Genomic DNA, 115,465 nt, shown 5'->3' with positions numbered 1-115,465 from the left:
TAGTTTGAACTGCATTGTTGGGATAAAATCGAAATTTGGAAAATGGAGACACTCTGGATACCTCAGGTTTTTCTTGATTAAATAATTAGACAATCCTTCTGCAATGTGAAAGGAAATACAAAAGCATAATGGCTTCCTTTGGCATTAAACAGGTGGCTGAAGTGGGAGATATTGGCTGAAAAAGGCTGGTGCGGTAGCCGGTTAGTGAAAGCAGCCGTTAGCGAACAGAAGCAGAGTCGCTTTCTGTCAGTCCTCATCAGTTCATCCTGCTGACCCCGAACTCGCCAGTTTGACAAGTTCACATTTATACTGAGGAGGAAATCCAGGATAGAGATAGACTCTACTCTACTGCTCTATGTTTTCTCCACAATATCACACACCAGGCTAGCGTTTTCCCCATACCTCCAGTCTTTATGCTAAGCTAAGTAGCTGCTGGCTCTAGTCCTATACACATGAGAGTGGGATTGATTTTTTTCATTTAACTCTCAGAAAGAAAGCACCATTTCCGAAAATACTTAATGATTCCTTTACGTTTAAATTTCCTGCAGTCCCAATATTTAGATATTTAAAAGACTGAAGTAATTTATGGAAGAATATTATTGGCTCAAATTATAGTTTTAACGAATTTTGCATCTGGCAATGTCACATACAGTAAACTAAGTGCAAAAATACAATCACACGGTACTAAAGTATTGTTTTAAAGTAGAAAGCTACAGTGATGGTAATGTTGTCATCCACAATTCCTGATATTTAACTGCCCTGGACAGTTCAAATTATACAATTCATTCAGTCATATAGTGTTTTGCTTTAAAATAGAAACTAGACGGCATACCGATTTCAGTAACTGCAAATATTGATAAATTTTTTTGGTAATCCGATGCTAGTTTAAAAATGTTTTAAATGTATTTGGTTTACGTCACTAAAACAATTATTAAAAATGTATTTCATAATTTTTCTTTTTATATTTTGTACATTATTCACACTCACCTGCAATAGGATGGCAGTTGAGTGGGAAGTGAAGTAATCCTTTTATTTGAGTTTTATCCATGTTTAAATTCACTTTTTTTACTGTCATTCTGTGAGTTACAGTAGCTGCTGCTTGTCTGCTGCATATGGATGTCATGTGACGAGGATTTTTCTGTCCATCATTCTGTCTCCTGGATTGTTTCACTTGTCTGATGTTGTCTGTTTAGCTTCGCTGTTTGCCTGTCCCTGTGTTTTAGTCTGTCTCTCTCTGTCACCTCTCTCCCACAACACTTAACATGTGCTTTCCTTATGTTTATGTTGCATTTTGATCTCTCACTCTCTCTTTCTCTTTAAAGGATAAGCTGGCATTATTCTATATTTTGTTATTGTCAAGAAATCCCATGCAAGGACCAAAACCAACAGTGTGTTGGTCCATCTCTCAATAATTTTTTAGATTTCTCTAATTTAACCCCTTGTTCCAACTGAGGACGTAATGCTTTGAAAACACAACAAATATATAGTTTTATTTCTAATAAAGGCTAAACAGCTGGGCTCTGTAATTGTTATTAAATGTGCAAGTAGTTACCTGGGACTATTTCAAGCTATAGATTAATATACAGTTGGTCTAAATGAGTGTTAACAACAGCAGGATGGTGTGTGAGGGTCAAAATAAGCTACAGTTGGTCTATGGCACAGAGGAATAAAATAAACTACGTGAACACAGACAATATGTTAGTATGATCATCACATCGTTGGTTTGGGTCTTTTATTGACAATAAGAAAATACAGAATATCACCAGCTTTAAGCTTCTCGCGTCTCTCCTCTCCTCTCCTCTTCTGTTTTCCCTTTTTTCCTAATTTTGATGACCACTGCTAATGTTTTGCCCACCTCCCTCTTGTGTGTGCTGTCTGATAGCGGAGCCACCCTCGCCACGCCCCTGGGACCCACCTGGCAGTATGTACCACCTGTTGTGCCACCTCTCTCTTTCTCCTCTTCTTTTTCTCTCCTCCTCTTGTCCTCTCCCTCCTTTTCTATTTTCTTCTTATCTCATGTCTGTGTTTGCCTCCATGCGCTCCCTCTCATCTCAGTGCAGAGTTCACACCTCTCCCACCATCATGGACAAAGTGACCCTCCTACATATATAATATTCTCTGGTCATTCCATGAAATTGCCGATAGTCACTTTACATGCAACACACAAATTTACATTACCCACAAAACATATCCATCCCTGGAAAAGTATTTGTATGTGTATCTGGGGTATGTCAGACACTCTGCCCTGCTTTTCAGGCATTAATTACAGCAGCACAGTGCTACACTTTAGTAAAATGTGGTTGTGTGTATGTGAGTGTTGTTATGTAGTAGTGTAGTAGTGTGTAGTTTTTTGTGAATTGGTGTGTGATTGTGAAACAAGGCAGGGACAGTATCGCTGCTTTCTTGCTTTGAAATAACAATTTTCTTTCAACTACACCACAAAAACCCGTTCAACCTTATCTGTCATTTGATGTTACTTTCAGTCTTAAAATCTTATTTTTCATACATGAAAATAAAAACTAAACAAGTCTGATTCATCCCTATTACTCTTTTACTTACCCTCGTTTTAAGACTCTTTCAGTCATTTGAAAGAAATCTGGGGGATTTTTTATTTCTTATTAAGAGCATATCAGGACATTTATCTTAAAGGTAAGATTTTAAGACTGCATACTAGATTAAATGACTTGGTAATACGAACATTTTCTGCAGTATTGTGATATTGTTGTCCCTGACTGTAGCTACAGGCCAGGCTGTGGGGTAGGAACAAGAGGAACAGGACAACCACCCTAAATCTGTCAGTGAAAGCAAAATATCAGTTCATCAATCATTTCGATCATATCGTTTGTAATTTAGTGAGTAGTCAAAGTTTCTCAAAATAGCATGGCTAAATACATTTTTAGCATAGCTTTTTAACATACTGATACATTTGGAAACTTAAATCTTCAAAAACTATATACTACTATACAGTAACCAGCAGGTGGGGTGGTAACTTAGCTGCTGTTCCAGTTCCCTATCACATCAGTTTGTTTCCTGATAGCTGTACTGGTCAGTACGATAAGAATTAGGTGGGGTGAGTGTCAATGTTCTCAAAGCATTAGTCAAAATATTAATCCCTGGAGAGAAATTGGTGAATACAACATTTTAAAGGAATACATTACTGTATACTTAAAGCCGCTATAATCAATAGTTTATAATGACAAAATGTTGGCAACCAGCTGGTGAATGTAGTGAAGCTTTCAGTAGCTAAAGAGCCAGATATTTCCCTCAGGAGTTGGTGGAGACCAAGTCGATAGAAATCAGTTATTGCAGGTTTTTACATATCCAATAGCTGTTGAAAACAGGCGAGACAATAAACAAGGAGAGATAATCAAGGCAAAAAAAACAATGTCAGAAAGATGTGTAATAAAAACCACTCGCATTCAAGTCAAAACAAACAATCCAACTGGATTTGTACTTTCAACATTATTCGTATAAAGAATTTTATAATGCTTGAGCAATTTAAATCTTCACATTATGTCTGATAGCAATCAGATCTACAATGCAGTACAGTGAAATGTGGTATGACAGCCTTTCAGTCATCTCTGAAGCTGATAGACAGTGAGTGTTGTTTGATTCTTAAATTGTATATTTTCAGTGAAGTATTCCTTTAAGTAAAACATAATGGGTGGTTTAGAAAGTATTGGCTATTAACAGAAAGATTACACTTTTTTCCAAGATTAGAGTGCCTCAAAGGCCAAAGTCAACACCCCACCTCTTCTTTGTGCTCTAGCAGAGACGCCTGCTAAATTATGTAAGTTTTGGTAACAGTAAGTATTCAAGTTCTGTCACAGATTTGTGTTCATTCTTCTCAAACCTTCTTTACATCTGTGCCTGGAGAAGAACGGGTTGAACGTCGATCTTAAGACAAAGGTTGCCGTCCACTGGTTGTGTCATTTGTGTGTCGTGGCTATTTTGGTGATCCAGTACAAGTGGTTTGGGTAAAACCACCTCAGCCACCCCCACCTGCACTACTTTTTTCCTCACACCTCTCCATGTTTCTCTTTTCCTCTCAGCCGATCGTCGACCTCAGTCCTATAAGACGCTCAGCATCCTCGCTGACGCAGCCGCACCACCAGGAGGTCGGGCTGAGGGAGTATGACCTGGAAAGGCCCAGCATGGCCCAGTCCTCAAAAGGGCCAGGGCAAGTCCAGGGCCAGGACAGAGCCCACCACCATCACCACCACCATCGGTGCCATCGACGCAGGGACAAGGACAAAGAGAAGAAGCAGATGTCCCTGGATAGAGTTGCATCAGTGCAACCGTCCAGCACTGTTGGTAAGAAAAAAAAACATATTAGGATGAAAAAAAAATTATATTAATGGATTTTGAAAGTTCTTTCATCCTACTGTAGGTAATTGAACATAACACAGAACATAAGAACACAGGGTAAACTTGTAAAAAAGTCATGAAAAGATGGATGACATTGACAGCTTCCCAATGGTGAAGCCAGCGGTCACCCCCTGGTGGCTGGCTGTACTATAGGTCATAAACCCCACCCCTTCAGTGTTAGCAGATGGGACATGGGGCAAACAAAAAAATCAAAGTACACGTCAAATAGATATTTCCCAAGGACGGTTTTCATGGTTGTCATTTTAGGTAGTTCTTACCACACTGATGTATGTTCAAATGTTCATTTTTCTGATTGGTTTGGTTTTAACTAGTTATTGATGCTATAAAAAGGGTGTTTCACATCATGATTGACAGCTGAGCCTGGCTCACAATTGGATCGGCCAGAGGTATGGGCAAAACCTCGCGGCTCCAACCCCAATCACTACTGCACAGACTCCACTTTTGCAAGATGGCAGTGGCTTTATCCGGGATATTTTGCCTTCATTTGTACAGGAATGGAAGAAAGAAGTTGAAAATATAAATGGTCATGCGACCAAAAACTTAAACCTTAATCAAACCTAATGATATTCAGTATCTGACTTTTGTAAAAATAAAAACTGCTAGATATGTTCAGCAAGCAGCCTCTTTCAGTGTGTGTGGATCTCTAGAAATCAATGATTTTGAATGAAACAAGGCATATACCTCTTTCTCTGTGATAACTTGGGAAAATAGTAGGACCCAAGACATAACTTACAAACAGCATAACCGCATTGTTCTTATAATGTCTGTTCATTATAGATTCCAAAAAATGCATCACTTCCTGTGCAAAACTATTGCTAATGAAATAAGAAATAATACAATCTACCTCTTATTGATAAAAAGCTTGGGGCACACTGTAGCTCACCTGGTAGAGCTTGCGCTCCATGTGGTGTTGCTGCATGTCGACCCCTCTCTCTCTGCCTCCTTTCCTATCAGTCTTTACCTGTCCTATCAATTTAGGTATAAATAGTCTCAAAAAATATATTTATAAAAGCTGAACTTAAACAACATGTTTGTTGTTTCCTGCTCAAGAAGACAATCTTCAAATTCAGTGGGCTTGCTTTACACGCTTTGTTACATCCTCCAGGACTCACCTACAATACTAATAAAATGTAAAAGTTTAACATTTTACTATAAATATGTCATCACATAGAGCTTAAAACACATGAATAAAGAATGTTAAAAAGTCTATTAAGGGGGCATATTTTAGGTTGTTGAGAGATTAATTCATTTAACACAGCGATATTATTTCCTATGGCACAGCGAGGAGAATATCAACATAGAAACTTGGCATCACTTTCATGGAGAGACAGTGATAGCAGGCCAGGCTTCCCTTGTAGATCACTTGGATGTCTTAACGTAGCTGCAGAAATTCTTTATAGGATTAAAGTTCCATGATCGGGTTATGTAGGTGAAGGGGTTTCTGCTGCGCTTCAACCAGGGATTTTACATGTCAGGCTTTCCATCTGATTAGCAGAAAGAGCTGTGAGCTCTCAGAAGAAAATCTGCTTTGCTGGGGATTTTTTTTCTCTCTTTTTCTCCCCTTTGTTCCCTCTTACCTTAACAGTTACATTCATAAAATGTAGAATGAGCTGATCTGTCAACAGAATTCACATTTAGAGGTCCAAAATACAACTGAAAAGGCTGAATTTACAATTTCTTCATTTTGAAAAACACAAATGAGCTGTGCCACAGCTTTTATTTTTGTTTCACATTCACACACACACTACTTATCACATACAGTAAATAGACACACACACACACACACACACAAACACACACACACACACACACACACACACACACACACACACTTTGTACAGTATATCTAAATTAACTTTTTATTACTTTTGAAACACAAACAGGGTGTGGCAGCATTCACTGGCTGTTTGTCATGAATGAGGTCATGTTTCCAGCTCAACCTAAACTTTGGGGTCATCTGTAAAATCTCAAAGAAAATCTATCTACTGTGTCATACTAGAGTTAGAGCATTTGCTGTTGAAAGGCACTAACAATAAGTGAATTTGACATTTTACATCACAAGTTAAATGACTGTACTATCACTTTTGAATATTTTTTCTCATCATCAGAAATGCACATGCTTTTCATTACTGTTTATTGTTTTTTGGAACAATTTATACAGACATTGTAATTGCATTGAAATCAAGATATCTTTTGCAAGAGACTTGAGTACATTGCATAACATAACGTAACATAGGCAGACATAACAAAAACACATACAGCTTCAGAGAAAATCACGGACATCACTAAATAGATTTGAAGATAAAAGTTTTAAATCAGCCAATGGGATGAGACTTTCAAGTATCAATATCCTAACTAGAGTTAAGACAGACATGTTGCATAGTCCATAGTCAAGCGCAGGCATGGTGATTGATTCTGACAGTTTAGTTTCTGATGTTTAAAACTGACACTGCTGTCTAGCCAAATTGATATTACATGTCTGTGTTGGAGTAATATTGTTTATGAGTTTAAGTAGTAAAGGACCCAACACAGAACCTTGTAGTACCCCATTGGTTTATTCAACAGGAGGTTGTTTTGAGACCATTGGTACAGATTGCCAGTGTTATATTAGACAAATAGGCATACATTTCATGAAATGACCAAATTCATGTAATCCTTTCCACACTGTCCATTTTGGCTTATTGATTTTCCTCTGAGTTAGATTTTCTGACAACTTTCCTTTGGCCAACTCTTAAATCTTAAATAGGACATTTTCACAGTCCATAAATGCACCAATTTTCTAAATGCTATCCAGAAGTAGCAACATAAGTTCAGCAAAAACAAAGGCAGAAATGCGATGGATTACTGGTTTAAGGCATGTTCCTAGTCTTTGCAAGTTGATTTTCATAGTGTATGGAAACAAAGCAACACTTTGAAGCTGATTAACGTGACTCAATACATGTTCAGAGAAATTTTTTGCAGTGTAAAGGGTCGTGGTCAAAGTCTTTGTATGCCATCAGGGGTTGTCTGCTAGAGCGATTAGAGCCAGAGAGCTGGTGGCAGGGTGTTTTTTGTGTTAACACTGGAGGGCAGCAGCTGGGCTTTATTGCTGAGATAAAAGGCCACAGTGGACAGGTCCAGCACAGGGATTTATGGGTACCTCTTGGTGAGATAACAGAACATCCAGCAGCCCTCTCTACATCTATAAACTGAGAGAAACAGCAATAGAGTGAAGGAGAGTCTCACTCCTCAAAGCTTGTCATTCCCGAGGCAGATCTGACACATCACAATGATGAATAGGCTTCTGTGTTTCTGTCATCGCAGTTTTAATCTGAAAACTGGAATTATTCCAGCACTGAACAAAGTATTTTCACCACAGTGCTTTGCTTTATGCCACACACCCAAGGTCTAGTAAGAAACATGCACATACACACACATAGATGGGCCGCTTGCCTTTAATTAGAGGTGTAATAGAAATATTGTGGATCAATACGTCACAGTACAAAAATATGATGCACATCTTGGAGCTAAAACATTTATCATAGTATCAGCTAAATCAGTTGCCTGAAATGGAATGCTTTCGTGTAAATTTTTGTTTGCTTCAGTTTGACTTCAGGAGTAGATTTTCAGTCCTTGTCTTTTCTATTCAACTCGAATCTTTATTCCTGTAACGGTCATTACTGAATCTGCAGCAGCTTCTTAGCCATGTAAACACACAAACAGTACATTTGACAAAAGGCACAGAACACTTAAGCAAGTAAAAACAGCAAGCAAAAAACTGTGGAACAATGTTGAGTCAATGGACCAAAAGTTTGGAACTTCAGAAAAGACCGTGCCTTGAGTAAATATACTACTGGTCTGATTTGTTTATATATTTTCATTAATTTGACAAAAAGCAACATATCAATGGTTATTCCTTATACCATCAGAATACTGAAAGTTTATAAAGTCCTACATGTTAGCTTTAATAGTGTTAACCAATTTGTGATCTGATTGTTGTTACACCTCTACAACATGCCAGGGTCAGGGTTGTCACTTTTTCAAAACATCAAGTTTGAATTAATATGAAATGAAGCTAAAAGGTGTCCTGCAGAGTTTTGATAGCTATTTTCTACTAGTTTTTTCTCATTTTATTTGATGGTACCATCCTCCAGGTTCGTTCACCGACCCTTCAGCCGAAGGTTTGTCCAGAGAACGGGCGAGAGAGCGGGACCGCAGCCGGCCTCATGAGAGGAGGCACCACTCTTCTGCAGGAGAGAAGCAGCGCTACTACTCCTGTGAGCGTTACGGCAGCAGGGAGCAGTGTCACACTAAGTCAGCTGGTCCCAGTCGATCCACATCTCCTGGAGAGGGACAGGACACTGGTTTGCTCAAACAGGTGAGATACCTTCCATATGTGGCTTACTAGTTAAAGTTCACGTGAAGCAAAAAATGTCATTTTAACCCTTTAAGATTGCTGTCGACACCGTCATGGTGTACTGACTCACCCTGGAGTACACTTCTGCATCACTGCAGCAAGGTGGACGTCAGCAAAAACAAGATTTTCATGGGGTTTCATGTTAAATTGCTCTTTAATCTCCTGCGTGTTGGAGTTCAGAACTAATACAACAAATATATTAGCACAATAAAATATCTTACTACTAATAGAGGTGATTTTGTATCAATTTTCAGAGCAAGTGCTCTTTTTTCATATTTTTCTGTACTTTTCTTCCCATTGACCCCCCTTATGTATATCTTTTACATATTGTCTCCTCAGTATGGTAGCAGTGGGGTTAAAGTTGGCCCTGTAACGCTCCCTTCTGGTTCGAGCACTCCAGGCCGTAGTCGCCGGCAGCTCCCACAGACACCCCTCACCCCTCGTCCTGCTGTGGCCTACAAGACCGCCAACTCCTCGCCTCTCCCATCCAGTGCCAGCACCGCTATGACGGGGCACCACACTCGCTTCAGCCGTGGCCTTTCAGAGCATGAACGCTTATTCGGGGGCCACGACGAGTCCCCGATGCCAGTCACCCGCATCGGATCGGACCCTAATTTAAACCGGCAGCAGCAGGTCGCTTCTCAACAGGCCCTCCTTGAAGAGACAGAGGACTTCCAGGACACTGTGAGCAGCTACGGAGGGGGACGCTCTGCCAGAACCACTGCCTCCACCTCAGCCTCAGCTTCACACGGAACTGCTGCTGCGCCTGTTACAGCGCCAACCTCGCAGGGCCGTGCAGGGGGGGTTCCTAATGGATACCACTTCACCGTCGGGGTCAACTCTGCGTCTGGGCCTGGGAGCCGAGGAACAGGAAGTCTCAGGGAGAGGGAGGAAGAGGACTGGTGCTAACGCGGTAGGAAACTGTTAACTGAGGATGAGTCAATTTGGTCCTACAAGCTGATGGGAAGCCAGCGGATTGATACAGAAGAAAAAAACCCAGTGGAAAGTGCTGTAAAAGGGGATCAGAAATCATTCCAGCTTTGTAGTGTTAATCTCCTTTTTTATACAACAAACTCTTTAAGGAAAAAAGACACTGATTACTTTTTCTACCCCCTGTACTTGCACTGAAATTATAGCACATGTGAAGACCCTTAAGTATTTTGCCTTGGCCAGTAAAATCAGTGTTGGAGCAGAAGACAAAAGCCAAAATCTCCTCATTCTTTGAGTGAAACTATGAACTGTTTCAGACTAATCTGAATGCCTCATTCCTGGTATTTATATGGCTGCTCGCAACAGTTTTTATTTTTGTATGTTTCATTTCTTTATGTTTGCCATGTAGGTGAGAGAAGAGTTTCAACTTGATCATATTGATGCTACCACCAAATTATATTCCTAATTTTGATTTTTTTCGTCATCAGCTTCGGGGTTATCACCGAATTCTCACCAGAACTGATCTTAGGAAAACAAATTGACTTAGGTCTTAAACTTCTGCCATGACACCTAACGGACACAGTGAGTAATATGACAAAAATTAAACAATTGGATGGGTTAGAATAGGTCTAGAGCCAAATTTCCAGATCACATTTTTGTAAATTGTACCAGATGTAAATTTTTTGAGTGCACGTAGGGACTAGATATCTTTTTGACGTTATGTGGCTGAATACTAAGTGCCTCGTTTTCCAAGATGTATGAAGATGCAGCCTGGTCAGATGGACTTGAATATATAATAGAAGATGTAAGTATGTTCACAGCTGAGAAAAAGTATAGAGAACAAAGTTTGAATCTGGTATAATGGACAGAATGCAAAAAAACCAACACGTTTTTGTACTGAATCTTGTGGTAGGTAAGTCAGAATTACAGATCCAAAGTAAGCAATGTAGTGCATGCCAGGGTCTTGAACTTGTCAAAAAAATTGTGTCTGTACTTTTGCTTAAGGGTGTGTGGTAAGAATTTGCCTTTCTCTTTCAAATATACTGCCAGTCAGTTGGTAGAAATGGTCTCTGAATGGAGAAAAGTGCCAATTTTTAATTTCTAATTTCTCATATTCAGAAACACTTGCCTCCTTAAGCGTACAGTATATATATCTCATCTCTGCCATATTTGCCCAAATGTCATGGGTTTCCTGTCTTCTTATCTCGTTCCTCTGAGAGCAGAATTGGTGAGGGTTTGTAGGCGAGATTACCTGTTTGTGTATCCACAGGTACAATAAAGAGTTGTGTTGTTGCTGCTGACTGTTGACTTTAAGTAGGGCTATGCAACAAGACGACACTTCATCTGCCCTGTAGCTTTACCCTCTGGAATCTCCAGGTTCAGGCTTTAGTGTGACTGCGACCAAATTTTACATTTATGTATGAAGAGTTGTAAATTGTATTATATGATGTACAGTGAATTGACAACACACACTGAGGCACAAATGGTAAAGCTGATATATGTGAATCACAGGGCATTTTTGAGGTTGGCAAGTTGAATGCATGATGCCTAACCAGATAGAACCACTCAAAATATAAAACTGTGTTCTTTCCAGACTTGGGTCAAGTTATATTTCTAAATATTTTTTCTGTATTTAAACTTGTTAAAAAAAAAACATAAGTAGGATTAATGGTGGTTTTAGTGTGACATATTCTGTCAATAGCAGAGGGCTGAACTAACATTTTATATCATGAACAGAGCTCTACACACGCCTAAAATACCAATGCAAAGCCTGTTCCCATGTTCTTAAGAGCTAACCTGACTGAACTGGTGCTGCCAGATTTGAAACCCCCGACCTGAGGCTATATTTTGACTGTTAGCCCACCAGGCTAACGCAACACATTGGCTACACTCTGACTCTGTCCCTCTTCCCACTGGGCATAACAAATCTACTTAAAGGATAAAGCTGGCAATATTCTATAGTTTTGTTATTGTCAACAAAACCAACAATGTGTTAATCTGTCTTACGGTATTTTCCTGCCCCGTCTGTGGCACTCAGCCCCAAGCACATTGGTTCTTACTGAAAAAGTGAATCTTAAAAAACTTATCACAAATGTATAGTTTTATGTCTAAAAAAGACTTCCTTAGGTGGCCATCCTAGTTTTCAGCAAACGTAACTTAAACAAGAGTAAATAGTGCATCATTTGTTGGGAACTATTTTCAGCCGTGGAATTGAATGCTCCAGGGATTGGCAGCAGGATGGTGTATGTGGGATTGATTAAAGTAAACTACAGTGTGTGTGTGTGTATGTGTGTGTGTGTGTGTGTGTGTGTGTGTGTTCATGGTAATGAAGGAACACCCAGTAAAACAGTATGGATCACTGATGTGTTTTTAACAGTTTCTAGAAACAATATAACTCTATCACAGAATCAGCTTTATATCAGGTTTTGTTTACACAGACAAACGTAACCCTTTAAAACACATGATATAGTTGATTGACAAAAAAACTAAGGTTTTTATGAGTGAGGGAATTTTTGAACATTGAAACAATGGAACTATTTGAATGAAACAAATGTTGCACATGCATAGAAGGATTAGCTATCATTATGTGTATTTTGAATCTAAATACAGATTAGATCAAAAGTACAGACCCTCAGTGCTTTGTGTATTGTCCTGGCTTGACTCATAGCAAGTTTATGAACATATAAATTATTTGCAAATATTATTTGATCCAAGTCTGATTATTTCCCTGTTTTATTTTGACTTCCTGTTGTCTCATACGTGTGCAATCTATTTGATGGATCATCTAAAAGGAGACATTCTAGACTTTAAAGCAATAAGGTCTAATTGCAGGCGTGGCTCTGTTCTTTCTAAAGGTAACATAATAGATTGCTTGTCGTCATGGTCTTGAAACGTTTCTGTAAGTTGCCATATTGGAGCAGAGCTTTGTGTGTATCTCTACGGTAGAGTTTAAAAAAGATCCTCCATTTTCAGACCTCTAACGAGCCCTACATGAACAGGAGTTTTCCTCTTACAGTTTTACAATGGCTGCCCCCTCTGGACATGTCCTGTTTGCATGTTCTGAAATGAAAATGTGCATGTGCAAAAAAAAGAGGCATTGTTTGACTTCATTCAGTCCATGATTTGTACAATTTGTTTCCTGGTTGTATTTCTGATTATCTAAACACACAATGTATCTGTTTCAGGTGAAGAAAAGAAAAAAAAAGAGCTTGAATAACATTTTATCACAGAACCACCAAAGTGGGAAACAAGGCTCTTTCTCAGAAAAGAGGTTCTGGTGTGGCTGAATCCTTCGCTGCCTGATCTGTTACTTGACTGTCTCTCCCACAGTCATTTCGACTGTACCTATAGATTTTGTATGAATATAAGTCCTTAAATAAAGAGGTATGATTATGAAATTACAAGATGTAGATCCCTGAAGATTGCATTGAAATGTCTTATGATTAGGTTTGGGTTTTGATAGTATTTATTGAATCTGAATCCAATACTGATACTCCATATTCCTCACGAATGTTGTTAGGTAATAGCTCTCTACAATTTTAAAGTTAACAGCCATTATTAATAACTTAAAGGACCTGTGTGTAGAATTTAGTGTCATCTAGCATTGCAACTGAATTGTAACCAGCTGAATACAGCTCAGCCCCCCAAGTGTGTAGGATAAACTATGGTGGCCACGAAACTCGCCGTATGTAGGCAAGTGTTGGCCAGTGTTGGTCCGTTCTGAGCTAACCTAGAAACATGGCGGTTCAACGTGGCAGACTCTGTGGAGGACCCGTTCCCTCTGTAGATAAAAACAAGTCATTCAGAGATAACAAACACACACCAATGACAATTCCCTTTTCTGCCAATAGATCCTCCTAAATGTTACACACTGGACCTTTAATACGGGAGAATTAAAACCAAGTTTTACATTTGGAAACAAAACTTGGGTGTGAGATACATTCTTAAGTTAAAAGTATGTTTCTTACATTGCAGTGCATTACAATAGGTCACTGATGATGTTATTCTAAGTGTCTGACAACATTATGAAAAGGATCCCTACAGAAATGGAGCAAGATGAGATTTCTGATTCCAAGATTTCCGAGCGTGACTCCTGTTCCTGGTAAAACAAAAAGGATCTTACGCTTAACAAAAAATGTCTCTTACTGGACTTCTGATGGGAACAATTGCCCCCAAGGATTATGTTGCAGTCATTGCATCAGTTCCGCGGCTGCTGGCTGCGGCAATCTACTGGACCAATTCTAAAACTTTATTATGTAAAAATAGGGCCCAGGTTTAAACATCCAGGGGAAATCTTAACACATCCAATCCAATTCCACCACTAGACAGGTTGCACATGGCTCAAACAAACATGTTTCTGTTTGGTATGAAGATGGTAAATTGGTGCTATCATGACAGATCTCACTGTAAATCTAATGGACAAACATTTAGATATTATATATATATATATATAGATAGATAGATATGGGGCCTTGCTGCGGAGGCCATGGGTTTGGGTCCAACCTGTGGCCTATTGCTGCTTGTCATCCCTTTTATCTCTCCCCCTTTCCTGTCTATCTTGAGCTGTCCTATTAACATAAAGGCAACAAAGCCTCCACATTTTTTTTTAAAGGGTTGGAGAATAATTACCCAACTCTCCAGCTCCCTGGCTTTACCTTGTATTCATTCGATTCTCTATCCTCATAGCTCTCAACTGTTTTCAGCCAGGTGGAGACCAAAAACAGAGCTAAAAGGAGCAGGACTATTGTACATTTATCAGGTGGTCACAAACACAACTCCAAATTAATGAGAATATTGATGAATGTATATATAGGCAAATGATTGCTAACAATCTTGCCATATCGACTTAACAGGTCATACGTCAATGCGGTTATGGCCCGGATGTTTCCAGTTCTTTCCCTCCCTTGTGTTATTGTGTGTGTGTGTGTGTGTGTGTGTGTGTGTGTGTGTGTGTGTGTGTGTGTGTCTGTTTGTTTGTCTGGGTGTGGCTCTCCAATCATCATCCTCCTGCTGCAATCACCTGCACACCCATATCCCATCCACTAACCAACACTCTGCAGTATGTCATCCCCGGCTCTTCAACCCACATTGTTCAGTCTGCTAATGTGGTACAGACACCACGGCCAATCTCAGGGTCTAGTTTTGATTATTCCTCATTTAGCCATTTTCTCCTGTCTGACATTGTGTCTCCTGTGCCTCAGGTTCATTCATCCCTGGATCTTGTCTGTCTGTCTCTCTGTCTGTCTGTCTGATGCCAGTGCAGTTCATTCTGCCTGCCCTCCTCCTCCTCCTCTCTGGCTCATTTCACTCCACCTCTGCAATCTTTCTGAATAAATCAACTATGAACTTTTTTTCTGTTAGTAAAAAAAGTTCACAGTTCTGCTTTTATCTTCTGAAGACTACCAAAAATTAACAAATGTTGTGTTCACAGCTTGTTTCCCTAAAAGAAGCTAAAATGTCATTTATTTCAGATTTAATGAAAGTGCAACACTAAATGGCATGCCCTTAAGTAGAGTTAAAAGAGTAAATATAAGAGTAGAAAGAACAGTGGGAGCTTATGTGATACTGTAATCCTGTCATCTATACAAACATGTACAGTATGCATTACTCTGTCTGGTACTTAACCTATGTTATACATTCTAGCTTTCATGTGCTACCAATCAGCAGAAAAATTAGGATTATATGACTCCACGTTGGTCATTTAGCTCCAGTGTTGTCTCATGCAGCGGTATAATCAGACTGCAGTGATGAAAGGTCCAACTATCTCTCAGAGACTAAGAAAGGCTCAATCTTTCTAATTAAAACGGAACAATTTGCAAATAGGTTGCAGACAGGCTTTAAAATAAAAAGGGCGGGGGCTCTGCAGGGTTTTAATTGGTCCACATTAGAAGAAGGGGGCGGGGCCTTCGCTGGCTCGCTGGGTGCCTCGGTGATGTGATACAGCTGCAGGAGGAGAGAGCCTGTGGCTGCCTGAGGAAGAGAGGTGAAGAGGATGACAACTTAGTCTGTATCGCAGTCCAAGTTCAAGTGCCGTCCAACGATGTTCCTCACTTCGACTTTTAACTAATGAGAACCACACTAGAGCTGGGTTTACGTCCAGAACACATTTTGGCTCTCTCTTTTGCATGTCTTTAAAACTTAATTACAAAGGTGATTAAACCGGGAAGATGTTCAGCTTGTTGTTGAAATGGACACTTTGCCTTCTCGGGCTCACAACGACGAGCAGCGCCTCACCTGACGATGCACCGGCGGATTTTGGAGGCGAGTCCGGCTCCGGGATGCTGCGCGCAGGTAAGAGTGGTGCTACACCTGCGGAGCCTCTGGACGGCTGTTTCTTTAAAGTGCGTCACATTAAAAACGATTTACATTGTAGCTTTCAGAGTGGAAATGAAGCCAATTCTGTGTATAATTGAGTTCCTCTGAGTGAACAAGTCAACTCTTTAACATTTAACTCCAACAAAGACTGAAATTAAAGAGTTTGCTTTGAAGTAGAGTGACTGACAGCTAAAGTTATCTAGTATATTAAAAACTTGTGGAAAATGAAATTTAAATTCTGAAACCAAAATCTACTGTTATGTAACATAAAACAAAAAATTGTTCTCTTGAGAACCCACAAAAATATAAATTCTACTGTGAAAAGTGACCCTTTCCTTCATCGTCCTGTGTAAACTGTGATTTCCCCAGTCATTACAGATTTGCTGGTGCATTAATAACAGAGCTACATTGGGGCTCATGTAGGAGATTTGATCAGCTGGAGCTGATTACATCATTTTGTTCAGTGCAGTTTGTGTCCAAATGAAACTCTTCCACTTCCCATCAGCCATCTCTCTGCAGCCTCAGTCAGTCCAACTTCAATGTTGTAACTCCATATATCCATCTCATCGCTCTCCGCTGTGAGACTGAACCCAAAACACTTGTAAACTGAGTGAATAACTTTGTTTGGCAGGCTGTGACGACTGAATTCAGACCACAATGAAACAAGGCTTCAACTATTTTCACTACAGGCCAATTGTATTTCTTCAATTACTTTAACAGCTCCTCAAAGAGAAAAATACTAATTAAGAATTGTTTGTAGAGCACATTTGTAATTCAAATTAGCAGCCTGCTGTTATTTATTCAGCACCAACAAGTCTACTCATAAATTTAAAGCCTTTAAAACCAAAATCTATCTGAGGTGTTTCATTAATGTGCCGTTCACGCTGTTAAATGCTTCACTAACCTTGCAACCATAACACAGCCTTAGATGTGTACTGTTACTGCTGTCTCGCCTCTCAACATGAAACTTAATTGTCAAAAAACATTTGTTCAAAGCTGCCAAGTCCATTAAATCAGATTGAGCCAAGATAAAATCTCTTATCTCTGATAGCGAATTAAAATCCAGACGAACAATCCAGACTTCTATAGAGGAACACACACAGTTGGATAACTTTCTGTTTATGTGACCCAAAAGAGACGTTTGAACTTGCTGGATACATCATGCACACGAAATGTGTTTAGTTTGCATAAAACACATGAGGAAACTGAAGCCAAAACTCATATTAAATCATATGGAATGCTTTTATTGTGCCAAGCAGACTTAGTTAATCACAACATGGTTTTCCTCAGCCAGCTCTGTTGTGTCCTCAGTGTTTTCAGTATTTGGATCTCCTTTGTTTTATCAGGACTGTTGATACAGTGACAGTAGTATACATGCTGTAGCTTTACTTTGTGGTTCTGAGCTGGATTGGATTTGTTTAATCCATCCATGACCTGTTGAAATTGATCTTAAATTGGAGCTCTGCCAGGCGCCCAGAGTATGTCATGTCTGGATTCCAGAGCATCACACATGTTTATTTTACAGTTTGGTCTTTGTCACATTTCCTCATTGCTATCATCTGTAGGCGAGACATCAGAGACATCAGAGCAGGGGACCAGTTGAGAGTTTGGATTAGGCCGATGAAGTGACAGATGAGTCCTGCAGCGTGTTGACCGAACTCAGCCTGTTGAATGTTTCCACTGTGTGTTTTCGGAAAGTTACCGTAGATGGCATAGCGTCAAAAGCCTTGTGTAAACTTTCACTGTATATCACTGAATACCCCGATGGTTATGTAACACTGCTGTAATAATCTACTTGCGTTTATTGTTATTGTTCAGCTAAATCTCGCCCTGTTTCACGTATCAGGTAACACGTAACTGAACTGATTTGGAAATGTGTGATTTCTGCTGATACAATGATTCAAGCCAATTTAAGATTGTCTACAGCAAAATGTTGCTGCGGAGGTCAGCTTGTTAGCTTGTTTGACTCGCAGAGCTGTAGGACCTACACATGTGGTTCACAAAGTCATGTGAGACCAGATGCCGACTTCATGTGGGGATTTTGGGAACTTTCCATATTGGCGACATGAACCAGTTTGAACTCCAAGATGAAATGATCTCAGGTGACTTGGAAAGAAATCCATCTTTCAACATTATGGCACTGTAGTGCATACTGTAATTGCAGTTTTCAGTCAGTGCTAGACTTGCTGCAGGTATGCTCCTTATTCCTGCATTTATTAATTTTTTTTAGTAGTTTTATATAGCAGCTTTCAGGTTAGGAAGGTTTAAATAAAAGAGCAGAAAAAACAAGAGAACCTATCCCCTACTATTGTGCAAGAGTCACTCACCTTCATATTTGCACCCGCTATGACTGCAATGAATCACATATACCTACATGAAGCATTCCTTTTAAACCAGGTGTGCTGAATTGCATTCATTTACACAATGACATTTAACCCATAATTTCTCTACAGAGGATTTATCTGATCTACTGTTAGTATTGCCCAGGACACACCTGGTGAGGTGTTACAGGCAGGCACTTTAAAGAAATAGTAGGTAAGTGATTGAATGAACCATCTGTCTGTCTGTCCATCTATCACTAGCTAACTTAGTCAGAACAGTCAGTCAAATCAACGAACCATATAACCTAGTCAAACTTATCAAAGCCTGTCCGGAGACGAGCAAAAACATCTTTTCCATAAAGAAAAGCCTTCAGATATATGGAAGATAAACTTTCCAGGTGTGATGAAACTGTCCACCCCTGAAGCTGCCAGTACTTCCTCAAAGGTTGCTGAATGGTGCAGTGCCACTGTACTCAACACAACTGCATAAATCTGAGCAAGATGGATTCTAGCATGATTTTGCCATCTCCTGCAAGGAAAAGTTTCAGCGTCATTATTATGCATACCCCACGTAGTCCTTTGATAAAAGATACACCCTGCAGATGCGCTGGGACAAATCAACAGTGATAGAACCTGGGGTCATTGGGTCTTTTGGGTCTTTCAACATCAGACACCCTCGCTGAGGTGACCCAGCCGGGTTTGATCAGACCCAAGCTTGCATCCCAGCGGCATTGGCCCACAGATCTGCCCTCTTAATCCACTTCCACCTGGTGGCTTTCTCTGCAGCTTCAGTAGCACATCTGATAGCCGTCCTCTTTGCCTCCTCTGTGATGCCCAGTAGTGTGAATGCTTTGCAGAGTGGACACACTGCAAATATTTGGACGCCATCTCCCACAAGCTCTTGTTACTTGGTGCGCTTCCTCTCGTTGGCTTCGTCCATTCGCACTTCCCATTGCACTGTGAGCTCCAAGATGATCAGTTGCTTGGTGGACTCTGAAACAATGATCATGTCTAGTTGAAGCCGTGTTACTTGGGCTGAGAACTTCAGCTGTTTGCGCAGGGCCATTTCCAGTTGCCAGTCTGTGTCCATAGTGAGGAGTACTGACACTGTAGGTTGTGTATATAGGGCTTCTCGCCAGCTCTGAGGAACATGATGTTCTTCGGCTTGTGGTGGCTATTTTTGGTGTTAATGGCTGTGGCTTCACTCTCAGCAACCGCCTTGAGCACCTGGTCATGGCGCCAGCGATGGCGCCCATCTCCAGTAGTTTTTCGGGCAGCTGCTAAGGAGGTTCACAAGATTCGTCTTCCAGAAAAACGAGGGCAGGAGCGTGTTTCACTTTTGCCACAGATGTAAAAGTTTGCTGGACTGGGTAGGGTATCGTAGACACCTTGGACACACAATAAATTGTGGAAATGATCGGAAGTGTAGTGGAGGTGCGCACAATTTCAGGATGATTGAGATGTATGAGGGGAAAAACATGTGGAACAGACGTGCGCAAGGTTCGTAAATCTTACTAAAAGACTGTGTGCGTGTTTCCTGTTTTGTGTGTACAACAATTTCTCATCTAAATAATTCAAGTTTTATGCGTCTGGCCCCAGGTGTTTCTGTCATTTGCAATCCATCCATCCTTCCAGGTCAGCCGTATCTAGCTGTGATATGTGACTCCCACATGTCAGGAATAGCTTACTGTAACCTCTGACCCTATGAGATCAGTATCGCAAGAGTTAGTTTGCAGTTTGCAGTTTGCAGAACAGCTGTTCTGCTGAAGAGTTGTGTGGTGAAGAGGTCTGCCTGTGTCTGAGTGTCTCCATACCGCTCAGCATCACCCATCCACTCACCTGACAGCTACCCCAGCACTAACACACTTTCTTCAGAAGTGTAAATTGCTGACTAACCTTCTTGACCTTCTGCGTGAGAGTGTCAGGTGATTCTTTTCATGCATCTTTGGGATTTTGGGAAGGCATCATTTCACAGACATAGCTGTAAACTTTTCGATCGTATATACTCTAGATGACATAAATGTGCTTTAGATTATCCAACTTCAAAAATGTTTTGCCCTTCTAGTGGTGGCCCCTAAATATGTCGGCCCTTTGAAACCTCACAGAAGATATCTTGAAAACTACCGGCCAGATTCTCATGAAATTTGATGTGGAACATTATCCCAAGATGATTATTCCTAATAATATTTAGGTTGGATCTTGACTAAAGCTATAATGATTAGTTAAATTTTTGATTGACACAAAATTAATCAGCAACATATTTTATTATTCAAGTCATTTTTTAAAGAAAAAAGCAAAACATTCACTGCTGTTTCTTACTCTTATGCCTTAACCTATGATTATGAATTATATTCTGTAGGGTATTTAGGGCCATCACTTAAAAAAAAAAAACCTGAATAGTATCAGTTTGACAAGGTTGTACACTTAATGCTCCACAGATTTGTCTTCATTGTAGAGTAAGACAGCTGCTTTTTACAAAGTCGACAAACAGCCTCATCTTTCTTAGGGTCTACGGTGTAGAACCCAAAATACTACCACATACTGATTTGCTTTTCTCGCTAGTGTCCTCCCATTTTTGTAGTAAACGTAACATTATTAGCATAATTTACTGCCCTCTGCTGGCTCACAAGGCAAACTACTTCAAATGGTCTTTTGCACTCATAGACTGTCAATTGTGAATACGGACAGGTTGTTTCAGTCCGAATATTAACCATATTTGAACTGTTAAAATTTTAAATAAAAAGTGATAGTTCTAGTAAATTTTGGACTGCTGGTTGGAGAAAACAGGCAATGAAATTAATAATAGGCAGGTTAATCAATAACAAAAATTATTGTTAGTTGTAGATGCTCCAGTGACATTTTCTTCCTCCTCAAGTCAAAATTTCTTTTTAACCAACCCTTAAATCATGAAAAGGCATCTTAAAAGTGAAATGACTGGATTGATTAATGTCATTCAGTGCTCTGACCCTGGTCTCAAGAAGATGAATACCTAATATTTGTAGTTACTCTAACTTTTGTGTCTAGATTTTTCCACTTGCACACAATAAGTCACCTTATCATCTATTTAAGTCATCTGTCTTAATTGAACCTCAGTCTGGATTTCAAACTGTGGGTCACTAAGGTGTTTCTGTATCTACACAGGCGATAATCAGATTCGGATATAACACCATCTTAAAAGTGTGATACAAAAGTCTGGCAGGCACACAATTTCAGAGAATTATCCTCATTCAAATTTATTTTGGTACACTTTGCAACACTTATGTCACACCACCAAGCTCCCAAGTCAAACCAGATCAAAAGCACAGCGCTGGCCATGTCACTGACACACTCGCTCTTCCAGCAGGTTGAGCTCATGATGTCATTGCCAATATAATGCCAGATCCATAAGCAGGCATCTGCATCCAATGAAATGTGATCTCGGGCCTTAGTGCATGGTGAGCCCTGATCTGGAGCCCATTAGCCAGCTTTAACCAGGCAGAGGCCCACATGCTGTGGCGTGCGTGGTGTAACATTCCCTACAATATACACAGGGTCATCGGTCTGGTTCTGGGTGTGGAGTAGGTTACAGCTCGTGGTTAGCTTTGTGTGAACAAAAGCGGCTGGAGAGGGCTTGGTGCAAACCACATGTTGGACCAGAACCTCCTTCCTCGTCTGTAATCTCTTCTCAAGCCAACTGGAACCAGATGGCAGATAGAGTGGGCTGATAGTGTTCAGACAGAGTTCCTCAGATGTTTGGCGTTAAAGATGAATAAAATACTTTTTATTTTTTATTTTTTTAACATTTACAGCGTTACCTCGGTGACCACTTTGTAGTGTCGTTTCTCAATGTGTCTCCCATCGCTCAGTCACCGCAAAGAGCCTGCAGACACATTACAGCCTGTAGGACACAAAGACTAAGATTTATGTGGAAAGGGCAATTTAATAATCTGTGTTTTATCCCAAGCTGTGCTGTTTAATGGTTCAGCTTCAACTCAAGTGTTGACACATAATTGTGTCCATTCTCTGTGCAGCACTTGTAAGTTTCTTTGTAAATGTTAAATACCTGCCTTGTGGTATTGACTAAAAGAGCTAATGGTGACTATGTGCAACTGGTGGCGCAGGTAGTACCTATTTAAGCTGCCAGCAATAATGTTTCTTTTTATTTGCAGTGATTTACATTCTTACTTGTTGAATAACTGTATTTTATTTGAAAAATGTGCCCATTTAAGTACCATGGAACTGTGATGGTTTGTATTTCCATTTTTAGTGTACAATGTAACATTAAAGTTACACATTAAAGTGTTAGTAGTAGTATTAGTCATATAATAAAACTAATAAAATAGTGTTATAGTGTAGTCGTCCAGCAGGTTTTGTTTGTTTGTTTTTTGTGTGTTTTGCCGCCACCATAGTTTCTCTTTCGCACTTGGACGGTTTAGGATGAAGTGACAGAGTTGCAATCTGCAATTACACCACTAAGTGACACTAAAGCCTACACACTGGACTAGGGATGCACGATAACTTTTTTTTTAAACCGATATCGATAACCGAGAACTTTCAGCTCCTAAAGGCCGATACCAATACCGATAACCGATAACACACACACATACATAATATATATGATCATGACCTAAGATCATGACATTAATACAATGAACAAACGCAAAAACACATTTGTTTTTAAATGTTTAAATTTAAATGTTGATATTTATTTTTTCCAATGAAAAACTATTGGCAAGCCTCTCAAAAAAAAAAGAAAGGCCCCTTGAACTGATGCAAATACATGCAGCGGGATTACAAACTGTAAAAGTGTATTCCAGAAGTTCAAAAAAATTAATATATATGGAAAATTGATGCACTGACACAAGTTAGATTTAAACATTTCTATGTAAAAACAATCTGAAAAAGTGCATTCCTCAATAACAATAAATAAAATGTGCATAATGCACTGACACAAGTTACACAGTGTATTCCATAGTAACAAAAAACTAAGTTTGAATGATTTTGGCTTATGGTTCCATTCAAATGAATACCTTTTCACTAAAGTAAATGAGGTTCAGTTGTTCTCAGAGAGAGAGAGAGAGAGAGAGAATTCCGTTAGCATTGTCAACCATAGCCACCATAGCCATGTTCGCACCAGAGCCAATCACTGCAGAGCCCACCCCCACGACACACCTTAAGAAACACGCTGATCTAACGTTATACCTGCAGCGGCGCGAGAGGCTTTATACCTGCAGCGGGTTTTCGGTCCCGTTCTGTGCATCTAAACTGACTGTTGTGGATTACTGAGACTGAACAAGTCCGGACCGAGTCTGTTCCGGTCTGAGGAGATCCGGATACGCAAGGAGAACAAACTGGAATCGGAATCTGTGGATGTTTGTCTGTAGCGAGCTGCTACACCTTCAAACACAACCTCATTTGGCCATCCATGAAAAAGCTACTTAACCTCCCACTTTTCTATTGCAATACATACTTCCTACGAGCACTGCACTAGTTTGTTACAAATAACAAGCAACCTGTCTTCTTCAGAAACTTTGTAAAAGTCCCACACAATCTGTTTTCAAACGTAAGCACACTGTGCTGCATTCACGGTGTAACGGAAATTCCCTGTTCCCACATTTGCTAGTCGTTCTTTCGGCCTTGTTAAGTTCGTGTTTCTATTGTTTTTGAGTAACATGTAGAAAAATACTGTGGATATCAATTCAAGTCAGCAACTACCAAAATTATGAAGTTTTTTTCCGACATGATGGGGTATTCTTGAACTTTCCCAGTCAGAAAGAGTTTTTCTGTAATGCCAACGTCACTTGAACACAGCATTCACTGCAGGCCATTCAGGTCTCATAGTGGGAGCAGGGCACTGCCGTGCTGACAAAGTTATCTATGTTATCGGGGCTATTCTTCATGATATCCGACTTATCGGAATGACGTAATAATTATCGGCCCGATAGTTATCCCTTTAAGATTACTAGACATTAGCCCCTTTGCCCGCACTGCCTGTGCCATCATCACTGGCAGATATGCAAATTTAGCCTATCTGCTGTATATGGTGTCACTACAAGATTAGCAGTGGGGGTAACCGTCTTGGAATAATGGTAAATGATAATACTGGTATTTAATAATGGTAAATACTCCCAACACAGATTTTTTTGGAGGGGTGGCAGAAACAAGTCCAATATTCACTCATTTTTAGCTCTGTTTTTGGTCTCTCTCTACCAACAACTCCTGTGGGAAATACCTGGCTCTTTAGCTGCTAAATGGTCCATATGTTCACCAAGTAGTTGCTGACTGTCTGCTGTTTTATGCTGAGCAGGTAACAGTGGGTAGAGCTTTTTTCACTGAAAGCAGGTGCCTACAAGAGTAAAGTTGTCTCTGTAAGGCAGAGGGGAGCTGCAGATTCAAATGATATTTCCCTGTAGGTTCATAACTACAAGCACATTGCCACTTTGTTTTCACATTGTCATTTGATACATTGTTATAGTAAAAATATTTATGCATTAAGCACGTTTCGTGCCGTTATTTAATGGTATGACCATGGTAACGTTTTGTTAGAGGTAACTATGTTTTGCTAGTTCTTGTTTATGTGTCTCACAGATTCGGCTGTAATGATCCGTTGTATGTTGTTTTGTCACGTTGCTGCTCGTCTTGTCAAGGAAGAAACCATGCCTCCAGACAATGGTTATGAGCTGAGGGTTTAGTAACAGCACTTGGCATGAGAATGACTGGATATCTTCAATCCTTGCAGGCGTGCAGACCTAAATCTGGTGCAGATTGGCGTCTAATAGCAGGGCCTGACTTTATTTGGCAACCATTTGCCCCGTGGGACACATTTAAACTATCATATTATTGTAATTCATCATTAAAAAAAAAGTCAAGGTGGTGCCAGGAGGCCAGTTTTAACTGCTGCAGCTGTGACATGTGTAACTGCCTTAATACCCCTGTGTTCCACAGAATGGATGCCAGGTGATGCAATGTTGTTTCATACCAGTGAGACACACACACTCAATACCTGTCCATGCCACACACTCTCCTGTTTTAGCTCACAGTACAGGAACTTCTTTCTTGCCACATAAAAGTTAAGCATGTTTTAAACACATTTATGGTTAATTATCAAAGATTCATGGCACACACTTTTGTGATACCTTGCCTCTCCAATAGACCCCCTGATACACACAGACGGTTGACCATGTGCATTTTCATTGACCCGTGTCACATTAGTGAGGTGCGCTGCATGGTAAAATAAACAGTGCTGGGGTGCACGGTAGCTCACCTGGTGGAGTGTGTGACCCATGTAGGAGCCCTTACAGCTGCGGCCCGGTTACGGTTCTTTGCTGCATGTCACCCCCCTCTCTCACCCCCCTTCCTGTCGATCTTGACTTGTCCTGTCAAATAAAGGCATAGAAAGACCAGAAAATATATTTAAAATATAGGGGGACTGGCTGTCCCAGTAGTGATCAATATGCCATCCATGCACCTCTTTTGTCATGTGTCATTTTTCATTTTCTTTGCAGCGCTGCGTAAAATTTGTATTCTGTGTGAAAGTACTCTTGACAAAAACAACCATTCGAAAAATATATTGACGTGCAAATGAATGATGGCTGCCTGTCGTTTTAATCATTCAAAAATGCAGTTCTACAGTTGTGTCAGAATAAACTCCATCTGGCATGTTCATTGTAATGAAGGAATATGTCACAAAGTGCAACAGTACGGCTCTATTGTATGGTGCCATAGAGGGATAGACTACCGTTTGTATAACAGAGAGGGTAGTAAAAAGATTAAATAACACCAGTGTTATTGTTGTATATTGACCTAACAGCACAAAAGCATAAAAATGAAAACAGGAAGCATGCTGAAGTTGGAATTTATTCAACTCAATACATCTCCTCACTGAGTATGAGATTAATGTTTTTTTGTACATGATCCCTGACTAAATAAGACGATAAACTAAACTAAATGGCTCCACCTTTTGGTCGTGGCCCAATGGAATTTGAGTTATTGTCTCCCTACATTTACTGTAGGAGAGCCTTTGTTGTTTTTTTAAACCTGGTCTCTAAAAAGAATGAAGTGGCAAACCTACTTGATGGAATGTGACGGTCTTTTTGATGAATGAATTGTGTGATAAGTTTAAAACTGAATGGCCCTTGACATGTTCATAAACGTCCTCCATGATGATGAACATGTGCAGATTCTTATCTTTATTGGTTTGGTTGAAGTTGACTGATGAAGAACCTGAGGTGACAACTCTGTTATGACTAAGAGAACTCAAGCTAATCCTATGTGGGACAACCAGAGGGAAAGACTCCAAATGAGTTTTCTTCCCCCCCTTTACTTTTTTGTGGCTGAACCATGGCCTCACTTTTGAACTCCTATCAGCCGCTGTCTGTCAGGATCTGTTTGACCTGTTAAGCTTTTGTTTACTTTAATGGGATTGATTTGTTTTGAAGTCTGGTCTCGGTCCAGTGTGTTGCCTTCGCCGCTCAAGGTTTATTAGCCCTGGAGGATTTGTTTCTGGGGACCACAGGCTGGCTTTCTTTCTTTATTCATCGCCTGCATGGCACTGTGCCTCTGTAATCAAAACAGTCCCCCCCCCCAAAAAAAAAATCATCTTTTTTTGTGCTTTGTGTAAAAGAGTGTGTCTGTGTGTTTGTCAGTGTATAGGTTGGTTGGCTACATGTTTTGTTTGTTGGACACATTAGGTCGCTCTGTAAGAATGAAGATGATAACCAGTGCCACAGCCAGACCAGTCAAAGTCATAAGAACACCTGAAGTACACAACAACTAAATCTCCATCTAATCAGTTCACATTTGTGTAGAAATTAGTCCTAAAACCCTTAAAACAATTGAAGAATTGCTTCATTTTCAGTACAAATCAGCTTTCCTACATTTTTCGAACTTAAGTACTTAAGAAGTTGGTTTGCATTGGAAACAAACTTGAAAAGGGGATTTTTTTTGTATGAGGTTTGTATCTTTCATTAACATGGACACACGTTACAGCAGCAACCATGTACAGTAGTTGCAGGCCAGGTACAAGATTCAAAGAAACAACCTACATGTCATCACAGTCGCTTCTATCAGCACCCAGTATTAGCTATAGGTCATATCCTATTCATACAGTTATAAACTGGTTCTGTGTCTTTATATTAGTGATGACCTAATATACCGGCTCTGTCTTCTTTAACTGTACAGTAAATGTAGATCTGCACATGCTGATAATGGACAATGAACAGTGGAAGACAGTTGGGATCCAAACAATGCAACTGATTGTACTTTTTTCAGCCTCTCAGTCTGCAGTGCATTCTCAAGAGACATGAGATTCTATGTCTGCAGACTGACATGTTACAGATAAAGGCTGAGCCAGCTACAATCCTGTCACACTTTTTACAAGCCTAATTTACATACATATTAACCCCTTTTACACACACACTCACAGACTAGAGAAATGACAGGATGCCAGTCATTGTGAATTAAACCAACATGGAAGAGTTGACAAAGATCAAAGGAATACACTACTCTTTTGTGTAGGAGTACATCAGAAAATAACTATCCAGTTGGAGCTGAGTAGGTCAATTATATGCCGTTAAACATCCCCAAAAACTTCAAACATAAATCTGTACATATGACCTGTATATGACACAGTGACATGTATATGTAATTAAGCTAAACCAGTGAAGTCATTGTAAGTATACCATTAGCTTTTCCTTATTATCTATGCGGCTGCTGGAGTCACTGATGTTGTCTTGAGTTCTTGGGTTTGCTCAGTCAATGTGGAGTGTTAAGTTTCAATCGCACACAGCTTTGGGTATCGTTTTAGTTTTTTCCGACACAGTAAAGAAATGATACTTTTAAAATAGTACTTCTGCCTAAACGGGGCCTGAACCAATACTTAACTAAAAAAGAAGCACAAAATGACAGTCAAAGCCTGTAAAGAATGGCTATTGCTAAGGTACATTTGAACTGTTGAAAGTGTACTTACATTTTGTAATATTAATAAATAGACAACACTTAACACATTTACACAACAAATTCAGATAAAGAATAAAACCTAACCCGACTACAATAATTTAACTAACTTCCTATGACATCAAAATACAATTTGAGCTGGTATTCTTTGTATTCTACAAGCCCCAGCTCCAAACTTCAGCAGTTCTTTTGCAGAAATAATATATTACATGCTAACTTGCAGGAAAGGACAGCCACACTGCTGGCTGATGTGCTAGGCATGGGGTCACACAATCAGTGGAGCAAGGTGCATCCCGCTGCTTTGAGGCGTATCCCTACACACAGGGTTACTTAAATGTCCGCCATCTTCTTGTGGATATGTTTCGACAGTTCATCCTTGGTCTCCTTGGCTCAGTTTCTTTCCCTCCCTTCCTCCTAAGTTAAGTGAGGATAACCTGGTTCTCATGACCCAGCTGTGTTCTCTTCTCTACTGATTAAGTGAGAGTTACGTAATCTGCTGTGGTCGGTGCTGCTGACAGACATGAAGAGAAAACCATCGGTATCTGTGCTGCTGGCGCCCTTACAAACAGGCATATGCCTGTCAGGATGTCTGAGTGTGGCTGTCATTACAGCATTGTAGGGCTGAGACCTGATGTAGATTGAGTTTCCATCAGTCTATGCAAAGCAGGTCAGTCCGAGGACATACTGTACGTGAGAACTCATATTCCAGCGTTCATGAATCTCTGTCAGAATGACAGCCCCAATTTATAATTCTGGAAAAAAAGGGTTTCTTGCATGTTTGCCCAGTTGAACAACATGAAAATGACAAAACAGTAGCTTTTAGAGCTAGATTTGACTTTACGTGACTCTTTCTATGGTTCAGGTTTAACTTTCTGATTTTCTCTCACATTTAGGCAGATGTCTTCACTGCTTTACATATAGAACAGAGTGTGACAGAAAAGAAGAATGGGCTTTTCATTGTGATGTTATGCTTTCACCATCACTCTGTCACCTCTGAGGCTGCCCTGTGATTAATCTCCCCTGCACTGATGCAACCTCTCAACCAGTCTTTGGTTTACTGGAGACCTGAAGAGTAACCAACTCAACTGAACTTCACCCTCAGGGTCAGGATTCATACAGAACAGGATCATTTGACAGAGCTGAGCAAGTCTTGTAAAGGTTTTTACAAGAGTTTTTACAAGCACTTTAATGACTTTGTCAATATAACTATGGTGTTTTCTTACCCCATCCACTGTGGTCTGCACGATAATGATGACCTTAACAAGACAGAGCAGTGCTTCTAAGGGCAGTGAAGCTTTTTGAGATCTCAGTAGGCCAATGTTTGGCCATCTGATGGAATACTCTGTCTTTTTTATATGTTTGATTTATATACCTTTTAATTCAAGAACACCTTGTTGAGATTAAATCTTAAGTATACGAAATGCAGATCTATTCTAGTATCTAGGTAGTATGTGACTTGGAGTACACTGGTCAAAAAGTTACAGTATAGTACAGTATACTGTTTAGGGCTGGAAATAATCTTTTTCATTATTTGTTCATCTTTAAATGGTTTACTCTACAACTGTGAAAGAACCAAAAATCCCACACAGGAGGATGATGTTCTGAATAAAGTAAATACAAGTGATTGACAGTGCCTGATTCAGGGTTTATGATCCAATGCACCTCTCTAGTTTGTACAGTAATTTTCATCATTCCTTAAATAAATTATATTAAATTAAAGAGACTTTATTTACAGTGGTGTACAACATTGAAAATCACTTTATAATTGAGGGTCTGGTACAGGTGAGGCTGTTGTAAACAGAAGTCTTGGACAAACTGAATTTTTGAGGATGGCGCTAGAAGTTAACACAGTTCATCCTGAGGGGAACATGAATGTCGCAGTCCATCTAATTCTTATCAAGACATTTGACCTAAAACCAAAAATATCGTCAACAATGAACAATGAATGTCTGTACACAATTTTGTGCCAATCTCATGTCAGTGAGAAAGTTCTACAACCTGTAGTCATTAAAGAGCACATCTCATAACCTTTAATAAGGCTAAGGTTTTCACCTGACAGCAGTATTATGACAGTGTTTGACACAGATTGGTTCTGTTTCACACAATGTTTAACTTAACTCTGGAGCGTTTGCCACATGAAGACAGACTTCAGTAGAGCTGTTGTACTTTTTGTACAGAAGTGACAGCAGCAGCACTCTTCATTGGCTCTCTGCCAGTGTTACGGTGCTGTTCCCATACTCCGATAGGCCTGGATCGTCTTTTAATTTGTCAGTCTGAAAACACATTCATGTTCCAGCTTGAAAAGAAGGCGCCTAAATCAGGTCGCTTACGTAGAAATGTAACATGAAACATGGAGTACAGTATCAGTTATGTAATTTGGAAACAGATCTGTTTTTCTACTGTGCCTCGTGGCTATATGTTTCACAGGTAACGGCAACAATCATGAAAATAAATCAACAAACTTTAGGGCTCTGTAAATTAAACATTAATTTAATTGTGCTGAGAGACTGTTTGACGCTGATATGAATGTTTTCTGTGGAAATAGAGTGGCCTCTTTTTAGTTGGAAAATATTGTTTTCTCTATCCCTTGATTATCTCGCAGTGGGTGCTGGGATCTGGTGGTTTGTCTTCCGTCGAACACACACCTTGTTTTACTCATGCATTTCCACTCCAGTTGAGATGTGTTTCTCTTTCAGTGTTCCAGCAGGCTCATTACTACCAACTGCCTGGGCCGTCCAAAAGCCCCTATTCTCTGCTTTCCTCGTCTCATGTAAAATGCCAATTTACAGGCCGTTTTGCCCTTCCCGCCCTCTGCAGCTTTGTTTTTCTAACTGGTATGTAAGACACATGTAGCACAAAGGGTGTCTCCCCCCATCTGTTTGCATGTTCAGCTGACACATTCCTCATCTGGCTGTGAGGTTCTTGGAATTACAAAAAGGCGGTCAGAACATGGCAAGGAAGAAACAGTCATTTAGATAGTGTTAATGAGCATATAATCACTAATAATTGCCTCATGTTCCTACATTTCTGTGGCTCTGAACCTAGCCTTTAAATAAATCTCACTAAATACCCGGCTTGACATGGTTAAAGAACTTCTCAAGTTGTAGGACACAGGCCAGTGGATTACCACAGGTGCTGTTTATGTGCCTGATCAGAGTCCGGCTTTAGGGACTGGCTGTTTGCAAAGTCGACTTCTCCAGATGTACTTGGAGCTTGTCTGCTGAGGCCCTTTCACCCCTTTCATCTGTTCTGCAGCCTCTAAAGGTGGGGTCCAGGGATGGATCCTGTCCCAGGAGCTAGATGTGCATTGTGCCTTTCTCAGTGAGAAATGAAACATCTCTCATGCAAAGCAAACTGTCAGGCTCACATCTGTGAAAACATGCAGCTTATTTGCTTTTGTTGAAATCTCAGAATTTAAAAAGACTGTGGCTTTTAACATGAAGGTCTCATACAGTAATCCTGCAGTTTAGCTCGAGCTGCAACATGATCATTGATAATTGATTGAGTCTTCATATGATTGGCTGGTTAATTATTTGTAAATACAATACCAAAAAACAAATGCAATGCATGTTATTATATTATTATTACAAAATTGGTTAACCCATTATTAGCTTTGTCATTTAATCATTTTTTATTTGATTTATCAGTGGATTGTTTCAGCAGTACAAATGTGTTAGTAAAGAATGTCTAGGTTAAATGTGGTTCAATTTGGTTAAAAGCTCGATTTAGTTACTCTAATAACTAATAATTAGTTTCAGTTTCAGCATTTCAGTGATATATTTTCCCTTAATTCAATAGTTAGAAAATTGAGAAAGAGGAATTGTTAGCACAAATATTTTCTATTGTTTTGTACCTTATAAATAAAATGGAACTTGGGTCAGCAGAATATCTCTTCTTAGACTGCTATAGGACATAGCAAGTGGATGTATTTTATCTCATAGTTATGACCTGCTTCACATTGAACTACAGTCATGTAAATCTTCTTGAAACTATATTTCAATTTAATTAAATTACTTTAATTCCAAAAATCTTTCACTTCACATTCGATTCATTTAGTACTTCCATTCATTTAACTTGACACGTTGACAACTTTTGTCCTGCAAATCACCAAATTAATGATTGTTGTGTACAGATTGTTTGGAAAGATCAAGAAATGCAACAAAAGCTATAGATAGCTGATTATACATTATACACTATTAATAAACATTATTTTAGGGCTGGCTCTAGAATGCTGGGTGAGGAGAAAGTTTACTTGTCATGCTACTGCATATCAACCTATCATGCCAGGTTTTTATATTAAATCTAAAATTCTCATTGGTCACACTGAGATTGACCTTAACCTCAAAGACATTAGGGTCATCATGCTCAGGGGGAGACAATGTCAAACAATGGAACAAACCTCTGATTGATGGCCTAGATTCCCCACAGTCAGACTGACTCACCACTCTCTCTCTCCCACCCTCAGGTCATTCACTAAACATTAGATGCTATCACATTAGCGTCTAATGTTTAGTGAATAACATGAGCGCTGCCAGAGCTATCTCATTTGGCTGTTTATGTCTCAAGTTCAGTACCTGTCTACATTAAAAAAAAAAAATGTATGATGAAAATTTGACACCCACAATTTGCATAGTTTTGATGGGCAGAAATACCTCCAAGCTCTACAGAGCTATAACCATATCATTAGTGCTATTTGCCCCTGCAAAAACAGCAGGGAATTTGACCCAAGGGCATGTTCATCACTGCATCCACTTCCTTTGGAGACCTCTGATGAATTTTTCAACAAGCGAGTTTAGAAACAGACCAGGGCAAGTGTTGACTGGTGCTCTTGTACGTTTCCTCTCCCTAAGGGAAAATTGGCCCAAGGAAACTCTGTCATTGTCTTGGGGAAGCTGTTTTATGTTGAAAGCTTTAGCAAGTCCGTAAGCATGGTCATTTTTCACCATGGGTCCATTGTGCCATAAAATGGCATTCAGACACTAACAAAAAATGTTTGGATTAGCTGCACCCCCGGGTCATACTTAAATATTATTCATCCCAAGAGGGGAAATGAGAAAATGTTCAAGGGGGCTCAGTGTATTCTTGTGAAAAAAATGTTTATTATTCTAGTATATATGATCTTTTGCAGGTGCAGATTTAAAAAAAAGAAAGAAAAGAAACTGTTGTTTTATGTGAAACAAGTAAACTTATAACTAAAAGTTATAATCCATACAATTCATTATTTTATATGGCGTCACCCATTGTTACTGACAGTAACAGCTACTGTTTCAGCAATACAACGCTGACTGGAGTAGCTATTTTCAGCACAGCCAAACAATCTTGCATTGTTTTAATAAAGAACTCATTCAATAATCACAGGCGGTGTTTGACTGAGGGCGGAGCTGAAATTTTGGTATCGACTTGGTACCGAAGTATTCTCGTGACATCCCTAAAAGGCATAAAAGCCCCAAAAATATCTTTGAAAGAAAGATACGTCCCCCGATGACCCGAGATGTTGATTTCTCGTTCTCGAGTCCCATTTGTCCAAAAAAAAAACCTAAGCCAGAAGCTGCTTGAAATCCAAACTGGGCCAGCATGGCTCTTATCCTGGCTCTCTTCCGATGGTGGTCTGGTCCCGTCTTGTCGATCTGACTGGGTCGATCCAAAGCGGAGTTTGAAGGAGGTACCGGCTGCTGCATATGCATGCACTGAATTTGCCATAGTTACAATCTCCTAATCCAGTCGATTTTAACAAGTTGAAAATCCAATCAGACATCAATGATGTTTCAGCAATAAATCCAAAGAAAAAAACAGATTAAAACAAAACTGTAGCAAAGTGTGAAGGAGCTACTGTCCACTCAATCACTGTGGCATGTTTCACATTTTTTTACAATTAATTCAGCAACCTGCAGCTACTTTTAACATTAAGCATCACACAGGGACTCCCCCTCTCTTCTAACTCACCACCCTAATGTTTAATTTACTTTGCTGATGACTGGCTCCAGTGTTCTTAAGGCCCTCTTTGAAGGGATTACAAAGGCAGTTAAGTGAGAGAAAAACAGCACGGGCAGTTTTTATGTCTCTGTCAACCATCCAGGATTGAGGGATTTGTCGCTGTGGGTAACCACTCTGAAAACATGGAGGAAGAGATTCAATGCCTGCGGGCTTAACCGTCCATTCAGTGAGGGACAAAGGTGATTTATTTAGTCTAAAAAACAAACAAAAATAGCAATAAACTGAAGGAATAAATGCCTGTATTATTAGTGTATTGTGTGTGTGTGTGTGTGTGTGTGTGTGTGTGTGTGTGTGTGTGTGTGTGTATTGTTTCCAGAGGTTCACATTAAAAAGAATATATTATAGTGTACATGTATTTTACTTGCTACTGCTAGTACTCCTAACATCATTCCTCCTAAACATACTCCTCATGGCACTGTAATCCCCCCCCTCCAGAGTGCACATATTTCCTGCTTTCCAGATGAGCAAATGTTGAAGGTTTTCAGGAGAATGGCCCGTATCTACTCTGTCCTGAGCCAGTCACTGGAGCTTGTTACATACAGGCTAATAGCATAGCTGTTTTATCCATTCAGACCATTTAATTCCCTCTGTGTCTTGCTCTGGGCTATTGGCCCAGTTAACAAGCCTGTCTTCACACAAACACATATTTTACATAAGCTCACTATATCCTCTGTAAGGGACACCTCTTGAAATAATATCCCAACATCGGATCTCCTGCTCTCTAATAGCCAGACCTCATAAAGTCCGCAGTCTGAGGCTCTACTGACAGATGGTATTTCCATTAGGGTGCTGCATCTGTGAGCATTTCACAATCTGCTGCTCAGTTAAAGCTCAGTGTGGCAGTAGGTGTGCTCATCACTCAAAGCTTTGTTGATGACTGACTGATTGAGATGTTTAGGAACACAAAGTTTCTTATGTTTCCTGTGTTCACTCAAACTTTCCATCTCTCATTTCCTACTTATCTGGCCCGGTGATTCCCCCCTCGTTTTCCACCAGGGCAGGTGGAAGTCTTTAATCTTCTGCTTGTTTGGGCTGCCCCCTCAACCACAGCAGAGCCCAGTAATTGTACCAGCTCAGTAATTGAGCTATCTGTTGGTCCGTCTCAGACTATTAAAGTAATGTGATCCCACCACAGGACAGCGTAGCAGCCGGCTCCACTCCCCCTGATTACGGCTGCTGGAGGTCGGCCAGACCAGGAGGCAGCGGCGGGCGGGAAGAGTTTGATTTAGATTGGGGAGAGGATGTCTTATCATGTCCCTGTGGTTATCGCTACGGTAACCAGTCCCCTAAAACCACTGGTTCTCCACAGACAAAGGCATGCCTTCTTACAACCCAGTGAAAAGGGGCACACTTCTACTTCTAAAAGCTATATGACAGTCAGAAGTTCTGCACAACAAGCTGACAGACACACTTCTGACACAGTACTGAGTTGTTGTGGCTAATGTGTTAGCAAGCAGTTGCCCAATGACACATCCAGCAGACACTGTGCAGTCACACTCTGCCAACTCGTTCAGTTGTTGATCCACCTCTTCACCAGCAGGTTGCTAACTTGGTCTGCTATTTGGTGCTGCTCATACTTTTCAAGAATCACTTTGCTCATGCTGCTCTACATAGTGTATATATCATGAATTAATAAACACAAGGAGCTCCGTTCTGTCACTCTCCCATGAGGTTTGTCACGGTGCAGGCTGTGTAGAATAAAGAATAAACAGTAGAAACGTGCCTGCCTGCGTTAAAGAAGGAAATGGGCCCCAAAGATCAGCTCACAAAGTCAATGTGTCATAGAGAAGAGGTGGGATAACATTCAGTGTTTGTGTCCCATATCAGTGACCCTCAGTGGCCCCTGCATGCCAGGTCTGACACTCGCTGACTCACACAGCTGCCTCACCACCATAACTGATCCCACTGGAGGAACAATGTGTGGAAAATCCCAAAAGAATATTCAGTGTTATTCTATAAGGCTTCTGCAATCATATGCTGTGAAAGCAAAACAGAATGTGGAATAGCAGTGTCTCTCTGTCGAAAGCGTGAGTTAGTGTTATTTTCAGACAACTGAACAGCTCTGATGTAGTGGCTTTATCATGAACTGGAGGGCAATGTTTATTGCACAATTGTCAAAGGTGATGCAATGTTTTCAGTTTCCATTTCAAAGAGCCCCAAAAAATTAATAATGAATATTTATACTTGCATGGTTGGCGATGATTACTTGGTGAAAATAATTTCCCTCTAGCTTTGTGGGTTATTGTTGACTAGAGATGTAACGATACACTCAACTCACGATTCAATACGGTTCATGATTTTTTGTTCACGATACAATTTTCTCACGATTTATTTATTTATTTTTATCAAAATGAGGTACAGACAAATTATGACCAAATAAAAGGATCTTTTATCTGTAGGAAAAAAATCTTAGAGGTACATTCTTTACAGAAACTCTGTAAAACAGTTTGTGTCCTCTTATAAAAACATCTTAAACAACAAAATACATGAAAAATATCTCCTTTCTTTAGAAACGACGAAAAATGGCCTTAAATCTTTTCCAATAAAATAAAGATAACGTAACCTACTTCTAAAAAAAAAGAACGTATCCACTTCTCTCGCATCCGCGATTCATTTTTTCTGTCAACCGGTGCGAATGGTCACGCATTTGTACCGATTTTTAATCGTGTCACAATGCATCGTTACATCCCTATTGTTGACTATGAGAGATAAAACACAACAAGCTATATAGTTTAATCTAGTGGTTCTCTACCTGGCGTTCGGGGCCCCTAGGGGAATATTTTCATTTCACTATTATTCAATTGACTAAAAGTTAGTCCAGTGAGAGAATTAATATGGATGACTATAGGTTTCGCACTGTTCGCTGTTAATCTGTCGGTGTACATCAGGATCCCTGAGACTACTTACAGTATTATCAATACGGGTCCACGACCAGATGTGTATAAATTCGGGGGTCCTTGGAAAAAGTTGAGAACTGGTTTAATCACATGGCTTGTTGTGCATTATCTCAACCACTTGTTCTTGTAACATTACAACTGCAACAATTAGTTGATTCATCAATTTATCGATAGACAAGTCTACAACAATTTTGATAATCGCTTTAAACATTTTTGTACACTAAATAGTTACCTTATTAACTGAGAAAATATATGTAGATTAAATAAAGTAAAATTATAATTTAAATAGCATTGTTGTTACCGCTGACATTTTCAAATCAGTAACTATACTAGTATGTGTTTACACTGAGATCAGTTGTCAGTACATTAAGAATTATTTATTATTTGCTGCACTAAACTAATTATAGATTTAAAAAGAGCAAACCTGTCTAAACAAACAGATGGGTATATTCCCTATTAAATATCATGTCACACAAAACAGCAATATATTTGGGCTTGTTGGATAATTGTGTCAGGCCAAATCTTCCATATTCACTGAATAACAGATGTTATGTTTATGATATAAATAATAAATAATGGATCTGAAACTACGTTACAGATTTAACTAAGTTCAAACGGTGACCTGTATTTCTTTTGGCCAGTTACGACTGATTGCTGATTGATTAGTTACATCTCTGTTTTGACCCTTTGTCTAAGGCAGAACCTGGCACCTTCTTTCTCCCGCAAGGTCTTTTTTCCTCAGATTGCCTGCAGACTGAGAGCTGGGTATCAGCCAGGCCCGATAATTGCTGCAACTCTAGAGAGTTACAAAAATAGAGGAAGTGTACACTGGCTTTATTCTGGCCTCATGTCATTCTCTATTGTTGGCTCACTGTGGACCTGAGCTTTGGTACCTACTGTAACAGTCTGACATAAAGTCTGTAAGCTCCTTACATGCTCCACTGATGTCTGAGCCAAAAGAAATTAGTACAATCAATAGTAGTGTGTCTAAGGCTTGATGCTTTGGGAGTTAGGAGTGTGGACTGTGCTTTTGTGGAGTGTACGGCTTTCCTTTTTGGCCTCACCTGCTCCAAGTGTGTTCATGTTCACACTGAGGCATCACCCCTCTGGAATGAGACTATTTGAACGTTTGAGGTTTTTCACTCAGGGAAACGCCGAACACGCTCAAAGCTTTTTCTTTCTTCCACTCATGTAAAACATTTCTGCTTTTAAATCGCTCCATCTGTTGAACGTTTCACCGAATCATTTTTCATGGCTGTCAAAGTGACTTTTTATCAAGGAATGTATGACAGCATTGTAGGACTGTATTCTTTTCTCGATGCTAATTACGTGGGTACGGTCTATGGATGATTTATATGCTGTGGTTCCTGAGAAAGGATTGGGTAGATTCTGTGTGTAGCCAGCAGCTAGACTGTGTGTGAATGAGAGCCTTTCATAGTGGCCCTCATCCAAAAACAAACAAATATGAAGCAACACTGCCACTGCCAATACTCACTGATTGTTGGTTATTGTTTTTTTTTTTGGTTAGTAGATATTGATCTTGTTTGTATTAGTTTACTATATGTGTATGTGGGATTTCAGTATACAGCTGTTCAATCCAAGCAGTCCCGTGTGGATGAGAGCGTCTACGGCTGTGTCACCATAGATGCCTGTGGCGAAAGAATCGATATGCAGTATAGCGTTGGATCTCACACATTAGCACCACTGCAACTCTTATCAGGTTGTGTTGTGTTTAAATTGTTTACCCCAAAGTAATTATGTTTTGTCATTGACATTGTGATACAGTCTAGAGCAAGGATGGGAATATTTGTCCTGTTTTGCTACTGAAATAAATACAACTGTCATGCAACCACAAGCCCAAATTATTTTTTTATGTTCTGATATTTAAGTTCTTGGTCAGGTGACAATCACAGTGCGCAGGATTACTGTGGGAATGGCTTTGCTAGACGTGTTACAGAAAAGGAGAAGATTACATTAGGCCTCTCTTTAACTTGTTTATAGTTTTAACCATCAGTCACTATTCACTGACAGTGGAAACTGACGGAACACAGGCAACCCAAGCTGATCAATCAGTTTTCAGGGTCTCCATGTCTGTAGTCACCAGACATGTTGTTTTCTTTTGTAAATGATGGTTTTAAAGATACACATTACCATCTCTATGGATAGACTCAGAGACAGGTATTATGGCTAACTGTAAGTTGCGTGCCTGGCAGAGGAGCTGAAATGTGGCCCTGCACGGTAGACAAGGTGATAAATTAGTTGAACTTCCTGTTAGGGATGAAACTAACCCTTATTTTCACAAGCATTTTCATCTGCTGGCTATTTTATAGATTAATAGATTACTTGTTTAGTTTATTAAAACTAAAATGAATGAATGTCAATGTGAAAATGTCAATCAACATTCATTTCTGTCTAATCAATGAATCCATTTATTGTTTCTGCTCTACTTCCTGAGGTAGGTAAAGTATTGAAGAACGAACATAGACATTCATGCAGACAGAGAAATCATCAACACTTGGTCACAGTGCAAAGCAGAATCCATGAGAACCATATGTGTGTCTCATAAACAAAACCACTTTCAAAAAGATCATATATGAGTTACATATGATCTTCCTGTCAGATAGTTTTTTCCCAGATTAACTCTGCATTGTGTTTCAACTACAAACATGTACAGTTCTGGATGATCATCAGTGAGGAAGAAGTTGTTAACTCACTGTTATGTAAAACAGACTTTTATTCATTGTTAGACAGCCATCGTCGTCTCCTGCTGAACGGCCTCAAAGCGTTCAACTCTCACGTAAATCAAAATAGTTGTAGTAGCTGTTGAAGTAGAGTAACAGAATTGCTGAGGCCTTTTTACTATTTGTCTGCATGTCTCTCCAGAGGCTTTTGTATTCTTTGTATAACAATGTTGGATCATCATTAAGGCCTCCATTTGTTACACAGATTATCACTTCAGATCAGAAGAGATTTATGGGAAGGATCATGTCATGATAACAAAAAAGATGGCTGCTTTACAATGACTGGCAGCATTTAAAAAAGATCGTACACAGCTGTAGTCTGTGTTTGTGGTTTTCAGTCCCCTTTTCCTGATGTACTGTGTCAATTTGTGCTCATCTCTCTGTGTTCATTTCTTTTGCTGGTGCTCTTTCTTTTTTTTTTTCTTTGCTAGCCAAGATATGGTGATATTATTACCTTTGCCAAGGAGGTTGTGTTTTAAGTGCTGTTTGTGGGTTTGTTTGTTTGTCAGCAGGATCATGGAGAAACTACTAGCCTGATTTTCATTCCTAGTGAAAGGGTATGGCATGAGCCAAGGAAGAACCCATGACATTTTTTTATTATTATTATTATTATTACAGGCTTTTACACAGCCCTACATAAAGTGATATTTTCTGACACTCAAAGGGACCAAGCCCTTAAGTATGCATAACTTTAAGCCTTAATATAATTTAAATGGGTGAGTTACATACAAATTCACCCCGTTTTATGTACCAGGCTGCAAACAACATGTTTATTTCTCCTGTAAATAAGGGCATTTTAATATGCATGCTCATGAAGATTGATTCACTTCTATAGCCAGCCTCAAGTGGCTGTTAAAGGAACTGCAGCTTTTGTTACTTCAGTGTTGGCTGCATTTGCAAAGAAAAATGGAAGTTGCTGCTTGGTACCAAGAGCTGAAAGGGAACATAAATGATTCCAAAATGAATATTGTTGCTCTGTAACAGCTGGATGTTTGAATAAGCAACTGTTTGCAAACAAGTTTGCTACATCAACTAAAAGCTATGATATGTTATACATACGTTTATATATGTTTTCTTTTCTTTTTTGCTGCTGCCCAAAGAAATCAGTTACTGCAGGATTGCCTTAAAACTTTCTTCACACATTCACATTAAGAATATAAAAAGGCTGTATGCTAGTTCACTGGGTGTACTCTTTTAGGTCACTGTACTGTTAAAGTTACAGTGAACATACCTTCAGACTACACATGAAGACCAAAAAAAAAGTTTGTCTAACTCTGGGTAATTAGGACAAATTGCAAAATTGCCCAAAGACTGCACTAACCCTGAAAGTCCTTTCTGTTCACACATTTCTTCTGATGCAGGACTCAAACATCTGTTTTACTTTTGCCGGAAACAGAACAGGCATGACTGGCAGCCCCTCTTCCTCCCTCCTCTACCCCCTCCCCATCATAATGGCTTGATCCTTTGATTATAGTGTAGGGAGAAAAGCACATGAGTATATGTTCCTAAGTTTTCCTTGAGGGCACAGCTTTGGCACATGAAATGTTCTTTCATGAATACTCCCGCACAAGTGGGGCTTAATAAAGACCATCAGAGCATTAGCAGCAGTAAGTGTGTGAGAACATTTTCCAGTTCCTGGGGCTATGAATTACTGCTCATTAAAATATTGTAGCATCAGCAATCCCACACACATCTCCACATGACAGCGGAGTTTGTGGATTGTGCGACTGATGTTAATCTTGTTATTATGGTTCTTTGCGATTTGTAAATTCTTATAAGCTTGTGTAATTGTGAGTCCAAACAACGGCTGATAAATGAGAGATTTTCTTATTAGGTACACAGAATGGACATCTGATCTATCTAAACATACATTTCTAAAGATTGATCAATTGATTCTGGCGGAATAGCAATGTAAATATCCATAATATGGCCGTGGCCTGGGTATAAAGTACATTTATTTATAAAATATTCTGACAGTGAAATGGATGTTTTACCCTTGAGTTCATTGTTTCCACATTAATACTGATTGTTTCTCAGAATTGTCTTGTGTAATTACTTCCCTGGTGACGAAACAATAGTTGATTAAATGCACTTGCTGCTGGACTACTAGCTGAGTAATAACATGCAATCATAAGCAGGTGTACAGTGCAGCCTTCATAATGTGACACTCACTTTGACTCCACTTTAACATAAAGTATGTTCTCGTCCCATGTAGCCTTTCTACAACTATAATAATTCATTGTTAGACAGGGCAAAGAAAAAATCATGAAATGCACTCATTATGGACTTCATTTTAAAACATATTCATGTGATCATGTATATCATTGTAATTAATCATTTCAGTGCCTCTGGAGCAGGGTGAATTTGGGACTGGAGTGTGAATATAGAGATCAAGATACCAGTTTGAAGGAGTACTCCAGTGATTTAGTGTTGCACTTCTAGAAAGTCGGGGGACTGACAATAGACAGATAAAAAAAAAAAACGGTCAAAAATGTTACAGCATTTTAGTCTCTAGTATGAGTAAATCTAAAAACATCCTACATTTCCCGTAATTCAACCTAAGATGCTATATCTTTTGTTAGATCTTGCTTGACTGCTAAATGGCCACACCTCTCTGACCTAAAGTAACTTCTTTTAAGCTTCAACTTAAATCCACAAAAACAAAGAAAGAGCCCTGATGATGTCATGTTTCAAACTTGGGAAATCTCCCTCGAGAAGACATTGTTCAACAGTTTCCGTTTTATATGTAAAATCAGCGAAGGAGGTGTTTGAACACTAGCATCTGCAGCCATGGTTTGCATATTCTGTCCTCAAAATCGAGTCACCCCACCATTAGGCAAAATACACTGACCTCATGCTGTATGTCTCTGGAAAACAGCATTAGCAGCAAATCATGAGATTAAAGTATGAAATTGAACTGAGCAGATGTTCTGTTCATCTGGGTTCCTTGTGGCCTGAGATGAATGAAACATCTCTGTCCTTTACTTGCTAATGGGACTCTGAACCCCTTTTTAAAACTTAAAAACTGACATCTTGTTTACCTCCTTGGTTAACTATTTGACCTTGCATCCCTCGCGGCTGTTAACTAAAGGTTAAAAGTGCAAAGCAAATCATGCCTTCTCTCTAAGTGGTTCTCGTCCATATATCTTTGAGGTTTCCTGGAAGGATGGTATGTTGGAATTTTTAGTGCGACACCAGATATGTTCCCTTGGTGCCATTCCTCGGGGCAGCAGAGTGTGACCACACGGCTCTCTGCAGACCAGTGATTTGTCTGGCAGTGCTATCAGGATGAGTGTAAAGAGCAAATGGCACTCTAATGGCTGACAGACATGGATTCATTTATTAAAGTGCTTGAGCGAAGGAGGGTTTAATCTCCTTGAGCAATCCCATATCTTTGGGAAAAGTCCCAAGGCACTCCGAGACATGTTCATAGTGGTAAAATCCTAGGTTCCCAAATCCCAGGTTCATGTTCAAGGGCTGCTCTTGTAGATCATTCTTTTATGAATCGTATTTAGTTAAATAGATTTTTTTCTTCTCAAATGCACCTTTTCTGTCAGACTAATTAGTCTCAGCACTGCTTCGTACATAATGAAATTGACCTTTTAGTTGGGAATGATCTCAGTCCGTTCCCAGGTAAGCGGGTGATCAGGATACAACAATACCAGTCTTTGAGCGGTGACTCACGTTCTCCAAATTTGATGAAGAGCTGTATTCATAATCCTCAAGAGGAGTTGTTAAAGCACAGGATTCATCAGCAAAGCCCACCTGTGGGCGGGACATGACGAATGGCACTTTACCTGCTCACATGGAGTAAAAATTAAAGACTCCGTTATAACTTACATCTTACACCCAGTGGGTAAGAGGTACAACAATGTTTGGCACTGTAGGACACCCACCCACCCTCTGGATGGATGGAATTTGTAGCAGCCCTCTGCAGCTTTGAAAGGCAATGGCCCAGTAAGTGGTTTTCCGCTTTTTAGTAATGCCATCAGTGGTCTGTTCACAGCATGTTAAGTTTTTTCCTAAGTGCTAGCAGAGGAATGTTTAGTTTGGTTGATGCAGATGGTCGTAGACTGGTTCCCCTAATCTTGAAACATTACAGAACATACACTGGATGGAATGGAGCCAAAAGTTTGTGGACACCAAAACATTAAACGCTTTATTGATTGTTGAACATGTCATACCAAATCCATGGGGATTGATCTGCTTCTATAACAGCCTCCACTCTTCTGATTTCTGGCTTCCCACAAAGACTTTGGGTAATGGGGTCTGGCTCACAGTTGGTGCTCCAGTTCCTTCCAAAGGTGTTGGATGGGGTTGAGGTCAAAGCTCTGTGCAACAAGACCTTTTTTTATGGACCTGGCTTTGGCTATGGATGTATTGTCATGCTAAAACAGGAAAGGGCTTTAAACAAACTGCTGCCACAAAGTTGGAAGCACACCATTTCTAAAATGATAGCATGCTGTGGTATTCCCCTTCATTATGGCCTATCCCAGGGCTTTATGAAACAAGCATTATAAGCAATATGAGGCTGCTACAAACATTAATTAGATAGATGAAAGATGAAGTTCTCCCTCTCTGTTTGTATTGTTAGTTCCTTTGAATCACTTTGCTGTCTCAATGCATTTTTACATGAGAAATAAAGCAAAGTAAACGCTTAAAATGCTCTCACGCACATGCAGCAGTTGATCCATTCCACTGACAATGACACAGAGGAGGATTTAGCTTCCAGGTTGTTGCGATGCAAACATGTTGACACTTAATTAAACTTAATACAGTGCTAGGCACCATTGCATCACACACAGTAAAGGTACAATTTTATTAATATAAGTCACGCTTGGAAAAATACATTTTATAGCATTTTGTGTGGGTGAAACTGGGACTGGGTTTTCATACAAGCACCCAAGTGTCTTCACTCTGATATTATAGCACATCATTACCTGAGCTTGTTTGGTTTGCTGTTAAACGTATGCATGGTGTACAAAGCTCCTTAACGGCTTTAGCTGTATTTTCTCCTTAACTGTGTCACTACAGATGAGGTGAGCATTCTGCAGGAGCTTTCTCTTCAGCTGTTGAACAGCAGTAACACCTCCATGACTGTGGATGACAGTAGGTGTCCGGTCCTACAGGTGGGGCAGTACTCCACCTTGGCTCTCCCTCTCCAACAGCTCCTCACTGACGGGTACGGTTTCATCTACAACTCCATATGTTAACTCTTTATTAATAGTTCCTACTGCATGTAAAGGTAAAATCTATTGGTTCGCCTTTGTTTTGTCCTCCATGTCAACTGTTGCTTACTGGGCCTAGTGGTGGTACAATTATCAGTAACAATTATAAATGGTGTGTGTCTATGTTTGTGTTCAGGTTTGCAGATGAGTTCAGTTTGCTGGTGCAGCTGCGGAGTCCTCAGAGAGACGAACGCAGTGTCTTCACCATGCTCAGCCCCGACAGCCACGTTATGCTGCAGCTGCGGATCAGTGCTTACGCCGTCATCTTCATAGGAACACAGCAACGACACTATGAGTGAGCACACCTCTTGATTTTATTTTATTATTTATTGTTTTACTTGTCCTTTCCTGCACCAAATCAGTACAAATTGAGAGTATGTTATTTATGTATTGAGTGCTGTGAAATAGATTTAAGATGATAATTAATTGGCTAAAATTGCTTAAAATCTACCAGTGAGACAGTACATACTTTTTATTCATTATCCAAAAAATCCAGATGTCAAAGTGATTACAGCATCCATCTCAGGTAATTGAGAACCACTCTTGCCCATTCCTGCTTCTTGGCTAAAGTGCATGAAAATGTGTCTGTATGACTGAGGAAAGTCTGTGGAAGTGTATTTGTTTGCAGCACATACGTACTTCTCTGACTGTAAATTGTGTTTGACTGTCTCTTTGGTGAGATGATTTATTAGGCGTCTCTTGGCAGATTTTTGCCTCTTCAGGAACCACAGAGCTTGAAGCAATTCATCACTGCACGACAGCAGACAGAACTGGGCCAAAAGATAGACAGACATAGATACTGTACTTGTATTCCACTGTTGGCACATGGCTGATTTTATTTTTTACCTTGTTTTTGTCTTAAGGCAGCATGTCTATCAAGCATGTTCTTTGGTGGCTTCCACCTACAAGGATGCTAGTGGGTCGACATTAAAGCTCCATTATTTTTTATGTGATATATTAAAGGGGAATTCCACCACTTTTACAAATCAAAGTTGATTTGCAGGTGCAATAAAAGTTCTATAAAGACTTTTATGGCTCCATTGGGAGCTGCGTGACGTCTGATGTATTCAAATTAAATATCTGATCAGCCACAACCAACATTGCCTTAAGTGATGTCACTTGAGTCAGTGTCAGATGGGGCTGAAGACTACAAGTTAAGCTGGAGATGTGGGGTTAGAAAGAAGTGAGTTTACCAGACCTCCGTCCCACTCCTCATCTCTGCTTGAGGCTGGCAGCTCGAGGCAACATTAGCCTCTGCTAATCTTCACTTGAACTGTCTGTGATCAAGTTGAATTATGGGTAATGTATATGCCTAGAGACTATATCTCTGGTTCTGCTGCACTGTTTTTTGATTCGATTGATTTGATTTCTTTTTTAAACTGTGGTGTAACAATATAGGAGCACAAAGCTTAATCGGCTGAGCACTATGACAATGAAATGACTTACTGCCAGATTTTTCAGCTCTAGAAAGATCTTTAGCCTCTTTATCATTGTTTCAGAGACACACTGTGCACTACCTGACCAGCCACAAACAGCAGATAGACAAAGTGAAAGACCAGCTGATAAAGAAAGTGGCACATTTAGCAGTTAAAGAGCCTCATATTTTTCTCAGGAGCTGGTGGAAGTAACTGTTAATACTGCTTATATGTTAGGCATAGCATGTTTATAAGGTGATATGTCAGAGGTTAGTGTTTGTTGTGGAAATATTCTGACCCCCAAATGAGTTTCTGCCTTTTTTTTAATCAGTATTATATTCCACTTCTGGCATGTTTTATGTAGCCATGCTAAAGAATGATGGATCAGCAGTGTTTGCACATTCCAACACAATATCAGATGCTACACACCAGCTGTCAGGGGTGTGGCGTTTTGCTAAAGGACACTTCATCAGATCAGATCAGATCAGAAAATTATTTCGTTTAAATAGTTGACCTACAGCTTGAACCTTACTACTCAGTAAAGGAAGGTTTTTAGTAAAGAGAAATACAAAAGGTTTTAACTTTAATTTATGTCCAAGATTAATTCATACAGACATTCATCTCAAGATGCACAAAAACCAAAGACGTGATTACATAATGGACCATGTGTCTCTGTCAGGTTCCCAGTCAGCGGTCTGTCTGATGGAAAGTGGCACCATGTGGCCATCAGTGTGTCTGCCAAGCGGCTGGCGCTGTATGTGGACTGCTCTCTGCTGGAGAGTGTGGACTGGGTTTACCATGGCATGGGGATCAGCGCTGACGGCCTATTCATGGTGGGAGGCATCATTGAGGGCTTCGAGACTCCATTTGAAGTAAGTGGCTCTGCAACTTTGTTTTTTTCTTTTTCTCATTTTATTTTCCCACTGATCATAAAGAGAGACATTAAGACACACCAAAGCAACCACACCCTTGATATAATCATAAGCCCAAAACCCTATCACCTGTTCTGCCCATTTCTTTCATTTACAAGACGGCCAGAAGATAAATTCATAAAGTTCAGTTCAGATTCTCAACTGACTTAACAATGAACTTCAGGGTGTCTGAATGGCTAGTTGGATTTTAAAAGCTCTACTTTTTGAAAATGCTAATGTTGTTCTGTATTATGTTTGTGTGTAATAACACAAATTATATGACCAGATGATTATGCAACAGCCAGATGATATTTAAACCAACTGTTGCCAGGTAATAAGCCACATGTGTATAGTCCAGTTCAGTAGAATTTGGTCCGAAAAGACATGCGCGCCTGCTCATCCTTGCAGCACACACACGCACACACATAGGAAAGAACACACAAGTAGATATTCCAGCCCCGTGGCCCTATCCCACCCCATTCCCTTTTCATCACAGACCCAAAGACATGAAGCCCGTAATGCTTAGAAACCATGTGTTTGTTTTTATAAACTATGCGTAAAAATTCCCTGTAACCTGCTCTAACCACAACCTCAATTACCGCCCAATCACCAGTGTTACGTAAAATTACAGAGGAAACACTGATGAGTGTTTGGACAGAGGATGAGTTCAGTATCCTCAACACCCCTCCCGACATGAAGACATCTCTCGTCACATTACTTAATCGTTAACCAAATCTGGATGCCTTTGGACTGCGGCAGGAAACCCACAAGGAGAACATGTAAACTCAAAGTACAAATCATGTAAACTTTTGCTGACAATTTTCAAATGCAGTAAGTTTAGTTTTAGATTGTTCCATGTCATTTTCTTTGTCCATTCCAGTCACCTACTGGATTTCATTATTTCCTGTATGATATTACCATCTGTTGGTAGACTCTTGAAAACTTACCTGAGTTGTGTAATCTGTCGCAGAGAACATCAAATCTGCATTCATTCTTGTCAGAGTTACATTATTGTTGTGTGGTAATGCAGTTTAAGTGCAGATTAATTTGAAAAGGTCATCATTACATTATCTTGTATGGTCCTTTTTTTTTTCAACTGAACCTCTTCCATTAAAGGCTGATTTTGAAGGCCCATAATGCACCTCGCTTTGCGTTGTGCACATGCTGTCCCAGTTACTGCGAACACTGATGTAGCCCGAGGATCAGAGCAGGCAGTGTGACTGTATCACAGTGGGGGGGAGGAGGAGTGTTATAGAAGCAGCATCTGGATTTGTTCTTAGCACCAGATAAAATGGATTCTCCATTGCCTTGTTTCCCCTGGTGACAGCTTTTTACTGAGCTCCAAGGATGGAGCACTTCCACAATCTGAGGTGGTGACAGTCTTGTCTCTGGATAATCTTTTGTGTTAGGCAACGCCAAACCTTACATTACTGTACACTGCTTTTATCTATAACTCTGACTGTCATCTACTCCACTATAGCATGACACATACTGCTTTATTTTAATGGCTTAATTTTAGGACCAAAATGTGATATAGCCGGGCCTTGTCTTTCAAGTGTGGCTTAACTTATTCAGGGTAATATGTTCATCCTGGATGGACTTATCTTGAATAAAAAAATAAAGGCAAAATCAATAGTAGGAACCATGATAAGCATTCATATGATTGGTCGAGTGCCAGGTAGGTATGTTGGGAACCCTCCCAGCATGCATTGATGCGATACATTCATGGATGTAAATCTCTGTTCTACATTTTGCTCCACAATGTTTCCACTATTTCTGCACTGTTTAACATTAGAGATTACCAGTGAATGTGGATAGATTAGTGGGTTTCTCAATTGAGGTAAAAGAGACCTTTAAGTGACAATCATAACCCAGCTATGAAAATGAAACTTCCATACCGGGTTTAATTACGCATTCTACCGTTAATTGTTTAATATGTTTCAGTGTACAAATCAGAAATCCCCATTTCATTGTCAAATTAAATGCCATATGTTCTGGCTTCATTCGTCAGAACGGTCATTTTTTTTAGTTGAGTTTATGTCTTATTGCTCACAGTAGGGCTGACCGCTAAATCGTATTTTCATCATCATCGCGAAATGAACGTCTGCAGTGAACACATTGCAAAAGACTGCCTGAAACAAACCAGCCCCTCCCTTCTCTACCAGTGTTACCTCTAGGCAGAGAGTCACATATAGGAGGACAGAAGACATGATGAATTACTGATACTGATACTCTATACTTAACACTCAGTATTATAATGTCAGGAACATGATTTATTGATCTGTTACTGACATCTAAGATTTGTTTACAGTGAGACGTTATTGAGTTTATATATTGACTTTGCTGTTGTAGACATTACTGTGCAAGAATGATATAAACTTACACAAAAGTTACAACTGACTTATATCCCATGCCTGGGATTGAATTGTTAACTGATCTTTTGTAATCTGATGTAGCGCCAACTGCTCATCACCGATCAGCCATAACATTATGAGCACCTGGGCACCCTGGAGCAGTTTGAGCTACAGTAGCTCGTCTGTTACAACGGACCAACGACTACATCAATGAGCCTTGGCCACCAATGACCCTGTCTTCGGTTCACAACTTTTCCTTCCTTGGACCCCTTTTGATAGGTACTGACCACTGCAGACAGGAACACCCCACAAGAGCTGTGGGTTTGGAGATGCTCTGACCCAGTCTTCTAGCCATCACAATGTGGCCCATGTCGCTCAGATCCTCACGCTGCCCATTTTTCCTTCTAACCCATCAACTTTGAGGACAAAATGTTCACTTGCTGTCTGATATATCCCACCCACTGACAGGAGCCATGATATCGAAATAATCTGTATTATTCACTTCACCAGTCAGTGGTCATAATAAAATGGCTGATCAGTGTAGTTTTCTGTTCTGTATATCAAGAGACGGTTACATTTAAAAAAGTTTTGTGTAGATTTCCTCTCTCATTGTATTTAACATTTCTGTCTCTGCAGGGTCATCTCCGGCAGCTGACCTTCCTCATGGGCACCCCAGACGCAGCCCAGCAACACTGCAGTCACCACCCGCCCCGCTGTGGTGAGACCGCCCCCAAGCCTCCTCGCTCCCCACGCACCAACAATGCCCTGGAGGTGAGGAAAGATGAAGAAGAAAAGAAATCTGGTCATATAATGTGTGTTATTACACACACTGGCAATCATGGAGTCATGTCATTTCTTATTGTTCCTTTGTAAACCGCAAGGCTCTGACATGTCACTGAGGTGTTTAAGGTGAAGCCACATGTCTTTTGAAGCCCACAGCCCAGACACTCTGACTCCTGCAGTTAATACAGCAGAACCTGTTATATACTATGAAGCATGATAAAAGATCATCAGAGGATTTAAAACAAAAACTGCACTGACTCCTGTGGTTTTAATCCGGTCTGATGAATTTAATAACCGTGTGAGTGTTTGTTTGTGGTTTTTGAATTTAGAAATTGTCCCTTGTGTTTCCACACAGAATATACTCCTGTCCTCGAATGACCTGGAGGACCTGCTGGGGAATCCCGAGGACAAGTCATTTTTGGGCTTTGGTAGAACTGTAAGTAGGATATAAACGGCAGTGTTCTTTAAAGTTGTGTTGAAAATCCCAGTTCATTTAGGTGTTACAAGCAAGCAAAGTCCAACACAAAAAAACATGCAGTTGCCTGGTTTCACAGCTGCGTCCTGGACTTGTAGTTAGGAGAGTGTGGGGTTAGATCCAGCTGTGGACAGGCAGGCAGCTACAGACGTATATACCAACCATCGGTCTGGTTTTTACTGGCTATTTTTTTTTTCATCAATCTCTGTCTCTAACCACCAGTTCATCTTCTGTCATTAATTAGTACTGCGGTGCAGAGCCTCAGGCGTCAGAGGCACCAACCAGCCGTCCCACCTCTTGTTCTCAACTGACTGGTCCACTTTTAGTGTGTGTGTGTGTGTGTGTGTGTGTGTGTGTGTGTGTGTGTGTGTGTGAGAGTGAGAGAGAGCGTGTTCTGTGAGACGCCTGTGTGCCTGACCTGTCTGAGCTCTGGTCCATCAGTCTGTGTCTGCTCCCTGGTCTTTGTTGTGGCTTGAAAAGGGTTCATTTGGTTGCTGAAGCTTAAAATCTGTTTTGATTAATTATAGCTTGGGCTTCATTTTCTCATTGAAAATAAGGGGAATTTATTGGTGTCGTTACTTTGAACATTAAAAGAATGTGGAAAAAATCTGACAAAAACAATTAAAAAATAAATAATTTATTTTAACTTTTGCAACACAACCACTGCTTTTTTGGTTTACTTGTTTACAGGGTGTATGATCAGTAAATTATCTGTATTTTCTCCACATTTTTTTTCTCCAAGTTCTATAACCAGAACCATTTTTTGATGTAAATTTACACAATGCCTGTACTTTTTACTCCACTAGTACTATTTGATAACTTGAGTTACTAGTTACTTTGCAGTCTGAGATAACTACTACCTACCATTGGAGAGTTGGCAACTGATCACACTTTGTGCTGTGACATAAATAAAACTGCTCTTCACTGCAGAACAGACCGACCATATAGACCCTGTTCACAGCAGCCATTTTGACATGAAATGGTAGAGTAAACACAGGCGTTATTGTACTATTTAAGGTTCCGTTCCATTCAGGTCAAACAGAGTCAGCGTGCTGCTATTGTGCATGTTGGCTCACTGGAAAGACTGTGCTACACTAAATGGAATGGAGCCTGAATTAGTGTCGTTGCTAACGCTCGTGTTTATCCTACTATTTAATGTCAAAATGGCTGCTGTGAAAAAGGACCCTTGCTTACTAAATAAAAGCTTTTTGAGGTTCCCGTTTTTGGTTGCCATCAAGCCTCCTGTGACTTTTCCTGGGTTTCTACTGTGCTAGCTATTAATTAATCTGTATGTGTGAGCGTATGAGTCATACTTTTATTAGTCAAACAGTGTCTGCCCAGCTTCCCACCTTTCTGCCTGTCCTATCAAATCCACCCGTCTTTCTTTCTATAATTGCAAGCCCATTGGTTTCCACTCCACACTTTAAACTTGTGTTGATGGTGATGAATATTTTAAACTTATCAGTACATCTGAATCCACAATGAGCTAGCGTATACATTCAGAAATCTGTTTTGTTATGACTGCACACACTGTAGTCTAATCCTCCCGACTAAACAAAATACTGGTTCCTGAAATACATACAGGTGTTTATACTGGCACTTGCAGAATAAACCATGTTTCTGGAATCGGCACATGTTTGAAATGGAAATAAAGCAAAGACCGTGCGCTTGGAAACAAACGAAAAGCAAAGCTGGTTTGAATTTACATTTTCATGTCAATGCCAAATGCAGGAAAAAATCAGCGAGGATCTGGTTCTCTTTACCGTATACAGTAGTGTACAGCCAGGAGGAGCCAGGAGTAAAACACAGCAGACCATACCGTGCCATGCCAGCCCCATCAGGCACTGTGTTTCTCCCATCAGGATGGCATTGGCATGCCTTTGTGATGATGCAGACGACGAAAACCTCTCCTGCTGTTTTGTGTTGTAGAGAATGTTTGCAGGATCAGCTGCAGCAGATATATCTTAATAATAACTGAAATCTCTTCAGCAGGCTGCATCTCCTTCTCATTATCTGTCTCCCTCCGTTCATCTGTTTCAGTTTTTCTGGTATTTATTATGTCTGAATGTGTCTCTGTGTCTTAACTGTCTCTTTATATGTCCATTGTCTCTGTCTGTTCAACTGTTGGTTTCACGTTCTTTCTTCCTCTGCACTCCCTGTCCAAAAATCAATTCAGTGGCTTGTGCGCTACTGTATGTAGTAAGATTGATTGAAATTAAAACAAATTTTGATTGTTATAACTTTGCAATGAATTTGGACGGGATCAGCATATTGATATAAAAACCAAAGTGAAGGTTGCCCGGTTAGCTCTCTTGATAGAGCTGGCAACCATAGAATGAGTCCTGCAGCAGCCCAGGGTTCAAATCCGACCTGTGGCTACGTGTCATCCCCTCTCTCTACCCCCCTTTTCCTGTGTAAAAACACGAAGAGGTTATTTGCTGGACTATGTCTTAATGGTCTGTCACATAACCCCAGTTATCCCACCATTCCTCCACCGTGGAATGGAAAGTCTTATCTTAACTCCTTGTTGTTCTTTGGTTTTTGCATTGATCAGACAAAAGATTTGTGGTAATTGGGGAGCTTTGGAGTTGCTGTTAAGCATATTTAGTTATCTTTGGACAGAGGCTGTCGTACTGTAGTTGTATTAATCTGCTCATCTAACTTTCTGCAAGAAAGCAACTAAGCATTACATTGCTCAAGATGTCGATCCATTTCCTTAAAAAATGTCAAACATTCACTGTTTGCAGCTTCTCAACTGTGAATGTCTGCTGCCTTATCATAGTAAATTGAGCTTTGTCACACTAATTCACAAATGCAAATTAATCTGCCAGAGTAGATGACATCATGAGCTAAGCAGATTGGTCTGGTCTGGTTCCCAGGCTAGTTTTATACTGCTTGTCAGACAAAACAAGACATTTACCTTGTCACTTGTGAAACTTTGTGATGGGCATGTTCTGAAATTTTATAGACCAAATGACGAACTCAATAAAATAGTCAGCAGTTTTATGGTCAAAATAATTGTTAATTGCAGCTCATCACATAGGAAATAGTCAAAGGGTGAATTAGGGACTGATGTTGGACACAGTTTCCATGCAGCCTGTTTCTCATTAAATCCACACAGACGAGACCTGTGGAGGTACAGCCGTCCTGTCTCTGGCTCTCCTCAGAATCTGCACATTGAAAAAAACAAAAAAACAACACTACTACATTAACAAGATCTATTTCTCTTTCGCTAAGGTCTGCTGCTGTCGTCTTTGAAGCATAACATTTCTGACTGTGGGGCTACGTTTTTGGGGTTTCCTGACTTTGATGCATGTCCTGTCTGGGGGCCACTGGCTCCCTTGACAGGTGCTCTCTTTAGAGACATGGCACTCGCCCAGTTCATCTACAGCTCCACCAACATGCACTAAGATGTTAAACACTCCTGCAGGTCATGGACCTTAACTAAACATGTGATTACGAAGCCAGAGCTATGAACTTCAGTGTATGTTGATGGCTTTGAACCCTCATAATCGAAATGCCCTATATTCATCAGAATTACTTGTAAATCTTAGCACTTATTTGTATCTTTTAAGCTATTTATCAAACCAAAATGCCAAACATTTATTGCCCTCAGCTTCCCAAATGTAAATACTTGCTTCTTTTCTTTTATTTATTTGATTGTGAATGGAATTACTTACTTTTGGTTGAACAAGACAAGTAACAGGAGGACATCAGTCTACACTCTGAGAACATCTGAGGCCTTTTTTATTATTTTCAGGCATTTTATAAAGGTAATTGGAAAAATAATCAACTGATTATTACAGCCCTGGTGTGCTCTATAGTAATCAGCACATCCGCTCTAGATCTGAAAGTTTTTAGTCTCCTAAATGGTGTCTGTAGGTGTGTACAGTATGTGGATTTCCTTGCGTATACAGTACATGCATGTGTGTCAGAAAGAGAGGGCGAGATGGAGCATGACAAAGTTTGTGTTTGATTGTTTTTTCTGCGTTGAACGTCACCAGCAGAGTGAATCCAATTTGTCTGAGGGCTTTTACTTTTATAAATAGTTAAAACACCGTACACTTGATCCCTAAAGCTGCATCTGTCACAGAGAGAAAGAGACACACACACCTGTGGTCACAATATTCCTTGTTCCATATCCTATCACAACCAACAGTTTCCACTCGGTTCTCTAGAGAGGCCTCTTTCATAAAACTTGTCAAACAATGGGTTTTTACTGGCAAGCCGAGACAAAACAAAAATGTGGGAAAAAAATGATCCATCATTCTGACACTTTTCCATAACTCTGTCAATCCACCAGGGTCCATGTTACGTATTACATGTAAAGCTTGGCAATAGGTGCTTATTAAATGACTTTACCCTTGGTGGAATTTTCATGTCCTAGCAAAGCTTAAGCGTTAGTAAGGGTTGAATTTTGTTTAACTTTTTTTTTTTTTTTTTTAAAGCTGCTATAGTCATTAACAAATTACCCATTAGATCTAAAGTCTTGTGTCATTTCCTTATACCAAACATATGAAACTCCTGATGTACACCTCAAACCTGCATTCATCGTTGGCTTATTTATGGCTAGGTCCAGTACAGCTGAGGAGTGGAAAACCAAAACAACAGGCTGAAAGACGCTAAAACACTGTGAAGCTGAGGGGAGCTGCAGAGATTAATTCTCTCACTTTCTGGCCATGCTGCGTACTTGGCCAGAGGCAGCAGCTAACTGAATCTGAGGTCAGGGGCCAGGGGCCAGGTCAGAGTCATCCAGCTGGTTTGTAGAGAGAGTCAGACGGAAAGGTTAGCCAGCTTTTACCTCTTGTCCAAAAAGCTAGGGGGACATGAGCTGCTCCTATAAGTACCATTATGGATGTCATCCCTGAACTCTGGATATTGTATCATCTGTCTGTCAGGAGAGCTGAACCAGTGCAAATTGTGCACCAGTGTGTGGACAAAGAGCTGATATCATGCCTTAACTGTGAAAGCCAGAATCAGTGGGTCTGTAAGTTACATTCTTGTCACGTTCACATCGTTGGCCAAAAGTAACATCTTCTCATCCCAGAAAACGTCACATTCCTTTATTGATCTCAATACTGCTCACTTAATTCTGCTCTTGCTCTCCTCTGAATGTTGCGAGGTTGCGCAACACAGACAGATCTGCCAGGTTTCCTAGCAACAAAGAGAGCAGGTAGATGTGCTGACAGACCTCCTCAACTTACAGACTCAAGATATCCTACGCAGTCAGCCAAGAAGCTCCAATAAGGCCCAGCAGACGAGTGACCCATGTCGGGTCTTCAGTTTTTATTTGTGATTTCCTACGGCATGCTGCCAGCGTGCAAAATGTAAATCCTGCTGGGTTTGGCTCCAGGATGATGGCTCTGGTGACAGGATAGTTACAGTTCTCTCAGGGCCTTCCTACAGTTACTGTGTATGCTCAGCTCTGTGATTAGTGTGTGTCATGCTTTATGATCATATCAGAGACAGAGAAAAGTAAATCATTTAAGCTGTGTTGATGATATTGTGATATAATGTAATGTTCCCATAATTACAGTGCTGAAAGAGAGCGAGATACCGTCTGGGACAGTTCACTCCCAGCTTCATGTTTTTTTGTTCTGTTTTTTTTTAACATCATGTTCATTGGTGTGTGCATCAGAGATAATAAGAAATGAAAGCTTTCAAATCTAAGTTGCTTTAGAGGAGCTTTCAAAGTTTGTTGGAAGTTAGAGTTCTGGAGTTAGAATTAGCATCTTCTACCCCTTCAACTCTCCCACACAGTTTGAAAACGTCTGCTTTAGGGAAAAAGTTAAAAGACAATGAAATAAATTGTGACAGGAGAATATGAATTACATGAATAATACATAGTTTAGAGGAATATAATATATATTTAGAGAAAATAAGATTAGAGCCACATGAGACCTCACATTGAAGTCGTCATAATATTTTTTTTCAGCTCTGTAAGGACTTAACTGAGCTATTTTTAAAGGGTCAACACAATAAATTAATTGTCTCATGAAACAGTTTGAGGTCTGTTCACGCTTGGAGCTCAAACTGTTGGCATTGCCGGAGGATGACACACTGCAACACAAACACGTCAGAGCAGCAGCAGAAGGGAGACAGTGGGATACAGAGCTCTTGTTTCCCAAGACAGTATAACAAAGAAAAGACTCATTAAAACAAGCCCCACAATCCATCTGGTGGGATGCATTCTGGAGTTAAACATGTTTTTCTGGGGTTTCCTCTGAGCTGCATGATGGATCAAAGACTAAACGGCACATTGAGCAAAATATTTGTTAAATTAAAACACAAGGACGAGGAAATATGCTTTATGTTCGCCATAAAAAAAGTGAAAGAGTATCTGAATTCTGTCTTTGTTTTTAAATCAACAGGACATTTCTGCACACTGTCAAGCTTTTCTTTTTCACGCGCTGCACCATAGATTGAGCAGTAACTTTTCATCTGCTTGGCAAGGTGAAGATGACTGATTCCAATATAAAATAAAGTAAATACAGACAAGCCAGGAGGCCTTCAAATCGTGGAGTGCAAGAGGAAGTAGATTGTTGAAAGAGGGGATGCTCTTTGAAAGAGAAGGAGGAGGAGATCGAGGATTTGGAAAGAAGAAGATCGAAAAATATAAATAAAGGGAAGGGTTCTTGGTTGTTTCTTTCCTTTTTGTCCGAGACATGGAACGATTTTCTCAACACGAGAAGCCCCAACATGCTCCAACTAATAATTTACCCTTTCCAAAACTGTAATTTGGTACAGGGTATCTCTGCTGTGAAGATAAATCAACTGTGGTTAAATGCTAGGTGATGGGACGTTGTCATAAGAGTGCTACATCAGCAACTTGCAATCACTCTCCTTTCTGATTCTTCCCAGCGCTAACCCTCTCCACTGCAGGTCCCGCTCCTAACATGCAACAAGGATTACATTTTCAGTGCAGACAGCAGGCATCTCTGGAAGCCATTATGTAGCGGGGAGGACTGAAGATGTGCCGGGAAGTTGTTTAGAATTAAAAAGTGATCATTGATTTCCTCCCGCACATCTGCCCTGCAGTTTTAAAGCACCCACAGAGGTTCTGTTCACCCCGAATCAACCTCCCTCTGCTCTCGTTTATTTATATTGCTGTTTACGCTAGACCACCTCTCCTTTTGTTCCTCATAGACATGAAGTAATGCTTCCGGTGACAGGGAGTTGCCCCGCTGTTCTCGGCTTTCATGCAGAGGAGGTCTCCTCTCTGTGTCGACCCAGCCGTTTAAATCAAGCCAACCTCAGACGGTCCTCTGTGAATATTTCCCTTCAGATGCTCTCTCAACTGTGGTTGTTTCACTGAATCTGGGCACTGCGGCTTCCCCCTCCAGAGATTCTTTTTCTTTTTTTCTTTTAGGTCTAATTGTGTGCATGCAGGCTCGCTCCGACCAGAATGCATCCACGTGTGAAAGCAGTAGGGATTCCCTCACATCATCCCTGTTTTCCTTCGTTCTGCTCCCCTCAGCTGGAATGAGCAGTTATTCATTCTAGCAGATTTTTAGTTGCCCATGATGTTGCGGTTAGTGTGTTGTGCCAATAGCTCGCCACGATCAGATGTTCACTCTCACCCTCAATCTAGTTTGGTTAGCTGAGTGCTGGCAAGCACTTTTGATGTTAAGGATTTAATGTGCTATAACATCCGATGCGTTCTCTGACTTTTTGTGGTTGAAAGTGATTGAATGTATTTCTTATTTAAAATACTTTGGGTTGTAATTGTCCCACATACACTAGATTACAGTTGTCTTTTCCCCTGTACATTTTCTCTTGTCTTACTCTTTCTCAGCATTCGGGCCAATGGGCTGGTCTACAGTCTCCTACACATGCCAGATTAGATGCATTGTTTGCACAAGGTGTATGGTTGGTACTAGTGGAAGGGTGTGTACCCAGTAGGTGTGTGGGTGTGTCTGCTGGGAACTGGATCAGCCTCCTGTGCAGAGGTCTGCCTGTGGGTAGTTGAAGTGCAGACAGACCTGCAGTGTCTCCTGCAGTCATGCTCTACCATGTTGGATGGTACTTGCTGCTTGGATGCCTGTTGCTGGATTTAGATGGACTGCACGTGCAAGGTCAAGGGAGACGGAAAGGAAAGGTACTGCCTGGTGTAACCTTGTACAGATGTTGCATATGTAAATGTTCCCTTTCATTTTGGTCTAGACTGATGTAAAGTAGGGTGTGTAATGCTCTGCAAACCATTGTGTCAAACACAATGTGGCAATGCTTTTACTGATTTTACTGGAATTAGGACATTTTCCTTCCCTGAGGATGAATGTTTGTGTGATTAACACACTTGCAATTTGTGGCTCTTGGAGATTTGACTCAGATGTTTAAAGATCAAGGTTGTACCTGTTTTAGTTTTTAGTTTTGAATCAACCTGAACCAGTGTTCACCCTGTAGGGTGATGTCAGAATGATTAGTGTTAATCCTTTATGTTAAACATCACATTACATTCAAGTATTGTTTTGCTTTGCATTTGCAGTTATGTGTTCTGTTTCTCTCTTCTCTTGATAACAGTGTGTCTCCAGACTAGATGACTTTATTTTTTTCCAACCAAATGAACAATTCCATGAAACTTTATCAGTTGAGAGCATTCTCCGAATGCATCTTCACATGCTGAATGTAGTTAAGGGAAGCCCATTTGTGATCCGATAATGGCTAGCTCACTAGTAGCTAGCAGCATAACGGCCTCTCGTTCTTACAGAGAGATCTGATACACCACATCTGCAATTGGCTTTCCTAAGTAAATATTTTTGTGTAACTGCTAAATAATAGACACTGTCTCTAGTGTATGCATAATATATCACAGTCATGACTTTCAGGGACAGTCAGTGGCACAATAGGCTTTTTAAATAGATTGTGAGTTCAAAAGATTTAGCTCAGTTTATCTGTAAATCAACGGGCGCAGACCAAAATGCTTTTGGATGGACCTACAACCAATCAGAGTTATGAAATGTGTGATGTAGCATAGTTGGTAAATTAAACTTACCAAATCCTGTCAGAAGTACGGCAAACATATCTTTCTATCTTGACGTGCTGTTGTTTGTTTTTCTTTTCGAGAAAATATACCATCTGTTTAATACAGAGGTGATAGTGGATTCAACAGAAACAGTTCTTGGTTGTTGGTTGGTTGAAAAGGTTTCAACGGCCAATAAAGTCGCGCTCCTCTGTACAGTCAACGTATCAAGCCAATCCAGTATTAGATAAATGGTTGTGATTGGCCCGACCAAATCCAGGATGGGTGGTAATCTGTCTGAATGGAAGGATGACCATATATATCTGCCAGAGCCAATAAAACATGAGCTTGCAGATTTGTCCGGTTCCCAGGCTAGGAGAAAGACACCAGTTTATTTTTCTTAGGCTATCTACTGTGAACATGAGAAGAAGCTTGCTTTGGCAAAAGAGGCACTTGCCCATATGTTGTTCTATTAGACAGGGAGCTAGAGGTTGCCAAGCAAATTTTATTGTTTAACAATGTCAAGGTCTTTCTTTTGTCCCTCCAACATACTTCATGATCTTATATCCCTGGACCACCACTGGTGATTTGGTAGACACTTTGATCCCAAGCAACTGTGGCATTTCTAACATGGGTGGTCCTGCTGGGAATAAAGTTCCCAACCATAACGGTGTTAATACTGCGCTCAACCTGCTGAGCTACTGAACAGCACTGAGTCACAATAGAAAGTCACACGCTCACTCGCGTGCACATTACAAGTCATGTAGATGTGTAGATGAACACACACATGTTTTGACACATTAGGTCTGTGCCTTCTCCACGTCCCCTCAGACAGTGTTGCTGGGATTCAAAGGCAGAAACACACACACACACACACACAGAGCTCATCAGGCTGTTTGTATCTTCACTGTTGGCTACTGTTGCTGGTTTCCTTGTGTTTTTTTAAGGTTGGCAAGGTTTGCAACATTTTGCAACAGTTTACTAATCATAGAAGATGATTTGCTTTTCTTTTACAGTTTTTCATTATCCTCTGCCTGGTCCTTATTCATGAAACATCAGACCACTCATCATACATTTTTCTAGGCCAAATTGCCTTCTACTGCTTGCAAGACTGAGCCAGTCTGAGGACGTCTGCATACCTGTGTCTTGGTTAGATTTACGGACCTTGGCATTTGATTAGCCCTTTGTAGAACCAAGTGTTCATTGTCTGCGTGTGTGCATGTGTGTGTTGATTAAAGCGCACTAGCCTGTGGCACTTTGTGTCAGGCTGTGAGGCTTCCATAGACTTCTCATTGCTCATAACAGAGGATCTGTCAGCTACACATTTAGACAGACTCCTGAGGAGACTTGTGCTGTTGGAAGGACACAATGGTTTGTTATAACCATTGAGTCCAGGTGTGCCCTGCCAACATCTGCCCTAATTGCCCTAATTTACTGTGTTTTCCCACAAATGTTTGGGAGTTGCAGAAAAGTTGAGCTTATAACTACTTCTTTTAATGGAACTGATGTGATTGTGCTGTATATTATTAGATGAAGATGATAAATAGCAACCTATTTGCAAGCATTTCAAATGCTTTACCACACAAATGGCTAACTGAGGAGATAATAAAACAAGGCCATGTGACAGTGTGATGGATTAGAGAGTTTCAAGTCCCTGCAAGTTGGACCAATGGCTGTTGTGAAGGTTAAGCTCATTGAAAAAAAAACTTGTCTTCTAAATTTCTATTACTTCAGTACATTAGCCAATCCATTCAGTTCAGTGTGATATTTGTATGAATTTATGATTTGTTGACAAGTCAACAAATTTACCCAATGTATCGTCAGATCACGGCAACTAAATGATTATTAATCAATCATTAATAGTGATTGAGTCTGCAAAAGTTTCCAAAAGGGATGTCTTCAAATTGCTTTTTCTGTCCAACAAACATTCTCAAAAGATGTTAAATAGTTACATTTGAAATGCAAATGTTTATAAAGACTGAAACACTTAAATTACCAGACTGCTCACATTTAATTATGTCTATCAACTAATAAATGAATTGACTAATCATTTCAACACAAATGGCTACTGTTTGAACATCTCCTTCTTTTACAACCACATGTCAAATGACTAGCAATGTTTAGACCAAAATAGCACTGTTGAAGAACTACACTACATGGCCACCCTAGAATTATACCTACATGTGATTGTCAAACATGGGCATTAGTAAGGTCCAATCCTGATGTATTGGGTTATGTTCTAGTTCATCCCAAAGGTGGATGGGGTTGAGGTCAGGGCTGTATTCAGATCATGTCAATTCTCCCACAGCAAACTGGGAAAACCATTTCTTTATGGTCTTTGTGAACAGCGCCATTGTCATATTGAATCATGAAAGGGTCAAACACAAACGTTTGCTACAATGATGGAAGCACCTTTTGTTGTCTCAAATATCATTTTATAATGTAGCATTAAGATTTCCCCTCATTGGAACCAAGGAACCCAAACCATGAAAATCGGCTAAGGATAAAAATTATGCAGAAGTATGTGGACAGGGTGTCTGCATTATTTTGGCCATATGGTGTACTTAATATACATTAGGTAGAGGGCAGTTTTCCATTATACATACCATTTTATAAATTGGGTTTCAGGGGCCTGAGGGTTTGAAAACGGATAAAGCACATACACATGACCATAAAAGCTTTGAACTGAAGTAAGAAAAAAATGAGTTACTGTGACAGGAGCATTATGGGAGCCTGCAGAATTGCTCTGTCTGTTTATCAGCCTGCAGCCATGCATACTGACACAGACTAAACCACTCGATACCCTGACTGTCATTGTTCACCTATAGATTAGATTGGGTGGGCCAAAACTCGCACGGTGCCTCCGCTCACTGTGTTGTTAGGATACAAAGGCATGAACAAACACATTAGATAGGCACAGTGTTCTTGCTTGCTTCAGCCTGCTACTACAGAGCCGACAGAAAGACAGCGAGATGTGGCATGTGATACAAATAGTTACTGAGATTATTAGAGGTTTGTTTGACAAGATAACTACTCAGATGCATGCTATGCAGGGTCTACCCTGTATCTTTGAAGTTGTTTAATTTTAAAGTGGATGTAACCGATGGTGGCAACATCTATGCTAACCTCTATGGTAGCTGCCATTGTTGTTTAACGGACAGTGTCTCCTTGCTGCGTCACAGGACACCACAGCACACCCCTGTAGCTGCCAGTACTTACTCAAAGGAAGCTGATTGCTCCAGTACCACTGCACCAGCCACAAACAGAGAAAGAAGCCTGGCAAGATGTCACGGCATGTAATCTTGTAGTTTTCTATCTTCGTCCTGCTGCCTTGTCAGGTTACATCCTCCAACGTCCTTCAAATTGATTTGAATTTGTGTTCGGGGATTACAGCATAGTAATGGAGTCTACGCACACGACTGTAGCTAGCTAGCTGGAGGTTCGACAATGAACCCCAAACTCCTCCAACCATTGGCGTGTGTGAATGGTTGAACGAAAGGCAAATTGTAAAGCACTTTGTCCACTAAGGTAGAGAAATGCTTTATAAGTGCTGTCCATTTTCCATTTTCCTTCACTTCAGAAAGCTCTCTCCAGACCCACAGAAGACATTATATAGCTAGCTTCATAAGCTCGCCAGTGCTGTAAGTTGACTTTTCCATTTTTAACCCCTGAGAAGTACATTGGGGTTAAATACACATACTGCAACACACACAATGAACAAGAAGTTTTCCCTAACATATAATATCATACTGGGATATTTCATTTCTTGGTCTTTGTTTTGTCAAGAGTGTTTGACAGCTATTGGCTCCTGACTGACTGGCCAACACGTCATAGTACTCCAACTACTATGTCCTGGGCTGGCATTCATAGAGATATGTCACAGACTGGTGGGGAGATAAGCTGAGGGGACGGTGTTGACCAGAGGAGATCTAGTGTCAGCTTATCAACCAGGGCTGACTGCCTGACTGTGGTCTGGGATAGGAGAGAGAGAAAGGGCCTTTGTTTTCAGCTGGGGCACCGTGTTTGGTCTCTTGCCTATCTCAGCCCTTCACTGGACCTTTTTATACCCAGTCAACCTTCCCCCAAGGTCTGGGTTTCACTGAAGATACAGTATTAGGACGGACTGTTCTAATATTTCAGATGTTATGCATGAAAGCCAGGTTCAGCTGATAATTTATGAGTAACATTTGGGCATATCATTCTTTCTGATAATGCAATCACAGCATGCTCATTTGTATTTGGCCTTTACAAATGCCTGTAACCAAATGGGAAACCTGAGACCCCCATCTATAATAATTGTACTAATTCAAAAAATGTGTATGGTACCACTTTATTCTTCATTTGATACCTAAAATTTGTTTAGCTCTCAAACATTGGTGGTAAAGTAAACAGCATGAACCGTTGCCTGCTGTCTTCTGTCCAAAGCACAGATTGTTTTTGGTGTGATGGTCTAAAGAGTAGTTCTTGGCACATATTAGAATACAATACCCTAAATACTAATTCAAAATCACCTCAGTGCCACACAGATACAAATACAGTTGTTGCTGGGCAAATGCATACCTTTACTCTACCCATTAAAAATCTGTTTTTGTTTTTTTTTTGTGGGTCACCTTGGCTCACTGGGTAGAGTCCTTACCGTTTTCTTCATTTCATCCCCTCTCCCCCTTTCCTTTCACTCTTTACTGTCACTATCCAATTAAAGTAAAATGCCAAAAAAAACGCTAAGCTATCAGATAACATCATTGTACCAGGATCAGGACACACACTTCAGTTTCTCTCTTTCCACCTTTTGTGTACAATCTAATAAAACAAGATTAAGAGCCCACAGCCACCCTAACAGCTCTGTGAGGCTGATAGCATTTATCTCGAAGCACCACTGTTCCTATGGCTTTGAGCTGAACGCTAACCTGCTCACAATGACAAAATAACATGCTGATGTTTAGCAGGTATAATGTTTAGCATGTTAACCATCTTAGGTCTGCATGTAAAGATTAATAATTGGCAATAAACAATGGTTCAGCTTAGGCTGATGGGAATGTCATATTTTTTGCCAAATATTTGCTCATAAACCAAAGTCCTGGATAAATCTGAAATTTTTTCAGTGATAGCACTAGATCTAGACTAGACACATTTCATGTCCATCCAACAGTTGTCCAGACAATTCTTTTAAAACCACACAAGTAAACAGTTGTTAAAAGTAACACATTGTCATTGTTAGCCTTGACCTAAAGGTACCTTAGCAGTAACTCCTGCATGCTAATTGTTATGTTATGACTATGACCGTGCAGACGCTGCACAGTGTGCATCCGACCATACTTCATCTGTATAAGCTGTATTCTAAAAGGTACAACTAAGAAAAAACTCTCTGAGCGTGCATACTCCTGCTTCCCTCTCCTCCTCCTGCTCCCCATATGCCTCTAAGCTCCACTTTAGTGTTCTCCATTTCAGCCCATTAGGGTCATCAAACAAAATTTACAGCCCTTTGGTCCCATCCCCTGAAAGGCCTCTCTTACTGCGCCACTGTTCCCTGAGGCCCAACATTCTGACGTGTGTGTGTGTGTGTGTGTGTGTGAGAGAGGTGAGTATGTAATACAATATGACAAGCAAAGGAAAATGTCACGGTGTTTTGCATGTTGATTTTTGAGTGCTTTTCCTGTCACCTCTGAATACCACATAACTTTAAACTGCTGTGTTTGTTTTGAAAGATTTTTTTAAGTGGCTGAGACTTCATGAGTCAGTAATAATAGGTTTACATTTTGACCACTGATGTTCTTAACCAAACTGATTTACAGTGAGAATAATTATAGGATAGTTTTATCATAAGTCAGTTTTATTCCTATGACAGAAACTGAGGGAAGTTCCTTTCACCCGAGGGGAGACGAGATGTAGAAGAGTCAAAGACAGGTGTTGCATCGGAGGAGCCTGGGACCTAAGAAGTAACAGAATTACAATTGTAGATGTGATACCTGACCTCCCATAGTAAAGGTCAAAGATCCAGTAGAGGCTCCAGCAGTGTGGACAGTTTATATGCTAACAGTAAACACATTTATAGTGGTTTGGCCCCAACAGGCAACTCCGAACCACGGAAATGTTAATTAGAGACAGCAAGTGTTTTGGAAAGAAATCAGTTGTAATCTGCAGATTTTTATTGAAGACGGGTCAAGAGTAAATGTCTTGAGAAGATGAGAAACTGATCGTCTTGAAGGCAGACGAAATCGTACCAGATGTCAGCGAAGAGTTGATGACAGTTTTCAAGAGGGGAAGAAGGTCGACATTTGTTTTTGTTTGGTTTTTTTGAAAGTTTTAGGAGACAAGTTTTCTTGTGACATTATAACATCCAGTTTTATTGTTGGCATAATGACTTTTCATTCTTTGGCAGTAAAAGGCATAAGGTCTTCCTTATTCTGAGTAGTGATTTGGTGTGCTGTGGATTACAGATTCTTTCTGATTTGTGCTTCACTAATCTGCAGGTTTGTATTCTCAATCTAGTACTATTCATTTACCATTGGTTTTTCTGAGTGTAGTGATAGCAAATTACAGAGTGGAATAAGTTGACATTTTTGTGAGTAATCTTTATTTCCCCCCAGACTGACTTTACTACGCAATAAGACATCTGTACCCCGTCTAGCTATTGACGTCAAAACATGACATAAACCAGAAAACCACTTAAATAAAACAGTGAAAGATCTGTTCTCAAATGAGCGCTAATTCTTGTTTTGTTTCTCAACAGAATATGTTTCTACGACGAGGGAGTTCTCGAGGGGACGGGACGGTACCTTCAGGATCCAATCGGTCCAAAGGTTCGGTAGGTCGTGGGGATGTCTTCGTGGTGGACGAGGACACAGACTTGTTGGATCCAATCTTCCAAAATGGCGGACAAGTCAACCCTCAGTGGAAACCCTCCAGAAATGGATTTAAGGGAAACCAGAAGGGAAAACCTGAACTCTCGTCAAAACTATTGGAGGAGAACATTACCACAGACAAAAAGGCAGACTCCGGTGGGAGGACTTCATCGCTTTTCCCTGGAAAACCATCCGATGACATCATTGATCTGGACACGGGGAGTGCTACCAAGAAGCCCTTGGTGGGATTTCCTGTACTTCCGAAGATCCCTTCAGATCCCAGAACATCCACAGACTCAAACAAATTAAGGGAGGAGACAGATGAAAGGTCTAAGTCTGTTTCACCTACACCTCATGTCATTATCTATGGTCCATCTGCAAAGGCAGTAGTTGAGGATGAGAGACCCATCACCACCGATCACAGAGCTGAGCACAATGGAAAACAACTAGACAAGGAGCGCCCTGGCATTGTGACCATTGTTTCCAGAGACAAAGACCTGGTCCTGGGCTCAGATGGCAAAAAGTACAGGCTCCAGAGAGGGCCACCAGGCCGAATGGGTCCCCCAGGGCAGGAAGTGAGTGGTCTTATGGTCTTATTGTTGCTTTAATATCTTTCTTTTAATGCTATTCAAGTGTAATAAACAAATGTTTTTTCAAACGACAGCAAAAAAATAGCCAGAACTCCTCTTGAGGTTGCTCTGCCTGATGTGAACTATTCAATGAAAAAATATTGGTTTTAGTAGTTTGTTATTTTGTAGTTTATATTATTATGGTTTTCTGGATATTGATTACCAGGCTCAAGGCTGGTTTCCCACTGATTTAACAGTACATTTAATGTTTCATATTAGAGTAGTGTTGTCAGATAAGATAAAAAAGTTAGGACAAGCCCGTGAATGAAGAAAGTGTGATATCTGTTTATGCTTTACAGCTTACAAGAGCTGTTCTCAATCAGCTGCCATCTGAATCTGATCAGGGAAGGTTACACTGCTCAAACATACGTTGATCCAAGTGTCTTTGATGCTGCGATCTGAGCACTAAGGGAAATGCACGGGTAAGGAGTTTGTCATAGCGTTACTCAATGTAACAATCAGCTCCGGCTGCCAAGTCATCAGATTGTTGCCAAGGAGTAAAGTCCTTTCGTACTATCCAGTCGGAAGGTTTACCTGGTGCAAAAGGTGGTTCAGCATAGGGACTGCAGGGCAGACAGATCCAGAACCAGACTGCACATCTGGTCACGTCTGGGCCGGTCTCTGGAGTCACGCTGCCATAAAATCCACAGGATCACTCAGCACCATTACTGTGATTGAAGACGGCTGTGGGGAACATGAAGGAAGCGGCCTGTTGGCTTAATACTGTCTTTCTCTAGCATATTCGTTAGCCTGTAGCATTAGCCTCTACAAGCATTGTGTCAAACTTAATGTTTTATAAAATATGTGTTTACGGAAGTACAAAATATGGTACTATGGCTTGGCTGATGGATGGCAGGTGCATTAAAATGGTATAACGAGGCGCCTCAAGCAATCACTTGTTTTGAATCAGAGTGAAAGGTGTGTTACATTTCGGCTAACAATAGCATCCTTACGTCTGCTTTAGGAAACGGATCTAACCATGAGTTAAACTGACAGCAAACAAACAATGGAAAATGAATTATGACTTCAACACAGGTTTTCCTGTATTCCGCTGATGGCTGTTGCAGAAGTGCAATAGTATGCCCCAAGGTGTCCTGATGTAGAACATAATGGACTCAACAGATGAAATGCTGTGGTTTTCTTTTAAAGTACACAGTGCATGCAGGATCTACACAGTTCCAACCAACCTAAACATACAATTACTGTATATCCCAATACCCTTTAAGCCATAAAATGTTACAGTATTTTATTTGCATTCAAGGTGTTGGGAGCAAGACCTTAAATTGAGTCTTTTGCTTTTCAGCAGGCAGTCAAATAACAAAGTGGGAGGTTTTACAAGGACCTGGTACTTTGCTTGTCTCTTAGGTCACAGGTTTTTGCTAATAAGGAGTAGTTGTGTCTTAAATTGTAAATATTGTAGATTAATTGTCAAAAAAAGTAATTGATAAATACTATTTTGTATCTTGGATGGTGCTTTTTCCTCGTAGTGTTTTTGTCTTATGAGCGGTTATATTGAGGGTTGTTACTGTTTTCACAGGGCTGTCCTGGTGAGCCTGGCCTGCCTGGGTTTAAAGGTGATAAGGTAAGAGTACCTTGTTTACGACATAATAGCCTATGATGTTGAGTTAGTCCACTTGACTCTTCAGGATTTTAGTGCACCACTGTTCTGTGCAGCTCTTAGATAGCATCCGAGGCTATAGCTCTTTTTCATCTTCAGCATTTTTAAAGCTTCTGCTGTTAACTTCTGTCCCTTCCTCCATTAAGTCCATGTGGATGCCATTTATGCCAGAGCCCCAATCCTGCATCAAATCACTTCTGTGATGTAATTTTGAAAACAAGGCTGTGCTGTGATACTACGTATTCCATATAAATTGATTTGTCTTGCATAAATGTACTACTTCCTTTTCATTTCTCACAGGGTAAGATGGGGCCTGAAGGAAGTACAGGAAAAAGGGGGGTGCCAGGACCTCCTGGACCAGCAGGTCTACCAACCCTCTACCTGTGGAAGAACACAGCAGAGGAGTGGGCTGCCTTTCAGGTAAGATTGTAACCACAATGTACTCTTTCTTTTATTTAGTACAGTATTTACAGTACAATGATCAGTTTCCTTCTCCTTAAACACATTTTCTCACTGTGTAGTCAGTCTCCTTTCATAATTTGAGCCCAAAAATGAAGTCAAGCAAAAACTTTTTATGGTTTGAATGAACCCCAGCTAGTGTTACCATTTAGGTAAAATGTTTCTAGACAGGCAGTCTGGTCCACCCCCTTGTAAACTGTCTCCTGAACTCAACCCCACTTTCCGAAGAAACGTCTAACAATAACTATGCCACCAGCAAGACATTTTGGCTAAAATGTGGTCCAAAGCTTCTGTCCTAAACCTGATGCTCTTTCACTTGTACCTCCATAATATTTTACAATTTAACAATATTAGTCTTATCTAGTTTTAGTTAATTCATTAAATAAGGGTTTTGTAGTTCTAGGGAAGGTAATGTCATTGTTAGTTGGCCACCTTTTTGCAACTAGTGCCGTCGTCAAGACCAAATTAGAATTTGTCCAATACTTTGGTTCATGACTAAAGGGCCTACCTGCAAAACTAATGACATTTCCATCAGCATCAGATATACTGTGTTACAGCAACGTCAACATGTTAGCAATGTCGTGATGAACATTTACCTTAAAGCAAGGCTGCATTTTTACTGCTTTAATTTTGTTTTATTTTGGTTTTCGGGTTCAGAAGTACAGCATCTTTTAGATGCAGACCTTTTATGTTCTCACTGACAAAGATTCAGCCAGACCTGTGGTGTATATGTAGGTTATGCCCATGTACTAAGTCCACTGCAGCCGCCCTGGTTTGAATCCAAACTGCGGCCTTTTGCTGCAGGTCATTCCCTCTCTCCCTCTCCCTCTCTCTCTCTCTCCCTCACCCCAGTTTCCTGCCTGTCCTCATTTTTACATGTTTCTTGTATATTAAACACATAAAATGAGATATTATTATTTAGCAAGCAGTTAGCGTACCCCTTGGAATTCTTATATACCAACAACAAGTGTGCACGTGAGTCCGCACATAACATCTCAGAAGTCCTCTCTTCATAGAGAGAAGTTACATTTATGAACAAAACCAGACTGTTTCTCATATTGGTGGCTAACATGCTTTAAAAAAAGACAATTTTGCAATTGTTAGACGATGTTTTCCCCTCTATTGAAGGAGGCTAACATCACCTATGCCTGTGACTTTAATGCTAAGCTAGGCTCCTGGACTGATCTCACTACTGAATGCAGAGAGATGAAACTGATACCTGTATCTATCTTTTCATCTAAATCCCATAAACTAGCACATTGCCTAGAACATCTTTCCAATTCAAGTCCCCAGAGAGACTTTTCCTTACTCTCCTCTCCTTGAGTAATTCATTGTCCTAAAAGACACTGTGAACATCAAATGTTCTCTGAGGCTCAGCCACCTTACCTAGAGCCATAAGTTCCCCAGAATATCTGTAAAACTTTGACCCTGCAGTTATGGTGCGTGCAAGCTGATGCTCTGTCCTCATCTGTTTAATCGCTCTGCAATGGCCACAGCTGTATGTTGTAGAATACACACATCAGTATGTCAGCATGATGGAGAACAGCAAGTTCGGTATTGAAAAAAGATGACGGAAATAAAAGTCTGCTAGCAGTTTGTGAGGGCCATTTGTTACTGTATTTGCTTTGAACTTTATGTGGACAACCTGCAAAGGTCAGTCACATGAGAGTCAGTGAAAAATAGATTTTTAACTACAGAGATTATGGAGACGGTGGAATTCAAATAAGGATTGGTGTCATCCGTGTACTCTATGTAATTATCTGGATCTTTAATGTATGCTGTGTGTTTCCATTCCCTCTGTAGCAAACCAATTTCTACCAGTTACTTCTTTCTGGTTGGCCTGTAAGTATGCTGTGACAATTAATATCCTGTCTTTGCTGGGATTCAGTTGATTTGTTAGTTCCTGCTAAACCTGTGGCTGGTTTCTTCTTTGTGAGCTTGCAGAGCAAAGAAGGCCCTGAAGGACCACCTGGAGAGATGGGCAGGCTCGGCTCACAGGTTAGTGATGGGATCCATTCACAATTATAAATGCAAATGATGAACCTGAATACTTAACATTTGGAGTAATCGCTCTACGTTGATTAATTCTGAATTAGTGAATGGTTCATATTTTTTCTGGTCTTCCTACTCAGGGGCCACCTGGTGAACCTGGGGAGCGAGGACAGCCAGGGATGCCAGGAGAGATGGTAAGAATCCAAACCATCAGATTCAGAAGTAATGTTATCAATGTCATTTGTCTCATAGGTTTCTGAAATGTTTCAAAACTTTAGATTTGGCTTCACACGCGCCAAAATCCATCTTTCTAAATCCAGAAAATCTAATCTTGGGTGGACGGGGATGCTGAACTGATAATAGGCAGTAAAAGTAAACAGCAACAACAACTGCAACAACTGTAGTAAATGTGATGTGTGAGACAAGGCAGGCCAAAAACATATGTTCCTTTAATTTATTGTCCATGACTTAAAATGTTTAAATTTGTTTATATTCTACCCACTAATTGAAGTTTAATAATGCTTACCCTTAATGTATTAATCAAAATAAGATCATATCAAATGGAAATGTTGTCAATATATGGGCATAATTTAATGTTAATTTCCCCTTAATAAAATCTGACATAAATGGTGTCATTGGAAACTTTGGGTAAAATTAAAAGTCCCACAAAAATAATCTTTTATTAAAACATAATTTCTGTGGGATTGACAATGGCTGTCCATACAATGTGAGTCTGTTAAAATAGACCCACCTCTGGATCCAGCAGTGTTTTACGGTTGAATGTTAAATTAAGAGTACCATAGCTGGTGGAGCAGAGTGAGTGTGGTTAAAGGGAGTGGGTGTTTGGAAACCCACTGCACATGAAACTCCCTATGACGTTACCATTCTCATACTGACAGAATAAGCAATGAAAGTATTTTTATTGCTAAATTAAGAAGTTCCATATTTTTTCTAAATTTGATTATACCGAGTTGTAGTTCATCCAGTTCTCTTAATTTATCTTGTGTTATTTCATAAGTTTCACATTCTGTCCCCTCTTGTCATTTGGTGCAGAGTCACATTAAATTTTAAAACTTTTGACTTAGTTTAAAAAAGGTAAATTAAACCGTGTTACATCCATCTTAACAACCATCTCAAAATACATAAACAAGTGCCCTGGAAGTCCACTGTGACCATATGGAAACTGTGAGCCTGTTGTCATATATTGTGTGAGGTCTCAGCTGGGAAATGAGTTGGTAGTGAGGACCAAACAGTGTGGTTTGGGAGAGTTGGAAACACTCACTCGCCCAGAAACCAGCCTTTGGTGTCTGGAGTGTTTAGACCCCATGTAGCAGATATAGATCCATGTGTATGTTTGTGTTTGAGTCACTGTGTAGTCCAGATGAATGAAAGCACATTTCTGTGTGCAGAATTAACCAGAGGCCATCTTGTCAGTAATGTCACCTCATTGTCTGTCAGCACTGATGTATGCATGTTGTATACATGTATGCATGTAAGAATTGTGCAGGGTTATGTAATGCCTGTGTGGTCCCAACCAAGTGGTGTCAAACCTGAGGCTCTGGACCCCCCACGAGGGGTCACAAGATACATTTCAGGCTTCATGATTTTACCTGCACTAGCCTCTTGAAAATGATTTAAGGGGAGAAATTACTCTCTGGCAAGCAGTTCACAACTCGTAGACATGCGTATATACGTTTTTAGGGTCACATGTCTAGATGTCTAGACAATGTTCCACTGGATTGTGAGGTCACCAATTCATTCCCCGAACCATCAAGATAAATCTTGGTGGGGGGGAGACAGACAGAAAATGAAAGAAAAGCACTTGCCCCTCCCTTTTTACTACCACTGAGGTGTTCTGGTAGAAGACGCTGAACCCCGATTGCTCCAGAATTGCAAATAAAAGATTGAATTTGTACAGGCAGCTTCCAGGTGTGATTAGTGATGTAATTACTATTAAACTACAATTTTAATCATTTTGATACCCGGATTTGCAAAAATGCCAAACCATTTAGTTCCAGTTTCTCAAATATGAACATTTGCTACCTTACCTTACCTGTTTCATATGATTGCAAGTTGAAAATATTGGGACTTTTGATTGTTGGCATGACAAAACAAGCACGGTGAGGACATCACCTTAAGTGACTAAATGATGAATCAAAAAATTACTAATGGAAATTGAGGGCTGGGTGTGTTATATACAATTTTACAGGAGAGCCAAAACAATGAAATGATCTTTTTGTGTTATGAAATTGAGGATCACTATGAAAACAATATTGCTATAGTTTAAGAAGCATTTTTCCAATAGACTATGCACAGTGCAGATACAGGATGCAGGATACACACAATTACATTGCAGTCAACACTAAAAAAAAGATAAGAACAAATATCTTCATCTTGAAGTAATGCTCAGCAACTTCCACCAAGGCTTTTAGAATTCTACAAGGAACGTATCAAATCAGCTCATACTGATTTTCCTGTTAAAAACATTAGAAAACCTCTATAAACAGTATAACTGCATGTACGTCAACCCTTTTGGAGTGTCCTTATGGGTGTGTCCCGGGTTCATTTGACGCTCACTTGCACCCTTTTGGCACTGAACAAAACCCCACTTTTACTTTTACGCCTTACAGTTTTCTTTTTATTTACAACCTATGGGTCATCATTTCAATTGTGTCTTTTTGGCACTGAGAGCTTTCATTTGATGTATAATACTCATATTCGTCCAACATGGCACCAAGCCCTTGAAATAATGCTGGTTTGCGTCTACATTTGTGAGCGTGCAGCAGGGTTTTCTTGAAAAAGAGTGCAATGCTCAAGTGAAAAAACGTAAAACCTAACTCACTCATCATGCCAGTCTCCGCATGTATAACACCATATCCATCATCCTCTGCAACTTAAAATATAACATTGTCCACTGCCAGCACAGGTGGTTTCGCCATTCACTCTGAATGTGTACATGTTTTCCACCTGTCTGCAAGCAGAGTTATTGCAGGCCAACATCTTCTAGACAGTGTGTTGTTTTACAGTTGATGCCTTGTCTGTGTGATGAATTGCGCTGCTGAGTGGTGGAGAGGGTCACTGTCTTCACAGTACAAACTTGTAATTTATAATCCAGTTTTCCCAGTGAGAAGCTCCATGCGGCTTTAGCGTAATGGGATTTCACTCTCTGTATTTCCAGTGTCTTTGATTTCAGATTTATTTTGTCCCACTTTGTCACTTTTTGGTTCATGTTGTCTTCACATGTCTCATGAAAATGTCATAACTGTTCACTAACAGGCTGATAAAGAAGCTGTCAGTATCAACAGTGGTGATGATATATGTTGTATGATAGGGTGAGCGGGGTCACAGGGGCCCTCCAGGACGAGATGGGGCCCCAGGGAGAGATGGGGAAAATGGAGAAGATGGTCAGCCTGGGTCACCTGGTGCTCCTGGATCACAGGTGGGCACAATCTGTATAATAACCCATTAAACAGCACGCACGTACTACACATACAGCATGAGTGTGTTACAGTAGGTAAACGTTATAGTATGTGTTCTTTATGGTTGTAATATTTTCATCTTGTCTCTAATTGATGTCAGGGCCTGTGGGGATACAGGGGAGAACGAGGGTCCAAAGGGGAGAAAGGTGATGAGGTGAGGAATGGAACGGCACAGCTGTGTTTGTACGGGAAGCCCGTCAGTCCTGTTTATATTTTAGATTTACTGTTGGTGAAATTACAGCCATGAAGGAATGGTTACTGTGCGCAGCTCATGACTGCTATCGTTTTGCCTTATTTTAACAATTCAGCAGTTTTACTTGGTACCAGTGCCAATACAGTACTTGGGTTTTGGTACAGATACCAAAATGACTATTAATGTGTTATTCTACAAAAACCCTTTTTTTCATTTCACAATTTTGTATATTGTCAATACACAAGCAGCCATACTCTAACTACCCAAATAAAAAAGTCTAATTGTGAAATTATTTGATGTAAATCAGGATCTGATCAATGAATAAGAGAAAACAATTGATTTTGGTATAAATGTATTTAGGTTTATTCCTGACTGAGCTGCTGAGTTAGGAGCATCATTTAAACCTGTAATAACCCATTCTTTGTTTGTTTATTTAAATTTAAGTGTGACATATCACCACCTTTTAAGTTGATATAGTTAATATAGTTGCCTATTTACACATTCAGCTTCTACACAGCCACATTAGCATTTATTTAAAGTCTTGTTTCTGACCACCTGGCGAATGTAACACTACGTCCCACAGTCCCTCTTCTTTAAGCTCTGTTTTTGGTCTCCGGAAACTCCTGAGGGAAAAATCTGACTCTTTAAAAGCTATTATATGTTCACAGCTAGTTGCTAACTTTTTATTACTTATTATAAAAATATTGATTATAGCTGTTTCAAGTCCACATTTGATACTAATGCAGGATAAAACAAGATACAAGAAAGAAATGACTTTTACACTGTAGATAACAGGGTTTTTTCTCTACCTTTCCAGGGTCTCATTGGCCTCAAGGGTCCAAGAGGGGAAATTGGCGACCCTGGTGAGAAGGTACTCATGGGTGCAATTTAATTATCAACAATCCTAATTATTTAAAATAGAATGTGAATTTGTCCCAGCAGAAAGCTTTTTTCTTACATGACTTACACACAACGCTGCACAACACTAATGAAAGAATTCTGGCCCTTAGTGGCTTGTTTTCATGAGGTATGAAGACAATACAATATAGTGTAATGATCTTGGACTGTGTTTTTTCTTTGTCTAGGGCTCAACTGGTGCACCTGGCAGACCTGGCCTTGTCGGACCACCAGTGAGTGTCTTCTACCCTCCTTGTTTAGTTCTTTTATGAGTGCAACAAACGAGGAATTTCTGCAGGGATTTTATGTTATATTCATAACCCTTTGAGAGAAAGTAGGTGGTTCATAAGCCAGTAGCATTTCTCCTTTATCTGTGACATGAAGCTGCTTATACATTGTTCTATACAAAATGTCATGTACTGTACAATCAGCTGGACAGGATGCCAGCACATTACAGGATCAATTTAAAAAAATTAGTAACAGCTGTCCTCATGTAATACATTTCTTACACATCCAACTGATGCAAAATGAGAGGAACAAAACAAACAATCAGCTTTTGTGAAAGAAAGACATGCGCTTCTGAATCCTTTTTAATCCTTAATCCAATACCTCTTTGAACTTTGAGTTCCAAGCAGCAAGGAGCTGACTCCAATTTTCTCTTTGCTCTATTCTCGGGTTTGCTTTGATTCTACTTGGCATGAAATCAGAATCTCTGCCTCATAGTATTAGCACAGGCACTCTGACCAGTAGGACGTAATCTGTCTGATTAATCCTCCCTTTGAATACGGTGTTTTCTATGCATTTTAATGATAACTTGTTATTAAGTTGACACTGAATACCGGAATCTTCTCTGCAGGGGCCTCAGGGGATCCGAGGTGGCTACGGGCCAGAGGGGCCCCGTGGGCCTGATGTGAGTGATGTCCCGTCCGACTCTAGTTGCTCGAGAAGTTGTTCATAAGCTTTTCGAAAGCAAAGTAGTCGAGTTTTTTTACTTGTTTTGTCTTCTGTTTGGTTATGATGTCTTTCACATTCTTCTCTACTGCTTTACAATATATTGTCATTTGGTGATATTTAAAGTATTAGTCCAACAACAAATGAATTCATGAAATAATCATCCCATAACAAGTGAAACAAGCAAGGAACATTCCAAACAATAAATTAGCTCCTGTATTTATACGTCGGCCCCATTCCAAACTATTGAGCTCGGCTTCTTTTTGCTTTCTACTTGTTTTAAAGCCCATGTTTAAGAAAATACAGGAGAAAACAAAGTAAATATAAAGGTTTTGTCATCATTTGGCATAGAAGACCTATAGCATTAACATTTTGGGGAAATCTGTTAGACATCCGACTATTTTCTTTAAATCTTTTATCTAAGGTGCTGGAGCTTGTTACAGTATGCTTTCAGTAAGCATTTTTTGACACTGTAACCAGTGCCTTTTACAAAGTTAATAGACTAAATCAGGGGTGAGTGATTACTGTTGGATTATTTACTATTTTGGGTGAATCATTCCTTTAAAGTAATCATATACTTACATTCAATGTGAGAGACTCTGAACTGATGAACAGTGTGTAATTTGTGTTGTTGTGAACTTGTTGTTACCAGGGAGACAGTGGGCCGGATGGCCCCCCAGGTCTGCCAGGGCTGCAGGTAAGTGGACAGACAGCTTAGATGAAAAAATATGTTGTGTGTTAGCGAATAAATGTATGAATTGTTGGTGTGTGTGTGTGTGTCACAGGGCGCACCGGGTTTTACAGGACGAGTCGGCGCTCAAGGAGTTAATGGCTCAAGGGTAAGATTATGCCACAACAAGAATTTATTAGAACTCAGTAATATGCAAGTTAAAGGTGGTTTCCCCCAAGGGCTGTGACTGATTACTAATCATTTACTTTTTTTAGACTGTTAAATGTTGAGAAATAGTGAAAACTGTCCTCAAAACTTCCAGAGCCCAAGGTGACATCCCCAATTTCTTTGTTTTGTCCAGCCAACACTCCAAAACCCCAATGATATTCAGTTTATAGAGCTATAAAACAGAGAAAGGCAGCTTATTCTCACATTTCAGAAGCCAGAACCAGTTTGGAAGAGAGAGATGATGTCAAACTAAGCATCCAGACTTAGTTTTCAGGTTACTTCCTGCGCGTGTAAATTGTTTATTGTTTCTTCCAGGGGGACATGGGACCTGCTGGCAGTGTCGGTCCCATAGGCCCGCAGGTATACATTTTGTTTGATTATAAATGCTGCAGTTATTCGACTTGCTGGAAATGTTTAGACACTGTGTTTGGTTTAAAATGTGTTCCCTTCCTTTTTCTTTCCACTAGGGCCCTCCAGGTTTAGAGGGACAGATGGGACCTCCAGGACTCAGAGGACCCCAAGTGAGTACAGTTCAACACAGTTTTTTTTTTTTACTCGTTGGGGTGCTGATTCATTCACTTTGCAGCTGGTAAAGTGCAGGAGGTTAAAGTCAATCTGTGCGTTTTTTAAACAATATTTTATTGGAAGGGGCAGTAGTTGTACAAAAACATACAAATACAATAAAAATAATAATAAATAAAATAAAACGTTCAATCTGTGCTTCTTAACAGGGACATCCAGGACTGGTGGGTGCTCCTGGACCTAAAGGAGATCCTGTAAGTTTGTTCTCATCAAGTACAATTTGTTCTCTTTTTTTTCTTCTTGATAGAATTGGAACAGAACTGCACACAGTATAAGTCATACAATCATATCCTTAATACTGATACTATGACAGATGTATTTAATCCATTTAATTAGTATGAGTATTTTATAATGAATGAACTTCATGGCTCATTATTTTTTTAGTGTGTAAAATGTGAAGTGGAACTAAGGTTCAATGAATCTTCATGTGGAAACAATAAACAACGCAAATTATGCATTTCATGCTAGTGACTGTTGGGTTAGCAAAGATTTATTTAGACAGCAAAAGGAAATTTAGGATTTTTGACAAGGGAAAAAAAATCTAGAAAACATAAAGTCTATCAAGTTCAGGGTCATTGTAGTGAAAGAGTTTCTTTGTTGCTGCTCAAATAATGTTTAACTTCTTAATATGAATAATAGTTATAATAGTATAATATTCACTCAGGCTCATTTGGTTGGTCATTTTCAAAGGTTTGAGAACCACTGGTTTAGGCCAAGTTGTATGTTGGTTGACATGCAGAATGAGAAATCCAAAGTAATGAAGCAACATGTAAAGGCAGCTGATCCGTCTTACTATCTAAGAACAGACAATACAGTATCTTCTTCTTGTTTTCTCTTCTGAGTTGTCTCTTTTTGTGTTCGTATTAGGGGCCTGTGGGGCCTATGGGTGCCCGAGGGGATCCCGGCTTTGAGGGCCCCATGGTGAGTTGCACTTGGACATATTCGGCAGGGTATTACATCATTGCATTACAGTCAAACACACATCGGTACAGACATTGCATGGAGAGATGAGATGTACGTATGTAAGAGTTTCCGTCCCAGTTGTCTGCAGGGTTTGGTGGATGATTCTGCAACTTTTGTCACCAAAGCAGAACAGACCTTACAGTTCACACTGATACACTGTAAATATATTTGCTGATTGATCTCTACAAGCACTCTGTTAGTAGATAGCATATTGAAGCCTCACAGTGCCATCTGCTGGTTGGATCATGCTGCTGGACATGATGCTGCCAGACACCGCTTTACTGTAGTGTAACTCATTCCACACATTTATTATTTATTCCCTTAGACATCTTTCAAAATAACATCTTTACTAGCCATTTGATCTTTTATATATCTTTTAAATGATTTCATATGGAATGTGATCATTTCACTTGTCTACACGTTGAATATTGTTTCTAAAATCCTGAAGTACTTAATCCATCGTCATACTTTTTGGGATTATTTACAGGGTTCACCAGGGGGACAGGGTCCTATGGGTTTTCCTGGGATACTGGTAGGTGCTTTTGATAGATTTACAAACATATTTAAAGCAAAACATTATTTGCTGCACCTCACTTTGACCATTTCTATTCTTCACAGGGTATAAGAGGACCAGATGGGGACAAGGGAGATCCAGGGCCTAAAGGGGACAAAGTAAGAACCGGCAACTTTCCAATTAATAACACTAACAGAAGAGAATGATGCAATGTCAGAGAGCTACTTTAAAGGAATAGTTCAGCATTTTTGGAAATATGCTTATTCACTTTATTTTCGAGAGTTAGATGAGGAGATCAATACCAGTGACATGTTTGTACGGGAATGACGGTATGAAGTTACAGCCAGCAGCCGGTTAGGTTAGCTTACCACAAAGACTGGAAATGGGGAAACAGCTAACCTGCCTCTGTCCACAGTTAACAAAGTCCACCTACCTGCACCTCTAAAGCCCACTAATCAACATTTTTTCTCTTACTTGTTTAATCCATACAAAACTGAAGTGTAAAAGACACTTTCTTAAAAGACAGCTTCGTATACTTATTATAAACCTCTCTTACTCTGAGGTTTGCGAGTGTTCTAAGTCAGATTCACCAAACTCTTAGCTGCATGAACTTGTGAATCACTCGTTTGAGTCTGATCAGTGTCATCTGTTCATGAGGGAGTGCATATTTGTGAGCTTTCATCATTAGCATAATCAACACTTGTAACTGCCATATATGGCTGCCTGTTTTGCTCTGTCTGTGGGGAAAGTTTCATTCTCATAAATGTTACCAAAGAGTAAAAAGAAGAATTTCCCACCGCAGTCTCAAGTCCCAAATGTAGCAGTGTCAGTAGTGATATCAGAAGACCCAAAACAATTAGAAAATATTAGTACAACAGCTCCAAACGCATGTCATCAGAGCAGCGCTGCTTTGACACATACACAGAGGGAGCGATTTTACATGAAGTTAGATTAGTGTTTTTAGAGCACAGTGGTCCATGACTAATATGAGAGGCAGTCATGTGACGGAGATGCAAGATGGGATGATATTATAGCCTATAGTAGATTATGTTTGTCAGGTGCAAAAGATCAGACTGAACAAAGACCTGCATACAGACTCTGAGGCAGCTGACTGAAGAGAATTTGCCTAACAACCACTGAAACGTAGAAGTTGCTCAGTAAATTGGCAGCCATGATGATGGCACACGAAGGCAAAGACAAATTCCTTGTATGTGAAAACCTGCTTGGCAATAAACCTGATTCTGATGATGATCTTGTGAACAGAATATTAATTTATGAATTTTAAGTTTGCCTTTAGTTTACTTATATTGGTATCATAATTAAATTACAAGGCATCATGATTTCAGTGATTTTGCCCTGTGGAGGACAAGCTGTATGTGATTCATACAGCATGTCTGGACCACTCATGATATTGTTAGTATGTCTGAATTTCTCTCTAATCACTTAAGAACAAATATGTTCGTACATTTGGTTCTTGCATGTGGCAGTGTGGTTTTACAGGAGTTATGCGCAGGACTATTTCTTGACCGGGCACAATCACCGTCTGGAGTCTCTGCTAGTTGCCCTGCAACCTCATGGTGACTACAAGAGTACAACAAAGCATCTTTCCCAAAATGCAAAACTATTCCTTTAACTTCTCATGCACTGTGTGATTCAGAAAGGTTTCTGTGCCTTTTCATAATAAAAAAATGCTTCTGTTTTTATCTCAGGGTATTCATGGGGCAGCAGGTATTAGGGGTCCTCAGGGAGAGAGGGGCCCCACCGGCTTCCTAGGTTTCCCAGGCACCAAGGGCCAGCCTGGTCCCACAGGCACTGAGGTACAGTGTACAGCACTGTGATAGCCGTCATCTTTTTTGTAACATTGATCGACATTAATAGCTGTGTTCAATGGAGGTTTTATGACAAATAGGTCATGAATGAATGAGCTCAGTGGATGATGTTTTGTCAAGCTTAGCAATTTTTAAAGGTAAAAAATTGATCCTTTTTTTCAAGAAAATTCATCATTTTTAAAGTATTATCCTAATATAGGTGACAATATTTATAAATAAATATACGTAACCTAAAGGTAAAGCTTGTTTTTTAGATAACATGCCACTTGTTTTAGTTGTTATATATATACCTAAACTGTAGTACAGCATTTGCAGCGTAATATTGTATCACATGCTCTTTTAACCAGGAGAAAGAAGCTGCAAGTGAAGGTGAAAAAGGAGGTGTGCTTGACTGATTTTTATATTTCTTCATTCAGGGCACAAATGGAGAAACTGGCCCTCAGGGAAAACAGGGCAGCCGTGGGTTAAAGGTCAGTGATGATTTGTGCGTCTGAAATGTCAGATGACTTCATGTGTTGATCCAAGTGCCACTTTAACTGTGAAACATTAGAGCTTCCAGTGGCCTCCTGCATGTACATTTAACAACTTAATATTGTGAAGTGAATTACTGCATGAATTTAACACACTCCTGATTGTCTCTGCACTTGGTCATTCCACACAAATATTTATTGTTTTAAGAAAGCAATAAGTAATAAAGGCCTTTTCGTGCAGCATGCAAGTCAAAGTGAATCATATGACTCATCACAGCTAGAGTCACTTTCAGTCCTCTACTAAAAGTTGAATCAGTCGTTGAAAAATAAAACGTTTAAGTTATATTTTGTTGTCTGATGGTCAGAGGTCAAATCTTAGAGAGATTTTGATGGTTAAAAACGAATCCACAACTTACAGTCAGACAAGTGACTCCAGGGATGACAGGTGTCTGCCTCCAAACAGTTTTTAGCAATTCATGGATGACATGTTGTCATGGAGCGTCCTTACAGCGCAACGTCCCCAGTTATAGTTTAGCTGGGGACCTGCGTTACATGTCGAGCCTCTCTCTCTCCCCTGGTTTTCTGTCTGCATTTTCATTGTCAAATAAAGGCAGAAACACATACACATTTTTTATTATCCATTTTGAGGGATTGTACTGTAGATCCCTACTATATTTATATGCCACACTCTGCAGCATGGTTATTCACCGTTGCAGTCCTTACAGCAACATCTGCTGGCGAGGGAGCGTAGTGTCAGTGAAATGTGTATTTGCAAACTTTGACTTTAATGATGATGATCTCTACTAATAAGTAAATCTAAGTAATACACATTTTGGGATTTACACATTTCTGATATGATAACTCTTTACTCATTATTAAATATTTTTGTGAATTCAACATTAAAATACACATCACAGACAAGGGGATGACACGCAGCAAAGGGCCATAAGTCAGACTCGAACCCATGACCGCTGCAGCAAGGACTTAGCCTTTGGTACTTTGTGCACCAGCTCTACCACATGAGGTACCAGGGCACCCCTGCTTTCTAATTTGGACCCATTTCATCCATTTTAAGGATAAAAATCAGTACAGCATACAAAGATAGACAAAGCAAGGCAGTCTTGTTGGTGTGGATATTGATGCTCAGCCACAGTCACTAATATCTGAACCTCTTTAAAGGGCAACCGGGGATCAGATGGACGAAACGGCAAACCAGGACCCAGAGGGAACAAGGTATTACAATAGAATTGAAATAATAGAGGAATTTAAACAAAGATGAACACGATATTGTTATTGGAGCTAGCATACACATTCTTATTGGTGAGCATCTCTCCATTGTCTGACAAACTCTTTAGGCACGTGACGTGTAAGTTGCTCTGTATTCCATTATCAGGTATATGATGCTGATGTAGTCTTCTCTCTTGACTTTTGTCTAGGGTCGGACTGGAGAGAGGGGCCACGCTGGCCAACCTGGCCCTTCGGTAAACTTAAAGCCTGTCAGACATGATTCCAAATGTAGTAGAGCCTGAATTCTGTATAGTTCTGCTTCAAAATGCAGGTCTTTAACAATTAACACAAGGCCTTTAAGACTAGTTAAATTGTCATTATTATACATTTATATGGTCTACTGATGGCCTAAAAACCCAAATTCTCTATGCATATGTGATTATATTACTATCTAAACATACATATTAAACCTCTCTCTATCATACTGACCTGCAGAGACAAAACACAACAATGTCTTACACTTCGGGAAGAGTTGTACAGGATTAACAGTTTGCATGTGTGTGTCTGTGTGTGTTTTTGGTTGATCCCTCCCAGGGTTTGCCGGGGCCACCTGGACCAGAGGGAGCAGAAGGAAAGCCTGGTACACAGGTTCCCATTCTCTATCATATTTCAATTCCATCACCTGTAAATGCTTAATGTGTCTGTGTGTCCCCTACTTCCTGCATTTATTATTTTGTGATTTATTTTGATTTTATTTTATTATTTTACTGTGTGGATATCACACACATCTCATTACCCGTCTTGGTTTTAGTCCAGATTTTGTGTCTTTTATTGTGTAAAACTAGTGCTGAATGTGTATCTGCATAGGATCACACCCTTCACTTCATTTAAGGAAAAATGTTCCTCTCAATACATCTTATGGCTGTTGGTTTAAAGGAGAGACATACTGACAGGTCACTCATACAGTGTGTAGTAATTGTTGGTTCAGACAGCAGGAGGCAGTCTTTGTACGTTACAGGAGTACTATGAGGAGCTGTGGTGTAGAGTTCATGCTTGGTCTTTCTTATTCTATTGAAAGACAGCACTTAACTTGACTGAGAGATTTATTCTAATAGAGGGATGCATTACAAAAAGTTAACATCTTCATAATCAGCAATTAGTAGTAACTAACTCCAACTAACTTAGTGACTGATTTGCCGATTGATAGTAATTTCAATAATCAGTGGATAATTTAATTCATTTACGAGGAAAAATGCTAAACATTCTCTTGTTCTAGCTTCTCAAATGTGAGGACGTGTGCTACTTTTCTTTGTTTGAAATCATTTTGTATTGTTCGTTAGACAAAACAAGCACTTTGAAGATGTCTCCTTGGCCTCTGGGAACTTGTAATGGGCAATTTTCTGTCATTAATCATCTAATTATAAAAATAATCAACAGATTACTCAAGAATGGAGATGATCATTATTTGCAGCCCTAAACTTGGGTGACTCCATCTTAAAATGCCTCCACTGCAGTTTCACTTGTGTCAAGACATTGTCTTTATTTTAAATAAATGTACAGAAACAAATAAAAAATAGTTTTGAATGAAATTGATTAAAGAAGTTATTTGACACTTTGGGTAATATGCTTTATTTTTTATAAGATTGATGCCACTTTTTAATCAGTGCAGTAAGTATGAAAGTACAGCCAGGGGACAGTTAACTTAGTTTAGCCTAAAGACTGGAACAGGGGGAAACAGCTAGCTGGTTATGTCCAGAGGTAACAAGATATGCCTGAATGCTGCAAAGTGGATGTGAGAAAAGGGCAGCAGAGCATTAACATAATACTACTGGCCAGATTAACAGTGTGATAACCACAACTGGAAATTATTGTTTACAGTATATTTACTATTTACCATGACCACATTATTTTCCCAACCTTAATCATGTGATTTTTGTTTATATAACATAACTAAAATGCAACCATTTTTAAACATGTACAAACGTTGTTCACATGAGAGATCATCTTGTGGCTGTGGCTTCATATTTAATGAGCAGATATAAAAGTGACATCACTGTTCTCATCTAACTCTCAGCAAGAAGGCAAATTAACCAAAATGTTGAACTATAACTTTAAGATTAAATGACTTGAAAATTTAATTCATTAAAGTCATTATATTTACTATTTGCTCTCTGAATGACCTGCTCTGCTGTTGGGAAAAATTGCATTGTTGGTGTTTTCTTTGTGTTTCAGGGTCCCTCAGGTGCAGCTGGCAGTGCTGGCAGTAAAGGGCTGACGGTAAGACTGTTACCCTCACAATGACCTCAATGTTCTGCTCATGACATCATCCCTCCTGCTCGGCTGGTTTGGCTCTTTGCCACAAGCTGCAGGGTTCAGCAGAATAATAACACATTATTACAGTTTTACAAGACAGCTCCGGATTAAATATGGAGGCTTTTATTGATTTGTGAGCAGGCAAACACAGCAAACTCTGCCAACACAAAAAAAAGTTTTAACAGGACAGAACAGAACCTGCTACCAGCCAGTTAAAGATATCAGGTGTGCTCACTGAAAGCGTCTGGGGCTGATCAGAGTTCATGTAAGCACATGTGTGTATGTATCACACACATACCTACACATATTTTATGTAGTATAGACACACCCTTTGCCCAAAAGTATTTAGACACCTATTATTATTGTACCTATGTGTTGGTCATTCCAACCGTGGATTCATCTGCTGCTCTAACAGCCTCCACTCTTCTGGGAAGGTTTTCCACAATATTTTGGAACCTAGCTGCAGGGATTTGTTCCCATTCAAAACTGGATTTACTACTTAAGCTTAAACCTGCTGAGTAACAACTTTTATTATGAACAAATGAACATGTACAGACGCTGTTGACGTTAGTGATATCACTCTTCTCATCCAACTCTAGGCAAGAAAGCTAATTAGCATATTAACTAAAATGTTGAACTATAAATTTAAGATTAAATGACTTGATAAGATAGACATCATTAATTGCTCAAGTTAACAAAGACAAATGTAGCCTGTTAAAGAGTCTTGAATTAAACTTCACAAATCTCATCAAATGAAATGGCCAAGAGTCAATTAAATGGCAGATTAAGCAACTATCATGAAAATACTGAATCAACTAATTTAAGCCAATAATTTAACAGCTCAGTGCATATCTTTTAATTTTTAGAAATAAATGACAATTTGTTCCACATTTGTACTTTTATAATTTTGGTCAACTTTGCAACTCTCATAATGTGTTCTGTCATCCCACTCTGTCCCTCTTTACTTCTTGTGGCAAATGTTTGATTATTTCTGCTACTTTTCCAGGGCTTTCAAGGAATTGCTGGAGACGGAGGAGCAGATGGCCCTCCAGGTTCTCCGGTACGCTTTGTGATCCTTCTGTGGTTGTGTCATTTGGAAGACAGAAGCGTACAGAGATGAGGCAGTCAGGCAGGATGTTTGTTTGAGATGAACAGATCCTCTGAAGCATGAAGCTTGAGAAAGAACAGCTGATTATATATCTATTTTCTGTAAAATAAATGTTTAAGCCAACAGTGCTTTGTTTAGAATTGAGAAACTAAGCTGAAAGCTAAAGCTACATTGTCAGTGTTGGTGTGCGTATCTGATTGGCCGGACAGATAAAAGGATAGTATTGATTGGAACTTTGGACCTTGTTTGACAGTGTTTTTATCTGACAGGGGCCTCTGGGGAAACCAGGACCCCCAGGTTTGCCAGGACCCCCGGGAGACAAGGTGAGTGCACAGGCACATAGCAGTAATGACCTGCATTACATCAGCACACACAGATATCTGCTGTATGTGTGTATTTTGTCATTATGTGCTGTGTAGATATCTGCTGTATGTGTGTATTTTGTCATCATATGCTGTGTAGATATATGTGTTGTGTGTGTTTTCTCAGGGTTTCACAGGGAAGCCAGGCATGGAGGGACCTCAGGGCCCAGTAGGCATGTATGTAAGTGATTCTTGAGCCCCTGTACTACCTTTACACAGCATACACATAATGTATACAGAAGACAGTATACAGTACATGAACAATATACCGTATAATTGCACATTAATACACTGTTTCTACACAGATTCTTACCTGTTACCAGTATGTGTTAATTATTTGATACTAGAGCTACAATGATTTGCTGATTTATCTATTAGTTGTCAACTATAAATCGCCATCTATTCTGATAATTTATTCATAGTTTTGAATCATTTTTTAAGAAAAAATATCAAAATTCTGTGATTTCAGCTTTCTTTCATCCTCAACCACAGTAAACTGAATATCTCTGGGTTGTGGACAGAACAAGACATTTGAGGGCGTCACTTTGGGCTTTGAGTAACACTGATCAAAGTTTTCAACATTTTATGGACCGAACAACTAATTGATTGATCGAGAAACGTTAGTCGCTTATGAAAATCATTAGTTGACACGAAACATTGATGGTCAGTATGTTAATGTAATTCATAAGGTTTAAAAGAGGTATATTGCATTGAATATTTTGATGATGGATTTTTATGTCCTCTCACAGATAACATTCCTGCTGAAAAGGGACACTGTTCACTGAGTTTAGAGTAAATAATGTCAATCGATGTTGAAGCCCTGCCACAAAGAATCCAGACTGTTCTAGGGGCAAAGGGGTCCTACCCAGTATTAGAAATTTCCCAATTTGACCCATTTCATTTTACAGTTTCCCTTCTCTCCAAAGAAAAGAGGCATGGGTTTAGGATATTTCTGAGGAGATTTCAGATGAGTTATGGGCAAAGGAGTTAGATAGGATCAAAACACGTTCTATCAATGCTAGACTTCAACTCATTTGAAGTCATGCATCGCCTGGAATCTTCCCCTCTGTTTCTGCCAGCTGTGATAAGTGTAAGTAGGTGAAAGGACCCTGAGTCATCTTTTCTGATCTCGCCCCAACCTCAAGAGTTTCTGGGATGACATTTTTCATTTGAACAGTGACATACACAGCACGGCAACTAGTGCCTGACAGTCTCTCTGTGATATTGGGTTTGCTTCAACTACTCTTTGACTCTTCCTCCACCATTGCAACAAGTCCTGATGTGTGGTATGGTCTTATCAAAAAAGGTTATCCTGGGCGCCCGGATAGCTCAGTTGGTAGAGCTGGCGACCTATGTACCAAGGCTGAGTCCTTGCTGCAGCAGCCCAGGGTTTGAATCCAGCCTGCGGCCCTTTGCTGCGTGTCATGCCCTCTCTCTGCCCCCCTTTCCTGTCTATCTTCAGCTGTCACTATAATAAAGGCAATAAAATACTAAAAAGGTTATCCTGAGAATGGAATGAAAATCTGTTTCCCTTCCTTGCTTTAGAAATGGCTAAATGACATGGTTTCTTGTCTATACCTTGGATAACTTTTTAAGATCTGGGGCCTTTTATTGAACGTATAAGGAGTGAGGGGACATGGGAGCTAATTGTTTTCTACTTTATTTCTGACTGTTGATCTAGTTGTGAATATTACATTCATAGTACATATTGATATAGATGCACTTTTTCTGTGAGCTGGCAGTTTGCTTTATTTTGTTCAACTCTTTTTTGTGTTGTAAAAAAGGAAAACATTCATAAATAAAATATACATTAAAAAGAAAGGTTTACCCAATGCATTAGGAGGTGCCTTTCCCAAAAATGTATGTATAACTCTGAAAAAGAAAATAATAAACCCTACCCAGTTTATGAGTTGTGGCACAGATATGGATCCCCACATTTGCTAGATGTGCCTTTGTAGCATTAACTGATGATTAATGAAATTCTTCCCTCTGTTGTTCCTTCTGCCATCAGGGTATCCCGGGGAACGTGGGCATGCGTGGACCTTCAGGGTTCACAGGAGAAAGGGTAACGTCATCTTTCTTTCACCTATCTTGATCCTTGATAAGGGGAGCTTTGTTGGTTGAAGAAAATACAGAGCGGAGCACGAACTCAGTTCAGGATGTTACACAGTAGAGTTCAGAGGGTGAAAAGCCATTTGTAGCAGACAACATTATCTGTTAATTACAAGAAGAATATAGATTTTTCCCTTTGAGTATGTTTGATTGTTAAACAAATTTAAATATACATGGTAATGATAGAATGATTAAGGGATTAAAAGTAAAATTATCTAAAAAATTCATCCATATTTGGATTCATTGTACAGTTTATCAGTTGTTCTGTACTGTTTTTATGCATTGAATATAAAATGAAATAGGGGGCGTCAGCTTACTCAGTGATAGAAAAAGGGTCCCTCAAGGAACTACTGTTTTAGATCTACTGTTAAATTCTGTTTGTAAGAAATGATGAACAATGACAATAATAAACTCTTATTTTTCTTCTTCACCAGGGTGAGCCAGGTTTACGAGGTTTACCTGGCCCTGTTGGGAAGCCAGGACCTGCAGTAAGTGTCTGTGGTTTATTTTTGTTTTTTATTTCCTATCTTTTGACCCCTGGGAACTGTTAGGGGTATATGAGAGTGCAGGGGATATTGTTCAGGGGATTTGATTAAGACAGAAGCTATGATGGGGTCACAGCAAGGAGGGTTTGGTAAATAAAAGTAAACCAGTGAAGTGTGCAGCTGGTGTGCAGGGACTGTCTGTTTATGAAGACGAACAGGTCGCAGTGATTGATTTTGTTGGGGGCACTGGTGGCAAAGCTAATGGCAGAGAGAGATGGCACGTCCGCCTGATAGAGGACAAATAAATTGCTCCTGTCACTGCCCTCCAGCCTGTCCCCTGCAATCCAGAGTGCCAGGTGACATCCTCAATGACAAAGCCGTTCTCTCCACATGTTACAGCCCTGTTGCACTGTGGACTTCATGGCAGTAGAGTAGAAAAACTAGAACTGACTGACTTTGACAATGTTTTGCCATCTCTACAGCTTACCAGCAAGCAGTGATTTCCTCTAGCTTAATATTGTTTGTATTTATATAGTGTACTGGCTAAATGTAGCTGAATATTTTTATATATATTTCTGCTTACATATGACCATTGTTTCAACAGTATTTCATTAACTTTATCTTATTATGTAGCAGATGATGAAAATATGGTGTTATAATATTGTTCATTTTTGATAGTTGCGATCAGGGACTTTTTCAGATTGTTTTGGCCAAAATGTCAACATAGTTTCCAGGAAATAAAAATGACACAATAGAAAACACAAACACATGTTTCTACAGCAACCCAGAAGTGAATAACTAAACACTTTGCGATTGGAAGAGTCGGGTGAAGCGAGGAAGTTGCGATCTGCAGTTACACAGCTAGATGATGCTAAATACTACACCCTGGACCTTTAAATAAATACTAACCATTTGACACAGGGGCAGGCTTTAGGGCATGCGGTTTCTTTAATGGTATGGAAAAGCCTGCTGTTTATTATGGCATCATTTTGGTGTCATTCTCGAATAATAAACAGATATTGTGACAGGTGATGGTTCGAAGTCAATAACGTAATTATTATGACCGGTCTAGAGCTGTGAAGGAGACTTCTGAATACAAGAAGTGCAACAGGTCTTTAACACAGACCACATGAAGAATATAAACTCCAGCAGAGATTTGTTAAATGTCCTTCAACACACTCTTGTATGCACCTGAGTATAGCAATCCACATACAACCCCTCACACACCTGTATGCAATGACACACCTTTCTTTGGTTGTTTTCTCAATAATTAGACTAGGTCTTTCACTGCCCTGCACTGGTGGCTTTTTCCCTGCTTTGGTGAAGTTGTAAATGAAGCTGAAAGGTCAAACTTTCTTCTTGTCAAAGTTTCTGCACCCTATAAATCAATCCTCCCCTTTTGGTTGGTTAGGTTTGGGAATAAGATAGTCCCTCTTGCATGGAAAGAGTTACTTTCAGAAATGGAAGTGGGACTCTTCTGAAGTTCACTCCTTGTCCAAAGTCCTCCCTGCAGTATCATTGGACACACCTTTTGCTCACTCACATGGCTGCCCACTGCTGTGGTAAAATCCATCAATCTGTCATAGAGTAAAGTTATACATTGCTGAGAAGGTGGATTCGTCAGCTCTTGGCTTGAACACTTAAATACGGTGGTAAACTGACTGCTTTTGTGTCCACATCACTGAATGCATTGAAAGCCGCACTCATCATGGTAGAATATAATCCTGTCAACATAAGGAACAAACGGACATGGAGGTTCTATATTTTGCTGAGAAAAGTTTTCAAAATAGCATGTCCATAATTTATTCTTAGAGGGAATAAAAGAACGTGTAATGAGAACTCTGGATAATAGACATTAAAGGTGTTACAATACAGTCCTCACCATCCTTAAGATGCAGTGATACAGTAGCTATTCAGGGTTTAAAGTGTATTTTAAAAAACATTCTTTTTGTTCAATGTCCAGGTAAGGTGTAGGAGGAAGATAATCTTATAATCTCTTATATTCTAAAAATATCTAAAGAACTCAGTGACATAGGCAGATGACTATTGTGACTTCAACAATCAACAATGATACTGAAGAAAAGGCATTTCACAGTTAGTTAGTTGGAGGCTTATGTTCAGCACCTTAAAACTTTGGAGAATGATATACTGGCTGTATTATGACAGCTAATATTTCACCAAAGCAATAAAAGTTTCACACTACACATAGGTACAAGATAAGGATGTGAAAATGTTCAGAGAGACGAGGGTACAAATGAAATAAAAAATATTTCTTATTTCATCACACACTGCTCAGACGAAAGTGTGAGTTGTGGGTGTGATTAACATGTTCTTACTTGTCTGTTTTTCTTTTCCAGGGTCTGCCGGGTCCCCTTGGAGAGAAAGGACCCCGGGGACCTCAGGTGAGAGAAACCTTTAGTCGGAGAGGTTGTTCCCTAAATCAAAGAGAACAAAATATTTGGTTTTCCCCACACACTGTTGACGGATGCAAACAGTAATGCCAGTGGTTTTTGATCATTAAATTATGACTCAGAATTACACACTATTACTATTATTGTACCTGAGGAAATTTTGTTTGGAAAACCAGCACAAAAAATATAATGTAAAATATTATCTTATAATATAATATGATATCATATCATACACACAAATGAATTATCTCCTCTTCTTTTTAATAATCTCAAACAACAACACATGTTTACAGTTTTAGAATTCAAAGTAATGTAATGCACATGAAGAATTTCCAGATGTTACTGTAAATTAGCTCTTTGGATAACAGCAACATTTTAATCTTGAGCTTTTTATGCTGGGTTTAGCATTAGCTAACACTGTAGCCTCTTAATGGGCAATCTAAAGCATTTTCTAGAGCTTTAACTGTGGCGCAAGGGGGAAGGTGAAGGCTTGGGGCCATGGATGTTGCTCACAAAAGCTTGGGAGGTGGTGGGAATTTACTTACTTATTTTTTGGGACTGTTGGGCATGACAGAAATGGTGTCATGTACAGTCCCTCAGGGCTTAGATTAAAACAGACACAGTTAAAAGCTGTACACCATGTTCATCCTTTAAAATAGTGTATATACAATGATCAGATCTAGTCTGAAAGAACTAATACATTCACTGGGAGACTTTCAGAATCACCAATATTTTTTTCTTAATCAACCAGTGACTAAAGTACAACTGTTGTTGTTTCTCACAGGGTCGACCTGGAGATGAAGGAACCAAAGGGATACAGGGCCCACCAGTGAGTTGTAGTCCACAGTGAAGTCGAGCAGTTTGCAGTTTATAGGACTGTATTTTCACAACGACACATCATTGTTACAGGGTTATGTGTTTGCAATTAAGTAGAATTTGAATTGGACACACAGTTTATTTCATGTCTTTTTGTCTTGGTTTGATAATATGACTCATCATGAAGAATAATAATGTGCACAGCAAAGTTCATGTTGGGTGTCAAACATCATAAGGTTTTGTACTGGTTTTGCTTGACTGCCCACACAAAGAAGCCAGTCAAGGCGTCTGTTGTGTTCTAAACAAATAAACCCTATTAAATCTGTATATTCCTTCAACTAGTCAGACATATTTTGTATGCTTGAGGCTTCTTTTGATCAGGATGATGAAAGACAAAGATAAAGAAAACCTCAATACAGTATCAATACACTATGGTGATGGGGGAATTCACTCAGTCGTGAAATAGTCAAAGCCCAGTGCTTCTAAATTTAATGAAAAAAGGTTATGTAATTGATTGGTTGTCAATGATGTCCCTATAACACCTGCTTAGAATGTATTACTCACAGTCCAGGAACCAATCATCACAAAATTACAAAAATGTCACCTGTCAATCTCTGGCTGTACATGTTGATGTGGACCACTGATCACAAAACACAAATTGACCAGTGTGTGTTGCATGTGTGCTGACATGATCTCCAATCCATTTGTCAAACTTTTCTTAAAATTAAAATTGACTGATTTGACTGAAAATGAGTCCCAAGTGACTGAATGTAAACTGTATGTAGCAGAGACAATGAAGGCACAACAGAAGAGAAAACAGAAATGATCGCAGATCTACGCAGGTCCAGTCCACAATGTCCTCGAAACTCACCCAGAACATTACGATTAGATCAGATTTTTTTGACATTTGACAGAATTTACAAGATTGATCTCTATTCTAGGGCCCTCCAGGTCTTCCAGGTGTTGATGGGACAACTGGTAAACCTGGACCCAGGGGAAGCCAAGGGGCCCCAGGACCCCATGGGCCACATGGACCAGCAGGAATCCCAGTGAGTGGGTACCTACCATCAACTGCTGCTCTTACTTTTATATTTCAGACTTCTCATAGTCTCGAAAGATGAAAATAGATCAATATTTTCATTTAAATACAAGTGTCTGAACATCTGGTTGACTAGTCTTCACAACATATTAAGGAATCACATAAAACTGTTTGTTGGATGTCCTTAGGGGCCACCGGGTGTGGATGGATTATTAGGAGCAGCAGGGGAAAGAGGACACAAGGTAAACTACAGCACATATACAAATTATGTAAAGTCAGTGTTTCATTATGAGAGTTTTGTCTGTGTAACCTTCCTTTATGTCCAGTTACTGAACTGATTCTGTGACCTCCAGGGTTTACCTGGCTTACCTGGTGATTCTGGCCCCACAGGACAAGATGGACAACAGGTTAGTTTAGTTTTCTAGTGAAGCAAAGAAAGCAGTATTTTCATATATCCAATATCGAAATGATCTACTTTATTTTTCTATCACCCCCTTTATTATAAACATAGTGAAATAATAGTAAACTCATAGATAATGTGTATATATAATAATACAAATAAATTCTAATCACCTTTATTACACCCAAAGCAAATATATGTCTATAAAACAACTATGTTGGAGACAAAAGTGGGGGAAATCAATGTAGACTATTCCCATGTATTTTGGTAATGGTTATTGGAAAAATTTGGGGCGATGATATTCATAGGTCATGTGTAGTATTTTACTTTGGTAATATGACAGGAGATAATGTGATAAAGGTCCAGTGTGTAACATTTAGGAGGATCTATTGACAGAAATGGAATATGATATTCATAGGTATGTTTGCTGTATATAATGACCTGAAAATAAGAATTGTTATGTTTTCGTTACCTTAGACGTTTTTGTCTTCTGAGGGAGCGGGTCCTCTTCTACAGAAGCTGCCATGTTGAACCACCTTATGAACAAATAGTGCAAAGAACTGCCAACAAAAAGACAGATGGCTGAAAATTGAGAATAAAATATAGAACTGTTAACTCACAGAATAAGAGCTCAAGAGGAGCGATGTCAAGGGAAATGGGAGAAATTAACAATTATTAAACAAATATTACATGATGACAACACGAAAATGAACCACTGAATATGCCACAGGATGTTTCATGTATATTTTCTTTCCCTTTGTATTTATATTTTTAGCCTGAAGTTTGAACAATTACCTTTTTGAGGATTGTAACATCAGCCATGAATGTGATCAGTAGCATGTTTCCTTTCTGAATTTTACAGAGGATCATTAAGGCAAAGCTCAGTCTGATACTACTCTTACATTCAGAAAAAAACATGGTTGAAAGTTAAAAAGATTGGCTGAAACAGAAGAGAGAGTAAATAGGATGAGGGCAAATTCGCTTATCACCTTTACACCGTTACAAAAGGAACTGTGTACAAAGGCAGCAGAGGACTCATGTTCTTTTGACTCATCAGGGACTCCCTGGCCAAACAGGAACTGAAGGTCCACCTGGACGGAAAGGAGACCAGGTCAGTGATCACAGCAGCATCATTCCTGAGTCTTTACATCACTGTTTGTTCAGACAACAAGCAACTTCAGAAATCACTTCAAATGTTTGTTTCGAATAACATGGGGCCAAGTTAACTTTGTTTAATGTTGTGGAGGCAGTCAGCCTCAGGTGTGAGGGAATAAAGCCTTCTGACAGCCAGCCATGTCCTAGCATTAAAAGGGCCTGCGGTCAGTAGCTGTATCTGATTTCCTGTCTTCTTATGTTGCCAATGTTTGACAGGGAGACATAGGGCCTTGTGGGAAACTCGGTCCTCCAGGGATTCCAGGAGAGAGAGGATTTGAGGGCCCAAAAGGCTTACAGGGAGCACCCGGACCAGTGGGTAAAGAGGTGGGTGTAAAGATGATCTTTACTTTAAATGACTGCAGATGTTCTCACACGTGTCCAACCGCTGTCTCATAAATGACAGAGCAGCTCCACAGGAGGTTATTTCCCAGTTCAGTGAAGAATTGAAGGACTTCATCACATCAGTATTACCTTCATCCTGTTTACTTTATATCATCACACAAACAGTGTTATGCTTAACAGCTGTTGTATTTGTTGTTAGTATTGCAGATTATTGTCAGCCTGTAAGTAATGCAGGTGCTCCTTGAAATAAAATTAAATCTAAAAATGGTTTGAAAAGCATTAAACCACCACCACTGTTACAAAAACCGTGAAATGATATTTTACTGATGATGAAATTCCTGTGAGGGTTTCCAAATGCTGATTGTATAACAACAAGATGAGCAGTGAGCTGGCGTGGCCTGTAAACTCTGATACCTTCAACAGGCGTATAAGGCTTCACTCAGCTTCATGAAATGCGTGTTCCACAACCTGAAAATGTACCTTCCACCTTGAAAACATCGGAAATCGAAACATTTATGAAGTCCAGCAGAGTGCTAATAGAGTGTGTAATTGCTTTTTAAAGTACTTATTGGCATTTTTAAACACAATTTTCCAGTTTGTCATTGAATGTATGAAGCCGTCTTGATGATGTGGTGGTAGTTTCTCATCCGTGCAGGCTTCAGAGTTAAATCTTTTATTTAAAAATCAAGCAAAACAAAACAAAAAGTAAAATACCAACAAGAGCCAGAAAAGGAATTATATTTCCCAAACTCTCAAACTATTGTTTTTGTTCCCACATGCAGCAGACAGTTTAACAACTTCAGACTCACGTTCATTCCTCCTCTGCAGGGTGATGTCGGGCATCCTGGTGAAACTGGAGATCCTGGAGCCAAAGGGGACAAGGTCAGCATAATACTTTAGTTTGTTGAAATTGGTGAATGGACAAGCTCTGTGATTAAGAGGATGACTGACCCTTACTAAGTCTAACATTAGCTAAATTAAGATGTGACTATATGTATGTCGCTTTCATCTTTTAACCATCTTCAAAATGTGTTTGTCTTTTCCACGTAGACGAGCCTAGCACATAGCATATCTCAGTACAGGAAAGGAGAAAGCTCAGCTGTTATTGGAGCACAGAGCAAAAAGGGGCGGGGCTTTGTGTATGGGATTGTTTTTGGGATCTGAGTGATGGTCGCAGTTTCTGATCAGACTGTGATTTTGTCGACAGGGAGAGGTAGGACCTCTAGGTTTGTCTGGTCGAGAAGGCCCTTGGGGAGACCTCGGAGAAAACGGCAAAAGGGGCCCAAAGGGGGAGAAGGGCCACATTGGACTAATGGTGAGCACAGTTTTACTCCTCAACAGTTTTGGGACAATGGTGGGTTTGGTATTTTTGTCACATTTTAATGGCACAGCATACTCCCAGCATCAAACATGTTTGGATTTGAGGACCACACTGTTGCACTGACATGTTCCTTCATTACAATGAACACACACCACACCATCCTGCTGCTGTAAATACTAACCAGAGCATAAAATGACTATTGATCTTCCACTGAAAATAATAAACAAATCTGCTATTTCTTCCTGTTTGTGTAACTAGTAGTGACTATTACATTAACTTCACACAAAATCACAAAAGATCCTTGTAAGAAAAGAAGAGGAAGGAAGCAACATCACTGAGATCAGAATGAACATAGTGATCAGCTCCATTAGTCAGCAGCATAAACTGTTCCTGATGTCTTGCTTGCTCATGGTGGTACTGTTGGGTCTCTGTAAATAATGTTATAAAGTGTTCGGTCTAGACCTGCTCTATTTGAAAAGTGTCCTGAGATAACTTCTGTTATGAATTGGCGCTATACAAATACAATTGAATTGAATTGAATTGAATTGAATGTCATGTTCATCTTCATCTTCACAGGGTGAACCGGGGCTGATGGGTGAAGTGGGACCTGCAGGTCTGGCGGGGTTACAGGTCAGTTTGTTGCCGTGATGTGTTGATGCTGTCAATGATATGCTGCTCTCAGCTGCCTTTGAATTAACCTTTATTGGAGCAGTTCACTGCTGAGATTGACATTTATTGATCCACCTGACAGATACGTTGTCCTTTTATCAATTTATTCCGTCTCCACACATGTTCAAACTGTCAATGTTTATAGTTTTTCTCTGGTCTGTTATGCTTATTTTAGGGAATCACAGGCCCTCGAGGACCCCCGGGACTAGATGGACCTCAGGGTCAGAAGGTAAGATTTTCCTTAAATTGCTGTCAGAAACTCACTATATTGTTAAGAATTGTTTCTATACATCAGAACAGAGTAAAGCAAAAATGTAAGTTGTAGGGGCGCCTGGATAGCTCATCTGGTAGAGCTGGCCCCCCATGTACAAAGGCTGAGTCCTTGCTGCAGCAGCCATGGGTTTCAATCGAAAAGTTGTCACTGAAATTTTAAAATGAAATTCTAATGTCACAATTTACAGACAAAATATCTTCATCTTTCTGGATTCATATTTCTTTTCATGATTTCATTAGTCTTTTTTTAGTGTTGAATGTAATCAATCAGCCCAAAGAGTTTCATTTGGTCTTGGTTGGAAAAAATTACTGCAGCCAAATCAAAGGCCATGATATTACGTTCTGAATCAGTACATATTTTGTGTAAAGTAAAAAAAAGAACGAATCTGAGAGTTTGCTTTCAAGAGAAAATCATTCTACCTCTAACTCTTTGCTCAAGGTCACGAGTGTGGTCTTTTGATAACTGCTGCATGTTTTCACTGTGGACAAACAGTACACTGCTGATGACAGAGGGAGTAAGAGGGACTAATCAGTACTGGCTTAATCATCAGATTGAGAGAACCCCTGCCTCGACAGGCACACACTGTACTCTTTCTAACACACCTCTTTTTACAGTCCGTTACGCACAGCGATTTGCTTGAATCAGTTAAATGAGAATAAATGTCACAGGAATGTCTTTTCATCCATCTCTCCAGGGGGATTCTGGGCCTGTAGGAATTACTGGACCACCGGCGTTAAGGGGCCTTCAGGTAAACGCTGATGCCATTCAGCATTTTCTGCAGCACTGTGCACGGTACAGATACATGACAAAAGCCATACATTTGCTCTCTGTTTGTCCTGTAGGGAACAACTGGTGCACGTGGTGTCAGAGGAGACACAGGGGGGCTGGGACCACCTGTAAGTATCCTCAAGTATCAGGAAGTTGTTTGTTGTATATGGTTTGTTTGCCTGTGCAGAGGCAGTATTGCTAATGGAAGCAGCATTTTGAAATACACGATTTCCCCTTTGTTCTATCACTGCAAAGATCAGTAAATTAAGTGTTCATGTGACAGCTACACTTTAAAGTGATTTAAGGAGAACTCTATCTAATTACAGTGGTATTTAAGTTTTAATGGTCATCACAGTGTGTGGTGTACTGCTGAAACAAAAAATTCTCAGCAACATAGCCAATGTAAGAATGTCCCTCTAACATGGTTTTTAGCCAAGCCATCCCAGGGATCTAGGGACGGCACTGTCGGTCGGTTACTCGGCCCGCCACTTTGGTCCCCCCTAAAAGATTGCAATAACTCAGCTTCACCCAGCCCAGTCTCCCATTAAAGACTTTCCCCATGCACAGCCAATTAACCTGGACTGACACGTCCTGCAAACAAAGTGCTTGACAAAACCACATTCAAGCAATAGAAAATACCAAAACAAATTAACTCAAGGGTGAATAAAGAAAACATACCAAATCCCTGGCAACGAGCACCTTATTTGTTACTTGTAAACAGACCAACAGCTGAGAAACTCCACGTCATTTACAGATGTTGTTGTTAGTCAGATGGCAGAAGTTTGAGGTTGTACAGTATTTAATGTGTGCACTTTTTTACATTAAACTGAGACAAGTTTAGTTGCAGTTGAAACCAGTCACAAAGCATCTCACTCTAAAAGCTGATTTAAATTTCATTTATAGTAAGTAAAATCACATTTAAATCCTGAAAAAACAAAAACAAACTAACTTGTAAAGGTAATTGTTATTGTTTTTTTGTGACATCTGCATGGCAGGGTCCAGTAGGACAAGTTGGACCTCAGGGAGACCAAGGTGCTAAAGGGGAATCAGGGCCACAGGGACTGAAGGGAGTGTCGGGAGCTCCCGGTCCACCAGGAGAGCAGGTTAGTGAGGTTTTTCGTGTTATCTACTGTACATTATTACAGATCCACCATATATGAACTACTGCCCTGCATGGTGCTACACCTGAGTGATAAATACATTCTAATACAAATTTCCATAAAACCATCTGAATAATGTGAATTACCTGTGCAGGGTGAGGATGGTCTGCCAGGAATCCGAGGTCCCCCGGCTCTGCCAGGGTTTGAGGTGTGTGATGTTAATTACCAGTGCTGAAGATTGCTTATTTTCCTCTCAACAACTCTAACTTTTTTATTTGTGCCTCTTCCTTCTCTTTTTCAGGGGCCTACTGGAGAGATTGGACCCCAGGGTTCCCCAGGTCCCACAGGGGCTCCTGTAAGTGTGTGTATGTGTACAACACAGAAACACTGTGGATGATGAAATCATATTTTGATTCTTCAATCTTCAGCTGCTGGTGTACAATTATTGTTGTTTGGTAGATATTAATTATTGAGGAAAAAAGCAAACAATCAGATTATAGCGTGTGTGTGTGTGTGTGTGTGTGTGTGTGTGTGTGTGTGTGTGTGTGTGTGTGTGTGTGTGCTGTCTGTCTGAAAGCCAGCCAGTTATTTTAACAGCATAATGATGAAAAACTATGGGTCCTTTGCAGGGAGTGCAAGGAAGACCAGGACCTGAGGGGAATCTGGGCATGAAAGGAGAGAAGGTAAGATCCTCATGTTGCTGTGTGACTTGTTGTCTTTATGCATCTTAATATGTAATTTAACATCTTCTCTTACACATTCTAGCTTTCCAAAAGATTCAAATTTGGACAAAAATCATTTGGTCCATTTTGGAGCTTCTTTTCAACGTATAGTCATATCAATAAATTCAAGAAGCTCAGTAGCACTCCCATCTTGTTTAGTAACACTTTGAAAAATGAAGTGAAGAGCTGAACCCGCTTTTCATTAATTATTGGTGTAAATCATATTTGGCCACTTAACATCAGATTAACTCAATTTCTGAAGTTAGTTTAGCATCAGCAGTTACATTTCCAGACCAGGAAGGAACATCAAACTCCAGTTTTAACCCCCAAACTGGCATTTATGTTACAGAATTCTCTATATACAGTGCAAATAAATGTTAACAGTTCAAAAAATGTTTTGTGTTTAATTACTCTCTGTTACGCTCATACATGCATTGGTAGTTCCTGACTGTTCACCTAAATGGCAATTTGTGCTGTTTATTAGATTACAGACATTTCTTAAACTTCTTTCAAATTTGTAACACAAACATTTTCTAGCTGGAGGTTGTCCAAAACAGTACTAATTTGCTTTTTCACTCATCAGTTTGTGTTCTAACCCTACAGGGAGACAATGGCAAGAATGGATCACCAGGGAAGACAGGTCATGTTGGAAGGAGGGTAAGAAATTTAAGAAAAAATCCACAGTTATGAATCCGAGGTCAGTTTCAGTCATTATCTCTGTTTATAATACTAATGCTTGTACTTGGTGTTGAAAACATGAATTCTTATGCAGATATCGTGGTGTGTGTGTGTGTGCGTGCGTGGCATACAAGTGGAAATGGAAACAGCCATTCTGACAGCCGCTGCATGTTCAGATTCATACATAAAACATTAGATTGTTTGGTATGTGTTCCTTCTTGCTTTCTGTTGCCTCATTGAAAAACATGGCGAACCTGTCCACAGGGGAAACGCGGGAAGGCTGGAGTCAGAGGGACCAGAGGAGACAGAGGACCAAAGGTGGGATATATGGGCCACATGCTTTGTGTACATCTGGTATAAATATGATGTATGAGCCAACATTGTGATTTGTCATTCAGGGCGAAAAGGGAGACACAGGACAGGTTGGCCTTCCCGGGTGGCCCGGGCTCATCGTAAGTCAATTTATTTGTCCATTTATCCATTTTTGATCAGTCAGTGAATTGATATCCACTTGATGTATTTCTCTTTTTTTTTTTGTCATCAAGGGAATCCCGAGCTTACGTGGAGAACCAGGGGATCAAGGGGAAAAGGGGAAAGAGGTAAACAAGAATGAATAAACCTGATTTAGTGAAAACCAACCCAACCAGAGCTAATTATTTTCAGTTTGTTAAAGCAAGTTTGGATCAGGATTGGATTTTGTGGTTTCATTCATGCCATTCAATTCAATTCCAGTCATACCCCTCTCTTTCTCCCCTGTTTCCTGTCTGCCTGTGCTGTCTAATAAAGGCAAAACAAGCCCAATAAATTACGGTATATTGGTTTAGATTAAATCCAGTGTTTTTTACTACTTTCATTTATATTCAAAAACCTTTAAGGTCTCAAGACTACCAGGGCTGAAAATTAAGAAACATTTTACGTTAGTTCATTCAGAAACATCCTGTTTTTTTTTTGTCATACATTCCCCCTCCAAGAAAAAAAAAACCTTCATAAAATGCTTCCACCCGTGGGCCTCAGTTGGGGCTCTGGCAGACCTCTTTAGCCATGATGTTCTCTAATGCTTTATTGTGCTGATCTGCTCTCCTGTCTGATTGAACGTGTAGGTTTGACTGCATTGTTTGTGTCCTCAGGGTGAGAAAGGAGACATGGGACTTCCTGGGCCACCTGGAGTTGATGGCATGAAGGTAGGAGCTGTCAATGTTTAATGTGTTAATACCGAGATAATCTGAAAAACAAACAATAATAGTGTTTGGATGGTAACTGTGTCTGTAGGCGTGATGGGAAAGCAGCCAGCAATAAAACTACAAGAGATACTGAGCATATTTTATTCATGACATCAGCCTTGAAGCTGCCTACTATTAACACTGTAGAATCAGAGAAACTTCATGGTCCATCACAAGGCAATTTAAATGAGTCTTTGACAGTGGTGGACTGGGGACTAGCTGCAGAAAGTTGTGATGCATTTATGGTAACACTTCCAAACCCTGTTTTTATTTATTTATGTGACTCAGATTTGAAGCACAACTGCTTCACCTCTGTAATAAAAACACAGGGGAATCATTATTATTTAACCCATTGGCCAACTCATTGTCTAGCATGTAGGACAGCTTATATGGCAGGGTATCACATTTTCTACACTGGACCCCTAGCATCTCCCAAACACCAGTACCGCTGAAATGATTACTTAGTTGACAGAATATTTCAAACTCTTTTGATGATATTTCAATTGTCATCTTTCATGTCATAATTTCCATTATGGGACGCCCAGATGGCTCACCTGGTGTAGCTGGTGCCTTATGTACCAAGGCTGAGTCCTTGCTGCAGTGGCCTTTGTGTGTCATTCCCCCTCTCTCTGCCCTGTGTCCTGTCACTATCAAGTAAAAGCAATAAGCTCAGATTGGTTGCTGATTATACTTACATACCTTTACTTAAGTTTTTTTTTTTTTTAACAGTTGGTATTAATACTTCCTCCACTACTGATTTCATATAAACAGAATGTCCAATGTTACAGTGTGAGATGGTGTCATTGGTAGTTCACTTGGCCAAATGCTGAACAAGGGGACTTCAGCTTCAATGCAGAGATGGTATACGCTACCACTGGAATAAAACTAATTTAGGTCTTATTACGATCACGATGTTGGTCAAGAGAGGCCTGCATTCTTACAGTGATGATACTCAGACCTTAGTGTGTGGCTAATACAGCTACACCTGTAGCTTTTATTTGTCAGATACAGCATCTATCCTCTTGTCTGCTCTTAGTCCAATCTCAGTCACTGGCAGCGTCTGTATCTCCATCTGCATCCAACCAACTGTTGGCAGCAATTCTGAACTGTGATAAGATGATACAGTTTGACAAATCCTGCATGTATCTTGGGGCTAACTGTCCAAGAGCAAAGACTTTTTATTTTCTTATGTAATTCAAAAGTTGAAATTTTTTAAACTATTTTAAATCTCATGAATGAATGATAAAATCTGACTGTAAGTAAATTCTTGTTCTCAGGATTTCTATATACGCTTACTGGACATTTGTTACTGGACATCTGAATTTTAGGTATCACTAGTTATTGTGATTTCCCTCTTATTATGAGAGGAACTGACTTTTTCTCCAGAGCTCCAATGAGTTTCATGTTAATTCCTATAGATATTTTATATGTTGCATTGCATCCTTGAATGTCAAGTTTGACTACTGCATATGTCCTTCTAACATTCACTGTCAAACCATGCTTCTCCTTTTGCCTGAGTATGGAAAAAATCAAACGCCCTTTTACAAATGAATTCAGTTGAGGAGACTGGAAATAATAATTTAACAGGCCATGGATATAAAGGAAATTGACAGTAAACTCCCACAAACTCTCACACAAAACATTCACAGAGACAAGGAACTCATTTGACAGAGCCAATAAGTGTTTTTATGATGGAAAAAAAACATGGAAAAACTAAGCAAAAAGGCAAGAACAAAGAAAAGAAAAAGTCCATCCAGCCAGCCACACCTTTGGTTCCTTGAATAAAAGGATTTAAATTCTCAGCAGGCAGAACCAGGCTGCCAAACATCAGCAGTCTGTCAAGACTCCAACCTGTGAGGCACAGAGCACCACCAAGAAAAATGGCCCGGCAGAGAAGGAGAGAAGAGGAGACCTAAACAGCACAGAGACAGTGCCAAGATACGTATCCCCCAATAGAAACCACAACAGACTGCTATAGGTGAAGCTGTACCCACTGTACCCACTTGTCAGCAGTCTGTCAAGGCTCCCCCTGTCAGGCACACAACAGCGCCACCAAAAAGGAAGTGGCAGAAACCTTGCCCAGATATGGTATGCTCCAAAGGAAACCACAGCAGGCTGCTGCACAATGCTTGTGAGTCTGCTTAATTAACAAGGGTCACTGTTGAGAGAAAAAAAACTTTGGATGCCACCAACACCTTATTGAAAAGGTTAAGGACACTGATTCTAAAAGAGACTCTGTTTAACAGAAAAAGGTTAGGGCAGCATCAAACCACAACACTGTGCAGTCCAGGTTTCCTATCCTCCAAAGGACACCACAGCAGGCTGATACACCTGAGGGTGCTACACAGCAGATCCTACCACCACCCAATAAGGGTTTGGGGCAGCTGAGATGGAGGAGTTAAAACAACTCTCCAAACAAACAAGCTTGTCCACAAACAGGCTGTGCTGATGAGGGTGAGCAGGATCTTGGAGCTGCAGCTTAAGCTTTTAAACAAGGAGAAAGCTCTTAAGAGGCAAACTGAGAGCCAGACGCAGCAAGATACGTGCCTGGCCCAGCAGACAGAGGACATCAACGAACTGGAGGCTGCACTGACCATGATAAGGAAAGAGGTGGACAATCTAAAGCTGCAGTGGCGAGAGGAGAGCTCCTGTTTCCTCCATTCCATCGAAGACATCCACCGCAGCCTGCAGGAGAGAACAAGAAAAGTAAACTGGAACAGTTCACTCAGCCTCTACTCTTCCCGAAAGCCAATCACAGCGAGCATAGTCTGGACATGCAATGTCTCAAAGGCCCATTTAAAGCCTTCTCTGACATTGCATCTAACACACACACACACACACACACACACACACACACACAGTTTGTAATACTGCAAGTATACAAATACTGCAATGCTTGGTAGGCAATGGGCTCAATTACCATTGTGTTACCTCCGTTGGCAATACATAATGACTCAACGGAAATTAATATCTTCAAGAGTGCCACTTTTAAGGTAGATGCAACCTGTTTTAACAATGCCAAGGTACAATAATGTTAACTTTAACCCATAACAACACCATCCTAAGTTTCAGTGCAGTTTTGTGCATTTTTGTCCTGCACCCTGGTATGACTGAATGAATGTTATTTGTTACTTCCACCCCTGGTCTGTAGTTTCCTCAGCATTACTACACGTTTCAAAGATTCATTAGTTAGAAAACTAAACTTCCAGTGATTTCAAGATTTCCATTTAACTTGGTTATGGTAAGAACTGTAGAAAACAACAAAACATACACAAATGTACAAAACGCCAAGAGACTGACATTGTGAGTTGCTCTGACAGAGGAGTGCTTGCCCAGGTTGTCCTTTTTAATTTTTTGTGTCCCGCAAACTGCAAAAATAGATTGACTGGAACAAAAAGAAAGTGTCTTACTGTAATTAAATGTTTTGTTAGGAAAGATATTGGTGTGATGGATATTTGATGAGTGAGTCACTGGAAGCATTATGTCTGATGTATGTTACTTTTTTTTTTTTTAGGGTATTCGTGGTCCTGTTGGGTTGCCAGGTCCACTGGGCCTGAAGGGAGAGCAGGTACCCAAAATTAAGATTGTAGTTTGTCTTCTTATTTTTTATTTTTTATTTTTACTGTATTTTAATACGTTTTTATGATGTCTAACTATCAAATGTGTTTGTCTCCTTTGCTCTCTTTTGTTTTTTAAGGGAAATATTGGTCTACCAGGACCCAGGGGTACACCCGGGATGCCAGGACTGCCTGTAAGTTTAATGTAAACATAGCTTATCTTGCATATTTTGTTTATGACTGATATTTTGTTTTTCAGTTTGGCTTTTATGTTGTTGTTTATATTGTTGCATTCTTTTAGGAAAAAACTTTTATTCATGCTATGCATTCTTTCCTTTTTGTTTGGGATATTTTATATTTTAAATTCAAGCAGTTCATTTGTCACTCAGATACTTTTATCTAGATTGTGTCTGAAAAATAGAGACAGCAACAGAAGTGAAACGTGTGATGGAAATGTTATTGTTTTATAACAACTTCAGTCATTCCTGTAAAGTGCAGACTGTTATCTGTCAGGCAACTAATCTGAATGATTCAACAGGCTGGCAGCTGAAGAACAGAGTTCAACAGCACATAATGATTGTGTTCAACCCACTGTGTCTTAGGGGGGAAAAAACCCATCGACTTAGGGTATAAAATCTGTGATGCTGTGGCTGATGGGTTCTTAATGCAGCAGATAAAAGCACTCGGCAGCTCTTTGTTGATAAATCCACTTCACAGTGCATAATCATACTAATGTCCTTTTCTTCTCCTGTTCTCTCTTTGTTGCAGGGTTTGTTTGGATTGAAGGTACGATATCATCAACTCAAGCACTCTTGTTCTGACAGATCAAACTCACTTCAGCTCTTACTCACTGTTATCTGAAGCAAACGCCCTGGAGGATCTCTTGACGTTAGGATCGCTCTGGTTTATGTTGATGGCACATATAATCATAAAGCTGTCACACTTTGAGTCGCCGTTAGAATGTAATGGGATTTTGCAGCAGTCTTTATTTCCATATCAATGTGTTTTATCGGCAATGGTGTGTGCCGAGCGAAACAGTGCTGAATCGTATGTTGTGCTTATCACATTTTCTTCTCCATGCAGGGTTTGAAAGGCTACCAAGGTTTGCCTGGTCTGCCCGGCAGGAGGGGGCTTCCAGTAAGTTTACAACAGAGTCAGACAACTGAGGTTTAAAGTTTGACTGGTTTAAAAATATGCTTGTCATATTAATTTACACAGAGGTGTCTTTAGTGTCGACATTGACAATGACTAGAAGTTAAATATCAGATGAGCATGGTGTGCATACTTCATTTTTCTTAATTCATAACTTGACTGGCTTTTAGCTAACATTAGTTAAACATTCAGGGGAAATGGGGTCAAATTTTAGAGTTCTTTGGCTCTCTTTAGGTACGGTTTGGTTTTTTTAATCGTAGTGACACTATAATTTTAGGATCTTCCTGATCAAACACCACATTACTTGATTTGAAAAAACTGTCAAAATGTGTTGAGAAATAAATGTATTTTATCTCCTTGCCTCATCACTTGTTAATTGAGTGTTAATAAATCTAAGATATATCGAGAGACACATTTCTTTCACTGCAAATTCACTTTTTGATGAATAATCTTTTCAAATCTGGATCCAATATCCAATCTGGATATTTTTGTATTGCATACCCAATTTGTGCATCTTGTGTTTTAGGGTCCACCTGGAGTTCCTGGACCCCCAGGACAGTCACTGAACATGACGTTGACTCAAATTAAGGCAAGTAATTGATGTCTTCATTGTCTAACTAAAGTGTTTTGTTGAATTACAAAAGCATTTTTGTAAGAGCATTACAAAAACTGAAATGAAATGAAGAAAACCTATAACTTACAAGTCAAACTAAATGGACCTCTTCCCTCAAATATCAAATTAACAATTAATTGTATGGTTTTCTTTATTCTCTTCCTGTCCAGGACCTGATGTATGTGTCCGATAAGCCCAACTATCCTCTGATCCAGACTCTGCTAGATTCTCTGCAGCAGGAGCTTCGGCTACTGGTGGATCCTCCTGATGGCAGCAAAGAGCATCCTGCCACCACCTGTCTGGAGCTCTGGTTCTGTCACCCTGAATACAGCAGTGGTCAGTTCCCGAAACAGTGAAATAACCTAAAAAACCACACAAACGTTTAAGGAAAAATGTAACTAGCTGGAGTTATGGACACTGTCCTCTCTTTACGCTCTTCACTCCCTGCATGTTATAGTACCTCAAAATTACAAGATTTCCTTTCAGCTCACTGTTGATGTTTTGAAACTCAACTTTGAATTGTTTTGAGTCTCAAAACATCAACAATGAGCATATACAGTATACAAAGGTAAAATAATAAACTTACAGAGCCTAATTTTCTTTGCAGATGATTGCCCTGTATATATTTTGGACGTCAGTGTTTTACTTCAGCCTCAGTGGTTATGCTTCAGCTGAAACCTTTCACTTCTTTCAGCAGGCACACTGTAACTGTTTCAGTATTTCAGTTATTTCAAATGTTTCAACTACAATTTCCAGCAATTAGCACATTTTATAGTTTTATCATGACGAATAAAAATAAATGTAATTGTTAGATTTTTAGTTACATAACTCTTACGTTGTTATTCCATTTCTAAACGTTTAAAATTAGAGCAACAATTGATAAATAGTTTGTCTTACATTTTATTTTCTCTCTTTTTAAGTTTCTTGTATATTTATTTCAAACCAACCTGTAGCTCCACTGAACTTGTACTGTTATCAGACCATATCCTAAGAAACAAAATCATATCCACCGTACTGAAATATCCATGTTTATCGTAACTCTTCAGGCTCATTAAACATACATAGCACCATTACTGTATATGGCCGTACTGTCTTCGAGGTACTGAACAAAAAGGAGGAGTATTAATACATATACAATATACTAAAAAATATTTTACACTAAAATATTTTACTTTCAACATCTTTAATATTTCTTTATTGCAGTCCACTATGTTAGAGTGGTAGAATTGGTCAAGTCCTTGTGTACGTGTGGAGCACAGCACTTTCATCCCTGCAGATCTCATTGAGCTCACGCTAACCTTTCTCTGCAGGAATGTATTACATTGACCCCAACCAGGGCAGCCCAGCCGACGCTCTGCTGGCCTACTGCAGCTTCTCTTCCACATCAAAACAGACCTGCCTTCATCCTCAAGACTCTCAGGTATAAAGACATCACCAGGGAAAGGCTACAGGAAATTGCACCTCTGGATCAATGGGGTGTTCGCTAACTTCACATAGTCTTGTTGTACAACCTGAATCTCAATTTGATGAATTGTCAGTCAGATCACACTTCTGTAGTGATGACTGCAACTTAAACTTGTGACACAGTCACTTTAAAAGAAAGTTTATTTGGTAGTTTGGACATCATTCCCATAGTAGCTGTTATGAAATCATTTGATTCAGTGACTTTATTTGCTCAGATCCACTGTTTGCCACACAAACACACACACACACACCACACACACACACACACACACACACACACACCACACATTCCCCTCAAATGCATCACAACTAAGTACAGATACCTGAAAAACTGACTTAAATACAGTAACAAAGTATTTTATTTCATTACTTTCAATCTCGGTAAAAATATGGAATATTCCTGTATAAAAGCCAACACATTTCATTGATTGTGATTACATATCTGAAAAATCTGATGCATATTTTTGACACATAAACAAGAGTCAGTACAAGTGAACTTAAATATTAAATAAACTGCATTTATATAACGCCTTTCTAGCCTTCAGACTACTCAAAGTGATTTTACGCTACGTGTCCCATTCAACCATTCACACACATTCATACACTGATGGCAGAGGCTGCCATTCAAGATGCCAACTGCTCATCAGAAGCTACTGTAATTAATCCATTCACACACACTCACATAGTCTCGCTTTAACATAATTGTGCTGTCGTGTTGGACTCTGGTAAAGGAGATTTAGATCTCATATGAGCATCCTCAGTAAATAAAGCTAGAAAGACTATTATACTATACTACTATTATACAGTACACAGAATCAATTACTAGAGTTCATAATTATTATCAAAATTATTTTTCTTTGATGTATTATTCTATAAAATTATTTTAATCTTTTTTTATTTTATCTTTTCTCTGCCTTCAGTTGATCATGAAAGCCTGGATGGAAGAATTTTCTGAAGAAGGATCTTTTCAGTGGCTCAGCAGGCTGGAGCGGGGCTTTCAGGTGAGTGACTCCCTTTGAAGGGAACAACCAAAACAAAACAATGTTATCTCAAATCAAAAATTGGTACGTCCATTAAGACTACATTCATTGGTGTTATTACTTGGAAGCTGTAGAAATCCACAACAATCTGAAAAACACAGACGCTAACATATTGAGATAATTGTAAACGCGCTGTAAAACCAGAATAATAAGCTGAAAGAGGATAAACAACTGTATCGGCTTACATTTGTAATGCATTACATTCTTATTGCTTTCTTATCAGTTTTACTATCCAGGTGCTAATGTGGTCCAGATGCGTTTTCTGAGGTTGCACAGTAGCACTGCCATCCAGAAGATGACCTACTCCTGCCATCCAGGACACAGACTGGGTCAGACAGACAGAGACGTCAAATTCCTCACTGACACAAGGAAGCAAAGTTACCTCGGAGCACTTAAAGACTGTGTGGTGTGTACAAAGTTTTCCAAACTTCCTTTCTTACCGTGCTCTTGAGAGGCTCGAGGAAATGTGGGTCATGCTGCTGCTATTGTTATTCAAAATCTTGTTGAGGAAAAATCTTAGCTGGCCTGAGAAAAGTCAGCAACATTTAACTTTAACTAATTTTTATTTGAAAGATTCTTAACCTTAAAAAAATATACAGTAGTTGCAAAAAGCAAAAGCTTTTAGATATTTGTTTGGTTTTATCCATGGTGATAGGGGTTCTTTTTATAACAACTATTTTATTTTATTAATTATATTATTATTATCTTATCATCTTTAGCAAGAGTAGTGTTTTCTTTTGTTGCTCTTTAAAGTGTAGAAGGACCTGGAAAGCTGTAGTTTGAGGGCCAAAACATCATATTTATGGTATTTGGTACTCTCAATCCTGGATGTAATTTAGGAAAAATAACTTGCATCCCTTGAAACAAAATACAAAAAAACTGTTAGCTGCAGCTAGTTGAAACCAATTAGAAAATAAAATATGCTAAAGTATTACCATCACATAAAAAAGTTATGACTTATAACAATTGTATTTATGTTTTCTGTCCCCTGTGTCAGCCTGGAGAGGAGACCGTTTCTGGAACAAGGGAGTCTGTGTTTGAGTTCGAGGACCTCCAGCTGCTTCCCCTCAGAGACGTAGCAGTAATGGGAGGGGAAAACTTCACACACCAGTTTGGCTTCACTGTCGGACCGGTGTGTTTCAGCTAGAAGATGCTAGAAAGCTGTGCTGTCCCGGAAGACTCACAGGTCCAGGACAAAAAAACCTCTGTTCAAATCATGGACCCCAATAGTGGAATAACTGGAACATCTATTCCAATTTCTGAAGATGTCACCTCCTTTTTTGGGGGATTTGATCTCTCAAGTTAAAGTGACTCCGTATTCATGAATTTGAGGGGACACAAGCGTCCCCCGGCTTTTTTCACGGAGAAGTCAATTTTGTTTACAGAGACGTTTATCTTGTATTGAATAATTTAAAAATGTATGTCTTTTTATCCTTTATATACAATGTTTTTTTATTTTTGTTCTATATTTTGGGCTGCCATCATAGCCTGCCCATTGTGTAGATAACAGTCAGACTGTCCTTACTGACCCCTTAACAATGTGTTCTGCATTAGGGACACAGCTACTGTTGTCCCATTGGCCGTACGTGACCAGGTCAGTAAACTCTCTCACTGTCAGTCCACTACTTTAATACTGTAAGTGATCTCAGATGTGTCACTTTTTCTTAAGGTGCTGATCAAGTTTCATTTGAAAGGCCGTCATTTATTTAATCCCACAAACAATAGAGGGGATAGTCATATTGTCTTATACATACTTGTTTCTGTCTGTTGTCAACTGCAAGACCAAATCTCCTCATTTTGTTAAATATACAAAACATTGTTTATTTTTTTTACAGTTTAAAAAAATGTTATAGTTTTTTTCTCAGGTATCATACATTACTGATATTCACATGGGCACTGAAGCTGCTGTTGCCACAGTATGTTGGTCAGTTTTAGACTTTAGCAATAAAACAAGACTTAAAGATGTTAGATTAGAAATGTTACAGGTTAAATCCATAAAAAGACCAAAACCAAAAATGTGTCCTACCAACAAGTATCGTTTGTAGCCAAATATATCTTCATCCCCGGTGCCGTAGAGCTCAATTTGTGCACATGTTCCTTCATTACCTTGAACCAACAGACTAGTTTATTTTGACTCAATCCTATACACTGTCCTGCTTCCCCAAACAGTCCCCAACAAATTCACTATTTAGTCCTGTTAGATTAACATTTGCTAAAAACTACAGTAACCAGCTGTTAGGAAATCACTGACAGCTGGTTACTGACATATTACTATATTACTGACTATATATTACGAGCTGTTGTTAAAGGTTTGCACAGTGGTTTTACACACAGCTTCCACAGACACAAATATGAAACTATTGAGAGACAGACGTATGGTTGGTTTTCTCTTTTAAGAGATTTATTGACAATAAGAAAATAATACAGTGACATCAGACTTGTCCTTTAAACTAGTAAACTGTTGCACACTGTTATCAAAAAACGGAGAGGAAAACATTTCTCTGTAGATCTACATTAAACTGCAGTGGCTAACTTTTATTAAAAAAAATAAACTTTTTGTCAGATTTGCTGAAACTTTACTAACAGTAGTTTAGGAGTCAGATAATATGTGAGAAAGTTCAGGTTCCTCTGGTTCCTCCTAGTGCCATTTGCAAGAATCCCTCGGGCCTGAATGAAAACAACCAATCAGAGCCAAGAAAGATGTTGACTATTGTGCCTCATTCCCAGGTCATCAAATACCGGCACTTTGGGTGGTGGCTTGAGGCTTTGAGACGCAATGCATTGGTATTTGATGACCTGGGAATGGAGTTATAGAAAGAGCCAGTGGAACCGGATATTTTTCCACAGTATCTGTACTAACTGTCAGGGTATAGTGACCGTTTCAGCAAATATGACAACATTATTTTTACCTACTGCAACAACAATACATGAACAGCATCTTATAAAGTCACCAGCTACATGAACCTTTCACAAAAGGGGTCAAATCACAGGAACACTTGATTTAATTCAAAATACATACATAAAAAGATTAATCATCATATATTATTGAAAAACGACTGCAGGACGAAATAGGGGCAAGGTACTGCCTTCCAAACAAAAATCGGTTAACATGAACACGATGCTAGACTGAAAAATGAAGTGAGACAAAATGGCAGTTCAGTCTAATTATCAAGCTACTATTTCCCCCTACGTTCCTGAAGATCCATGACAGAAACAAAGCTGCTTAAAGTTTAGTGCTGACAGTGTACCACAGTTTATCACGTTTTCATGACTTTTCATTCTGCTAGGTACCTGTCCAATTGGCTCACACTAGATTATTTACTGTTTTAACAATAGAAAAGTTCAATTCAAGTGTTTTGAGATTCTCTCTTTTGTGTTATTCTCATATAAACCAAAGACTGGATTTAGGCAGCCAGAGAGCTTACAGATCCACCAGTTCCCTCCCAGGAAATACTGCAATTTATTTCACTGTACTGTAAAGATCATGCTTAAGTTTGGCTGTAGAAAAAGTTGCCGGACTAGTACCCTGAGCTACTCTGACCCCGTGGTGAAAAAAATGTGCCTATTCCCTCCCGCTTAGCATTGAGTAATTGCTGTCGACCTGAATTTCTGCTTCGTTCAATCTGAGAAGTGCTTGGGTCCAGAGAAAAGAAAGCAAGCCTGGGAGCTTCTCAGCAGAATCAGGATTTGGTGTTTGTGTCCCAGAGGCGGTCAGCAGTGAGTGATGAGCAGTGTGGCGTACAGTCTGCAGGGAGGAGAGGATTCATTTGAGTGAGATCTCAGGGAGTTTGTGGTGAGAGCGGAGTCTGCCGGCTATGCAGCAGGAAAAACACCAAAACTTCATTTTCTTACTTCGCACCAAATTCTCAGCTGTTGTTCAAGAGGCTGCCGGGGCTATATAACAGGGAAGAAATGTCCTTAATCCTAATCTCAACCAGACCAACTGGATTAAAGTTTAAGCATTTTAGCCACGGGTTTGCAATTCTGGCCTGGTGTTTTATATTCAATGTTTAATTTTTGTATTTAGATTTGTCATATCATCATTCCATATGATTGCCTTAGCTGGCTGAGACTGATCATTGTTACTTAATTTGTTTTGTACAAATTATCATTTTTAAAAAAATATGAAATGACATGCTGGACATTTGTCTTGTGAGATCCCGTCATCAGCTCATTCAAAGAATTGTGTCAGCTGAATAAAAAAAAATACATAACCAAATGTTGACTCAGAGTGCTTCATCATCTCTGCTTTAGTGCAATTATATTAATATTATATTAAGTATTGGACAAATTAAAGTTTGACTGAACGATGGAGCTAGATGAAGAGTCACAGGTGTTCTTCTTCATCCTGAGAGAAACATGAATGTCTGTGACATGGCAATGTATCCAACTGTCGAGACATTTAACTCAAAGCCACAAATGTCAATTTCATGGTGGCACTGGAGGAAGATTGGAGATCACCAGTTGACTGCTGGGTCTCTTCCATTTGCTAAAATCCATTCACCCTGCTGTTGTCCCTAGACCAGCTGGCATTCATCATGTTTAGTACCTAGGTAGTAGGTTTGTGGTACCCCCTCAGCTGTGCCTCAGAAGCTGCCCGCCCAGAAGCAGATGTGCCTGAGCCTCCAGCTGCAGGACTTATCTTTGACTCTTTTCCTCCCAACAGCCCCATCCACGGTCATTTCTCCCCCAACTCTCTTCTGTTTTGTGTCCCAGCACTGCCCCTCTCTCTCCATTACCGCTGTGCTTTCTCCCACCCA

At 39.8% G+C, this 115,465-nt stretch overlaps 1 protein-coding gene across 2 annotated transcripts; it reads left to right on the top strand.

Moving 5' to 3' along the window:
* The first annotated feature begins 15,682 nt into the window (after nucleotides 1-15,682).
* On the top strand, nucleotides 15,683-114,924 carry si:ch211-196i2.1 (collagen alpha-1(I) chain). Of its 2 annotated transcripts, XM_051412947.1 has the most exons (68): nucleotides 15,683-16,006; nucleotides 44,951-45,098; nucleotides 45,281-45,439; nucleotides 47,239-47,431; nucleotides 50,461-50,595; nucleotides 50,963-51,043; nucleotides 66,772-67,458; nucleotides 69,050-69,094; nucleotides 69,431-69,550; nucleotides 71,393-71,431; nucleotides 71,534-71,587; nucleotides 71,722-71,775; nucleotides 74,913-75,020; nucleotides 75,161-75,214; nucleotides 76,071-76,124; nucleotides 76,339-76,383; nucleotides 77,007-77,060; nucleotides 77,754-77,798; nucleotides 77,887-77,940; nucleotides 78,315-78,359; nucleotides 78,467-78,520; nucleotides 78,731-78,775; nucleotides 79,449-79,502; nucleotides 80,032-80,076; nucleotides 80,163-80,216; nucleotides 81,768-81,875; nucleotides 82,304-82,357; nucleotides 83,537-83,590; nucleotides 83,794-83,838; nucleotides 84,179-84,232; nucleotides 85,817-85,861; nucleotides 86,904-86,957; nucleotides 87,275-87,328; nucleotides 87,495-87,548; nucleotides 89,379-89,432; nucleotides 89,914-89,967; nucleotides 92,322-92,366; nucleotides 93,160-93,204; nucleotides 94,133-94,240; nucleotides 94,419-94,472; nucleotides 94,584-94,637; nucleotides 95,688-95,741; nucleotides 96,002-96,109; nucleotides 96,956-97,009; nucleotides 97,335-97,442; nucleotides 98,025-98,078; nucleotides 98,293-98,346; nucleotides 99,086-99,139; nucleotides 99,234-99,287; nucleotides 100,155-100,262; nucleotides 100,414-100,467; nucleotides 100,561-100,614; nucleotides 100,889-100,942; nucleotides 101,585-101,638; nucleotides 101,924-101,977; nucleotides 102,058-102,111; nucleotides 102,205-102,258; nucleotides 102,787-102,840; nucleotides 106,394-106,447; nucleotides 106,577-106,630; nucleotides 107,205-107,222; nucleotides 107,520-107,573; nucleotides 108,115-108,177; nucleotides 108,372-108,537; nucleotides 109,512-109,621; nucleotides 110,586-110,666; nucleotides 110,929-111,111; nucleotides 111,703-114,924. In XM_051412947.1, exons 1-68 carry the CDS (start codon nucleotides 15,883-15,885, stop codon nucleotides 111,850-111,852), a joined length of 5,499 nt encoding a protein of 1,832 aa, XP_051268907.1. In that variant the 5' UTR covers nucleotides 15,683-15,882; the 3' UTR covers nucleotides 111,853-114,924. The 2 variants fall into 2 exon arrangements, with proteins under 2 accessions (XP_051268907.1, XP_051268908.1); XM_051412948.1 differs by lacking the exons at nucleotides 15,683-16,006; nucleotides 44,951-45,098; nucleotides 45,281-45,439; ... (1 more) ...; nucleotides 50,461-50,595; nucleotides 50,963-51,043 and adding an exon at nucleotides 59,056-59,180.
* Nucleotides 114,925-115,465: the final 541 nt, after the last annotated feature.

The sequence above is a fragment of the Dicentrarchus labrax genome, unplaced genomic scaffold, assembly GCF_905237075.1.
Source record: "Dicentrarchus labrax unplaced genomic scaffold, dlabrax2021, whole genome shotgun sequence".
NCBI lineage: Eukaryota > Metazoa > Chordata > Actinopteri > Moronidae > Dicentrarchus > Dicentrarchus labrax.
This window is presented reverse-complemented; position numbering and strand designations above follow the sequence as displayed.

What these genes read in the sequence shown, in the direction of transcription:
- si:ch211-196i2.1 (XM_051412947.1), top strand. Translation starts at nt 15,883, where the DNA reads ATGTTCAGCTTGTTGTTGAAATGGACACTTTGCCTTCTCGGGCTCACA. An exon ending in CTGGCAGTAAAGGGCTGACG is followed by an intron (nt 85,862 to 86,903) that starts GTAAGACTGTTA and finishes CTACTTTTCCAG; the next exon opens with GGCTTTCAAGGAATTGCTGG. An exon ending in ATGGACCAGCAGGAATCCCA is followed by an intron (nt 94,241 to 94,418) that starts GTGAGTGGGTAC and finishes GGATGTCCTTAG; the next exon opens with GGGCCACCGGGTGTGGATGG.